We start from the raw sequence: 143,462 nt of genomic DNA on the forward strand, positions 1-143,462 counted from the left end.
CAGTGAGGCAGCTGAGAAGAACAAACAGAACAGCCATAATAAGGATGAAGTAATAATATTAGACTAAAAATAGGTAGTCTTCAGAAAAAATGGGGATTATGAGGAACAGAGAAAAATGAAAAATCAGTCTGATTTGCATGAGCTTTAAGAGACTGCAGAGGATAGGTAGGGAAATGAAGAAACAGACATAGATAGTATGATTGATGTTGAGGCACAAAACAAGGGACACACGCAGGGGCTTATCCACTGAACCAAAATTAAGAATCACAATGAACTATACTTAAAAATATGCATGCCTGTTTTAATAGCAAGGGAGAGAAGGGTCCAGAGCAGAGCACCACTGGTTTTAAAAAAGGTATTTACTTGGTAATTAAAAAAAAAAAAGGAAAAAACCCCACCACAAACAATGCTAGTGAGAAAAGATGAATAGTGAGAATCAGGGGTGAAGAAAAGGATTTATGTTTTTCCTATCTTTAAAACAGCTGTATCTCTCCAAGAGGGAGGTAAGAGAGGTAGGAACAGAATTGTTGATTTGTTGATGAGCACATGAGCAGACAAGAAAGAAGTAACATACCTGGGTGCCATGAGCATATCAGTCAGGAGCAAAAGTGCTGCTGATTGATAGACTAAATATAAAGAGAACACAGAGACCAAAAACAATACCATGGGCATGTTGCCAACAGAAGCACTGCAAAACTGCGAAAAACTTGAGCAGTCGGTCAGGCTGGAAGAAAGGTGAAGTGAAACCCCAGTACCATGATAATGAAGAAGCACCAAACTGTCAAAGACTGTGCTAGCAATTTGATTCCTGAGCAAAGCAAGAATGTCTGGGAGTAGAATGACACAGAGCAAAAGCATTGAAGGGGAAAGTGCTACAAAGTGGCTCATCCCTTAATGCTTCATGATTATCATTAAGGTTATGTTTCTTTCCTGCAGAATCTCTTTCTAACTCAGTGTGTTTCTAACGTGCTGAATTCCACTAACTTGTGTCTGGGGTTTCTCTTCCCAGAAGGGGCAAAGCAGTCATACGGAAGGGTGAAGGAACAAAGTATGAGGTGCAGACAAGTAGAACACCACCTTTTTTCTCTGCTACAATACATATACCACCACTGCCCACTCAAGAAAACTGATATTTTGACCTTATAGCCTTCAGCTGTAGCACAAACAGCTCTAGGGAAGACTTTGAAAACAAGAGAATGGAAGTGCTGAGTGACTATAGCCAAAATAAGTTACAGGGCAAGGAGGAGAACAAAGCATAAAGACTCCTCTAGTCTGTTGTCCATAGAATAGAAACATGCTTTAGAAAGTGATGTTATTGCCTTTACAAAAAAATGTTCATGCCAGCTCATATGGTAGGAAATCATTTTAAGCTTACAAAGAAATATATGGAAAAAGAGGAATCAGACCTAAGGAAGAGAAGGTGCTGATAAACTGTCTGTGAGACTGAAGAAAGCAGAAGACAAAAACACTGATCAAATTAACTTGAAAGAATTAAAGAAACATTAGTTAGCCTTCTGGTCCTTGTACATGTTTTAGAGAAATAATCCCTGTAGATGAATGAAAATAGTAGCTAAAATCATCACACGTACCTTCCTAATTTCAGTAGCAACATACCTAAATATGGGTTTGCTGCAGTTTTAAATAAATAAAGCATTCTTTATTTCTCTTTTAAGCTGACCTACAGGCCCTCTAGACAATGTTCAGCAGGCCACTCAGAAGTGGTTGCTCTTTAGTGAATTCCAGAACAGCAATACTTGTGAGAGTCAAAACTACACAGAAGAGATATTTCGCTATAATCCCATATTTTCACTGACTCAGACCTCCCCAGGGGGAAAAATCGACAGAATCGTTTCATGTTCCTAAGTATAAAAGGAGCTTCCCTGCTGCCCCCACCCTCTAAAACTTGAAAATTATTCTTTGGACTACAAGGGTTTGCAAAGAGGGTGTATGGGCATGTGTATACCAAAACTACTTCAAAAGAAAACTAAGGATACACAGTCAAGCACTAAGTTAAAGTCAGCATTAAAGTTGCCAGGATAGCTTTTTCTCAGGCTCCCTCCCTTTTTTCTAATTATTATTTAGCATCATTAGCACATTCATCTTTTTTCTGCAGGACCTCTTCCTCATTGATCTCACAAGGTGGGCAGGAATCACTAAATGGACAGCTATTCAGGATTACCTTTTATCCTCACTATTCAGAAGGTGCTCTATGAGTTAACTATCATGTCACCCAAATCCTACCTTTGAGCTTTTTTCTATGATGCCCTTATTGTAATGAACTAGTTCTTCACAAACCATAGTAAATACATTTCACCAAGCTCCTGATGTGACTCACTGGTATTATACCTTACCACTTGAGGAACTTAAACAAAAAATCATTTAATACTTTATACCACTTAATATGTATGCCCACACTGTCCAAGAAAGTCACCTTAAGGCTAGATTAACTGTCCATTCAGACAGCAAGCCTAGAAGCAGAAACCTAGACACAGCCAGAAGCTACCTCTGTCACACAGGAAACCGTTTGGGGGTTAGAACCCTCCGAAGCAGACTGTTTCAAATAGAACCTTGTATTTTGGAACTGCAAGAGACTACTGGGCAATTTCACTGGAGTTTTTCACAACAGGAATACCAAAAAGAGATATAATATTCCAAGGACAAGTAGTGTGTTGGAGGGGGCATCTACCTCTGCCCTAGTTTCAGCTGGGATAGAGTTAATTTTGTTCCTAGTGGCTGGTACACTGCTGTGCTAAACCAGTCTCTCTGCCTCTAATTAGAAAGAGCTGCTCTATGAGACTTCATGTATCTCAAGCTAATACAAGGATCCTAGGACTACCCATGCAACAGAACTTGTCTTTTCATCACTTCCCTTCAGTATTCACAGAACAACATAGACATGGCAATGCTGATCTGTAAGGGACAGGAAAGGAGAAAATAGTCTCCATCCATTCTTTTTCCCCACTTCTATGCCATAGAGGAAGTACTGCCTAAATTTTACAGTGGAAATTGAGAGTCAAATGCTGTATGCATCCATGTACAAGGGCACTACAGTACCACACTAATATGAATAATGGCTTGCATACCCTCAGAATCATGGTAAGGCTGGCAAGTACGCATCACCCATTACAACAATTATGATAAGAGCATTGATTGTATTAGCATGTAAAGATGTTGCAATGTATCAATTTTGTCTACACTTTTTCTGGCAGCTATCCTGCAATTCTTTTGGAAAAAGAATAACACAAGATGAAATGTAACTTCTAGATAGTTTTCCTAAAGCTGCTTTACTCTTATAAGGAGCATTTAACTGGAAAGAAAAGGGAATATGGAAGGAGAAGGTACGCCAGATTGTCCCTTAATTCCACATGCATCTACAGCATAAAGCAAAGAGAACATTCCTCAAAACAGGGAATGGGATTCTTCAGCAAGTCTCCCATTCTGCATATGCTTCACTCTTGTAAAAATTGGTGTTGTAAGTTTAAAACTCTCCTTTTGGATTGCGTGAGCTGCATTTCTTCAGCAGATTATCCCTGATCTCACTGCCCTTGGCAGCATTAGAGGGGTCACATTTTTACACGTCTGAACTACTTGAACAATTTTTTCAAAGTAGGAAATAAAAACATTCTTTCCTTCAAAGCAGCCATGAATGCTTTCTTCTTTATTCTGTTTGCTCAGTTTTTCTTTTTAAGTCAATAAACACTTTATACCTTGTATTCATTGCAAGGAAAACAAATTCTACTCTGTTACTAGTGTCTACATTCTGCTTACAGCATCAGCTGCTGAAAATTAAATATTTCACATGTGTCTTAGATTCTTTTCTAAGATCTAAAATGCAACCCCTAAATTATTTTATCCCCAGCAAAGGTTCTAATTGTATTTGGCAGGAACGGAGTGGAGAGTGACATATCTGATTGTCTTCTGCCAAGCCTCAAAGAGCTGCTGTGTCCTCTTTTCCAGCTCCCAGGAGAGCACCAGCACAGTAAACACCATCTTTTAGGTACTACGTGTAGCAGCAGCAGACGCATTTGCAAAAGGTCACCTAGCAGAAGGCATTCCTGCCAACTTTTCTCTTTCTTTCAAATCCAGATGGTTACTATGAACTATTTAAAGCAGAGTCAGCTTAAGCATGGTACAGCGAACCCAAACTGCATGTTATAGCTCTATTTTTTTATAAATGGACAAGATTTACCCAGGTATTAATAGAGTACAGAAGATGGATAGGGGTATTGCTAATATAAGGTAACCAAACTCTCACTCAGTCCTTTTATACGGTTAAAATTTAGCACTTCAGTGTATATGAGACCATAAAAAGATGAAACATCTATTCTTGAATGCTTTTCCTCTTTGAAAAGTGCATTCTCATACATGTCTAATAAAGGAGATTACCTCCAACATTGAGTCAACTTCTATATCTTTTTTTTTTTATTTCCTAGACAGACTAACAGGATTATTGGTATTATATCCTGAAATTGATATTCAAAAGCAATAGCAGCTGAACCTTTGCCATGGAGACCAGCGTAGAAGGTGAAACAGTGGAGGGGTTTTTGTGTGGTTCTTCAGAAGGTATTAAAATGCAGTCAGTAATCTCATCCAGCAGAGAGAGACTATGAAGTAAATAGCAGTGACATGCCTGTAAGAATCCAGAAGGTCTAGCTGCTCTCAAAATAAGAACAGATTCCTTTGTGGAAAATTTTAGTTAGTTTACAAACCACTTCATCTGAGGTATATTATATTCGTGCACCCATATCCTCATTTGGTACAAAGTGTTCGAAAGCTAACATGGGCTCTTCCATTCTGTGCCAACAGCCTGTTCTGTCATTCGAACATACTTACCCTTTTTTTCTTCCAAGTCACACCATTATGAAGGTCCATTTCAATTTGAGCTGTCACAGCCCTTCTGTCCACAACCCTGTACATGCCAGGCCAACTCCTGCTCCATTTCAGTGTGGAAGCTGTCTTCTCCTCTTGCACTTTCCTGAGCAATCTATTATCACTTCTGCAGTCTCTGTCCCTGTATCCAGCACTGCAGGGCACAATAGCAGTGACTGCAAATAAAGTCTTACTGAGCCCTGCACCAGAACCAGAACAGTGCCCTCCAACCTGAAGACCGACAAAAAGACAGAATGTGTTCACTGTAAAAGGGGCCCTTCGAAGAAATTCCCTGTTAAGTCAGTTGCCACTGAGCACAGGTAAACTTATTTTTTATAAGTAATAACTATAACTATGCTCAGATTTATTTTTATGAGATATACTTCATAGATAGGCAACTTTGCGTCTTCTTTTCTAGTGCTTTTTTTCTAGATCTGCTTCTCACACAGAAATACCCCCAAATGGACTGATTTACATTTTTCTTTTTTTTAAGCTGCAGAACAACATACTTTTCTGCAGTGTGCTTCTCAGAAAAGCCAGGAACAAACCTACAGAAAACAGGGTGAGTCTTCTGGCAGACCTGCAGCCCCCCGAAAATTCAGCCTCCAAATTTAGCAAGGTTATAAGCTTCCCTAATTTGAGGTTCTGGGCATTATTAACCAGAAGGCATGCAACCAGCTCCAAGCAATACATTTCTGATGTCCCATGTAAGAAATAGTATAAGAGGAAAAGACGAAGTAAAATGACTAGATCTTGCCCTTGTAAGCAGCAAATCAATCTAGTTTACTTCAGTGGGCTCTACAATTACAAATGAGGGGAAAATCACCTGAAGTTTTTTAAGCTCTGTTTTCATGCTTCTGCCTCTTTCGGGTGACTGCCTGTGAGAGCCTGCATCTCTGAAACAGCCTCCCTAATGCATTATTTCCTGAAAACAAAGAATACCAAAAGGCAGGCATAATTATTCTCATTGTTGGATACTTGAAACAAATGGCAGAAGACATAAATTATGAGAAGACCTATAAGCCTACATCTGATGAGGAATAATGAACGACTGTAAAGACAAAAATTGAAGTGCAAAGGCATGTAACATTTTGCACATTAATAATGCAATCAAACTTTCCAAGATCACAGATCTTTCTCAATTTTTTTTAGACTGGCATCAGTGTTTTGCCTTAGGACATATTTTATCTGGACCATTTCACCTACTGTCATTACCAGGGGACTGTAGGGTAACAGTCCTTTTCCTAATTGACTTATTTAAGCTTAAAGTACGTAAACTGTTCTGTCTCACAGAAGCAGGATACTGACAGCTGAAAACGGTTCAGTAACAGTTTGGGGTCTTTTTTAAATATGTGTGAATTTTAAGTAGCATTTGGTGCTCATCATTAGCACAAACGTTCAAAAGGTTAAATATACCCTAGTACATCATGAACTAGCATTACAGTTGCCACTGGACTTCATCCTGTAAAACGTGATTCCATTTCACCTTTCTCTAGCCCCAGTAAATCATTTCAGAGGTCTCCAGAGGCCCAAAAGGATAACAACAAGATCTTATTTTACAAAGCTGATGGCTGCAAACCTATCTTAGATGCTCTGGGGTTTGCCCATGGTTTAAATGCCAAGAATACTTCTGTGCTAGTGAACTCCTTTGCTAGTAACATATTCATTTTTCATGCACATGTTTGTCTTTACATACATGAACAGAAAAACTTCAATCTAAGAATTCTGGAAAACCAGCGCTCAAGTATTGGCTTGTGGAGTTTTGGTTTCGGGGGGTTTGGTTTTGATTTGGTTTTTTGGTTTGTCCTGGGTTCAGCAGTAGCAGTCATTTTTCTCCTTCTTGGTAGCTGGTGTAGTGCAGTGTTTTGACTTTCAGCTCGGGAACAGAGCTGATAACAAGCGATGTTTTGGTTTGGCCAAGGACTCTGTGAGGCTCATGCTCTGGACACCTGACCCAAACTTTTTACCACAGCAATCATGCCCAGGATGTAACTGGGAGTTAGCCGGAAGGGCTGGGGGACGGCAGGGTTGGAGGAGGTATTGGGCAGAGCTTGGTCGGGCTGGGGGGGCGAGTTATCGGTCGGCTGGTGGTGAGATGATGTATTCTCTTCCCTTGTTATTTCCTTTATCATCATTGATGGTAGCAGTAGTGAACTGTGTTATACCTTAGTTACTAAACTGTTCTTATCTCAACCCGTGGGAGTTGCATTCTTTTCGATTCTCCTCTCTGTCCCTCCGAGAGCGAGGGGAGGGCAAGAAAAGGGGGGGGAAGTGAGAGAACGAATTACCTGGCTGGGTTTAAACCACGACATGGTTGTTGGTTTGTTTGGTTTTCTTTGCATTTTTTGTTTGTTTGTTGTTGGCTTTTTTTTGGGGGGGGTGTTTGTTTGTTTGTTTTAATTAGAAAGAAATTGGACACAGACTAGGTTATTTAGATCAAGGTCACTGGGACCAGTGTAATAATTTTGTTTCTAGTGGGATGAAGACTTGACCCACATCCCTGTTACTATTTTGGACCAAAAAAAAAAAAAAAGCAAAATGTATGAACAAAGTTCTATTTCAAGGCTAAAAAAAACAAAAATAAAATTAAAGAGTTCATTGTCAAAATGCAAATAATCTTTTATCAAATCTTTTTAAAAAATAACTAATCCTACTAATTACAAGTACATAGATTGTCATTACAAATTCTTCTTCATCGAAGTGTCACTTGGTCTGAAGTCTGTGGTTTACACTCAGCCTCCAGCATTTCGGATTTTGTTTACTACAGCAGCATATCTAAACTACAATCCACAAATCTAGGGGTCCAAGAGGAGAGGAGAGGAAAGGAAGGAAGGAAGGAAGTTCTGTGTTCTGTTGGGAGTCACTGAGTTGAGGAACGCAAGTTAACGAAACTGCAGATCTTCCTAGATCATGAAAAAACATACCTGCTGCATCCAGTGTTCAGAGGCTCTGCCACTGTCAGCATCAGAATGCTAAAGAGGTTGGGAAAAAAAAAAAACAAAAACAAACAAAAAAAAAACTAAAAAAAAAAAATAAAAATAAAAATAAGCAAGTTACCAAGACAGGCTGCAGGAACTAATTTTGCCATGCATGAGATCCTTTATTTCTTGAAATTTCCAGACTGAAGTGGTTATGCAAACTACCACAAAGTAAAATGAATACAGCCAACAACTTCCCAACTTAAGGTTGGCTGTTCAGACAACGTGGTCCATCGCAAAATTTCTTAGTCTCTCCAAGAATGGGCATAAATATAGACCCACAGCCCTATTAAATAACAAACTTATTTAGAAAACATTCCTGATTGCAGCTGGGGTGCAGCCAGAAGCATGACTGTAACCTCCTTGTTGAACATCTGGCACACAGGTGTATTGGAACAAAACCATACTCTATGTTACTTCACCAAAGCAACTAGTGCTTCTAGGACGACTCTCTGTCTCATGTCCTCCACTTCCCAGCAAACACTGTGGAGGTCAAAGCACTTCTGAAAAGTCTGGACCAAGCTCACTAGTTTCCTGAACATCTGCTAACATGCAATTCCTCTTACTTTTGCTATTAACAATAAATGGTCTACCAGTGCTGGGCAAGATGATGCAGCTCCGCATTTATGAAAGTATCTGAGTAATGTCAGCAGTATGTGCCAACTGTCAATGTGTTGTTTTTAAAGTGCTATTATAGTTCCCTGCATGTTTAATTTTTCATAGTTTATAAATTTATAACCATTGCTGTTTGCAGTGTAGGAAGGCATAGAATCAGAAGTTCAATACTGGGTCATTTTAAGGTCTAACCCACAAATTATTTCTTCCATGGTGCCAGCTAGAGAATGGAGTTGAGGAAGACTGCAGAGTTTCTGAGGAGAAATAGCACTTTTCTGAGAGTGGTCACTGCATTCATTAAGAACTCGGAAGCCTGTCTCAGATTTGGGCCAGAAGCAGAAATTACCACTCTCCCAGGTGATAGCAGTGAACTACACCAGGCCCACCGGTAGCAAAATTCAAACAGAAGGTGATAAAAAAGCAGACAAAACAACACAATGCCAAGCATATTGAGTACTGTAGCATCAGGATGCCCATGACCCTAATCTTGATCTCTGTTCTGTGCTGCCCTTTGACCCTACAGGGCCTGAGTGAGCCTTACTTTGAGCCACTTGGACCTGCAGCTGTGTTTCTCCCCTTTGTTTGCTCCTGCTCCTTTCCACAAAAGACTCATGGTGGCTTCTGTGCAGGCCCTGTGGTCTAGTATGGGGACAAGCAGAAAACAAGGTGGGTTTTGCATCTCTTCTCTTTGGTGATGCACCATTTTGTCAGAGAAAAAGGGATGAGGTGTGACAGAGGAGAGCGTGTTTTGTATGTGAACTTGGAGACCCAGAGAAAAAAAGAAAACACTTTGGGGCATGAAGATTTTTATGTGAGAAAGGCCCTCGTGCTCCAATAGGAGAGAAGCTCACATCCTGTGAAATCTTGCTGGGGTGGGGGACCTTGCTCCAGGGAAGATGTAAAATAGGGACCTCAGCACCCAACTGGGTGACAGCCTCTACCACAAAACAAGCCTTGGGATGACTTCTGAAATCACCTCAGTCAGACTCCACCAGTGATTTCAGCAGCAACTGAGGATGATATTTTGTTTGTTTTTAATGGAACTTTGACAGAAGACAGCTGGAACTTCAACATCTTGTACATTCAACTGTAGCCAAAGGGATATATCATCACACAGAAAACTAATTGCACAGACAGGGATCAGACACCCCTGCTCAGAGATTCTCTATTCACAGTAAAGAGATGAAGGGTGCTACACATTTCCACCTGCATCCCCAATCACATATTCTCCAGCCACAAGACTGATTTTGGATGAGCTCTCTACACGGTGCATATTCTCAGTCCTTAAACAAGCCCAGAACTGCCCATGCCCACACTTTGGCACAGGAGATCACAGAATCATATTACTAGAGCCCTGGCAGTATCACTGGAATAGCTCTCCTAGGTGCCACATCTTTCATCCCACGGGGACTTTGCCTTCAAAGACACACTGCCTTTGCAGACATGCAACAGAGCCAAATCATATGGCATTTTCTGCCACTTGTTTACTGTTCTGTCATTTACCAGCAACATTGCACTGGATTAGGCCCAAAATATGAAAAAGCTGGTTACAAGGTGACCACAGACAGAGAAGACCATTTGCCAGTCAGGTCCAGGAAGAGCAAAATTTCCCCTCTCCTATGGCTACTGCATTCTGCAGATTAATTGTTTGTACACTGCAGGTCCAGCTGGGTTTCTTTCAGTGTGCAATTACCAGTGTGCAATAATTAGCAGTAAAAGAGCAATCAGTCTTCTGAAAACTGAAGTATTGATTATACTGACAGTAGAAACACAGAAAGTAGACAAAGCAGTTTTGGAACAGAAGTTTTCATTTTGTGTCAATCTGCCCTTATCATTGCATAGTGACAGCACAGGTCAGCGTGATCTCTTCAGATGCATCACAGAGAACTACTTCAGCCTGAGCAGTCCCCTGACAGCTTCCTGTTTTGGAAGGAGAGGATCTCCTTTTAGCCATCCAGAGCTTCTTTGCTCAAATCAGCTCCAGCACTTCCTCTGCATCTTCAGCCGCCTTCGCCATTCCTGCTTGTTTTCTCAGCAGTCCTGATTTAACATCTCCGCATAGCAACTGTCCTTCTGAATTAGTTGACATACCTTGTCAATAACACAGAGCAGCTGCATTTTTATTCTGTAAATACTAGTGGAAGATTATGTTATAGGGACATACGTTAATTCACTGTCAAGTGGCTCAAGATTTAAAGCACCACAATACCATAAAGTTAAATTAATGCAGAGTTGGATCAAAGTCAAGATATACTTGAAAATTTATACATGGACAAATGAGTTTTTTAAAAAGGCCTATTTGATATTCAAAGATTTTTTTAAATTATTTACTCAAAGAATAAATATTTGGAATAAAAAAAAACAGAAAACAAAGATTCTCCAAATATTCTAGAAAACAAGGGATACAGACACTTAAACTTGTGTCTATTTCAAGCATTTCATTTATTTTATGTATGTGATAAAAAAAAAGAAATAAATGTTCATATTGACTTTAGTGGCATTCATTGCATACAGATGATTTCTTGTCCAAGGAACATTTTGGATACAGTTACATTCAGCTCTCTGGGAGGACTTTTTAATGTCTCTTTCAAAAGCAGTTGTTTACACTGCTCTTTCAGGGCCCATTCCTGCCATTGTTCATAAATGCATTGGGACTACTCACCTGCACATGGCACAGTCAAAGCCTTAGCAGATACCTAGGTAAATAAAGGAGCAGACAAGGCAAGGCAGAAACCTCACTACACGCCATTGCACAAACACAAGCCCTGCTGTGATGATGCGATGGGAGCACAGAAAGGTTATGCATACACCATTTCATATGCAGCAGCTCTCTGATGTGCATTTACTGTGAGACTTATCTAGGTCTGTGGAAAACAGGGTAGGAAGAACTTTTACCAAAGAGTATGAGAACAGGCAAGTTTTCTCTAGAGCACTTGAAGGCTACACTATATCTTCTATACTTTGAAACTATACACTTCTTTTGACAAGAATTGCTTCAGCCAGAAGTATGGTAAAGTATCTTAGCAACAGTAGCAACGGGGTAGATTTACTGTACTGTAAAAGAATTAAAACAAAATGTATATAGCTGCTGACTGTTATAAATACATCCCTACCACTCTGAGGGGGTGTTCAATTATATTCCTGATTACTTTTCACATTTCCTTTCTCAAAGGGGCGGGGGCATTTCTCCAGTTTTCAGCTCACCCATGAAGAGCCCTAAGCATTTTAAATCCCCTTCAGCTTCAGCTCTGGCTAGTCAGGCCTTACAGTATAAACTGTCACTATCCCAGCTACATTAGCAAAAGCCATTACTGTCGCACTCTAGAGATAACCTCTGCGTGAGCTACTCCTGCAGGTGTTCAGCTGCCATCAGCCTAGAGCAGCATTTTCCAGCTCTGTCTACAGCAGGTGAGACTAGGCATACCAGGACTGCAATACTTCACATTCCTACTTGTCAGGCAAATAGAAGGCTTCCTGCAGTGGGGAAAGTTCACATAATTTCACCTTTTACACAGATCTGTAGTTTCCTGCGAGTAAAATAACCTGATCTCAAGCTTCATCTATGCACTCTACCAAATTTCCTAGTCAAACCAAGCCCTTTGCAGGCTTCCCACCTTTGGCACCAAGAGGTTAAGAGCACTACAGCACTTTCCTCCTTCTGCAGGGAGCTCTGAAGTAGCAAGGACAGGGCCTGCATCCCCCTCCTGCTGTGGGTGCAAGGGAGTGTGCTCAAGCACTGAACTGATCTAAGGCAATAGCTACAAAGTGAGAGCGAGGGCTTTAGATTTGAAGTAACAGAGAGACAGAGTACTGAAAATATCAGTGGGAAATATGAAAACAACTTTTCTTTCAGCAGGGGCAGGTGGGCTCCTGTATTCCTTTTAAGGATTATCCTCTGCAAGCAACTCTGGCAATGGCCGTGAATAACACACTCACCTGAGTATCCTTCCAGCAAACTGTTCAGCCTTCCTGGGAATAAACACTACAACTGCGCACCTTCTGGTGAAAGTTCATTTAATACCTGTGAAACACTTGAAAATCTTGTGGAAGATTATTCCCTCTCAAGGAAGAAAGGGAGCCCTTCCCATTTACTATGGCAGGGGAGGGATCTCAGTCCACACAGTTTAGAGCAGATTTACACACAAGGACAGAGCAGGTGGCTGCCTAGGACAGCAAATTGGTTAGGAAATGCTGAAAGTACACATGACTTAGGCTAGATATTTTTCAACTTCATCTACCACAGAGTGGCACAAAAGTGACTCTGCTTAGATTTACCCAGCTTTGTTTTTCAAGGCTTTTGGACTATCTGCTCCATCCAATGATCTGACACTGTCATTACTCCAGAGGTGTGGAAACTAATTCATCCTAAGTGTTCCCGTATTTCGAAAGGCTGCACTTGACTGCTGTTATTAATTCTGTGCATGATGAAGACACTTAAAGCCTCGCAGGCTTTCTCACATGCGGACGCCTTTCATGCCTCGCTCTTACTAGTACAGCAGATGAATTTCCACACACACACGCACACGCCCGCTCCTCACACCAAACGCCACCGCTGTGAATCGCGGCTGCCATCAATCACCCGCGCTGCAGGCACACGCTGACACGGACACCCGTGGGAGAGGCGCACTCGCGTCCCCGAGCGGCCCCGCACCCCTTCTCTTCTTCCTCTTCTTTTCTTCCTCCTCCCCCTCCCCTCTTTACCCCTCCGCCCAGCCACAGACTCCGCTCCACCGGGGTCCTGAGGCGGGTGCCTGCGCGAACCCCTAAGCCGGCCCCCGCGGTGGTGAGGGTCGAGGAGCCGCAGCCACACCGAGAGGGGACCGTAATCCCGGCCGTCTCCCGCAGCGGGGATCCCCTCTCTTCCGCTCCGCCGCTCTCCCTTTAAGGCTTTCGGAAACTTTTCTCCCCATCGCGCCGCCACGCTCCTGGGCTACGGGCTAGGCTAAACCGAACCGGGAAGTTTCTCCATAGGTGCCGGTCAGGAGCGACTTTCCCGCACGGTCCCCGGGCAGTCGGTAGAACCGCGAGGAGGAGCTCGGTTCGGGAGGAGGGGGAGATGAAGCCGGGGCGTGGGTAAGCCGCTCCCTCCTTCTTTCTCCTCCGCCTCCTCCCCCCTCCGCCCCGGCTGCTCCAGTCTAGCAGCCAGGCGGCCGCTGCCTCCGGCCGAAGCCGCTGCAATTGGGAAGCGCCCCCGGCCCCCGCGCTGCTGCCGGGATGGGGACGCCGCTGGCGGCTCCCTGCCTCCTCCTTCTCCTGGCCGGCACAGCGGGGCTCTGCCGCGCTTTTTTCTCCCTCCCGCTCCGCGTGTCCCGTCCGGCCGCCCCCAGCGGGTCGCTACCCGCCCCGGTGGTGTTGCGCCCGGCAAGCAGCAGCCGGCAGCCGGAGGCCCCCGGTGGCGCGGACGGCTTGGCCTTGGCTTCGGATCCTGGGGGCACCCTTAACCTTTTAGCTATGGTGGAGAATCTTCAGGGGGACTCCGGCCGCGGCTACTACCTGGAGATGCTGATCGGGACCCCACCGCAGGCGGTAGGAGCGGGCCGGGAGCTGTGTTTTTTTTTGGGGGGGGGAGGGGGGGACACAACTAGAAGGGGAGGCAAACTTGTACTCGGTAGGCGGGAGTCCGGCGCCCCCCTCGGCCCAAACTCAACTTTCTTCCTTTGCTCAATGCTGGCGCCTCCCTTCCCCTCCCTACCCCAAAAGACGGTGCTCGTGCCCGGCTGCGGCGGCAACGAATTTCCTTTGGGCCGGGCGGGAGGCTCGTCTCCAGGTGCCCCCCGGTGCGATGGCCGGTGACTGCTGGGGAAATTCTGCGGGGCTGGTGCCCGGTTTCAGGCTGTGTGTGTCTGATAGCGGTTTGGTTCGAAGCGAGCTGTTCTGTCAGTCGAAATGGCTGTGGTTTGGAGTCAGAGGGTGCTTTTCTCATTCTTTCATTTTTTAAGCTGCGTTTCATTGTGATCGGGTGCTCTGAAAGATCCTCCCGGCAGAATCACTCGAAATCTTTCTGCTAAACCAAGTGATGGGCAGGCAAAACCAACCCCTTCTTTCGGGAATTCATGTGTTACTGATTAACTACACAAAGAATGCGTGTGTTTAGAATAATTGTTTTCAAATAGACCGTGTTTCCTTCAATCTCCCCCGTATGCTTTCGCCAGCATTGCTGAAGTTTTTTTGCAGCGTAGTTGCTCTTTCATCTGTGTCATGAGATCGCAGGGGGAGCGGTGCTGGGCTGCTGGTGGGGATGACTAGTCAGCTGAGTGGGGATTAATTTCTTGAAAGCCCTCAGGGCTTTCCTTCAGAACTTCATGTTTGCTTTGGGAGTTTAGGTCCTTACGTTCCCAGTGTGCACAAAAAAGAAAAAAACAACAAACCCTTGTTCTTCTTTGGCTCCTCTACATAATAAAAAGTCATTGAATGCCAAAAAGCCTAGCCAGCAAAGTGTTCAGCCGTTGTCACATTTCTGGACTTCCGTGAGCAATCTTTTTTACACCTTGACGTCACATCGTCACCGTAATTGAAATACATGATGGTAAGATCAATACATGTATTAAGAAAGTGTAGCATTATTTTATGATCAATAAAAGGAGTTTAAAAAGTGAAAGCTAACTGGGACTGATGTATCAAGGTGTGGCCCGATAGCCACAGAGGCCGTGAAATAATTTTTCTTCCGTGTTGTGTGCTGCATATTTGAGTAGCTCCATTAGCCTGGCATTGTGTGTGTTTCATTACTCCAGGGAGTGTGTTGGTTTCTGCCAGAATCAAGGTACCGGGTTTGATAGGACTAATAATCCAATTCAGGATGTCTTAAATGAAAAAATAATTTCAGGTAGAAAAAGTGACTGTCAAGCCTATCATCTCCTTATATGTCATGGGGGATTCTGAAATTGGAAGAAATGAAGAAGGAAAAATATGATAGGCTTTTAATAATGTGACTAGAGGTCTAAGAGGGAGAAATGTGCTGCCCTCAGTGCACCTGGAGACTTCACTTACACTTAACAGCTAGTATTACTTGTATTGCATGTGATGTAAGGTTTCAGATAAACGCCTTGGTGATTTTTTTTTCCATCTGAAAAAAAGAAAATCTGAATCTGGTTGCAAAGCTTTTACTATTTTGAACTAGTTCTGAGATCTTGCAAAGTTAATTATTTAAAAGACCGCCACTGGTGTTTAGCGCATGTGAAGTTTTATTCACGAGTAGGCCCACCAAGGTTGTAAGCAAGGTTATAAATGCACTTGTGTTTCCAAAATCAGATCTTGGCATATAGTGACTCAGTAGAGTGCAGTTAAAATTTATTCTCTACTTCTGATGGAGATGAATTTGTTATCTCACTCCCTGCCTGAAACTGGAAGACTGGAAGACAAGATCACAAACGTACTTGTTGTTTTTCTGCTTCACAATGAATAGTATAAAGCTGCAAAGCCACTACAGGCTAGTGCTACTTGCATCCTTCACAGCGCTGGTACTAAAAGCAAGTATCTTGATACTGCCAAGCATTGGAATAGTCTTAAGCTCCTTGGGCAAGTAGTTGCTGGAGTCAAAGTGAGCCATGATCAGGTAGAAAAAGAAAGATGTCTCATATTGATTTAAATCTCCTCCCAACCTGGCTTTCCCTTATGTTAGAAGCTTCAGTGTAAAGTCATGCTTGGGCACCTTCCTTTGCTCTTGCACCCCTCCAGCATGGGACTTTCCTCCAGATGAGCACCCTTCCTTACCCAGGCCTCTCTCAAGACTGCCGAAACTGTACAGGGGTTAATGCTGCCCTGACATTTTGCCAAAGAGGAAGAAGGATGAAGCAATGATGAAGAGCTGCAGAGCAGCACGGCTTCACTTCTGCGGAGCAGAAAGGTGGACAGCAGAGCTGCTGCTCCAGATGGTGTCACAGAGAGGGGATAGTTAAACGCAAACAAGGCTGTAGTGGACAAAGACCAAATAGCAGGTTATGAGAAGAGGCACAAGACTTAATGTCATAGTAGCAGTAGTGCTGGTGCCTGTGACTTTGAAAGTGTGCGTGTTAAGCGTTGAAAGCTACTGGGCTAGTAGTGTTTGTGAAAGACTTCAGCTTTACTGCTCAATTGCAATTTTAGATATTTTTTTTTTTTGTTTAATTTCTGTTCTTGGAAGGAAGCTACTACAAAAAAAAATTGTTTTTCAGGTCATTTGAGGCAGACTATTTGGCTTACGTTCCAGTTCTGATTTGTCATATAGCAGATAAATACAGCACAGAACTGAGTTTCACAATGGCAGTTCTGAAACACTTGTTCTGACAATATAAAAATAGAGCAGCTGTGTGAAGTCAAATTTATTTTATTTTCAAAAGAGGAACCCTAAATGCAGTCAATCCAGTTTTGCAAAGTGTTTGCAGCCAAAGTATTTCCGATCCTTTCCAGTCTTACAATACAGTGTCCTTCCTAATCGTATCAGATCTCCAGACTAGCTACCAGGTAGGTGTCAACTGTCATTAACCCCATTAATCCTCATTCATTCACATACAGACCTACTTAAGAAATGTGTGAAAGGTGAAAAAGAAGGTCTATTGTATTGAAGAGTGTGATAGATTGGTCTCTTATTTCATGGATGTATTATTGTGTCCTACTTCTGACAGATTATGTGCTTTACACGTAGGTGCACTTCTCCAAGTCCAGATTTAACTCAGAGATGGCAAGAGCCCAATATGAATTGTGTGCACTGTTCTTACTTCTTATTTCTTTAAATAATCTAATGGAATTCCCTTGCTCTATATTTTATTATTTTGTCTGTGCTGAGATTATAAGCACTGTGAGGAATTCAGTCAAAGATCATTTGGGGTTATTTCACTATTATCACTGCAGCTCTCTTCATATTAATTTTGTTTCTTGAATGAGCTTTTGACCAACAGAATAGTCAGACTCTCAAAGCACCCCATGTTCTTCACAGTTTTCTTGAAGTCCATCTGGAGTGCATTAAATGTTTGCAAAGGAAGTACTCTTGTCTCATCTTGCCTCTTGTGCTAGTTATCATTGCATGAGGTAGCGGTAGTCCTGCCAGTCCCACTGTATTTCCAAATTCTGTTTTTATTGAGACCAGGTACATGTTATTATTGCAACTTCATTGCGAAGAGAGTCTGGGCATGTGCCTTCTGAGAGCTCAGAGTCATGTAGCTGTGGTGTGATTGAAACCACGATAGGATCTGATTTGTGCTCTGAATGCCATGGCTCCTTTTTGAAATTTCAGTGTCAATTTTTCATTCTATGCATGAAGAGGTATTGTCTGTTGTTTTTCCTAATGGCAGTTTGTTCTGTGCAGGGGGTGAATAAAAACCTGGCCTGTAAACTTGCTCTGAGTTTTAAGGTCAACGTTTTAAGGTCTAATGGTTTTCACTGTGAAACACAGACTCCAGTTCCCATGTAATTGATTGGAGGGGATATTTGCTTCAATTTCTTCTGGCTATTAAATAAAAGAAGGATAAAGAAGGATATATATTAAACACCTCAAGTGTGTCATGTGCTCTTATAATTTACAGCTTGGTATTTTGAAGGTGATGAACACACATATTAGTGAGTTCTGAACATGCAGCCATTCTTCCTTAACTGTTGATAACTCTTATTTCCTAAGTGTTGGAAGGAATGAAGACTATGAGGAAAGATTCAACTGCTCTTGTAATTTCATCGCTTCACTACTCTTGTTATATTAAGTGATAAGGGCCCAATTTCTGGAGCAGTGCTATTCCCTAAGAAGCTAAGCTCTGCTTTCTTAATTTAGCCGAAAGGGGGGTTACTGTCTTTCTAGATACAGAAGTTTTGAAAATGTGGTCCTTCCAGGTTCAAGTACCAGAAGGCAACCTCCAGCTCAGCTCTCTCTCCCTTTCGTTCTTTTTTTCCTTTTTCTTTTTTTTTTTTTTTTAATAATTACGTGGGTCTTTTGTGTTTATTTCTGAGCTCTTTATGAAAGTTGAAAGGGAGGCCTGAGAAGCAAAGACAAATGCTTTGGCATATTGAAGTGTTTTGAGGTGGCAGTGTCAAGATCCCTCCAGGTCTCTCTCATGGAAATACTATTGAAATGCAAAATGCAAAATATTGCTGTCGTTACATGATGAGTTGGGTAGGTCTTGGGGGTTGTTGTTGTTGGATGCATGCAAAAAAAAAGGACAAGGTGAAACTGACCTTAATATTAGTGCTGAACTTATTACTAGTAAATTAGTAGTGACTAATACAGTACTGTGGTGTTGTGGAGAGTAGTGTTTTTTGAGCAAAGATAAAGCAAACAAACATACCAGGTTTGTGTTGACAGAAAGATCCTTGCCTTTACAAATCAGCATTCTGGCACCTCCTTCCATACAAAAGTAGCCCTTGCAAAAGGAACTGAATGGAGGTAATGGAGCCTGTACTACGAAAATAATCTAAAGCGTGACTATTAATTGCAATGTAGCTCCCCTGAGTATAGCACAGTTATTGCTTTGTAGCAAGGCTTTGCCTTGCTGTGTTTGTAAGTGCAATGCAGTGTCCTGCTTTATCTGCGCAGGGTGACACTGAATGGAAGAGGCTTATCATGGTTGTTCCTCAGGATGTGCTTCTGTCCCAGGGTCAGGCAGATTAGAGCCCCACTAACTGCTCCTTTAAAAGTTAGTTCTCTCCTTCAGAGAAACAGTGAAAGCTTTATAATCCAGGGTCATTGACTGTAGCAATTGTGCATTTGGATTCTGGTGGGTTGGGGCAAAAGGTCCGTGGTGGGGAATAGGAGTGGTGGCAATAGGTATCAGGTTCACGCTTTTCTCCACTCCTTGCATTTCACTCCCTATGAAGGCAAAAATATCAGTTAAATTTGGAAAGAGGGGAAGTAGAAGGTGAGCAAATAACTATTTTGCCTGTTAATAAGTAAATTAATTGGGATTTGGAATAGAAATGAGGTGGAAATGAACAAACGGACAAAAGAAAGGCCATGTGGAATTCCTGGATGCTTGGATGCTTGGGATTATGAAGGACTGTTTTTCTTTTTTTTTCTATTTTGTGATGGTGGTTTTGTTTCCCCTCCTCTAACCACAGGGCTTCGAGCTCTAGGGATAGTGTCTGGCAAAACAGATTTAAAAACTACTGTGCCTTGCAGGGGTCTTTATTGCCATAAAGAGCGCTTGAAACTTCAAGTCTGTGAGGACATGTTAGCTATTACGTTGCCTCCACATTTTATCAGCTGTGAAAATTTCTCACTTATTGTAGGTGAAGTGAATCTGACCTGAAATGTTATCTGGTCATTGTCAAGTATAGCCACATTAGGTAAAAAAGAAGCTGATAGAATGTTGTATCCTTGCCTGTGTGCATCTCCAGTATGAATCAGACATGTTTCTCCCTTTTCTTACTGGTTCTAAAATACAGATTTAATCATAATTTGTGTAAATAAATGAAGGAACTTGTTGCTCCTATTTTTGCCCAGAATAAGACAGATCTTCAAAGTAAGGGAGGCAGCACTCAGCTGCCTCAGAAAAAGGAAGTGTTTTTTCCTGCCATTGATGGGACTATCATACATCTTGCTGCTTTTCAGCCTGGTTTTGCTCTGGAGATCTGAATTCATGAAGCAAATGTAGTACATTTTCTGCAGATACCAGACTGCTGTTATAATAAAAAGTTTTATATTTCAATTTTTATCCGTTAGTTCAGTGTCCCTCAAGGCACTTGAAATAGTCCAGGACTAAAATAGATTTTATTCGCAACTTTCTGCACATCAACTCCCTTAGTTTTAAAATAACGTTAGCTCCGTCTTCTCTTCTCTGCATATGCCTACATAGCAGCTACCCATGTGACTGGATTGAAGCGTTAAAGAACTGAGCTAGTAGAAACTAGCTTAACTCTGCTTGGTAACAGTCTGCTTGTGACAATGGGAACCTCCGCATGAGCAATCTCCTGTGCTTTTATGGGTGGTTCCGCAACACGGAGCAAGCTCCATTACTGCTGGCAGCACCTAAAGCATGTCTGCATCAACTGCGCAGTTTGGTTTTGCTACAGCAGCGGCTGCGTGCTGTGCACAGCAAAGGCTGCAGCAGCCCAGAAACGGCCAAGAGCCTTGCTGAGGAGCTTGGTAAACTTTCTCCCCTTGGGATGGAAGTTTGGCTGCTGAACTTGCTACTGCCCATGTGCTCGCCTTTTTGACAGTCTTCCTCCAGGCATGTCTATCCTATGGGCTTTTAGCCACATACACCTGAGAGCAGTCGCTTAGCAAAGTCAGCTCTTGTGGCCTCAGAAAACCTTGGGCCAGAGTGAGTGTTTGCTCCCTCTTTTTCCACAGGTTGATAAAATAATACCTTTTTTTCCCCTCTTCTCCTTCCTCCCTCAAGAGTTCTTCTCTCCATCTTCCTTTTGCCTGTCCTTCCTTCTGCTCTTGCTGTCTTTTTATGTCTAAGAGTATTTTTCTGGGAGGACACCAGATGACAGAAGTTCTAGACCTTTGTTTGTTTTGCCTTTTTTTTTTTTTTGTGAGAGTCCTCAGATAGATGAAATCTGTGGGGTATGGTGGAGAGGGAATTTCAGGAAAATAGGCTAGATGGGGGAAAAACCACCAACTTCTTCAAGTGAAAAGCACAATTCATTGAATACAATTTATGTGTCATAACTAAAAGGCTCTTCTGAAGGGAATCTGTTAAGACAGTAATTGCACTCTACAATCGTTTTTTTTCCCCTCACCACTGCTTACTAATAATTAAGAATTGTGAAAAATAAATTACTTGTAGATTTTGTCCCCTTTGCTCAGCTTGTGAGCACTAAAATTAGTTGATTTTATTTAGCTTTATGGCTGGTTTATTTTTGTACCTACTTACTAGCAAAAACTGCTGTAGCTAGACTACATGTATTTATGGAAAATGCTTGTCTCAAAGTTGTTGCTACTCTGGTTTTATTTAAAAAGAGGAAAGGTATTAATGCTGCAGTAACACTTAGTAAGCTTCTCCTACATAGAGACACACATGAATCCATTCCTAGGGATCTAAAGCTGCTTGATAGCACTACTTTTTCCCACTGGCATTTTTGTTTTAAAGAACAGATGACAACTCAAGAACTGAGAGTCACCTCTCTACTTGAGCGGGAGCATAAGCCTTCTCGCATTAAAAGCTAGCTCCTGCCGTTTGACAGGGAACAAGTAATTGGATCCTTTTGGCAGCTATTTTTATTTGTGTGCCTGCCTGCAACAGTGGTCCATGCAAGAGCACCTTGGAGCCCGCCACTGTGCTGCGGCTTGTGTTTAGGCTCATGTCAAGGCCAAAGTTTCTTATTTTGCTGCCATAGGAAGCATTATACCAGAGAAGATCAGCCATTTGGGGCTTCTGCAGAAACAAAAGGCTTACCTGCTAAGCCACTATATGGAAGGTCAGCTCCTGTGTGTCCACCGTTGAAAAGGTCATGGTAGTATTAAGGAAAACAAAATACATCAGGCCAGCAGGAGGTGTATTTTGAAGATTGCCTTTGGCAGCAATAGTTTTTTCTCATAGAAAATAATATACTAGGGTGTCTATTTCAACTGCAGGCTTCAGATTTATTTTGGAAATTGCAACTTCGAAATCTTTTGGGAGGTTTTTTTTCTTTCACTTTTTTTCTACGTAATTGGAAACTTTACTTTTGAAATTCCATTGTGATACTTGTTGATACAGAAACCTTGACTGTTGGTGTTTGCAGGATAAGAAATCGATAGTTGTAGCTTTTTTTCAAGAGCATACCATACCAATTTGGAAGGTCTTCAGGGCAATATTACCATACTGCATAAGCATGGTATGAAAAGACCTATACTTTCATTTGCTATGCTGTGTGGTAGATGTCTGCTATGGGTATGAGTGAAATGTGAGGCATGTCAGAAAATGATTCATCAGTCCCACCGGTACATTTCTATGACTAGAAAGATTTTTATTTAATTCATTCATTTTTCTTCTTGGTGGCTCTCTGGTTGCAAATAACACAGAAGAGTCCAAAGGTGGTCACACTTTCCAAAAGTCAGATAAGTGTTGTAGCAAGATAGCATCTCATACAGTCACAGTGCTTCAGCTTATCTGTCACAGGATAATCTTCTCATTACACCACGTGTGCAAAGTCCTTCAGGGAATACCACAAACTTTTTGCAAGATTTAAAGCACCAGATTTTTTCATTTAAACTGCTGAGATAAATAATGTATGTGAGGGGAGAAAGAGTTCAGAAAATTTCTCAACAGCTGTAGTTATGAATATTGGCGTGTGTTACATGTTCCAGATGAAGCTAACTTTCATCTGCACTCTGGTGAGCCTTTGGGTTGACCTTTTTCTTGGCAAGTGACCAAGCACTAGTGATAACACCTGTACATTTTTGTTCAGGTTTGAAAACTGTCTCCACGGCAGGTGTGTACGACAGCATTTGCTGTTGGTAACAGACGAAATTCCACAATTCAGTGGCCTGAGCACCATGAGCTCCAGTGTGTAAGTAGCAATGTGTTGCCTTCCTTGTAGCAGACCTGGGCTGCTGTAGAACACGAGTTACCATTATCACACAACGGATTGTAACTGCTGGCCAAAGTAGAAGATAGCTTAGTCCTGTGTACTGGTTGACATGCGGAGCAGTGGGAAGTAGGAGATTGTCTTCTGTGTGTTGTTGCAGTGTGTACTAGCAGACTTAGTGTCAACCTGAGAGCAAGACAAAGACTTTTAACTTCGTGCCCTACAAACTCAACCTGGTACCTGGAAATGAAGCTGCGTTCCTGCATGCCTCTGTGTTCTCCTGTGTAATAAAGATTTTTATAGTGGAACTTGGTTAACAGCTGTAATGATATATGAACCACAGGCAAAGCTAGTTCATTTCCCAGAGCTGCTGCCTTTACAGCATTAGCCAGGGTAAAGAGTAAAGTGTGCATGTTTGAGAAGGAGAGAGAGAAATAAAGAAGTCCAATAACAGGGGGGGAGGAATGTTGCTGCTTAAATAAAAAAAGAATTTTTAAAAAAAATCATATCTTACTTTACTTCAGAATAAAATCTGCCTTTTAAATTGCCCTGCCAAGTTTTTAAGTAAAAATGTTAGAATAAATACAAATAAAAATGATTGCTCTTATTTTTAATAAATCAAACACATTATTGTGACATAGCTTAACAGCTTTTGCTTACTCTCTCCACCACACAGTCTTCCCGGTATTATGGAGTGAAAAGCTGCTTTCTCTTTGTGTCTTTGAACTCATCTGTATAATTCTAAGAAACACCCATGATGACAATCAAATTCTGCTCCTTGGTAATATCCTAAATAGGTCAGGTGGAATGGGGATCAAAAGCCTTCCGTCTGTTGTATTCCCTTTATTAATTATCTGGGAAATAAAAACACTGGAGTTGCATCAACTTGTTTATGCTGAGACCTAGGACCACCTTCCTGTGGTTACTTAAGACAGCACAGACCAGCGGGCAGCTGCCTGACCATATGCCTTTTCCGAGAGATGTGGCACAGCTATTCTAGCAGGGAATACAATCAGAATAACCAAAGGCCAGTCCTTGTGCCTGTCATAGCTGGACTTTTTTGCAGTCCAGAAAGCCAACCTTATTCTGGGCTGCATCAAAAGAAGCGTGGCCAGCAGGTCGAAGGAGGTGATCCTGCCCCTTTATTCTGCTCTCATGAGACCCCATGTGCAATGCTGTGCCCAGCTCTGGGGCACTCAACACAAGAGGGATATGGACCTGTTGGACCAAGTCCGGAGGAGGGCCATGAAGATGATCAGAGGGCTGGAGCACCTCTCCTATGAAGACAGGCTCAGAGAGCTGGGCTCATTCAGCCTGGAGAAGAGAAGGCTCAGGGCTTATCACGATCTTCCAGTAACTAAAGGGGGCCTACAAGAATTCTGGAGAGAGACTTTTTACAAGGATATGTAGTGACAGGACAAGGGGAAATGGTTTTAAACTGAGAGAGCATAAATTTAGATTAGATGTTAAGAAAAGAATTCTTTACTAAGATGTTGGTGAGGCACTGGCACAGAACAGTTGTGACTGCTTCATCCCTGGAAACGTTCAAGGCCAGGTTGGATGGGGCTTTGGACAATCTGGTCTAGTGAAAGGAGGGTTGGAATTAGATGATCCTTAAGGTCCCTTCCAACCCAAACTGTTCTGTGTCGGTTGGCTTTCATGTTTTGGGAAGGTTGGTCTTTCACTATTGCAGTGTATAGACAAAGAAAACACGAGAAAAATGATGCTTATCCACTTTGGTTTTGTTACAGTGTTTTAGGGAAATTACTAGAAAATATCATGCAAGCGTTCAGTGGTGCTCTTGAAGAAAATCACTAAAAACCATAAGCAAGCCATTCCTGAAGGCAGATAGAAAGTGCAGCTAGGAGGATAATGAGTGGCCCCCCCTGTGTGGGTATGGCAGTGCTGTTCAGAACAGCCTGTTCTGGGGAGGACAGATAGACCTGATGTGTCAGGAGTGTCCTGCCTTCACCTCTTCTTTGTGCAGCTCTCCAGGTTTTGAAAAAACCTTTGCTAACAAACACCCGTCTCCAAAACTAACATCTTGACAGAGGAGGGAAAAAAGCCTGAAAAGAATCATGTCGCTGCAAGAGCGCGTTGACAGGGGGAGGAGAGGGAAGAGATCAGACCCGGCATGCAGCCTTCTCAAAACTCTGATTTTTCTCACTGCCATCCTGCAAACTTCTTTTTTTACTACCTGTCTCTGAAATGCAGCCTTTTTCAAAGTTAATCACTGCCTTCAAACGGTGCTTAAATATTGCAGGAGCAGCTTTAGCGCTTGGTTTCACATCTCCAGTGCAATTTGAAATCAGGGTCTTAAATTTAAATTTGAGATTGAAGTTCAGATCTTTGGTGTGAGGGAGACCTTTTAATGGAGGTAGAAATATAGAGAGACTGAATCTCTCCTGAGAAGTTTCTGCCCGCTACTGAAGGGCAAAGTTACTGTGGTGTCTTTGACAAAAGGGACAAAAAAAAATGTCATGAGCCTATAGATATATTAGGAAGAGCATTAGGAATGGACTTCATAAGCTGGATTGAAGTTTGAAACATAGCTGTTGATTAATTCTGGTATTTCCTAATGGCACAGGGAACAACGGCAGTGACTTACAGTGCAGGAGCTTCTACAGCAGGAGAAAGGTTTAAAGATTAGTAAGTTCAGGTCTTCCTGAATTTCCTTAGTATAGCTTGGTTCTGTGCAAATGTGTATAAAACCCAAATAAATAACGTTTCTGTCTTACAGCTGCTACAGTTGGAGGGCTGCTGCTTTAGTTTCAAAACAAACCTTTACTTTTTTCTTATAATGTAGGGCTTCTAAAGCTAGGTAGAGAAGAACTGAAAAGGCCTTTTCTTTTTCAGACAGCAGTTTCTCTGAGTCTAATGAACAATAGAGGTAAAGAAAGGGTGACCTGACAAAATAAATTGGAAGCTAATTTTGGAGAGCAAAAGCCTCAGAAGATTGAAATTCTGAACTGTATGCAGTTTCTATCTGTAATCATTCACTGGATATAATGCATTAACATGGGCTTACTGATTTTATTTCCTTAAAAAAAAAAAAAAAAACAAAAAAAACACAACTAAACAAAACAAAGCAAAAAGCCCTCCTTGGATATCGCATTCTGAAAGGCAGTGTATTAGCAGAAGTCCCTTTCTCCTTTTCATTTCCCTAAAAGAGAAAACAACTCTAAAATAGATTGACATAAGACTATTTTTGTAGAAGTATCATGGCCTAAGTAGTGCTGGTAAACATAATAGATGTAGCAGACATTTAGCCTAAAACACTTGAGGTGGATGGTTTGTTGTTTTTCAGTGGGATGGTTGTCCTTTTTTACAGAGAAAGTTTAGCTTCAGGTCAAGTGAAATAATTTAACAGTGGTTTTCTTCAGGAATGAAGCTAGACAGGCTGTGGTTAAGTGCAAGGGTACAAGTGTATAGAGGTTTGCTTGAGGGAGCTCTCTGGGGACAGCTAAACCCTTTTGACTTGGCCAGTGATGTCTGTGCCCCTGTACTGTGAAATACACTTGAGCAGCCCTTCACCCACCTTGGCCATTTTCGTGTTTTCTATGGAGCTAGAAGCTATCCCTTCCCTTAGGTCCTGCTACAGCACCCATAGCACTGTGGACTAGTAGTCATCAGATGTGTGTGGCCATTGCTCCAAAGAGTTTAAAATCCTGCTGAGCAGTGCCCAGCAGATCTGCTCTGTGGTGACTATGCTTGGTGACTTAAGAGTGAGAGAGAGGTTTAGGTTGAGACAACGACTATGAAATCAGCGATGGCATTTATGAGTGTTTCTCCAAGAATCAGGCTGGTGGTAGAGGTGGAATTCAGGCATTTCTTCAGTTTCTTTATAGCTGTTGAGTTAGTAAATAAATAGCCAAAATACTTTTGGCTACCATGTTCTCTGGGGACAAAGGGGTGATCTCTGGATGAGATGCATACTAATTTAGATGTGGCACAATGCTTAGACATAGCCTGTCTCTAAACTAAGGCTGCGTGGGCACTGATTCCTCATGAGTCTTGCAGTTAGACATGAGAGTTAGTCCCAGTGGCATTCAGCTTAGTCTCACTGTCTCATCAGTGCTGTACTGTAATTATCAGAAAATTGATGAATTTAATTCCTATACACCTACTAACAGGTGAAAACTTGTTTTTAGATTTAACAAGAGCTCTGTGTGTACTTAAGTGCAAATAACTGATGTCTTGCATTCATTCTTGAATTTCATGGTGTGTTTGTGGGTTTTTTTTCAATCTTCCATTTATTGAGGCACACATTAATCGTTCAATTCAAGAACGTGTTCAGTATAAATACAGAAAATGTATAGATTTTCCTCACTCAAATTTGTGAACATTTGGGTGCCTTACTGCTCTGAGTAAGAACTAAGAGTGTACTTGATGTTAACATGCAGTGCTGGCTACGCTGAGAAAGGCTGGTGAAGATACCAGCTGGCTCATATACAAGCCCTTTTTTTTCTGAAATATGTGGCTCCCAGGGGGTCTCTGTGACAACCAAACATCTGTTTATCAGTTTTCCTCAGTTGTCTCAAGCCAGTTCAAGGCTTTCAATGGTTATTTACAGGTGAGATTTTTATAGACTTCTACATCATTGTTGTTACTGTGCTTGTTCTAGTCCAGATTTTCCTTAAAGCCCAATCCCTTGAGCAAGGCATGGCTTCAGCTGTGAACTAGAGGGTTGCTTCACCCACTTAGTTTTTTGTCAGCTATAGGGTCTGATATGGGATAGGGACTTGTGTCAGGGAAAAAGAAAAAAAAAGGGGGGGAAAAAAGGTTAATCTTTTCTAAAAGGCAATGAGACAAAATTGCTACAATTCACACAGTTCTGAGATAAGCAAGTAATAGCTCATGTTCAACAGCAAAACATGTTCATATAGCATGAATAGGATGGATGTGTTGTATGATAAATTTAGACACAGCAAATAAATTTCAGCCTGAAAAATAAGATACCACATGAGACGGCATGTGCAGAAAGAATGCTAATGTTTAAGGAACCAAAGGCATTGGCAGAAAGGAAAGCACAGAAATGAAGAATAGGTATTTTGGTTTGTTACCAGGATTGATTGGGTGACTATTTTTTTTGTCTTTAAGCCATTATAGCCTTCCCTTATTGTCAAAATGATAATATATATAAAGCACTTCCTGTAATATTTCTCTTCAAAATGACTATTCATCAGTCCCAGAGTCAGATGCTCATATTTCAACTCACAATTTAGTTTAGCAAGTTTATCCTTCAGAGCAATCAGTCACTTCAGCATTTGTATTTTAATACAAGTCTCAACTACAGAAGCACGCAGAGCTCTTAAGCACAGATAGATTGGCTAATCCAGATAGTGCTTTGTAATCTTCTGGCAAAGAAAGAGATTATTGCTTTTCAGAGAGAGAACAAAAAAACAGTATTCTTCCCAGTCTAATAGTGCAGATCATTAAAAGATTGAGGGCAAAAGACTCTCAGTCTTCTGCTGGGCCCACTGCAGGTGTGAGAGTGTCCAGGGGTAGCCGAGTGGTTTAGGTGGCTGGGAGAGAGAGTGAATATAAAGGTAGGATAGATATGGGGTCAAATCCCAGGTCCTGACACCAGTTGGGAATGTGCTGAGGGGAACGACAGCGAATGCCAAACGTGCTCTGGTGGGCTTGATCTGCTACTGCCCTGAAGAGCCTCCATTCGCCACTTGTTCTGTTTACTCCATAGCCAACACACCACGGTTTCTGTGACAAACTTCAGCTGTTGCGAAAGCAGGAATTATCTTTGATAGACTTGACCTTCTGGTTTGGCCAAGTTTTTGTGCTGCCATAAATCACATTCCTCTGTGTCCCCAGTCTGATGTTGCAGTGAAACGTGGGCACCACCTGCTAAACAAACAGCATTAACAAGTCATTAATCTCTTCCATTTTTCTTTCTCACACCACCTCTCTTATCTTGGTTAAACCCTTCTTATGACTACAGGAGGATGTTTTTGGAGGTAGTAGCAGATAGGTATGTTTTCTCTGGCGAGGTGACCTCCCTCGGAGCACCACAGGAAATACTTCTCCTCAGTGTAACATGTGGGCCCCTTCCTCCTCAAAGATGAAGTATGATACCATCCAAGCTGCAGAGAATCATTTGGCTCTGGGTGGGGTGTTTCTCCACCTTCATGGCCATGCAGTTTTCAGCCAAAAAGCTGAGTTGTTTTCTGGATTGCTCTACTTGGCACGGCTGAGGCCACACCTGTGTCCAGCTCTGGGCTCCCCAGTCCAAGAGAGACACGGATATGCTGGAAAGTGCAGTGAAGGGACAAGAAGACATTTAAGGGATTGGAGCATCTCTCCTATGAGGAAAGGCTGAGAGAGTTGGGACTGATCAGCCTGGAAAACAGAAGTTTTGGGGGGATATCTCATTTGTGTACATAAATACCTGAGGGGAGGGTGCTAAGAGAACAGAGCCAAGCTCTTTTCACAGGTACCCAGTGGCAGAACCAGAGGCAATGGGAATAAGCTGAAACACAGGAGGTGCCCTCTAAACATAAGGAAAACCACTTTTTTCCTGTGAGGGTGACCAAGCACTGGCACATGTTGCCCAAGGAGGTTGTGGAGTCTCTATCCTTGGAGATGCTCACGAGCTGTCTGGGCATGGTCCTGGGCACGCTGGCTCTGGGTGGCCCTGTTTGAGTAGGGGATTTGACCAGATGACCTCCAGAGGTCCCCTCCAACCTCAACCATTCTGTGAAGTACTGCAAAGCAATGAGGACTTGGCTGCTCCAGTCCAGGGACTGCTTAAGAGCAGTGAAATACAGGAGAGTCCTGTCACTGTCCCAGTGTTCAGGGGCAGTGTACCAGACTTTTTTTTTACCCTTTTTTGTCTTACCTGTTCAGCAAATTATGTTATTCTGCAAGCAGAAATGTGGTGTTGTGGGAGCTTTTTCACTTTATGTCTAAGTTTGCAGGCCTCTACATCTAGAAGCACTCCCAAAGATTCCTCTAATTCATCTTTTAATTCAGTTTTATTTCTGTATCTTAAGAGAAACAGATGAATAATCTATATTAAAGCATAGACTTCTGAATCTGTTAATTACAAATTAGCCTGTAAATGCTAATTCCAAGTAACACAGGAAAAAAGGTGTACAGTAGGTCTATGCTTAAAAAGCCACTGTATATTGTAATATCACTAATTTGTAGAAACAAATTGCTGAAACAACCTGACTGACAATCTGTGCCAATAATAACACATAATAACTGTGGGCAAACACAGTGTATACTTGCTAGTATGTTTTCTTTTTCATGTGATGGTTGTAAGCAATTCTTGCCAGATGGGCTGATAATGTAATTAGGAATTGTTGTGTTAAATGAGGCAGTATTTAAATTGGCAACTAATTTTCCTATCTATTAACCATCTTGAAAAAGAAGAGCTGTTACCTAAATGATTTCTAGCAGCTAATCCCTAACATGAAATGTAGCACTTCTTTGCACCCTTTTTAAACACTGCCTAGCAAATTATTTTCTGTAGGGCTTATTATGTGTCTGACAAAATAGGAAAGAGAGGGAGTTAAGAGATGTTACAGGTTCAGGGGTTGTTAGATGGGGTGGACTTCCACTAAGTCAGTATATCATGATACATGGTAACAGCTCATGAGCCAGTAATGGGATGCTTCCTATTTATAGTCTCCACATGTGGACAGGACAAATATTTTTACTATGTGATAGTTCACTGTGTGGCATACTCCAGCAAGCAGAGTAGGACTATAAACCCTATTTTAAGTCTGTGAATGGGAGAAATCATGAAAGCACAGCAGGACATGATTTTGAATGGCATATGAATGCTACTAGTGCACAATGGTCACTTTCTTTACTGGGGACAGGAGAGGAGGGAAAAGAGAGGGGTGCCCTTGGGTGGAGTTAAAATCCCAGAGAAGGCATGATTGCTTGTAGTTTTCATCATGAATTCTTACAGAGCTAGCTTCTTCGGTCTACTGGCTTGTGCAGTAGAAGCTATCAATTGCTTATCATTAAGATTTTGACTGAACCCCAGAGTAAACATAAGGCTGAGTGAGATTGATTATTATATTATGTCTCTATCTGTGAAAACCTTATTCCTCCCCCCATGCTTCAGCTGAAGCAGGGCTGAAGACCCAAATACTTTTTTGCAGTCTGATTTTTTTTCTGTCCAGTGGTGAAACTTTATTTCTTGACCTAAGAGGACCAGACCTGTTAACTCGAAAAAAAAACTACACTGGATTTTTTTTTTTTCCATGGGCCAGTTTTTTAAAGGGGATGAAGATTATCATTAGCTCAGTGTGGGAATCACATCAACAGCAACAGTGTGACAGGGTTGCATGGAAGCCCTAGGATTCCAGACCTGGAAAAGGCTCTGCATGCCTTCTCATGCAGACAGGTACTTCAAACAAATGCATTATGCACTTGTAGCCATGAGTTTTGTTTTGTACATTTTTCTGAAAGTTACCAAAACCTCACAATCAAGCTAAAACAAGTAACGGACAGGAAGTCTGAGTAGGGCATAGATCAGGACAGAGGCCAGGCTGTCCCTACATGGAGGATGCTAGCAACCTCTATTTGATAGAAATGGGATGATTGCTATATTTAATCACTTTTCCTTGAAAATGTGAAGGGAGTTACTTTCTGAATGCCTGGTGGGGTAACTGCAAATTGCTGTTTACCAGGCAGTTAAATGAAGCATAGATAGTGCTGAGTGTTGATGACATCATGTTGATGTCACTTACTGTAACAGGTAGAGCAGGTGCCTGAACTACAGACAGACAAAGTTGTGCTGAACGAAAGAAAGATGACAGATCAATAGGGGTTTTTTTGTTTTTTTTTTTTTTTCCTGGTAGCAAAATATAACAATATTCGGCCATGGAAAGCTTAGAAATATTAAAGATACCATGGTAAGTTAAATTATTGAGTCAGGATAGCATACATTAAGTGCTATTTGATGTTGGCACTAAATCAAGGACTGGAAAGTTTGAGTGATTCTTGAAGTATTGGCAATGTGTTTGGCTACCAGTTGAAATAAATCATTGCAACTGGGGTTTTTTTCAGTGTGTCTACCCCTTTGGAGTAGAAAAAATATAAAATGCATGGCCTAAGAAGGCTTCTGCTTTCAGTGTTGGTGACTTTCAGTAAATAGGTGTGGATTTATTTCTTTTTATAAGCACAGCCTAATGGCATATAGATAGTGTCAGATTTCCTCTTTAAGTTTGTCATGGCAGAAGCGGATGTTACAATCTTGCTTATTCTATAGCAAGGGATCTTTATTAACCTCTTATTAACAATAACAACACTGTTACCATATAGGAAATGCATCCAGCAAAATAATCTCCAGGTATGATACTAGGTGCAGATTTTATGTCCCATGGCTGTGATAAAGGTGATGTTCAGGGGGGAAAAAATGGCCTTTTGTGTTTGCTATCTGCTTTCTGCTGTATAGGTCGGAAATTGAACTTGGAAACCACAATAAAAAAAAACCCTAAAGCCTTCTTTCTATCTCTCCAAAAGCAAAAGGAAAGTAGTTTTTCACTGTTTTTAATGCTGGGCACATGATCAGTCAGCAGTCTTTGGGCAGTTTTTTCCTTCATAGCCTCATTCAGCGGTGTCTCTCAGACCTCAGCTTTCGCAAAATCTGGCTTCATCTGATGATCACTGGCAAAACAGGGTGAGCACTAAATAACCAGCTCTCAGTGACAGGAAGTGATTCATTTGTAATAAGCCCATGCCTGTAATAAACACAAAGAATGTTCTCTGCCTGCCTGCAAAGCTCTGATTTCACCATCTCTGGGCCTTCACGAGAAGGCAGCTGGAGAGGATGCTACCACCGCTGTTGGCTCTGCCTTAGCATCAGGGTCTTCTGTTCCTGTGGTAGAAAGGTAGAGACACAGAGAGGTATGACCACACTCTGCAGCTGTCATGGCGCATAGCTCAGTAAATCAAGTTGAGGTGCCACTGATTTCGGTTTTCAATAGTAAGTTGGGTGGTGAAATTCAGCATCTGGGGAGCAAGCATGCAGTGTATTTGGCTTCATCTTTTGGGAGAGGGCAGTGCTGACCTCTGGAGATGGGGCAGGATGGGAAGCCCTAGACTATAGCACCTTTGGTTGCTACCTTGTGACTCACCAGAGCTGGCCTTAAATTCTCCCAATAGCACTATTAAACCTCCAGCAGGCAGTATGGAACAAAGTAGGCTCCAACGGTGACAGCATGAAAGTGATTCTTAGTGACATGTGAAGGCACTAAAGAAAATAGCCAGGAGAGAAAGAGAACTCAGTAAGTTATACCCACCCCAAAATGAGCTGCTAATCACTGGTGCTATTGTGAGGATTACAATAAATCAGTGTCTGCCCTGGCTGCCTGCATCTCATTATGCAAACATGCAGATAGAGAATGTCAGCCTCAATAGCAATCTGTCATGTGAATGCTGCTGTGTCCGAGTGGGCTGGCACTCTCATGGTTAGCCAGCTTTGTGTTTTCTTTTCTTTTTTTTTCTTTTTTTTCTTTTTTTTCTGTGGGGGAAATCTATTTTCTTTTGGAAATGTCGATTTGCTTCATACTGTGGGTAGTAAAATTGCCCTTTTCTTCACTTATTTGTGAATTCTGTGATGATACCATTGTATTTAAGGTGTGGGGGTAAAATATCTTTAATGTATGTCATATTTAGTGACTGGGGGGTTGCTTGGGGTTTGGTTTTGGTTTTTGTTTGTGAGTTTTTTCCAAGTCCTCCCCCGTGTATGGTGTCATGCATATTACTGAAGCTAAGGCAACACCTACATGTATTTATGCAGCTGATGTATAGTGCCCATTACTCAAGCCTCAGAAAGGCTAATTAATTTAAGCCCTGCAGCACCCCTCTGAGGCAACTTTTGTTGGTCCTGATAGATGCACACATCGTAGCTGCTCTTTGTTATTTATTTTTAATACGATTTCTATCCCAGAGGGGAGGGGAAATGAATAGTTCTTATTTCATTAGGTAGTTGAAAAAATGTTAGGCTTTTGATATCATCAAAATAAAGTATGTAGCAAACTTTGGATTTTACTGTAAGCCATGCCTCGGAGGTTCTTATTTTCTTTTAAAGCCTCAGATCCTGGAGCCAGGTGAACCTGTAGTTGTCCTGTTGTCTTTAAACATCCATGTCTACCTCACATGGTTGCAAAATAAATTTTAATGTATTGTCTCAGCTTAATGTAAAATCTGGGATGCAGTGAAGCACTTGACTAAGGTTGTGAGTTTGTTTCTGTTTAGTCTTTAAATCTTTGCATGGTTAGAACTGGGAATACCTATGACAGTGTGCATGCAGTTCAGAAGAGAGTGCCACAGATTACTTACTAGTTGTTTTTCTGTTCATACTTTTAATTCAAGAGCTTCTCATACTGTATTAACTAGGTAAAACAAGAGTAACCATCTTCTTCCTCTCCCTCCATGAGCAAACCAAGTGTTTTTTAACACTGACTCATACCCTTTTTTTGTTTATGCTTGGTCTTAAACTTATTAAAAAGAATTCAGCCTATCTTCTCCAAATGCTTGATCATCCTTTGTCCTTTCTGAGCTCAGCTCAACTTCCTTTGTCAAAACTAAATTAATTTCCCTTATCATTCTCTCTTACCCTTCCCATATCCATTTTCAGTGCTAGATCCCTAGCTAACTCACATCTTAAGGATTGATGAAGACTAACGAAGTGGTTTGTTTGAGGTGGCTTTAAACCCCAGGCAACCCAGTCCTCATGCCTTACTCCTTACAAGAATATTCTTAAATCCTGGGGAACAGGTGTCCCTTACTGCCTAGGGCATAATTTCACAATCGTTTTAAGCCAGTCTGAGACCATACTGCCACCAAAGGAGGCAGTCACCCTTTCTGGTATCTCAGTATCTGTTCCTACCATCTCTTCTCAAGTAGCTGATAGAGCAGATTGCCTTTTTTTTTTTTTTTGGTAGCTGTAGATGAGGAACCAGATTTGATTGCTTCACAGCTCCATGGGCACAAATGTTCATGCCAAGAAGCCCTGGGAAGCATCCAGCCAAGAAAAGGGAAAAAGTGTAACCACTGCTTTTGGTATCAGTATAGACTCTGATTGACATAAATTATCATTTAGTGACACTACATTTAATGTAGTTCAGGGTCTCACTGAAAGAAGTGATCCTGCATCCGACCACTCGCTCCTGTGCTGTTACCTTCTGCTGTCACGCAGCTGTGGAGAACCATCCTGGTTACCTGAGCCAAATGGGGAAAGGAGGTATCTTGTTTTGTCTGTGTGGTTTTGCTAGGCCATTTTTTGGCCTAAGTTGTCATCCCACTTAACCAAACAAGTGGCCTGCTCTAAGACTGAAAACACTTTCAATCAATGCTTTTCACAGCATTTATAAATCTGCCATCCTCCTATTTACAGGCAGTGAAGGCTGTAGTGGGTTGCTGCTGCTGAGGATGAAGTGGGCATCGTTCCCATGCTTTGTGTCTCTGCTTATTTCTGCTCAGACTAGCATTCTGCCCCTACCTTGAAACCTCATAAACTCTAAGGCAAACAGTGCTTGAAACAGTACTCAATTCAGCCTGTGTCCCAGAAGAGCCAGATTGCTAAGACACATGGGTTGGGCCAAAAAGAAATTGGAGATGGCTGTGAATTTATCTGCTGTGCAAATATGGGCTTAGTGAGTTATTCCTCTTCTAGGAACAAGACTATTTTAAAGCATTTGAGCATGATCAGCTTTTTGAAGGGGCTGCAGCAGCCTATCTTTCCTAAAAACGACACTTTGTATTTATTTTCAGAGCAACTTTCGTCATAATTTTAAAGCTAAAGGTAGTTTAGATAAAAACTCTAATGATTTTGTTTGGTTGGTTTTTTGTTTGTTTAGTTGAATATGAAAACCACCTTATCTTCTGTTTTGGCAGTTAAATATTCTGGTTGACACTGGGAGCAGTAATTTTGCTGTAGCAGGCGTACCTGATCCTGATGTCACCTCCTACTTCAATACCGAGCTGTAAGTACCTGTTCTGCATGCAATGAGGGGTTAGGATGTCTCTTAGATCCTGGCTCCTCCATGTGATGCCGCAGTTTTGGGGGCTCCTGTGACATCCCGTGAGAGTGGGATGTCTGTAGCCTGAATGGGAAGATTGGCCTTGCCTGATGCAGAGTCAGGCCCCCCGTGAACAGACCCACTGATAACCACACAACTGAGCTCTGAGTGCAGAGCTGATTAGAGCTGGAGAAAAAGGAAGAAGATAACAGGGTAAAAATAGTTTGCAAAAATCATATCAATTTCAGCAAATTTCTTATCCAAATAGTCTTGGGAGGAATTGAAAGTTTAAATATACTTTCTCTTTGTTTAAAAAACCCCAAAAATTAAAACACAGTAATTGTATCTGTCAGTTGACATTTCATCCAAGACCAAGATTAGTCAAAACTGGTAACTTACAAGATACAACTTGGTGGTTTTGGTGCTTGTTATGCACTGAATTTGCTGTGTTTAGCATGAGCTGACATTAGTCACAGCCATGCACAGCTTTGTCTGAATCACTCTCCCTTCTTTCTTCCTTCCTTTCTGCCCTTCTTTAGTTTCAATTATTTCAGGTAAACTTCTGCAAAACACAGTTTCTATCTTTAGCTGAAGCATACAGATGATAAAAATACTTTTGAGAACTGAGAGGCTGGAAAGTATCACCATTCTCCTTACCTCTTTGTGTATTTTAACATAAGGTTTTGCACTTTTTTCTTTCCCAATGAGATACACTAGTAATGGAGGGAAAGTCAGTATTTCTGTGCTGCTTCCTAGAATAGCATTACTTGCTGCCACATACTCTGGTGTTAATGGAGATATTTCACATTTCACTCTGATATGACACAGCACTGGAAAGTACAGAATTTTTACTAGAAAGCAGTTTCTGCACTACTGCAGAGTTCTACATGCCAGCTATCGCCTTTCATAGGTAGTGGCTAGAGGAAACTTAATTGCAAGGCATTAAACCCACAAGCATTCATTCTCCCTTTTCTCTTAAATGCTGTTATTTTGTCTGGGAGGGCCAGGCCTCTCTCAAAAGAACTGTAAACTGTTAGAAACAGCGACAACAGCAGAGGTTATGTGTTGGGAAAGGTTGTGAAATTGCTTGAAGGTTGCAGTCTCTTATCAAGTGTTCTCAGTGTACACTGTGTTTTGAGAACTTTACTATAAAGTTAATATTGCAACCTTGAAATTTAGGCCCTGAAGAGTTAAAGGGTGCTTTGTAAAATGATTCAAACTCAAGTCATTACAGTTCAAAGCAATTGCAATAGCAATTTCTGGTTTGGTTTGGGTTGGGTTGATGAAGTACTGCAGTGTGCTCAGAATAAAGTGCAGCCATTAACATGTTTGAACCTGGCTACTCCATGCTTCTCCCATTTTAAATACTTTAAATAGATTCAAATAAATGTCATCTGGGAAGGGTCCTGCCCCCCCAGAAATCAGATGTTTCAAAAATGTTGTTTGCAGGAAACCTCTGTAGGGTAGCTAGTACAAATCCCAAATGAGGCAGATCAGGTCAGCCACAGCAGAGTACAGCCACGTCCTGTAAATATTTAAGGGTGAAGAATCTGTGATCTTTCTGGGCAGAGCACTTCAGTGTTGTGCCACGCTGTCCTTTGGAGGAAGTATTTCCTGTTACCCAATCTGAACCTCACAATGTAAGTCATGTGTTGCCCCTCGTGCTATTGTCTGGCACTGCAGAGAAAGGTTTGGCTATGTCATTTTGGTAACTGCCTTTGAAGCTGCTGTAAACTGCTAAGAGAAGAGAGTTACCAGGCAGGACATGGAGAAGGGAGTAGTGTCACTACAGCATCGTAAACTAGGAGGCCTTTTTCTTTGCCTCTGGCTAAGATACCCTCTATTCTGCTGGAGGAGTTGAATTTCTTATTTTTTTATTACAGCCAAAACGTGTCGTTTGGAATTTTTTGTCCTGAGTGTTTGTTTTAAAACACTTGTCCCGTGAATTAGAACAAGTCTTTAGGTTTGACCTCTAAAGGAGTTTCCTTTTTTTATGTCAGTGAGGTGGAAAACTATGTGCTGATTACAATCCAGACGATGGAGTAGGAAGTGGTTTTGCGGAACAGAATGTAATCTACTGACACAAGGATTATGTGATATCCCTTCTCACATTAGGAATTTTGCTCTTTGAAGGAAGTAATAAGGCCTTCTCATCAATATAGCATTTGTGTGCTTTACAAATGAGATGAGTATCCTCATACCCATTTCTAAGGTGGGAAAGCTGAGGCACAGAAGCTGAGGAAGCGACTTGTCCTGCCTTTCCACCTGAAAGTTCAGCAGCCGTGTTAGAAAAGAAACCCAGTGGTTCTGTGTCCTGGTCCACAGCTCAATCCACCATGCTGTTACAATTTACAGAAGAAGAGCTATGTGTTGCTGCTGTTGCTAGTCATGCAGTGTCTGTATTTGGAGATTCTCTTTGCTTTGTTCTCCCAGCTCTCAATTTTCTCTCTTATTTCAGGTGTTTCCTCTTCTGTTGCACAGCCAGACACTTTTCTACATGAAGAACCCTGTATTTCCCCTTCTTTTTCTGCCCCTTCCCCCCTTTTTTCATGTCACTAATTATTCAGACTTCATTTTGATTTATCAAATCTACAGCCAGTAGCACAGTGGTGTTCTGAAGGCCCTGCCTGAGCAGAGATGTACCTTCATCTAAGTGTCAGACAAATGCAGATTTACACAGACAAGTAAAACAGCATTAGATGACCACATACAGGTAGAATCATAGAATCATAAGGGTTGGAAAGGACCTTAAGATCATCTAGTTCCAACCCCCCTGCCGTGGGCAGGGACACCTCACGCTAAATCATATCACCCAAGGCCTCGTCCAACCTGGCCTTGAACACTGCCAGGGATGGAGCATTCACAACCTCCCTGGGCAACCCATTCCAGTGCCTCACCACCCTAACAGGAAAGAATTTCCTTCTTATATCCAATGTAAACTTCCCCTGTTTAAGTTTTAACCCATTACCCCTTGTCCTATCACTACAGTCTCTAATGAAGAGTCCCTCTCCAGCATCCCTATAGGCCCCCTTCAGATACTGGAAGGCTGCTAGGAGGTCTCCACCTTCTCTTCTCCAGTCTGAACAGCCCCAACTTCCTCAGCCTGGTAGTAACAGTATCTCTGGAATTTGTGCTTTCTGAAATGTGATCAGTGGGGCCTATTATTTCATGTATTTCTGGTGTCTTGGATGTTACAAACGACTGAGCCCTGAAGACCCTTGAAGGGTTAGATGTTGGGAGCATCAAAAACTGCTTAGGGTATATCCTGGCCTCTTACTACTCCCTCCCTCCCTTAGCTAATAGGAGGATCAGTTGCATGGGCCATATAGCAAATTGTGCCTCAAGATTAAGTGTCTGCTTGAATGGATGGGGGGTGTCTGCATTGCCATCAAAAGATTGTTCCCCATAACAGACAAAATCACACCACTTTCACTCTGGTGAGCTCAGATACAGGGGCCTCTGAAGACACTTAATTCGGCTGTTTCTGTCAGAGCCGCTGTTAGGTAAAGCTGGGTTGATAAAAATGCCCACACTTGATGAACCACCTGCAGTTTCTGTTGTTTTACAAACATGTAAAGGTGGTGCTATGAAATTTTTTTACACTTGCCTTTCCTTTTTTTTAAATTTACTTAAAAAAAAGTTGTCAAGTTAGAAGTCTGTCCAGATGAACCGAGAATGGTCATCCATCTCTTCAGAAAGGGAAGCTGTAGGCTGAGGAATGGGACCAAACTAAATTGTGAGGGATCTAGAACACCTGTAGCTCTTGAGCAGTGTTGTAGGTGGAAGAAGATTACTATATTTATACTACAGTATTTTTAAATGACATATCTATTGAGGTTTTTTCCTAATGTTTTTGTTAAGCCTTCCCAACAGGATTCTTTTCCTTTCTTTGCTTCCCATACTTAACTGCTCCTTTGCCCTGGTCTGGAAGGAACTCTTCCTTTCCTGCTCCAAGTCAGTAAATTATTTGTTAATAATATCCAAGTCTACATACTTCCTGATAGATAGGCCAAACTGCAGATATAGAAAACCTGTGTCTTACTGCTGATACTCACAATAATATTCCAATTTATCCAAAATTGATTTTTTAATAATATTAATGAGGTATTAGTCTACAGCTGTTCAGTTAGCTTGGCATTTCAATTTTAGATTTGAATTCAGAAACTTTTAATTTCCTAGCACCACTTAATACATTCCGTCTCCAATTAAAGAGTATTGTTCCTCTTATGATGGACCAGTCTGAGTCAGGGACATATTGCATAGGGTAGCATAATAATACCATGTTGGATTAGGTAGCATAATACCTTAGATTTAAAAAAAAAAAAAAATAAAGAAACGAGAAAGACACACATTGTGAAGATTTGAGTCATCGATAGCTTCAGAATGAGGGCTTCAAGATTTTTTCTTTCTCCTTTTTACTGCTTGTACAATGCGTACCCCTTCTTCTGTGGGTATATGTGATTGACTTTGCAGGCTTAATTTTTTTTCTCCTCTCTGGGAAAAACTGAGATTGAATATACTCTCTTGCATTGTAAATGAACAGCTTGTGCATAAGTGTGTCTTTTCCTTTTAAAGGTCAAGTACTTACAAATCTCAAGGGATTGATGTCACAGTCAAGTACAGTCAAGGAAGCTGGACTGGAGTGCTTGGTACAGATGTCATTACTATCCCAAAAGGAATCTATGGCAGCTACACCATCAACATTGCTACCATTCTTGAATCGGAGAACTTTTTCTTGCCAGGCGTTAAATGGCACGGGATTCTTGGTCTTGCCTACAATGCCTTAGCCAAGGTAAATTATCCTTTCCCCAGCTATTGTCTTTCACAATGACAATAAACAGAAATCTAGCTATTAAAATAAATTGAGCAGATGATCTGTGAACATTAGACTCCTCCCTTCCAGCCACTCTTTTGTATGGATCTTTTGTGTTTGTTCCAGAAAGAATAAATTGGGAAATGATGGTACTGCAGTCCTATGTGAGGATTATGGCTTTTGTGGTAATGAAGGCTCCGATTTCAGGTCCCGTGGAATGAACAAGTTTTTACAGAGCTTTTAGTACCAGACTATGGGAGTAATGGCTGCTGGCATGTGTTTGAAGGGTGTATATTAAGGCTCTGATGACCTCCCTCAAGACCTGTCAATGGACTGATGAACTTACTTGGCAGAGCACTTGGCAGTTCTTTCTTAGGCATTCTCCATTCACCAAGTAAAAGTTGAGATGGAAGGCATATATATGGATAATTTCAGAGCAAATATTATCTATGGTGTTTTCATGAATGTAGAACCAAGCACATCCTGTTCTCAAGGAGATTGGAAATACAGGTAGAAGTTTAAAACCTAAAATTTATAGTCTTAACATTTATTACCTTGTAATCTAAAACTGAAAATCTGATTGGAATACTATGTTGTCATAGTTTTCAACCCATGCATAGCTCTCTGAGAAATTCACTGAGATATACTAAATTAGAATAAATAATTCAATAATGTCCACCAACTATGAAATTAAAATGCTTTATTCAAGAGGTATGTAATCATGGTGTTGACTTATGCCATATTGCTGTCATACACTGTCAACATACAGACAAAGAAGAGCTGCTTCTCAAACTCAGGTTTGGATAAATAGTGCATTCAGGGCATTTATTTTTCCCTTCTTCCAAAGACTTAAGTATTGTTGGCTTCTGAGGCTGCTCTGTCCTTTTTGCAGTAAAAGCATTTGGCACCTCTCAAGCTAGCCAGGATCTCTGCCTATCATAAGATGTACCTACATGAAAGTCAAAATTATAATGAAACTGCAGTGCTCTAGTAACTGCAAAGGAAAGCATGACATGAAATGTAGGAAAGAACCTATTGGCCAGTTATCAGTTGAAGTGAGTGTGCTTGGGTATAAAGTTCTTTAAAAGAAAGAAGAGGAAGAAAGGGCCATTAAATTCAAAGTTCATTAGAATTAAACTATGCTTAAAAATTCAAAATCCACACTTTAAAATTCTGCCCTTTAACTGTGGAAATGTGTGAAGGGCAAGCTACATTTGACTGTTCTAATAACCCAAAGCCTTTTCCAAACAGAAAGCATCGGTGAGAGTTTCTGCCTGAAACTGAAACTAGTATGCGAGTTTGAAAACTGCAATTGAAAAATACTCATGTGTGTCAGAGATTTCTATGACAGTGGTCAAGAGTAAAAATGTTTTTAAAAACAACAGAAACAGAAAAATGACAGATGTTGGGGTTTTAATCACTTGTTATTTCTAGAATTTTCATCACCTGGTTGTCAGAAATTCAGTTTACTTGAGAAAAGTGGTCTTGTTTGAATGATTTGCTTATTTCTGCAAAGAAACTTTTTAATTAATAATTCTCCAATTCTTTTCCGTTTTGTTTTTCAACACCTTCAAGCCTTCAAGTTCTGTGGAGACATTCTTTGATTCTCTTGTGAGGCAGGCAAAGATCCCCAACATTTTCTCCTTGCAGATGTGTGGTGCTGGATTACCTGTTTCTGGGAGTGGTACCAACGGAGGTAGTCTTGTGGGTATCTGTCAATCTGAGAGGGAAGATGTTTCTTCGTTAATCTCTCTCCCTCTTTTCTATGACTATCCTACTTCCAAATTTAGTTTTTAAACGTGAAATACTTTAGATTTTTTTAAGGAAAAGTTAAGCATTTAAGCAAAACTCAAGTGTCAATTTTCATTCTCCATTCTTACTTACTTTTCAAGCTTGAATAAACTTCTGCATTTCAAGGTAAATCTTAACAAAGAAAAACATAAATGTTACAGTGTTTCCTCAGGGCAGATTCTGCTACCTTTCTCAAACTGAGTAGTCCCTTACTCAGCTGCTCAGTTTGTTCAGCCTTACCAAAATGCTGCAGTACTTTTTTTACATGATGTGAAAAGGGGGAGAGGAAACAAGGCTCTTTTCCATTTTTGTAGACAACATGTTAAAGCAAAAAGTCTGAAGACCAGATTTTCTACTTACTGTGATTCTGGAAAGTCTTTCCATCAGTTTTAGTAGGACTGAGAATTGGCCATTTTTTATCTGGAATAGAGATTTGAATGACTGTTCTCAAATCATGCTGAAAAAAGCATATCAGCACATGAGTTGATCACAAATAGTTATTTTGTAATGAATCCATACGCAGTAAATGTTAACAAACATGAGATAGATGAAGCCCAAGAGAGAACTGGCATACATTAGTTCAGTTCAAAGTCTGATGGTCTGGTATGCTTCCAGTCAGCTTCCGTGTACATTTTGATGGAAGCTAACAGTGACAGGAGTGATAGGATGGTCATATTCCATTTTGTCTGTGTGTAAGAAAAATGAAATGTTCTTGAACAGTATTAAGGTTTTTCTGATCTGATAAAGTGAATTTATGATGTGCAAGTTTAATATTCTGTCCCATTTTTATACATTGGCTAGATTAAACCACTGAAGATACTGTTTCAATTTCACACAATGGAACTTTCATAATAGGATCAGTGTTAGCTTGTAGATGAATGCTGGTAATTTGGCCCAATGTAGGAATTCTTTTTGAAGCACAATCTATGTAATGTCTAGATGTTTCATACTGGTTTATTATTGACAAAGAATTTGCCAGTAAAATCCTTACAAATGGTGCTAAGTTAAAATTTTGATGCCCTGTGTATCACAGTTAAATATTCTGCTTTTTTTGTGTGCTTACTCCAAATCTAAACATCCAGGATTTTAAAGCATGGGAATTCCTTCCTCCTTTCCCTCAGGTTCTGGGTGGAATTGAACCAAGTCTGTACAAGGGAGATATTTGGTACACACCGATCAAAGAGGAGTGGTATTACCAGGTTGAAATTCTCAAACTGGAGGTTGGAGGACAGAACCTTGAACTGGACTGTAGAGAGGTATTTGCAGTTACGTGTTTCTGTCTAAGAAAAACACTTAATTGATCAGTTTTGACTTTGCAAGCAGGTGTGTATTGCAGTCTCCTCTGAGAATTAAGGCTACATGGTAACTTTGAAAAGAAATGAATGAGCCATGTCAAATGAAGGGTGTACATCAAGCATGCTAAAATGGCTTCAAAGCAGACTTTAAAGCCGTTAGTGGTATTCTCAGTAAACTAAGAACTAAGTTACAGTTGTTAAGTGAACAGTCAACTGAAAATAAGGCTGCTGTGGCTTGGAAGGGCTCAGCCTCTTGGCTAGTTTCAGTTGTTAACAGAGGTGTCTTGACACTGAAGATGGTGCATTAATTCCAGGAGACAACAGACTTAAACAGCTACCGTGTATGGTTTTCTGTTACACAGCAAAATAAGCCAAAGGGTTTTAAAGCAATTCTGGTCAAATAAAGAAAAGGAAAGATTTTTGGATTGACTCCTGTAGAGGTATAAGCATGTAATTCACAGTGGCAGTGGACAGGTGTCAACCTGGGACACTTCCCAAAGGATCTCATTCTATGCCTCCTTTTTTTATTTTTGTAATCCACTTTTTATCGCTTCAGCCTTGCCAGGTATTATTCCTGAAGGACATGTTTTCTGTTTTTATTAGGAATAACGTTCTGCTATCTCTGGATCAGCCTAATGAGACTGTGTTGTTGCAATTTTTATTCCAAAGCTGTTTCTTTTTCTTTTTTTTTCTGAAGGATATGTGCGTATGTGTGTGTTTTATTTGTTTCCTACTGTTGCTCATTGCTATTCATGCTCTGATTTTAGTTCTATGATTTTCATGTCCTGTTTTCATTAAACATCTTAATTTTATCTTGTGCTTGTTCTCTTAGTTGGAAATCACTGGGACATCATAATTCTAAAGTTTTTATAATTCATATAAATTAATGATAAAAACCTTATGTGTGCATAACTATTTCCATACAAAATACAAAACTCATATTGCCATATAAAATATTTAAAATGAGTCATACTGTCTTTCAACTTAATAAGCAAAACAAGGTCTATTTAAATGCCCCTATAAAGGAAAGCAAAACCACTGGTCTCTAACATAAATGTTTATGTTTGCTTTTCTTTCTTACCTTACAAAAGAGACAATATGTTTTTGAAGAGGAGCCCTTGTACTAATGGTTTAATACATGCTGTTTCCAGAAAACAACTTGCCTAAAAATCTAGGGGTGTTACAAAAATTTCCTGTTATTGTTGCTCTTTTCTAAGCCAAGGTTTGCTTTCACATTGTTTGTATTAACACAGTATGCTAATCACCGGTACAGAAGCATCATTCCTTTCTTGATCAAAGGAGGTCTTCCTGTAAAAATTTAGAGGAAGAACAGTAAATTAGAGCTAGTATAATTAAAGTTTGGCTAGTTAGGGGCTTGCAGAGGATGCATAATTCACTGTATAGGATGATGAACTGTATGCCCTCTCTCCTGTTAGTTGTTTTCTAGGAAATGGAACATTTCTTTTAACCATCATCAGAGACTTCTTCCTTTCCTCGCCAGGGAAAAGTAGTCCCCTCGCTTCAATGCTGGGAATCTGTCCAGTATTACACTGCAGATGTGGCCTTGAGCCTTGCAGACCAGGCAGGGCTGAGAGAAGTACTGAGCTGCCAGCAGTGCAGGCTGCACAGAGTGCACTGTTAAACATTAACCAGGAAGACTAAGAAGGCAAGTTGCTGCCTGCTGCAAGTATGCTGTACACAGCACGAAAATCTAGGTGCTTAGTCCATATCCGAGCAATCGTGCTATTCCAGGCACTTTGCATGGGTTTATATTAGTGGTGACCCTCTTGGCTGGGCCTTTTACCTACTTTTTTTCCAGGGATGGGTTTCTAGGACAGTGGCAATTGCATATTTGTGGTACAAATCTGTTAAACTGGACTCCACAGTGCCTTGATACTTCTCTCCACTCTTTAGAAGCATTTCTGTTTATTCTAAATGGTTTCCTGTTTGCTTTTCTTTCAGCTCTGCTTGGCAGCCTATAGCAGCTCTTTCTAAGTTAGTTACTTTTTTGTTTGGTGGGTTTTATTTTCATCACTGTGCTAAAGCTATTCTGTATGACTTGATAACATCTAAACCAAAGTATTTTAAATTTGCTTGCTCTTTAACCTCTTCCTAAAAAGCCTATGCTGTATATTATTCTCTGTCTTATGATTATGCCATAAATACGTCACTGTTCAGTTCTATTGATCTTACTGCCTAAGCTAGCAACAAAAGTAGTTAATTCAAACAGCTGTCACTGCTACTTGCTTCCCCTCCTCCCCCAGTTAATCATAGTTTTTAAGGAGTTCATGAAAAAAAATATATACCTTTTAAAATGTTTATTCTTTGCTTGATGTATCTGAAATTGGCTGAAATATCCTCATCTGAGGGTTTGGGTTTTAGTAATGAAATGTTTGCTATGGGGTTTTAGTGCCAATTTTGAGGCAGCCAGATTGAAATTTCAAGGGGATTTTATACATGGGTTTTTTCCATGTTTTAGTGGTTTTCAGCAGTCAAGAGAGAAAGGTCTGCCACTTGTCATTTGTACTCTTGAGCCAGTACCAAGTGTGACTTGTAGTGAGGTATAATGCTCCCCAAGTATTCTTGAATTAGATGTACCAGCCATTAAAAGTAAGTCGCTGCACTGTGTTTAAAATAGAGTGAGTTGTTTCCATTATAGCAGAGACCTTGATTCAGGGCTTGGACATACTTGTAAGCTACATCAGCATACTTCGCATCTGTCTGTACTGACCATGAGAGTACTTCTGCCACAAAGCATGTGGGAAGTAAAGCAGATTAGCTCACAGCTCTGACAGGGGCTGGGGTTTACTTCTTTTTACAGTGGTTTGGCTATTTGTGTTAGCTGTGGTAACACACAGTAATTTCCCGAGTGGTGCAGATAAACTCAGTCTTGTGTCTAGGCTGACCGTATCCTGCTTTTGCTCTAAACTTCATTTGAATTCAAGCTATCAAGTAGAGAGAGCTGCCGACAGATATGACATGTGGCTTTGGGAAGACAGCTATCAAAAAGGAACAGCTTTGTCATTGTTATGAAACAGTGGAATCTGCATTACATAGCTACAGTGTGTAACTTCTTTAATTTTTTCACCCTCCCTAGTACAATGCTGATAAAGCGATAGTAGACAGTGGAACCACACTCCTCCGTCTGCCCCAGAAAGTCTTCAGTGCAGTTGTGCAAGCGATAGCTCGCACATCTCTGGTAAGCTAATGTCATTCAATCTGCTCAAAATGTTAAATTCCTGCTACATTATCACATCTTTGAAAGGAGTGTCATCTTTGCTATCTACCTGTGACAGGGTTTTAACCTGGGAGGGAGCAGAATCTTTCCTGATCTACTTCTGTTAATAAGTGAGGAGTGACTGATAGTCTTAGGAAACAGAAAAGACAAAGGAAGATGTGAAGATGGAAAGGGAGAAGGGAAAAGGGGGGTCCAAGTACAAAACAGAAATATGTGTATGGAAATGCATCAGAAATAGTGCAAAGTTGGAATATTTTGTTCTAAGCATTTCAGAAACATGAGCATAATACCTGTTGCTCTGATTCAAAGTATAAAGAGTGCAAAAATCAGTCCTTTCACTCAAAATGGAGTGTTTATAAAGTGGAAGAACCTGCTATTGCAAGCAGTTTCTTTCCAAGTAAAATGCCTATTGTTGTATAGAATGGATGCCATTCATTAGGATTATTCATATCAAGAAAACTGCTTTCGACCTTCATTATTGAATTATTTATGTTTAAAGGCGTCTTTCTTTGGAAATAGAGTGGGCTTTAGAAGTAGGGCATGGAAATGGTGGATTTCTGTGAGTGTAGAGTAACCAAAGCAGCATTTTCTTGTTAATATAAACTATTCATAACTTTTGGTTGAATACAGTGAACAGCACCAAGAAGGTTAAAGATGAAGAATAAATCCCAGATATTTCAGTGTAAACAATTTAAACATTTTTGTCACGGATTCACAATCAGACAGCTGTACTTGTTGCAAATCACAGGAAATACAGTAACTGGACTATTGGCTAGCTGTCCAAAAGACACAATATTTGCCAGTATGCTGATAATTCAAGATTTAGATCCTTTTCCTACCTGATTGAGAGCAGAGATTTGGCATGAAGTGTTCTTCACTGCCTTCAGGTGTCCAGCATCTGATATAAATGTACTAGTTACTTTATGTAGCTCAACTTCCCTAGTTGAAAGGTTTTCTGTTTGCAAAGTGCTTAGGTATTGACTGGAACAATTTCAGTCAATGAGAGGGGAATTGTAAGAAGCCTACCCAAGATCTCTTGTAACGGCATCTTGTGGTAGGGCATCCTCCTGTGAAGTGGATCACAGCGGTCCACACTCCTCTCTGGTCTTGGTCAGGACATTTGAACTAAGACTTTCCACATGACAAGTAAATAGTCAACTGATCAATAAAGTATTAGAGGGAAACCACTCACTTGTTCTGCTTGACAGTTTCTGGTCGTTCTATTAAAAATGCATAAACTAGCTCTTCTCTTTTAGGGTTTCTTTTTAATCTCAAGGACCTTGCTGCTGTACCCATTTCCCTACACACACACACAAAACCCCAGCTTTCACAGCTCTAAACAAAGGAGATGATCTATAAAATAAGAAAGCAGTTACAAGATGTAAGGATCAGATTCCAGCTGTGTACGAAGAATGTCAAGACAATGGATATTTTCAGTAACTGTACCATAGCATCACAACTGTACTTTTAGCACTTTGTGCTTCTGTCAGGCTATGTACCACTGAAACATAAAATCATCTGCTGTAGTCAGACATACTTCTCTGACCACAGGTGAACTAGGTTAACAAGTTCCTGCTCCTAGCAGCTTGTTATGAGCTTCCCTGCAAGATGTTATTGCCCCCTCAGGTGTACTGAGATAACTACATGTGAAGCGTTCCTTTATCCAACTCCATAAAAATCCAAGGCTGTGAGCTTTATGCTCTTCAGTGGTGCAGATATTTTTTTAAACCTTACTTATTTGGACTGACATATTTTAGGGAGAAGTTGTAGATGCAGAGATGCAGCTTGATATTGGCAAGTCTGAAGGGTGGTGGTTTGGTTAGGTGGGCAGAGGTGAGCCGCAGAGGGGTGGCATTTACTGCACCTCACTGAGCTGAAGTCAAAACTGCATGTCTGTTCACACAGAGTGAAACTTAGCATGTAATACAAAGTTAATAACTTGAAGAAAGGAAGTCTCAAATAAACCTAAAAACTTTATTTTAATAATCTTTTAGGTGTCATACAGCCAAATCCCTCCAATGCATTTCTTCAGCATACAGAAGTAAGGCAAAGAAATGCAATGTAATAAACAGTCTTCCTGGGAAATGAAAGTAGACACTTAACACAGAGCACTTCATGGGCTTGGACTGTCCAGTGTGGGTGCTACCGTGCAGTTTCTTCAGATCACAAGCTCTGCTTTCCAAGAGAAAATGAAAAGAGAGAAGAACTGTATTTTCAGCAGGTGTGACCTGGGATTTATCTGTGAGGGGCAGAGCATTCTGCCCTGTGCCAAGAAATGTACTTAAGCACACATTGAGAGCTAAGGGTAAACCCAGTCTGTATGTGAGGGTAAGTCTCACGGTGTGCTTCCATGAATGTACGCTTTCTGGCCCAAAACCAAGAAATAAGCACCTGGAAGTACTAAGAGCCTAATATTGTACAAATATTTCATTAGCAGGTATGTGGGGTGGGGTGAATACTTGTGACCTGTTAAAATGCCATGTAACTAATGTATGAGCTGGTGTTTACAAAATAATCAGTATGACAGTTAAATACAAATGAGGGGAGTGGAGAGGATGGATTCTATCTTTCTCCTTTCCCAAAGGGGAGGCTTTGGCTGTGCAGCATCAGAGCAAGATACTGCCTTGGATGTTCCTTCATGTGGGGATGAGAACCAGTGCAAAGTAATGCACTCAAATAAGGCAGGTTTTTCATCTGATCTGGCAGCAGATCAGCTTCAGGGAGCAGGAACATCAGGCAAGATGTTTGTCTTAGGCAAACAAGCTCTCTCAGGGTTTGCTTTTTGCTTTATTAGTGACATATTATATAATATATTAAAAACGACTGTTAATCTTATTTCAAGAGCATGTCAAGTTGTATTGGCAGTGAGTGGCAAGGCAGCAAAAGACAGAGGGATGTGTTTCTTTCTGCTGACTGTAGCAGACCTTGATTCCTCTAGATGCCAGGAGATTCTGGCTTAGCCCTTGTCTTCAAAACCCTGAAGCTGAGTAAGAAGATGTAGGTCTGTGAGGAAGTGAGATGACTCCATTACATATTCCTGGCTTTTGTATTTTGGTTTGTGTTTCTAAAAAGTGTCTGCTGCTTCAAAACATTGGCGTTTGTTCAGAGCTCTTCAGAGAAGAGGTAGATGGGTAGTAAGAGCCTCTTGATACTTTTCCTCTGTGGTACTGATTTCTCAGGGAGGTTCTACATGTCCACTGCAGAAGTGGAAGCAGTGAGACACAAATGGGGAGGGAAGGAAGAGCTAAACTTACTTTGCCTCTTCCCCCTTCTTCCAAGTCACAATGGGCTATGATACATCTTGATTTCTGTGTTGGGTTTTTGCTTTGATCCTCAAAGAAAAAGCTCCCTGTAAGACTTGTCTGCATGCTTTAATTTCTCCATGGGAATTGAAGAAGTATCAAGCAGTGGTAGATATAATTTACAAAAATCTTATCAAAATGTCTGTAATAATGTCTGTAAATATGTATGCTTTTTTTTCTTTTTTTTTTTTTAATAGATACAAGAATTCTCTTCTGGTTTCTGGACTGGTTCACAGCTTGCATGCTGGGATAAAACTGAAAGACCCTGGTCCTTATTTCCGAAACTCTCTATATATCTAAGGGATGAAAACTCCAGTAGGTCGTTTCGGATCTCTATCCAACCACAGGTCTCAACATTATTTGTTTATTCATTTATTTTTACTGTTATAAAGCACATCCTCTTAAAAAAAAAATAGGAGCTATTTTTAGCCATAATAGAGAACTGTCTTATTGCATGCAAGGGAAATCTTTTAAAATGACATTTTAAAAATCAGATTGTAAACAGGGAAGATAACATACTTGTCAAACCTAAAACAAAAAAGGAAAACAGTTTCCCGGTGAGTGTGCAGTCCATGTAGTTGGGAATGATTTTTTCAAATTGTCAGGAAAAATAGGCAAGTTCTTGTTTTGTTTCATGAGCTTTAACCATATTAAATGTGAGTACAGAATGTGTGTGTTTTGTTTTGATCTTCTCATTTTGGGAAGCAAATTGATCTGGTTTCTGTGGCATTCATGTGATGTCTTCACCATTTTCCGTAACTTGGTTTGCTTACCTTTTATTATTATTCCATCCCAGCTTTTAGAAAAAAAAAAATGCCACTTTTATTTTTCCTTCCTGGCTTCCACTCCTGGTATAGGCTGCAATACAGGCTAGTATCCTCTAACATTTCTAATACAGTCTTTTACCTCAGGGGATGGTCAGGAGCAGAGGGGAGAATGAACCTATTAATTAAGTGTATTTTTAACTTGAAATATAGTAAAACCTTATGATAAGCTTTTTCTGTATTGATCATGTAGCTTGGCAATCTTTCATCTTCCCTGAGGGCAGAAGGGGTAAAATGTGACTTGAATTTATGAATCTAGAGCCTTGAAGCTGACACTGAATGCTTTCTGAATCAATTCCATCCTGATAATCTTTTAAATAATAGAATTATTCTCTAATTTGAGTTCATGTGCCAAATTCTTTCTCAGCTATCCTTCCCTTATGGAAAATACAATAAAAAGTGGCTCTCATGAATTTGCTGTTGACCTTCACATAGTGACCGGCTGTGTTCAAATTTAAGCTTAGAATCTGAGAGCTTTACATCTTACCTGCATGTAAGCTCTGACCAGTTTTAAATCATGTACAAAAATCTGCTTGCCCCAATTCATTCTCTATTTCCAGTGGAGTTTGAGTGCTTGAATATCAAAATCAAGAAGTCTGAACTTCTAAGTACTGTGTGGTATTGCTTCTTACACTCTGTCATCTTTATTTTATTTTATTTTTTTAATAGCTTTATATTCAACCTATCCTTGGAATAGGAGAGACTTTACAGTGCTACCGATTTGGTATCTCTTCCTCCACAAATGCTCTAGTTATTGGTGCTACAGTCATGGAAGGCTTCTATGTAATATTTGATAGAGCCCAGAGGAGAGTGGGCTTTGCAGTGAGTCCATGTGCAGGTAAGAGAAATACAGTTCAGGACTTGATGGGTGAGGAAACACCTGGTCTCTCAGAGAAAACCTTGACACTTATCTGATGGGGAAAAGTGTGATTACTCGTGATGTGTGAAGGGTGTATTTTTGAGCAATGCCAAGTTATTCACATTTCAAGGGGAGAAAAAAAAAAAGAAAAAGCTGTATTGCACACAAGTCTTTTGGCATGAAGTAAATCAGCCTCAGCTCTGGGTATCTTAGCTGCATTATTCCCTCTGAGCGATCTTTCTGAGACATCTGTCTCTGTGTGCAGTTTCCCCAACAGTTACGTGAGACAAGTTCCTGTTTTTAATGCAGCTTCATTATTGTGTAGTTCCTGTTCTAATTTGCCGATAAATTAATTCTTCAACTAACTTTTGGAATGTGTAGTAAAGTACCTTACTTGCACTTTTCTTTTAGTGTAAACTGTGCCTTTTCAGCCTCTCTTTCTTTCAGTAGAAAGAGCTAAGATGAAAATGGGACTTGGATAAAGACTTGTGTTTGTGTTGGCTCTAAACAAATAGGTTTCTCAGTGTAAGTAGAAAGTCATTGATTTTTTAATTATCTGCTGAGGAAATGTGAAAAAGCTCCTTTTTTTTTTTGCTTTTTATTATTTTAAAGTGCTGTTTAGTTTGTCTTTTCATGATTTCTTTTATCTCATCAAGTGTAGTTAAAAACAGAAGTTTTGAGGTTTCCTCCCCTGTTGTTGAGGCATTGCTTTGTCACCACAGGGACATGCAAGTGGGAGAGGAGGGAAGGGACATGAACCCATACCCTAGACAGTTTCTGTCCTAGACAGAAATGGTGACGCATGGAAAACATTGTATCATCTGAGATTTTCATGAGAAAAGGACTACTGCTGACAGTGCTTCTTTAATCCCCAGTATTTATGTTAGGGCAATAAGTAGTTGAATGCTTAATGCAACCTGGTAATTGAGGGGAAAAAGAGGAGAGGGACTAGGTAGCCGAGTTGTAGCTCCAGGGCATTTTAAAAGCCTTTTTTTTTTTTTTTTTAATCTCTCCATTGTTAATGGGCTGAAAATTGTCATCTTTGAGCTTACTATGAAAGAAAGTCTGGATATTGATGTGGACCTCTATGAGGTACCATGCAGTGATGAAAGACACATTTTGAATGTGTCTGGAACTAAAGTGTAACGAGATAAATACTACAAGCCAGGTTTTCCTGCATTTCATTTTTCCTTATGCTTTCTAACTGCAATTTCAGCAAGCGTAGAGCTGCCTCTTGTCCCTGTCACACTGCAACCATTAATGGAGAGGGGAGGGGGCGTTTTGACAGAACATACTGACCAACATCTAGTCAGCAGGGGCCACAAGTCAGCTGATACTCATAAGAACACTTTGACAGCAGATCTTTGTTAAGAGAAAGAGCTGGTGAACCATAATAACACCTTAATGTTAATATTGCTACGTAAAAGTATACAGTTCGGCCATTCCAAGTAGCTCTGCCAACCTTGTGTAAAGAGGAAGAACTGAGTTTGCTGAGTAGAAATGAAATCTGAATTTGCATGAGCTTGGACGCATAATAATACCCAGCTGGTGCTAGAAGGCATTTCCTCCTTATTTCTTTGTCCACGCTTCATGCATATGTCTAACCTAGCATCATGGGAATTTAGCTTCTTGAGAAATCAGATGACACAAGCCACTGACTGAGACAAGATACACTGATCTGTCAGACTCCACTCACGGGGCAGATGACATTTTGCTGGATATGCCAGTTGATTTGAATTCATTCCAACACAGCTTGTGATTTCCGTATTTAACACTGCTTTCATCAGAAAACCACAACTGTGAGTGGCTAGCAGTCTCTGCAGTGTGAGGGATTAAGCTGCCTACCTGGCTTCCTGTGGAGTCCAGCTATGTCCTTCATAGCAACTATATTAATGTAATTTATTTGGAGCTTTTTCGTCTGTCCGTGGACATAAATTAAATTGAATGACTGGTGGCATAAATTTTCAGAAATATTGAAATACAAAAGACCATTTGGTGTGGCTTTGCAATGACCTATGCTTTCTTGTTTACAGTAGAGTGTTAACACTAAATTTAAGCCCATGTTTTTATAAGACGTTAAACAGGTATGTGATGAATATAAAAATGAGGGGAACAGGGCTAAAGGCTTTAACATCATTGAACTTTCTGTTGAGATTTGACTAGACATGAAAACTGGCTTATTCCGCAATACTTGCACTGTTTTCATTCTCCAGGATGTACCAAGAGTTAGGAGAGTTAGATAGATTCCTGCAGGAAGCTATTCTATTGTAGCAGGAAAAGAAATTTGCTTTTTCCTCAATATGGGAAGCCCTTGAAGACTTAATTCTGCTCATTACTAATTTCAGATTGTTTCAAACTGCCTGTTGATAATTTCAGGGATAACTTACTATTTACAGGATGACTAGAAAAGGCTTGGATCAGGTTCCTTCTTGAGACAATATGTTTGGATCAACTAGGTAGTATTGGTGAAGCGACATAATAGTACCTTGGCATCAAGCACAATTAGACGTCTAGTATTTTTGTAGTAAGTGAGAAGATCCTAAGAGCAGCACTTGGATGGTTTTTAGGAAAGAAGTGCACCAAGCACTCTAATCTACAGTAAACTGTGATGAGACAGAATACACCCATAACTGTGGGCACTGATCCTGGGAGAATGGATGGCATGATGAATAGCAGAGCTTCAGTCCAGAAAGGCCTTGGTAACCTGGAGGACTAGGCAGCAGAAAACTCAAGTTTCAGTGAACAGAAGTGCAAAGGTTCTGCACCTCAAGCAGAAAACCAGCATTCATGGGTACAGTCTGGGAAGGGACTGGCTGAATAGCAGCCTTGCGGAAGAACAGCTAGCTATTATAGTGGGCCCTAAACTGAATGCAAGTCAAGATTGAGTGCAAGTGAAACTACATAACAAAGGGCAACACCCACCAGTTACATTCAGGAAGGCTCAAGTTGGACATGAGGAATTTCTTCTTCACCAGGAAGGTGGCACAGCACCGAAACAGGCTGCCCAGGGGGATCAGTGCATCTCTATCCTCAGGGTATTACCAGACCTGGCTGGATAAAGCTGCAAGTGACCTGATCTATTGATGGTGACAGTCCTGCTTGCAGTAAGAGGCTGGACTAGGTGACTTTCAGGGGCCCCTTCCAAGCCACAGTTTACAATTTTATGATAAATTTGATCTTACTTCAGGTTTGCTTCCTTTCCAAACCACCCAAGATGGTGAGTGAGTGTGTTAAAATTCTACACAAATGTCATAAACCAGCATTTTCCAGAGGTGCCATTTTTGTCCTGTAATCATCGATAATGAAAATCTTATTTATTTGACATCAAGAATTTATTGTAGGTAGCTACCAGATACTCTTAAAAAATATGCCAAAATACCCTAATTCATCTAATGTGTAAATAAGCTACAGGTGTGTGACTGTTAGTGTGTTAAGGGCTTGTTTGAACAATTTAGGCAAATTTCTTCTCTTTTGATTTCCTCTCACTTTCACTGGGAGTGGAAGACAGTGAGGGAAAACTTTTGGTTTTGGAGGGAAGAAAGCAGAGGCTGTGCTGCTATCAAGTATTCTCAAAATGTAATTTAAAATGTTGGCCACTATGGCAACAGTTTTCTATTGCCTTTTTTAATAGGAGTAATTGTTGCACTCAAGCCAAATTATGAGTAATTAGGGACTGTATATTTTCAAAGCTGTCTCCAACATGGAAAATTATGCTGCTTTTTTCACTTCTTCAAAACACTAAATTCCTAGGTAGTAGTACTTATACCTTGCATTTCACATTAGTATTATATGTTGTTTAGCTTGGATTTGCTGTCTTCATAAAGACAGATTAAATGGTGCAAGGGGGTGAGATGTCCAGAAAAAACAATTACATGGTAGACAAATTGCAGTAGTGGGACTCTGAATAAAACTGATTTCTGCCACAGACCTCCTAGGTAGTCTTTTACAAGTCTGTCCACTTCTGTGCAGCTCCCTTACAGTATCTGTGTAACAGCCATGTCTTGGCAAAGATATGCTGACAATATAAGGTACATGGGCCAGTTTATTGCCATCTGATGAGCTGAGATACTATATGTTTGATATTCACCAGTGTTATTACGGTGGTTGTGCATGCAGCCTCAGCTTTCACCTTCTCCACTCCAGCAGCTTATTGCTGCTAAAGGAGTCTTCCCACGCTTGCAGCTGGAGAAGGGGTTGGTTCAGTTGTGTGATTCTACAGAAAATTCCTTGTTTGGGCATTTTGTTTGCTATGAAATGTTGGTCTTCTGTATAGTCAGTGAGTTGCCCTGACTGTCCTTGCAGCCAAACAGTTACTAGCACCAGCACAAAAGAGGCACTGAGGGCAAAAACTGAGGGCAAGCAGGACTGCCTCTTTCAGCAGCAGCATGCAATTAACTTGAATTAAGTCTCTTAATTTTAATAAGACTCAAGGCTTGAAGTAATATGAGGTGTTAGGAGGCCAGAGACTGAATGCCAGCTAAAATCTCTCCCAGTAAACTGCAGGTAGAGCAGCCCACCTATTCTGCATTTGGTTTTCCACAAAAGATCTTAAAGACCACCTTCCTGCTTTTCCAAAACACAGATTTCCCTCTTCCTTCCAATGGGTATTTTAGACTAAACTCTTTAAACATGCTTTCAGGAGTCACGTCTAAGATATGTGTAAATAAGAAACACTGTTTTCAGCAGGCAGGATCGCTTAGAATTTGGCAAGAATTTGTCTGTGTATAAAACAAACAAGAAATGAAGCAGGAAGGTTAAAACTGAGGCCTTTATAAGAAATACGCAAATGTGTCTTGAAGTACCTGACCAGAGAAGTGAATTACAAGTGTTTGGAAGGTTGGTTAAAATACACAGATAGTACTAACTGCAGACTCCTAGTTGCCCCAGGCACGCCAAAAGGTATCCATCCTTCCCTGGCCACACACTTGCAGATATGAAATGCTCTAAATTTTTGTTGCCCTAGGCAACTCAGTTGCTGTGCCTTTACAATACGGGTAGCCCTGTCCACAACTCGGGTGAACTTTGCTGCTCTTGCCACGGTTACTGTGACAACCATGAGCGGCATAACTCTTTTTAGCAGATACTGGTGTAACAAGTAGGGGATTGTGATGGCAAGGAAACAAGTCACACAGTCTCTGATGTTACTGAGATGGATGGCTGTTCAAGAATGGAGCTGCCAAGGCACCCCTTCGTGCTTTTTGCCTTACCTTTGTCATCTCCATTTTTTGAGCTGCTTTGTTAGCTTCTCCCTCTCTGGTGAACAGCGCTGCTCCTTCATGTCCCAGCTCCTCAGTCCTGACACTGACCTTTTTCTCCAGTGTTCCCCTTTTCTGGACCGCCTTCACCCAGCTCTTCTGCCTCACCTTCTCTTCCTTCTGAATTTTCACCTCCACTCACAAGAGTATCTATGCTGCTTTCCACCCTGCACCTTGTGTTTAGGATACAGCCCTTTAAGGTACCTGTGAAGCTAATGAACCTGCATACTGCTCCCTAAGACCCTGGTAGATAGCAAACCCAGAAGATGTAAGAATCATCTGAGGTACCCTTCCAGTTGTTTTGAATGCTGGAAATAAAGTTAAACTGCCCAGGACCTGACCTACTCCAGTGTAGATGTTGTAGGATTTTTAAGCTTCATTAAATTGACATTTCTGAAAGGTTAGTCCAGGGACAAAAGGTGATTCAGTGGCTTGGGCTTTAACTTCATCTGCAAGAGATCTGATTTAACTGTCCTCTCATTGACAGTCTGGGTAGATGTGGGAGTGTCATGGTCTCCTTATGCTTCAGATTCCCATTTTATAAACATGGGCTACTATCATTTTTATTGCAATGAGAAATATAAGAAAACATGAGATGTATGATAATGGAAAGAGAGAGATACGTAGGTATTTAGGCTAGATCTCTTGTTATTTGCTTTTAAATGGTGTCTGTAGACTTCATGTTTTCCTTTTTGTAATTTCTCAGAAGTTGATGGCTCGCCAGTATCTGAGATTGAAGGCCCTTTCACAACAGCAGATGTTGCAAGCAACTGTGTTTCAAGCGTTTCTTTCCATGAACCAGTGTTGTGGATTGCTTCCTATGCTCTGATGAGCCTGTGTGGAATTATCCTCCTTATATTGATCATCCTGCTGCTTATTCCACCACGGTGCCAGCATCGCTACACTGACAATGACGTGGTCAATGACGAATCCTCCTTAGTGCGTCATCGATGGAAATGAGAACTTGAGCGTCAAATCTGGGACTTAAACAGAATGAAAAACAAAGTACTTTGCCAAGGGGAAGAAGCCAATGCCTCAGTCCTTTCTACGTTCATTGCAAATTGCTGTTGAAATCCAGCCAAATATCCTGCATTATAACTTTTTAAACTTATTTTCTAACACTGATTCTGAACCAAAGCACTGTTAACCACCGCTTAAGTGCTACAGTACTGGATTTGCTACTGCAGTAAAATGAGCCTTAGTGCTCGCAATAGTACCTTCTTCTTTTTTTTTTTTTTAAAAAAAAAAAAGGAGAGAGAAAAACCCCACACCGCGCTCTTCTTCCACTGTCCATCCCTCTCACAAAAAAAAGAGCTGTCAGTATTTTCTAACTAATCAAGCCCTGACTGTAGAAAAAGAGAAAAAAATAATCTTTCTTATTAATTGCATTAAATGAATACTGCTTTATGTTTACATCAGTTCATTTTGAAACTGTGCTTATGGTGCGGGAGAGGGAGAAAGGCCAGACTTAAGCAGCAGAGGAAAGCAAATGAGGTCAGGAAGAAATGTTGGTCTGTGGGTTTTTTTCCTCAAGATCACTGCTGCCACTTGAGAGGGCAGCCCTTCCTGAGTGTCATTACAAAATAGTTTGAGGAGGTGAAAACTGGGGAACAAACCTGTTCAGCCTTAGTGTAAAACAAGACTACCTCTCTTAATCCACAAGGATGATACCACTGGTAAGCCTGTGGCTTAGAACTGGTCTTGAAGCACAAGATGCTCATACAACCAAATACAACTCCTTGGCTTTGAAGTAGTGGATTTTATAAAAATTAACACTTCATGACTTTCCACTTTGGTGCACAAAAGAAAAGCCTCTCAGTTTTCCCCCTGATGTGGGGTTTTGTGGGGTTGGTTGGGTTTTTTAGAGTTAAGGATGACTGATACTTAGAAAAGGCTGGTCTTCATATGTATTGGACAGATGATAAAGTTAAGGTCTGTGTTCTGCCATGTCTTTTGATGTATCTGAAAACAAACATCGTAAAACTGAAAACAATAGTGGGAGAGAGCAGGAAAGAATGTATTTGACCAGACCTCCACTGTACAAGCACAAGTCTTAATGCCAAGGTCAGAACATGGTATTTTCTTTGCAAATAGGACAATTTTTCCTGTATCAAGTCAGTGAGCATTGCAGGACCTCCATCTCTTTCTTATAGCACTGGAATAGTCAGGTTGAAAGATAAACAATACAAGGTTGAGGAGTCCTGTGATAACTATTAGTTATCTGGTTTGGAGGCATGGGAAGGGAATAAAAAAAAAAAAAAATGGGAAAAAAATTCCTTTGCATTTTGATAGCAGAGCAGTTTTCATATTTGTGTGGGAAACAAGGAGAAAAAAAAAAGGAAGCTTGGCTCTGAATCTGCCAATCCCTTGCCTGGAAAATTTTCTGCCTATAGTCCCTTCAGTATGGCTTTCTGATTCACACTGCCTCTGCATCTGACTGCATGGAATAAGCAAAGACTTCTTCTTTTCAGAAATGGTGCTTTTACAGAGGTGAACATTATGTGTGTGAAAATAAAGCACTCTTGGTTTTTATTAACTAACTCATGTATTTCACTTCATAACTGGAAGTGCCTGTGGTTTTCTTTCCTTTTTAATTCTTGTACTTTAAAATTGCTTGGCTGAATACAGTAAAATGATAGGTGTCGTGATCCAATGTCTGAAAATTATTTCTTTTGGAATTAGGAGGAACTTTTGAGTTTGCCTCCCTCCTTTGCCTCTTATTTTGTAAAAGGAGAAAAATGATGAATTATAGGAAATGTAAGAAACTGTAGAACTTAGGTGTTTCTCTGTATTCTATTTTCCATGTTTCTTTTTTAATGTCTTATAATTAGACTTTTTAGTGCACATTATAACAAAAAAGAAGTCCCCTTGAGTTTTTCTTAAAGCAGTATACTTTGCTCTGAAAAGATAAAGAGTGGTGTTTCCAATTCTGTGGTTTGGTTCCGTATCCTCCTCCCGTGTTTGGTTATATACATAACAAATAATTTTAACATTGTATTCCTTCTTCTACAGTATGTTAATATAAAGTAATGCTTCTGTCACCTGTTTCAAACAGAAACACAGTGTGAATGTTTCAATTGGTACAGTGGTAAAAAATGAGCCTTTTTTCAATTCAGAAAGTAGTAACGCTTGTATGCTCTTTAAACCGTTTCTTAGCTGCTTCCCTCTCCCCACTCCCTCGGATCTCCTTACCATAAAGAATACTAGGAAGGAATTTACTGGGAAAGGTTCTTGGTATACATTCTAATGGCAAGCAAGATTTCTCTGCAGTTGCTTAACAAAGTACTTTCGGTGTGCTAGATTTTATATTAAACCTTTCAGTTTTGCCCTTTCACTTTGAATGTCATTGGTCAAGACATTTTAATAAAAACACTTGAATTATAGGAGCAATAATCAAGTAGCACAAATGAAATGGTGATATATTCTTGAATTTCAAGGCATCCCTTGTCACTAAAATTTGGCTTTTAGTAAAAATGCTGTTAGTGACATCTGCTAGCAGCACAAACTTCATCTCAGCTTGTAAATTGATACTTACACTGGCAGATATTTAGGTGAGTATTGCTTTGTTGCTCTGGCAACAAGAAAAGCAATAGAAACCCTTGAGGGTTCATTTTTAGCCTACAGCACATTAAGAAAAATAATGCTCTCAGGCATTTCTCTATGAAAGATGAAATACAGTAACAGATTACAGTGTTACCTGTGTATCTTACTGGTGATCTCTTTACCCGATATATTTTTATTTAAAGGAGAGTGCTGGCAGGTATTTTGTGTTCCTCTTAACTAACTTCAGAGAGAAGATTAGACCATACCTAAAATACATATATATATATAAATCAGAGCATTAAGTAAAGATGGTGCTGGAAAATATTCTCTGTTTATTATGAAAGACAGAATGCTCCAAATTGCAGCACTCTATTCCTTATATATGTATCAATATTTCTTGCAGAACCAGCATTCTCCTAATGTGAATGTAATATCATGTACCATAAAAATGTCAGGGACTGTTTCTTAGGATGCAGCCTTTAGATAACTGATGTTATCAGTGCAATCGTTAGGGGTTTGAAGATGCGTGATTTGAGTTCAAGTAGTCAAACCTGAGTTCAGGAATGCAAATATGTTAGTTCTATCCCACTGCCTTCACGAGGTTTAGAAAGATTACAATAGGCTTTTTGGCTCAATTTAAATGCTGAAGAAAATAGAAGAAAAAAAATTAAAAGCCTTTTTGTTTTCAGTCTCTGTAAAAGAAGTTAGGTAAAGGAGATTGTTCTGTTTTTAAGGTGAAAGAGCTGGAATTGGGATTTGCATGCTGAATCAATCTAAATGGAATATATCAAGGCAGCATACCATTCCAGTTCTCTGCTTAGATGCTGTGCAAGTTAACTAGTAATAATCACAGAGTCATCAGTTTTGGTATTTCTTATTAATGTAACAGTTGCTTAACAACAGTAAACTCTTTATCAACTAAAGTCAACCTATGGGTATTCTGCCCAGTTACTTGCTGTGTGTTGGCTGCCTGTGTTTGAAGGATGAGCCGTTTGTATACTAAGCTTTTCATTTAAATATGAAAAGGTTCATGAGAATTGCTTAACACAGCAAGTTTTCAGAGAGAGTGGTCCTTAGATTTTCTGATAATCCAGTATTATTGTGCTACTGAACATTTCCTTGTTTCTATAGGGGCTTCCAACAACTAGGTTAGTTGGTCATATCCTGATCTCAGACATGAGCCTCATATTTATAAGTAATGATATGAGCTGCATAATGAAGGGGCACTGGTACAATGACATAATGGAGGTGAAAATAAAGGAAATTGTGGAAAGATAAAAAAGTAAACTATCCTTCATTAAAAATACTAAGTGCATAACAGATTGATCACTTTAAGAAAGTCTGTACAATTTACCAAGACATTAGTTCCTGTCAGACTTGACTCTCTGAGAAGTTGTTCATTTCTCGCTGCTGCTGTTCTTGCTGCTGCTCAGAGAAGTGAAAACAGATTGGTAATGGGATATGAGCAATCTTCTGAGCCAGTAAGATTTTCTGGCTTCTGTGGCCTACTTAGACATTAGGTCAGGCTTGCGAGTAGTCCAGAGTCCTGGTAATGGCTTGTCAGTAACATATCTGAAATACAGTTGGTGGCTTCAGCCAACCCCTTGAGTGACACAGATCCGTACCACAAAAGCCACTGCTGTGGCTTGCACTAACTGACAGAAGGACTGTGGTTAGCTGAAGCTGGCTGGTGTTGTGAACTGTGGAGATGCTAAATAATTGAGCCTTCTTCCAAATCAAGGCTGAAGCTCCTTAGTAGTGCAGAAGCGGAGAGCAGTTGCTGACAAGCTGCTGTAAGTGTAACCTCAGTCAGTCACCTGGCTTCTTTGTGAACCTTCTTTGGTAAGGGTTCACTTGTCTGGATATTTTGAAAGCCAGTGGACTCTAAGGTACCTATTGCTGCTACTGGGAATTATCCACTCAGAGGTGAAGGAGGGGCTTGATCATCTTTAAGTAAATCATTGACCAGTTACTGAATATCCCCCTCACCAAAGTGTGTATGCCACACCCCTAGCAATAGTCTGTCAGCAACAAAACAGGTTATATTAAAATATGTTGGCATTAGTGACTATGCAGTAAGATAAGAATGTTTTGTGTTTGCTTTTCTTTTCCTTTTCACTCTATCTAGGCTTTGGCTGGATCTTTGTGGTTGAGTAGTTTTTTAAATAGTGGGCATTTTAGATTAGACTACAAAGGCACATGCAGAATTTCTTTTAAGCTAGACAGAAAGTAGAACCCAGATGGTAATTTTTAGCATTTAAAAGGAAGTAGCCCTCAATATGTGTTATCTCCATTGTTTTGTAATTTATGATAAGCACTTAAAATTAATGTATTTTAGTATGGCTCCTGTCCTTCTAATTTACTGGCCATAAATCTTCAGATTTTTCTGTCTTATACTCCCCTCGTTCCTTCCCCCCCCCAAAAAAAAGGGTTCCTAAAAGAAGTTCCTGAAAGGTCCTGAAGACCTCTGTAGCCAAAATTTAGCCTTCTAACAAAAGAGATGTTTTCCTTTGTGACCATTCACAGACCTGTTTTAAAGTAGCTTGTAAGGCTTTAGAAAGTAACTCTAGGTTTAAAATACTTGCAGTAGTATTAGGAGGAGAATTGGAGCCAAAGCTTCATCTGTGTCAGTGATCCCTGAATTTGTCTGTGTGCAAAGGACTCCTTTGTGCATTTGACTACCTTTCCTAAACCTCTTTCACTTCCAACTTGGAAGTACTTAACCGCTTGTTGCTGGTCCTGTACATTCTTTGTCTCTATCCTTGTGAAATACGGTGGTAGAGAGGAGGACCGCAAGATACTGTGACAGTTAGTACCATTCCTTAAGCAGATGAACACCCCTTATTTGAAGGCCTTGCTATTTTTTTGTGCTACCACCAACTGTAGTGCACCCTTACTATCTGTTGGCTCTTCTTGCCATCTGAGACACTTAGCTTTTTGCAGTTGAGCAACTCAGCCTGCTCTGATTTTAGAGCATCGTACTTAGGCAGAATACTTGAATAAACTGCATTGTTTGTAACCACCTTCTCATCATGTCCCTCTTTGAAGAAAGACGTTTTCACAGAGCCATGGAAAACCTGCAAAGGATATGTTTATTCCTGTGGTTTTAGAGAGGAATTACATAGTTGAATGTTTAAATGGCCATATTTGCAACATAGCTGTCCTTTGGAAAATACTATGATGAAAAAAATGGACTCAAGAAAGGCATGTTGAAATGGTACTGAAGAGAAAACTTGACAATTTCTTGACAGCACCAAGGCATGAATTACTGAAAAGTGTCATGGAAAATATTGCTTCACTAACCAATATTCTGTGTATGCATAAACTATACAAGGTTGAGTGTTTAAACAAGATTTATCTGAAATGGGCAGTTCATGTTTTTTTTATTGAAAATTTTATATGGAGGTGCAGAAATCTTCTAAGTCTTTAACACTACATCAACTGTTATTTGATAGCATTTGGGAAGTGTGGAAAGGATTTCACCTTTAAGAAAATTATTTCATCTTGTAGAGGCATTTCTTCACCTGATTTTTTTTCTTTTTAATAGGCAATATTTTTTAACATTGACTGAAAGGAAAATGGGATCAAAACTTTGAAAGAAAGGTGTATAGTCTTTTTAATTCAGTCTTTGGGTGATGTTAAGATGTCTATCCCACTTACTGTCAAGCCCCATAACTGAATTTTCCAAGAATTGATACTTTGTACTTTCAGGTCTTTCCATTTTCAGATAAACACTATGTAAAAATTCAAATTTTATGCTGCATAAAATAAATTATTAATTCTTTGAACCTATTCTGTATGTCTTTTAAATCCTGTTAAGATGAACTTCAAAGCAGATAAATTATATCCATCCAAATTCTTCCTAGTACTTTATGATTTTCAATTCTAACTTCCGGTTTTAGCTCTGAAAAGAATTCAGAACTGCCTTAGATCTCATCTGAACCTTGAAGGGAAGGGAGAAGGCAGGCAACTTTAGCTCCAAGGTGATTTTTCCTGCTTATGCTCAAATAATTGGTATGTTCTTGCTTCAACTTTTCATCAATTCTTTTCAGTATCGGACAGCAAGCAGGTAGAGAAAACATCAACTTGAGAAGATCAAGCTTCTGATCATCTGGAATGGATTCAAGTAGTCTTTTGGACTGTTGCTCTCTACTGACCTAAGCTATAAATCAAGAAGGTATATAAATGGGATGTCCCTGTCCTTAAGACAGTCAGCCACCCTCAGTGTGTTGGGTTCTTACCTGGGAGAGCCCGGAGAAGCATGGTTACTGTGCTCGGTGTTTTGTACCCCGGGAGGTGGCGCACATGGTTTGTTTTTCACACACGGGAGTTTTGAGCCCTTTCACAGCAGTTCTGTTGTCTTGCTTGAATTCTATTAAAAGTACTTTCAATTTCTTTTTCTTTTTTGAAATATCCTACCTAAAAAGATTGTTATCCTGGGGTCTTCTAATCCTTTATTAATATCCCTCTTCCCTCCTCCTAAAAGCCTCTTTTAGAAATTCCATCCTTTTGAAATCCTGAGCTTTTGTCTTTAAAGGTGTGTAACTCATGCTAATAAACTTAGGGAATTGATTAAGCAAGACAGATTAACGCCAACTGTTTAATAACGTGTTTTTCTTTCAAAGCTGCCTGGTTTTCCTTATTACTGTCCCAATATTCAGCAAAGACCACCTATTACTATAACAGGGGTACTGTACAAGTATTCAGTATTTTCCTTATGCTCCTCTTATGCTTTTGAAATTGCCATCATCTTCAGAGCACCTCAGTCCTTCAGGCTTATTGAATCCAAAACTGTAAAACTGTCTTTTCATTCACACTTGTCTTGCTCATCTTTCCCCATTAAAACTGGTCCATCTAGATAAAATACCTTGTAAGTTTATGTATGAAGCATGAAAGAATTTATTGTAAGAATATGGCTTTTTTGATGCAACAGTGAAGTGAACACAAGTAACATGAAGGTTTACAATTCAAGTGCTCAATGTAATTTTTCAGGACAACTTGCAATTCTGATGCCCACTTAAACTGCAAACATTAACTATTCCTCCATTTCTGCACCAAAATGAACTCTTGTAAAAATAAATAGCTTGGAGTGTTTTTTTTTTCCTTCTAGAGGCTTACATCATACCTTGACTCATAATTTGTTTTTCTAGGAAACTAAATAGCATTTCCCAAGAAATACAGGTTATTGTAAAGACCACAAGAATCTATGCTGCCAGCATACAAATCTATGCTGCCAGCATATAAACAAACGTTAAACAAGGGATTTAGGTTAGATATCAGGAAGAAAATATTTTTTGTGAGAGTGGCGGGGAACTGGAACAGGCTGCCCATGGAAGCTGTGAATGCTCCATCCCTGGCAGTGTTCAAGGCCAGGTTGGCCAGGGCTTTGAGTGACCTGGTTTACTGGGAGTCATCCCTGGCCATGGCAGGGGGGTTGGAACTAGATGATCTTAAAGTCCCTTCCAACCAAACCATCGTATAATTCTATGATTAGCATATTGGATTTTTATAGTTGTTAGCTAGATAGAACTACTTTTTTTTGTGAATGAATAAGGTATTGTGATTCTTCAGCTTTTTTTCTTTCATGCACCCAGCACTGTTCTGAAGTACTATGCATAAGAATACTATTTACTTTTTCTTTGGCTTAAGGGTTTTTTTTAATTATAAGCCTAACATTAACTTCAGCTTTCCATATTCTTACTGTATATTTTTGTAGTTGTACATCTTGAACATCCTCTTGGCTGGTGTTTTATACTGATTTTTAACTGCTGATGCATTTTTACAGTCTTCTGGTTTACACATATATTCCCTTTCATTGACTACCTTATGCCCACTTCTTTCCCACAGTCCTGAAATATCAACCCACTGTGACTGCCCTTGTCTGTTGCCATCCTGGCCCACAGGTAAAGCAATACCCAATTTTTGTCTTTCCACTTCTCTAGAATACAGTCTGAAAGAAATCCAGCTCCCTCACTGTGTGTGTAGATTGGGCTTCAAAATTGGATTTGCTGTGTTTTTTTCTCTTTTAGAACTCCAGCATCATCCTTGGGTGACTTGGGCCCATCACAGTAGCATCAGCCTGGGTCCTTGTTGAGAAATCTTATTTTGGCAGAATGGTTCAAGGGAGAGCCCCGGGACATAGCACAGGATGTCATCAAGCTACAAGCACTTTGGGATTGCTGATAGCAGGGACCTTGCCAATGCAGCTCCCTCAGGTAAGTCCCTACTTAATTGAGTGGTCTTGCAGATTTGTTTATATCCAGACTTGTCTGTAGATCATGTGGTATTGCACAGGTTCTGTGCTAATAGAGACCTGAGGCCTTATGACTCTGCTGACAGCAGCACTTCAAGAAAACAGACAACAGAGATCCTGTAGGATTGTGCAAAGCCATATCAAGGTATCCAGCATTTAATATATGGATTTTTCTTTCCCTCTCCTCTTGCCCTTGCCTTCCTCTTCCAAAAAGTTTGGGACACTGTGAATTAAAGACAATTGGATTTGGGCCCATAATGTGTTAAGCTATTGCTGCTAATTCTGAGGAAATTTTGCTGGTCATCATCTTCTATCTGAGTGAAGTGCAATTGAATGTATTTTCCTTGCATATCTGAATGCATATTTGGATTAACAAAGCTAAGAAAAACAAACAAATATGCCCTACCTTTGTATTGTTTAATGGTCCAGCAATTAATGGTCCTGGGAACTAGACTCACTAGCTTTACAGGTTTTCTAGCTTACCAACTGAAAGTAGTCGTTGCTTGCTTTTTTGCCTTTTGTTATATGATCCACTGTTGCATATTTGGGGGGAAGATTTTAACATATCCACAGAAGAAGTATATACAAGCTGTCATAATCTTCTAAGTATTTTCTCCTGGGTATAATAGACACATTCAAGGTATACCAGAAAAAAAAATGGAAAAAAAGAAAAATTGTATTAAAATACACGTTTAAATCCCTATTTCTTCACATTACTGTTGATGCTATCACAATTCAAGATGCTGAGGTTCTACCCGAATTTTGGGCACAAGCACATGATGGAGCATGACTGTTATGGCAGCTTAACAAACTGCTCTTCCTTATTGCCACCCCTATTGTCAGTGTGTATGTGTATCTGTCCCAACTCTTAGGTAAAATTAGTTAACTTAAGCATCAGTTGCATATTTTATGTAGGTGATCTGTTTTTTCTGGTACCTCTTGAACTCCTTGTCACCTCTACAAGCAAAAATTTGGTACAATACTCTTTCTCTGCCTTACAAACTCTGCCTCCATTTTAAATCATTAAGTTCTTTTAATCTATCCTAGCAGCAGTAAAAATACATTGTTGGCCATTTGTGGATGGGCAGAAAACATGTAAGCTACAAGGGCTGTAATGCCACTTTTGCTAATTTGCTACCCAAGTGCAATAGATACAGAAAATAACTCTGGAGGTATAATGGCTCAAAGGGTAAACAAAAACTCGATCTCTTGTAATTTTACAGTGCTGGCAAATGCCAATAAATTTCTCATAATGACTGCAGCTTTGTGTTGATAAGACAAGAATAACACTTAAGCACTGTGTACATACCTTCACCTGTTCCATTTAGTGTCTGCAAGAGTTATTTGTATCCTGGGCAGATTTACTGTGCTGCTTATCACCAAAGGGTCTCACAGCCTCACAAGCATTGAGAGTGAAGATTCATGTTTTGAAAATTTTTCTCTAAGCTTCCAAATTACAGAATGAATGGTTACAGAGCAAGGACAGAAAAGATACTTCAAAAGTGTTCTGCATCCCACATCTCTAATTAATTACTAGAGAAAGAACAGTATTGCTTTTCTTTTGCAGACACAAAACTGAAATACCTGAAGTAAAACATTTCAAAGTTCCCTGGTCCTTTGGAATCTAAATTGCCCTCAGCTAGATGCCGCTGGATCCCTGGGCTTCGGCAGGCAAGCAAAGCAATTTCTGTGTTGCCTGGTTTTGTAGCAAATGCTTGAGTGTAGTTCAGTGCAGCTGTGGCAGTACTGAAAATGATGAAACCTACTACAATTTTCTTGTGGCTAAAAGCAGCTAAATTGGCAGTTATCCAACAGACACTGATTGCTAATGATGGGGTTTTCAACAGAAAGGTGTTGAGAAAGTGACAAAACTCCTAGAGGCTTAAAATTGTTATCCATGGAGGCTGTGACCCCCCAGTGCTCATACAATAAATTTATTTCAAAACTAAATTATCCTGATTCTAAATAATTTTCCTTGCTTTAATAAAAGTAACAAAATTTTTCGTCTGGCTACCACAAACTGTAGCATTTTGGGTTTAAGACACATTATTTTTACCTTAAAGGTTAGAAATGCACTCTTCAATGGTTTCAATCATTTATTAGCAGATGCACCATTTTCTGATGTGCTGTCTTGCAGGATAGCAGTTCCTGCAGAAATAATTGCATATTTGGAAAAGTAACCCAGACCAGTGTTGTCCTTAACTTTCTCTTGCCCACTCATAACTCTTTTTCCTTTTTGTCCTGTGCTTTTCATTTCTTCTGTTTATTTGTCCCATGCTTTAGCTTTAATTATTTGCACACCTAGGTTTCATTGCACGTTGCTTTTCATTTGCAAGCTCCAGTACACTGGAAAATAACCAGCAGCAATTACACCCTCAGGCTTCACCTGTAATTTATAGGATACTATAATACCCCACTTCCAGAGAAGGACAAGAAATGCCTCTCTACCAGGGACTGGAACATTTATAGCTTTCATGAGTGCCCTAGGAGGAAGGCAAAAGCCCCAGTCTGGCTGCAACCCTGTATATGCCCTCCTGCAGGATTTTATTCATCTGTTTGCTGAGCTAAACATAATTTCTGTGCCTCACTAAAGGCAGAGGGAGCAAAGAAGCTTAAGGGATACTGTAGTATCCCTTCTCATTCTAAATTCTAATTCACAGTGTAGTTTGAGCAATTTTCAAAATGAAATCACTAGCTTCCTTGTTTGTGTTTTGCCCAGCTTGAAGGTCTTCAGCTCAGTTTCCTGAACATGTTTGAGTGGCTACTTCAGTCCTTAGAAGCTGTTCTTGATGTAAGTTGTAATTTCCTTGGTTCATAGTCAGAGCTGGTACTGGTGGGGCTCAGCACCCACACAGACCTCCAAACATCTATTAATCAGAGCATGTTGGAAACTGGAAGTTTTAAAAACAGAAAAGCAAGTCCACGATGTGGGGATCTTGATGGGCAGCGCCTTTGTTTCACATTAACTGACACAGACTAGAAAATGTGCGCTGCCAGCACTGTGCTGTGCTCACACTCCTTACATCTGGCTTTGGGAGGCTGGGGAGTTGGAGTAAATCATAGAATCAGAGAATGGCTTGGACTGGAAAGGATCTTAAAGACCATCTGTTTCCCACTCCTTGCCATGGGCAAGGACAGCTTCACTAGACCAGGTAGCTCAAAGGCCCATCCAGCTTGGACTTTAACACTTCCAGGGATGGGGCAGCCACAGCTTCTCTGGGCAACTTGTTGCAGTGCCTCAGTGGGGATATTGCCCACATCTTGAGTATAAGTGGTGCCAGGTTTTTTGGTGGGTTGTGAGAAACCTGCTCAGCAATCAAAATTTCACAGATGGGAATTGTGAAGCAAAGAGCCCTTTAACAGCAGCATCCTGGGTGGATCATCCTGGGGCAGATGAGCACACCCACTCTAGCAGATATTTACAGTTTATATACCTTTCTAGGTTTTGTTTCTCAATTATGCCCGCTCTCTTCTGAGACATGATTTACACATTCCAGGAACCCAAACCCCTCCCCTCTGACAGCTCTCAGAGGGTCGCTGGTGGTCATAGGGAAGAAGGCTCCGAGTCTTCCTCATGAGTGAACTTCTGAACTTTGCTTCTGGTGCATGTGTTCAAGCCTTGCAGTTACATAAACTCCTTATCTGTATAACATATTGTATGCAAATGTGCCTATCACCGACTTGGTAATAATTATCCCAACTCCCTTGGCTGGGGCCCACATCCTGGAACCCCATGCCCTACAGATCTTCCATTCTGCCTATAGCTCGCTCATAATAAAATCTCCTACATTTTTCTTACAATACTCACACGGGTGATGGCAACTGAGAACTGACCAAGCTACCACAGGGAGAAGGAAACATCCAGACAAGGCTCCATGACACTTTGTCTGCAACACCAGCAGGGCCCACGACAAGAAAAGATGATTCAAGGGTACAGCCGGGTGAGCTGGTGCCCGTGATAGGACTTGAGTCATCCCGGCGGTGACTGGAGGAAGGAAGGGGCTACAGTGGGACTCTGCTCTGGCACAGCGATAGGTGAAACACTAGGCAAACCCCAAGCGGCCGACAAGGTGGCCTCCCCGTCAGAGGAAATGGCCCAGGACGGCGGGGCTCGGGCGGCGGTGCCGTGCTGTGCTGTGCCGCCGGCGGCGCCGGGGCGGTGCGGCGCTGACAGGTGGACGCTCCCCTTCCCGCACCGTCACCGTCCCAGTGGCTGCAGGACGAGGCGGGGGAGAGGGACGAAGACGAGGAGGAAGGGCGGGTGAATGATGTGGCTGAACCGGCAATGTGAGTAGCAGCCCCGCGGGTGCTGGGGTCTCGCCGCCGAGTGAGGAGGGCGCCGGCGTAGCCGCCCGGTACCCCCCGCCGAGGCTGCCGGTGCCTCGCTGTCTCCTTGCGCCCGCCTCAGGTGGGTGATCTGGGGCCGCTTGCCGGCTGACCGGGCCAGCCCGTGGCAGCGGGGACGGGGCAGGAAGGTTGTTCCCCACGGTGTTCCCTGAGGCCAGGGTGAGCCGAGCTCCCGGGCCGGGGAGGAGGGGCTGGTGCCGGGGCTAGGTCTCGCAGCTGAGCCTCGGGCAGCGTCTGAAAGAGGATCAGCACCCAGGGTGGCCTCCTTCCTGCTCCTCTTGCCTATCTGGCACCGTGAGTATCGCTGAGTATCTCTGCCTGAGTACTTCTCTGTGGCAGAAACAGAGAGAGGAAGGGTTGTGCCACCTCTCAGAGCGCAGGAAGCACCTCTGTGGCACGCTGTCCCCATCCTGCTCCTCCGTGTTGTGCCAAGTAGTGGGTCGAGGAGCCACAGCCTTAAAAATCAACAAAAACACTGTCTTGTTTTCGTGAATGTAGATTGGACTTTGCTTTTTATAACTCCCAACTGCTGTGGATAGCAAATCTTAAGCTCCCTTAACTATCCTATGTTTACCTGAGTTTATGGCCTAACTGCTGTTGTGTAAGGTTTTCTGCATGTCCGTGCAGGTACTCAAAAAAGTACACATTTTCAGGATATGTAACCTCAATAAAGCTGAGATCTGGCTGGACCCAGCAGATAGAGTCAGTGCAGCCCCCCAGTGCATTATGAACCTAAGAAAGGAAAAACAGAAGTTGAACTGTGTAGAAGATTCAGTAAATGTATTTCTTAAACTTTAGAAGTGATATTTGAGAAAAGTTTAAGCAGCTTGCTGTTGAAATAAAACATGGAATATAGCAACAGAAGTTAGATAGTCTGTTGCTCCGACAGGGGGATTGGACTAGATGATCTCTCAAGGTCCCTTCCAATCTCTAGCATACTGTGTATTTTCCCTTCTGCTTAGGTAAAATGCTGAATTGTTGAGCCTATTTTGCCACAGAGTTGCTCCACAATTATGATGAAAAACAGTACTAAATCACTGTAAAGATAAACCTGCTAAACAAACAACAGAAAAAACAAAATAAAACCTGGCTTGTTGGTCTCATAGATCTTTACAAAGCACCCCACCCCATGAAAATAAATAATTACTGAAATCTTTAAATAGACTTGTAGTTTCCACATAATTCTTCCTGAGTTTTGTCTTTGAAAACGGTGATATGGTCTCCTTTGCAAGTTATGTTTTGTGTATAAATCTGTTTTTACAAATACATATATGTAGTAGATATTATATATATTTTTATATGTATAAAAATATATTTTTAATATATAGAGAGAGTGTATTTATACATATATATATATATATATATATATACACTCAAAATAGAAAAGCCAAGTAAGTTTTATTCTGCTTGGTTCCAGCAGCTTCCTTCTTTGTGCACGTGAACTTTGTCAGTGTTCTTGTCCACTTTCACTGTATGAATGAAATGTTGAAGTAATTTTCAGTATTATCTTAGTGCAGGTTTGTATCACTACCAGTGGAAGAGAGAGACAGATTTCTCTAGACCGAGGAAATAATTAGAAAATGTGTTATCTCTCTGAAGATTCATTATATTACTTTCTCAATCTTAATCCTTTGATGAAAATATAGTAAGTTTCTCAGAGTATCTTTCTTAGAGTCACACAAATGCACATACTTGTGACTCCTAAATACAATGAATACAATGTCACCGAACATTTTAAGAGCTCAGATCAGTATCTTAAAAGGGTTTACTGTCCTCTTTTTAAATTTTTTTCCTGATGCAAGAAATGAGAAACTGGAATTATTTACAGAAGAACCTTCAATGTTCATAACTTCAATGTACAAACTTATTTGTGGCATGAATAACCAGAAGTAGAGCCTCCAGAATCAGGTGTGTGTTGGACTAGTGTACCCGTTCTGCAGTAAAAGAAGCAGACTAATTTGGCAGAATTCACGGAAGAGTGGTAGGACCTGCAAAACAGGACTTGAGGAGAGCAAGTGAACAATTTGGCCTTATTCTAGAGAAGGGGTAGGGCAGAAATCTTAGTAGCAGTTCCAAGAATGAAAGGAATGTAAACTGATTCAAGGAAGATTTAGGCTATATAATACGCAATATGTTCTAGCAGATGGGCAAAGTGAACATGCTGGATATTTTTGGACATTGATTCTGTTGAACTTGATTTTCAGGCCTATGAAACTAAAAATTTTCCTTTTTCCTTTTAACAGATCATTATGTTCAAGGGCATATTTCTTTACAGATCAGGAAATATGACATACAAACATCAGTTTCACAACTGCAGTGTGATATTTCCCTGTTTATAAATTAGGTAGTGCATTTCTTCTAGATCAAGAATGTATGTTAGCATTTCTGATGATGAGGAAGAGGAGATGATAGCTACTATGGAATTTATTCATGTTTTTCATAGGAAAATTGTGAATCCCATTGTTTTCCTAGTGTATAGATGCACTGCTAATACAGCCCAGGGAAGCTGTGATGTAACTGAAACAAGGTGAAACAGTCACTCTAGTCACGTTTAAATGTAGTCAGAGCTCATTGTGTGAATTATTTGGGCCTTCTTCAGTTATTTTTACCCAGCATGTCAAAAGGGTGGATGGAGGGAGTTCCTTTTATGGTTGGTGTTTTAAACCGTTCCTGTAGTGTCTGCCTGTCACAGAAAATCAATAGTAACTGCATACTACCCATAAAGTCATGTAACTGCATACTACCCATAAAGTCATGTATAGTATCTGTTACTTAAATTCCAGAGTCAAAATCCCAGGAGGATTAAATTGAACTTCATGTTTCTTTGGGGTATATAGGGTGTGGATTGAGAGGAGCCTTGTGGGGAGGACTCTGCTTGAATATCAAGTTTTATGAACAGCAGGGATTGTCAGAGATGGGAATGCAACAAATAAATTGCCTCTGAAGGTTGTGGCTAACATAGCATGTCAGAAGTAAAGTAACCAGTTTCTGAAGCAATGCCAGAGAAATACAAGAGTTTGTGTGTTGCTATGAAAACATCTTTATGTCTCTGTGGTTTTCTTACCCCCATTCCCTGGCAGGTGTTGTGAAATTAGGAAGGATTCTGGTGACTTTGTTGGCTGCTTGGTGCTTAGGATACTTATTCGCTGATCTTTTACCCCAAAAGACAATAACACCTATGGCTAATCTTCAAGACATTGGAAGAAAACCAGTGTTGAGGGGTGTGTAGTTGTATTTCTTTTTTTTTTTTTCCTTATATTATATCTGATGTTGTCTATTTACATGCTAAATGACAAATGGCTTGTTAGCTAACAAATACGTTCTATTGTAAGAATGAAGTTGGCTGTGTAAAGTACAAGTCTGAACTATTTCTAAGACACTATCTTTCAAGAAACACAATATCAGCCTATATTTGCCAGTATGCAAATACAATTAATTGAATAGTAATGTAAGAACACCTTATTTATTTGCTGGCATATAAGCACACAGCTATAGCTGCAGCTTTGGTTCTATCACATGCATTTTATAGTTATGGTAAAGTGTTGAATCACTAACCACGCTTTGTAATTAAATTCTTACTACTTTTTCTCTCAGATCTGACTGGGTGGCTTAATATGTACATTTTCCTCATTTTATGACTATGTTGCCATGTGAAAAAGCCTTAAAGTGAAATCATTATTAACTTCAAGGTAGTAAACCTTCAACCCTCTAGTCCTTCTTTCCTGTTATATGAAATATCACAAAATAATCACTCTGGATTCAGATCAAATCAAATTATATGGAACATTTTTCCCTAAATAATCTTGCTTTTGGTCCAGCAGCTGTTTGAAAGTCAATGATAACTTAAAGTCCCTGTAAATGTGAGATAATGTTGCCTTATGTTGTGATTTAACCTCAGCAAGCAACTAAGCCCCAAACAGCCACTCGCCCACTTTCCCCTGGTGGGATGGGGAAGAAAATCCAAAGGGTAGAAGTGAGAGCACTCATGGGTTGAGATAAAGACAGTTTTTAATAGGTAAAGCAAAAGCTGCACATGCAGGCAAAGCAAAACAAGGAATTCATTCACCACATCCCATGGGCAGGCAGGTGTTCAGCCATCTCCAGGGGAGCAGGGCTCCATCATACATGGGAGGTACTTGGGAAGAAAATTGCCATCACTCTGGGTGGACGCCCCTTCCTTCTTCTTCCCCCAGCTTTACATGCTGAGCATGACCCCATATGATATGGGATATCCCTTGGGTCAGCTGGGGTCAGCTGTCCCGGCTGTGTCCCCTCCCAACTCCTTGTGCATCCCCAAGCATCGCTGATGGTGTGGTGTGAGGAGCAGAAAATGCCTTGGCTCTGTGTAAGCAACTGCTCAGCAGAGACTAAAACATCCCTGTGTATTCAACACTTTCCAGCACACATTCCAAACACAGCCTGTACTAGCTACTATGAAGAATAACTCCACCCCAGAGAAAACCAGCACCCCATGATACTGGAAAACTGGCAGGACTGGGTTCTGTATATGTATGTTTGAGCTTAGCATGTTGATAATGAAGTGATTCTTTCCATAAATTAATTGTTTTTGCAGCATCCAATAAATGATTTTCTCATCTTTCTTGTTGTAGCTCCAGTCCCGAAAAGACAGAAATGTGATCACTGGTCTCCCTGCTCACCAGGGAGCTACGCCTATCGGATTCTTAGTGGTGGTGGCAAAGGAAAGCTGGCTAAAATTTGTTTTGAGGATGAGCTGTGAGTAACTGTCCAACTTTAAATCTAAGCAAGTGCTTTGTAGTGTGAAGAAGGGCATTTCATTTTGGTTCAGTAGCAGAAAGTGTTGGTTTGTTTGTTTTGGGTTTTTTGTTAAATACCTAGTATCAGGGTTTTTTTTTTGTTCCTCTACATAAGATACATTCAACTGTTAGCTTTAAGTATGATTTTTAGTTTTCATGGTGCAGGATAGCCAGTTTACAGTACATTGAATTGTCAACACCTTCTCAAAGTCAGGTTCTTTCATGGCTTTTCAAACTAGACAGGTAGAATGACTTCAAAACCTTGCAATGATCTTTTGTGATACAGTCCACATAGAATACTGCCACAAAACCACATATTATCTTGGGTTAGGGCTTTTTCTCCTTTATTTTTCTGGCTGCATTTGTATGAAGTACTTTGTTGATCTGGCCCATTTTAAAAGATTAGTTGTGCATGGCTGAAGGAAACAGAAGGAAACAGGTAAAATGTGGAAGATATTTATGCCATAGCTCTTGTTTGCTACAAAGTCTTGAATTAAATAACTGAAGAAAATATGAGCATCAGTAAATGACTTAGCACTGGTAAATATAACTTTGGGTCAGAGCTTCTGGATGGATGCATTATACTGATACTGTGTTTACTCCTATTCCAGGCTTATAAGTGAAGAGAAGGGTAATGTTGGAAGAGGTATAAACATTGCCATTGTGAATTGTAAGTAAGAGAAAAAAGTGCTAGACACAGACATACTTTTTTTATATAAACATTTTCTGTGATCTCTGCTCAGAATAAGCCCAGTTCTAGAATGCTTTTACTGCTGACAGATTTTTGCCACCTTTTCCCTTCATCCACACAATAAACCTTCCATTTAGAGTCCTATGTTCAAAAGTATCTGCTTTTATGATTTGACACTATATGGTTAAAAGATAAGCCAGAAAGGAATCAGGAACTACTGGATCTTGTTACTAGAAATGAGCTGATGCATTCTAAATGGAAAAGACCCTCTCAGTAGCAGGAATCCAACCAGGGTCTTGGATAACAAAAATCAGTTTAACACAGTTGACATGGATTTAGAAATTTGAAAAGTGTTTCCACTTGTACATGTGTTAGTTAAATAAAGATAGCCATCTAAGCAGCAGCATAATTAATGATGAATATTGACCAAAATGTTTTATTACTAATTGTTTCCATGCCCAATTTCTCATGCAGTAATGATGAATGTTCAGTTCCTGTCCACCGACATTCAAATCGTATGAAGGCCTTCACATCTGAAACACTGCACAGAATAGTGTTAAGCTCAGTCAAACAGTCTTAGGTGTAACCGTTTTTCCTATTTAGGGTTGTGATCTAGTTTAGTATATGTAGATACAAAAACATGGAAGGACACAGTAAAATGAATTTCTTCTTTAAAATAAAAAGTAATAAAAATGTCTTTGTAATTTGATGATTAAAAGACTACATGAAACAAAATATTCTCTCCAAATCTTAAATTGATATTATTCCATATTCCTTCCAATTTAAAAACCTAAGCAAAAGAAAACTCAGAGGCCCAGTAATACACAAAAGTAGAGGTGCCTAGCTTTAGCTGAAAACACTGTATATGCTGATTGATTTTAATAATTTTTGCTCCCATTTACACAACTTCTTGTTTTAATTACAGATAAAACAGGAAAAGTTACATCAACAAAATTTTTTGACATGTGGAAAGGAGGTAAGGAAAAGAGTCTAACAGAACTTTTGTTAGTGTTTCAGTGTTAAGAAATGAGTTACATGATTATCCTGCACTTTCAAATTACTATGATTTCAGTATTAATGGGGATCAGCTAGAAACAAACAGCTGTTTTCTTCATAAAATACTCTCCGGCCAGATCTGATGACAAATTTAGCCTGATAAGCTGAATTTCTCCTGTTGGTTGAGATAGGTAATTGTGGTTTGTTTTTTTTCAATTGTCGAGTTTCCGTTTTTTAAGTGTCTCCCCCTCCATGATTTCAGTCTGGTAGGAATAGCCCTTAATCTGGTACCACATCCAGATGCTTCCCTCAAAAAAATTCCTTTTCTTAATATATTTTCTTCTATTTTAGTTGTAAAATCATCCTAAGAAATATGCTAGTCTGTCTCTTACCATCCTTCCATATAGCTAGAAAGATGATCTACTTTAAGACTAGCTCCTAACACACTTTCCAAACTTTGAACAATAGCAATTTCATTACCATTAGTAAGGAAAAACAGAATGCTGTGGTGCACTGGAAGATGATTCTTTGACCACTTAAGAATGCTTTTGACCTTACATCAAAATAGAATGCACTGGGGCTAATCATGGGGCTACAATTTATATACGGTATGTAGACAGTAATGTCTCCAGGGTGCCTGTTACAGGTTTTTTTTTATATGGAAGACAAGTGTCTCATGTATGTTTAGCAATTGCAAAACAAGTAAATACCTTAGTGCTGCAAATAGGCTGCCACTTAATCAAAGTGGGTGGACACTGAAGTGTGTAATTCAGCTCCGTAGTTAGCATGCTAGTAGGAAGCTCACAGAGTAGCAGTGACTTCTCCTGGCCTATTCCATGCTTAGCTTGCATGTATAATATTGTGTGAGGTAAGCATAAGAAGCCACCCTGGACATAAATGATTTTCATAGAAATTCAGAAGTATCTGTGTTTACTGTTGGGAAATGCAGACCAGTCCATGCTCTCCTAGCCTTCAGTGAGAGCTGGCAGTTTTCTGTTCTTTTCAGGATTAGGGCTTCTGCCTGTAAACATCAAAAAAAAAAAAAAAAAAAAAAAAAAGCCCAATTAGGTCTCATTTTGAATAGATGAGGCCAAAAAGTGAAAGCAGGTTCAAAGTAAGTGGAATGTGATATGTTTGTAATGTATAATCAATTTGTAATTGATTCAACAGACCACTCAGGAGAGATGATGGCTTTCATTAAAAATGCTCCAGAAGAGTCTCTCCTTCTGATGGTGACTCATGATGATGGAAGCACCCGGTAAGCAAGTTATCCATGACAGGCTAAGGAACAGAGCAATGAATAGCTTGAAAATTATGATTGCATAATGGTATAAAGGAATGGTAAATTTCATTCTATAGTCAGGGTTGTTCTCTCATTTCCTGGCTAAAAGGTTTTTTAATCCATGTCCATTCAGTGCTTACCCGTATCATGTATGCTGATGATTCCAAAAACGGATAGATAGCATTATATTTGTTCAAAAGCACTAGTTATTCTCCTAGAGGGCACTGTTCTTACCTCTGGGTCACAGAGGTAACCTGTTAAGGTGTCCGCACCTCCAATTACAATGTATCTAGTTTGCATTCCTTCTGACATCTTAACCTGAATCTTCAAGTGCTTTTGAACCTTGAGGGTTTTTTTAGTTAAATTCATTATATGGTAACTATATAGCAGAAGACTTAATCATTCATTTGATAAACAATTGATGTCCTTGTCCTTATTTAAGAAGGCTTGAAACATCAAATAGTATTTGAGAAACATTTTTGTTTCTGCTCTGCTGTTACAAACTGGCTGTATTAACACCAGGAATGTGGAGAGGAGAAAGAGCCCTTTGCTCTGGAAGTGTAACAGCATGCTACTAAGACAGCTTTCAGGGTTTTTTAAGCTTCTCATTTTTGCTTCTGCTGAGTTACTAATGCAAAGCATGATTCAGCTGGTTTCTTGTTCAGCATTTTTCACATACTGAATTTTTAATGCTTTTCTCCACTACATTTTCCTAGGTTGAAAAATGATGCCAAAAAGTCAGTAGAAGAGCTGGGAAGTAAAGAAATATGGAATATGAAGTTCAGGTCAAGCTGGGTTTTTATAGCTTCCAAAGGCTTCAAGCTGCCAGATGACATCCAAAAAGAAAAGGTCAGGTTGTTTTTATTTTCACTTTATATTTGTCTGTATATAAGGTAAAATCTTCAGGTGCAGATTTCATGTATTAGCTATAACTGTAGTCTGTTCAGTAAGCCTCAGTCGCACAAAGCAAGTTCTCTAATGTGTCATCATTCTTTGCTTTGGATCTGGGCCATGTACAGTACTGACTTCTACCACACCGGCACTAAACCATCTGTACACAAATTTCAGAAGTGACCAGCAATTCTAGAGTTTCAGTTTTAGAATGTCCAACCTGCCATGCTGTACAGAGACTTACATTTTCTTCTGGAAGAACAAATTGCAAGGATTACTAAAATGAAGCCTATCTTTATATGAAAATTGGGCTGGCACAGACTGGCCATGCAAATACAGCAACGTTTGCATTATAAAACTTTTCTGAATAACATGCCCTCAGGCTTCAGGAGGACTAAAGATACCATTTTTACATCAGATTTCTGTTTGCATCTGTGACCTTGTTGTATTTGCTTTCTATAAGCCCAGTAGTGCTCATCTGTATGACAGAGGCTGACAGAAATGAGAAAACCCAATACAGAGGTCAATTCGCTTGATGATAGTGACTCCCTCTAAAGGCTCATGAAACTTTCATAGCTGTTTGGTTGGGTTTTTTTCCTAAAATACTGTTGCAATCTTCTCCACATACAGAGCTTCTGCAGGAAGAAGGCATTCAATTTAGTGTATATTAAGACAGCCACCTGGGAAATAAATAAAGCACTCTGTGTAAGAGAGAAACTGCGGGAATTTTCACCCACTATGTTGAGCAAGATGTGCAATGTATTACTCAGCTTCCCAGTCCTATCCGATTACCCCCTTCTGTTGTATGAGTTTGAACAAACTGGTTCATAAATGGAGTACCAAATATTGAGGTTTTTTTTTTGTTTGTTTGTTTTTGTTTTTTTTTTTTATTTTTAAATTTTTAAACAGATAAACCACTCTGACCAGAAGAAGAACAGATACAATGGGTGGCCAGCTGAAGTCCAAATAGAAGGCTGTATCCCAAGAAACCTGATCTGAACAAATGCATACCTCATTAATAAAGATGATTCTCTATTTTTGTATCTATGACTTTAGGAAATTGCCTCCAGAACCCAATAAGCATCTGAACACTAATTGTAAAATAATCATGTACAGTTTTATGCGTTTCTTTCCTCTGTGAGATTTTACTCTAATCTGAAAACAAATAGCTATTTTGATAATATGTAGAAATAAAGTACTTTGGTTTGGAGTGTTCAGAAAATCAGTCATAAAATATCAGGATTTTTAAAAGTGAGTATACATTGTCATTAGCAATTTTAGGGTTTTAATTTTGGTTGGTTGGTTTTAGTATGTGTTTTCCTTAGCTTCCCTTTAAAGACTACTATGCAAATAAAACAATCTAAATTGTAATATAAAATCACTAGCAATGAAGTTTTTATGTTTGTTAGCAGCATCACTTCTCTTCAGAAAAAATGTTCAGAAACAGCAGTTACGTTTGTTGAGCTGCTTTCAGTGATGTTGGCAACATGGAATAGCAATGTTAACGTGAAGATCAAGTTACTTATATTATTTTACCAAATTTAAGCAGCAAATCTACGTGATTTGTTTTAGTTATTTTTTTTCTTCCTGTAAGTTTAACTTACTTAAAAAAAATGTAGTGACTTCATGCAAGCTTAAGTGTTATTCATGCTAACTGTAGAATCAAACACATGACTCTAAAGAAACTGTAGAAACCATTTACTCAATTTCCCTTTTTCTGAAGCACATCAAGTATGTCTGGACCCTTCTTAACTGGTGTTTGTCCCCCTGTTATTCATAAGCCTCCCATATCGTAGATTCCAAAGCTTAAGTTGCTTCCTGTAGCATTTCACTGCTATACTAGTTATTCCCCAAGCATGCTTAATTAACCTAAAAGGACCAAGCCAATTGCATGGAGAGTAAGTCATCATCATTCTTTTTATGCCAGTTTATAATGTATCTGACTTTCCTCATCATCTCTCCTGCCTAGACTGAACCTACCTGGTATATTTAAATTTTTCTTTACATTTTTCTCAACATTAAAAGGTTTGTTTAGCAGCAACTTTCTTAATGTGCTGTGCTCCAAATGGGTCACAGCACTCTCTGCAGCTACTTATGACTGTCCTGCACTCTAAACTTCAGGCAGGAGAAAATAAGGAGCAGCGACGTGAGAGGGTGGCTGCCAACAGCCAGGTTCAGTCTGCTCTTGCTCTCTCCACTGTCTGATTGAAGCCCTCTCATTGCACTTCAAGCCTCTACCCCTGTCACTGCTGCCACCACCTACTTGCACCACCACTGCTGTGTTCCCAGCAGCTTTCTGGTATTACATTTCTCCACCAGCCCCTAAAGCTATGTTTCCCTGGTACCAGTTTGCAAACTGCTCCGTAACCCAGGGACACTGCCAAAGAAAGCAGTTAAATTAGTTTGACTCAGTTTGATGTTGGCAGACTCACAATGGTTGCTCCTTATCACCTTGCTACTGATGAGGTGGTTACAAATTGAGTGCTTAAATAGCTGTTTCAATATTTTTCCACATCTAAGTAATTCTTTTATAATAATAGTATTCAGGCAGTGTTCATGTTACTGGCAGAACATTTATTCCTTTACATTGTAATCACCCTTTGTTACATGCCTGAATTATAAAAATAACATAATTACAGTACTAATGGATGACAATCCTCAAAGCGCCAAGCTCTCAGACAGTCCTCAAACTCTGTGCAGTCTGACAGTTATTGCCTTCTACTCCAGGCCACAATTAATCTTTCAGTTGCAGTTAAATTTTACACCAGTTTCTGTTCAGCAGTTACCATGAAGCGTGCAAATACTACAAGTTCTCCATTCCCTGCAAATACTCCATTATTTACATTCACTGGCTCTGTTCTTCACACTCTGTGCAAGTATTATGTTCTTTACAGATGGACCACAGTAAAAGGTACATACCCATAATCTGAATCAAAGATCAAACCACCCAAGAATCTTTCACAGCACAAGTCCCTACAAAATGTCACTTATCATGTTTTCACTTTTTCAGAGATCATTCAAATCATCTAGGCAAGAGTGTTAACAATCTTCAGTGCTGAATGGCTGTTTTGCTCTGTTCATACCACAATGTTTAAATATGGTAGGCAGAGGAGCTTCCAGTACTTCAATAACTCTGATCTCAAGAAATCATGGAAAAGCAATCACTTGAGCAACAAAGGTGCCCCTTTTTCAGACACTTCAGATTAGAAACAATCTTACAGAGAGAGTTGGTTTGAAAGTGGGTGTTCAACTTTGCACACACAACTTAAACCCTTCTGAATGAACCTCCATCTGCAGAGGAGTGAAAAGCTTTTTCACAGAACTGTAATTCTGAAAATCTAATCATATAATCAGGGAATGGTTTGGGGTGGAAGGGACCCTGAAGATCACCTAATTCCAACCCACCTGCCATGACAGGAACATCTTCCACTAGACCAGGTTGCTCAAAGCTCCATCCAACCTGGCCAAGCACTGACAAGGATGGGGCATGCACAACTTCCTTGGACAGCCTGTTCCAGTGCCTCACCACTCTCACAGTAATGTGGGGAAAAGTTAAATAGCTTTGAATTTTAAAATAATCAATAGAACATGAAGTTAAACATTTAATTTTATTTGGAGGCAAGGCCATAGGGTGTAGGATCCCTAATACAGATGTCCTACTTCCTTACCTTCTCTGTCATGTGCTCTAGACCGCACATAAATCCCAGTGGTGGAGGTCAATGCTGTCGAAGCCAGGTGACACTGCCAACCACAAGCAATGGGCAGAAAACGATTGTTGTGTCCTCATGCACCAGAAAGGTGCTGTGGTCTCTACCATGCCTTGTGAACTACTTCTGTGTGGTTAGTGCAGAACGCAGGACCACTACTAGGAAATCAGGGTAAAACCTGCAAAGCAATTAATCTTTTTCTAACCCTAGTAGGCAAAACATGGGAAATGGGAAAACATGAGCTGTAGTATCAGTATTACTCAGGGCTTGGGTTTGCGCATTCAAAAGCAAAGTAGCACAGCAGGTGGCAGCAGTGTCTTTCCAGAGGCCCTGCATCTGTTTGGGGAAGTACCCGACCTCTGCGGTTACCTGTCCTGGAGAGACACTGGAAGCCACAGATACGAGTGTGGGTCACCCTGCCTTTTGCTTGCGGCTGGGAGGCAAGCCAGAACCTTTCCTTCTAACATGCCGGACCTTCCTGTCCTGCGCTTTGCCAGTGGCAGGCTCCTGTTTCAAATATCCCCAACCAGCACCAGCCTGCTGGTCGTTATTCCTCACATTTAGGTAGACATTTTAGATAGAAGAAAATCGAAAAAGTATCATTCATTCCAATTATTCCCTCCAGTGTGAATATGACAACCAGTCCCATAGATAACGAAGTACATGGACAGATGCCATTTTTGATCTCTCCATTCAAGAGAATGAGCAGCATCTCAGGGTCTTGACAGGTCTCTTCAAAATCCCTGGATCCTTAGCAGTTCAGTTTGATGGCAGCAGTAGGAAATACTAATCAAATAGCTGGTAATATTTTCGGTTTCTCAGTGATAACTGTTTCTTTTAGGTTCTTTTGTAATGCTGTCTACCTCAAAGTGGGAAGTTTCCACTATATTCAAAAGAAAAAATACAAGAAGGGAGAAGCTCTTCAGTGAAAAATGCCCGTTTGCATGCAGGCTGTGCTTAAAGCAAAACTCCCACCAACTGCAATCCACTCAGAAGAGCAAAGAGGAGCTGATGCTTATGCATAATGCCTGGTGGGAAATAACATATGAGTGTCATATTTCTGATCTCAGCTGCAAGTGAAATGCTGAACAATGACTAGAATTCAGGAGATTAAGATGGGTGCTTTTCATAATGTTTGAGTGACAGCAATTCCTCATTTTCTGGGTCTCTGAAGTTTTGATTTCTCCAATGTGGTTGGTTTGTTTGTTTGGTTTTGGGGTTTTTTTTGTTGGTTTGGGGGGAGGGGTGGTGTTTATTTGGGTTTGGGTTTTTTAGGGGGTGCAAGGGTTGTGGGGGGATTTTTTCTTTCTTTCCAGGGGAGATTTTCAGCAGCATAGAAAACATAAATTCTCCCCCTTCAAATACAAACTTTACACTAGCAGCTTTAACATTACTTTTTCCTTCCTCCAAAGATGAGAGCATAGAGACAGATGCTTGAACATGTCCCAGTCTCCACTGCAGGTCTAATTTAAAAAAAAAATTAAAAAAATTAAGTAGCTATGTTTCAGCCAAAAACAAGTGCATTCCAGCCTTGTACTTCCCATATAAATCTTCGGTGGTTATAGTTTGTATAGCTGCTTTCTATCTCCTAGGCATTCCCTACGAGAGTTCTTCGGAATGAGACTGAACTTCTGCCTTCTCCGCCATGGCCAGGATATCTGTGACAACCAGGACTTGCAAAAGACAATTGAGATCTTGAAGGAAGACTTTTCAAAGGGTTATTGATTCTATGAGGTCACATCTAAGGAGAAATTACGGTTTTGTCCCACTGTTCTACCTGAACGTATTTTGTGGCCTGCAAGGACTGGAAGTAGAAGAATTAGACTTCTTTGATTATCTCTGCATTTTGCAGCCAGAACAGAAAACACCAGTTTCTGATTTTTCTTCAGATAACTTACAGAATAGAACCGGAGTCCAGCAGCAGAGCTCTGCTTTGTGTGAGATTTGTATCCATCACAGTGATCCATCTCTCTGGAGGTAGTTAATTGCTGAAATCTCTACTTGCCACACTTCGGCTCACCAGCTAAGCAAACATTCCTTGTAGCAGATAAACAGGACCTCAACAGTCCCAAATCAGCAGTCAAAAGACTGCTGATTATTGAAAATCCCCATTGTAAAAAGAATGGAAGAGAAAGACCACTCCTCCTCCATCCTCACCCTCAGCATTCATGGGGGAGATTTCTGTGCAATGTAAGGTATTCCTGCCTGCTGGAGGTACGAGGTGGCTTGACTGGATTTGGTCCTTCTGCAAGAAACCTTCAGCCCTAAGGGTAGGTCCTTTCTGCAGTAAATTCTTGCCCACTCTGCTGGAGCCTCAGTAATTCCCTTGAGAAGGAAATCAAGAAACACAATAATTTTTAAGTAGAAGGAAAGGGATATATAAGAAAAGGGAATCTACAATTCACAAATTAATTTCCACTTAGAAACTTTTCAAGCCATTGTGTGGAGATATAGAAGCAGAGTTAACAAAGATAAACTACTGCTACACATTTACTTTCAGCTTTATATTAGGAAGTTTGGGTAGGTGACAGAAACTAGCCATACCAATATGGAGCTCTGCAGTCTAACGCAGGCAGTACTGAACCTCATGGTGCGCCAGCTCAGCTGCTGGCAAAATTGATTTCAAGTCAATCCCTGAACTTTCTCATCTGCTAGTTCTTTCTGGAGCTGCAGCACAGCAATAGCACTTACCACAGCACTATGCAATTAAGTGTGCAATTTACTGAAGAACTCGAGCCTTAATCAGTCCTGGAGAAGCATGGCTCTTGAGAACAAAAAAAGAAGAGGCTTTTCCTTCATTTATTTCACTAGTTTTTCCTAGGCATTGTCCTAGCAGCAAATAATCTCTTCTAACTTGAACTGTTCATGGATCATAATTTTAGTCCTTTCCTCTTGTTTTCTTTTTGTGCCTATAATTATGTTGTCATTTTAAAAAAAGGAAAAATTGGAAAAATATTAGCCCTAATATTACTCCATCTGAAAAAGCATTTAAGTGTAGAGAAGCACTCTTGTGTGCAGCTGGGACAAGTATTAGCCGTGATTATCATCTGCTCCAGGAAATGGTATATTGATATAAAAGGTAATATTTATCTAGATCCTCTAAGATCTGAACTGTGCTGTTTACTAAAGGTTATGGCATTTTATTTTATGCCTTCAGCTTTCCTGATTTTTTCCTACAGCTCTTCACATCTTTCACTGTGCTTTGATTAACACCGTAATTAAGTTTTTCCAGGTTACCTGCAATCAGTTGAGGTTATAAAAAAAGTGCCAACAACCCCACCATTCGTAGCCACTACCACTGTACCCCCTGCTAAGCGTGCCTAGCCCTGTAGCAGAGGTGGCAAACACAAACATGTTCCCCAGCCAAACCATTAAAATACATAAATAATCCCAACCTGCAGACCTGGAGCTGGACAGAATGGGGTTTTGGGGGAGCAAAGAGAGCAAGGAAACTGTATCTAATGTGTAAATGTCACTTTATATAGTAAATTCAGATGTAGCCTGGAGCTGCAGACCAGTGAAGAAAAAGAAAGGTGTAAATATGTGTTAGCAAACATGCATATATGGCCCTAAGTAGGGGAAGGGGGAAAGAAAAGAGGAAAACGAAAAGAAAAGAGGAAAGAAAGGAAAGGAAAGGAAAGGAAAGGAAAGGAAAGGAAAGGAAAGGAAAGGAAAGGAAAGGAAAGGAAAGGAAAGGAAAGGAAAGGAAAGGAAAGGAAAGGAAAGGAAAGGAAAGGAAAGGAAAGGAAAGGAAAGGAAAGGAAAGGAAAGGAAAGGAAAGGAAAGGAGAAAAGAGAAAGGAAAGGAAAGGAAAGGAAAGGAAAGGAAAGGAAAGGAAAGGAAAGGAAAGGAAAGGAAAGGAAAGGAAAGGAAAGGAAAGGAAAGGAAAGGAAAGGAAAGGGAAAAGAGAAAAGAAAAGAAAAGAAAAAGAAAAGAGAAAAGAAAAGAAAAAGAAAAGAAAAGAGAAAAGAAAAGAAAAGAAAAGAAAAGAAAAGAAAAGAAAAGAAAAGAAAAGAAAAGAAAAGAAAAGAAAAGAAAAGAAAAGAAAAGAAAAGAAAAGAAAAGAAAAGAAAAGAGAAAAGAGGAAAGAAAAGAAAAGAATTAAAGGAGGAAAAAAAAAAAAGAAGAAGAAAAAACCCAACAACCCATCAACACACACATCACCTTCCTCCCTGTGAAGGATTCCAGGTTCTGACAATTTGCTGTAATATCCCACTACCAAAAGCACCAGCATGCAACCACTGACCTTAGGACCCAGAGAAACAGTAGAGGAATGAGCTGTGTTACAGTTTTAATTCTATTATTGTTATTATTGTGACTTTTTCTATATATAAGCATCCTACCTGCATTATTGTTCAATTTCTCAGTAATAATTGGCTCATATAATAATGATTCTTGAGTTAGTCTGTTAAGATATCCATTATACCAACACTGATGGCTTTATATATATACACACACATATGGTGTGCTTCTTTTTTGCCCATAAACAAGACCTTGAATGTAAGAGTTTTCCAGCTCCTGCTTTGTAGTGCACTTTCTCCCTGGTGACCAAGCAAGAGTAGAAATTCATGCCTCTTCTACTACCAGCTAAAAGCTGCAAGAGACAAGTTCTCAGACCCTTTTATTGTGTCTCCCTTTCCACTTCCCAACTGAGGTATTCCCCTCGCTGCTTTTTGAGTGAGCCAAACCCCTAACCTATGACAAAGTCTGGTTTACTCTTCAGGTAAGCTATCAGAGCAGAACATGAGGATGTACAAACAGGTATTTGCCTTCCTTCAAAGCTGGAGCCATATAAGGTGATTTTTTACAGACTCAGAAGCACTGTATTTTATAAACAGTGTCTCTGTCTGTATAATATTACTACTCTCAGGATTACAGTTGTATATGCATGCCCCAAAAATGCATCTTCTCCATGTTCAAATGGGGATGTTACTCACTGACTTATTTAGAGATATGACTTGGCAAGTGCCATTGAGAGGCTGTTTGAGAATCCCTTCACTCCTCACCTTCCTCACAACTCTTTGTTTTCCTGGAGAAAATAATGACAATATGGCCTTGAGAGTAATTGTGGCAGCCCATATGCCAGCCTTTTCAGTTTCCTGTCTGTAACAGCATAGACTCTTCCTCATTCCTCCCACAAATACGTAATATGGTAGGATGTAACTCTCTTTATCCAAGTTCTTTTGTTCTGCAAGGACAGTCAGCAATGCCATAGGTTTTCCAGCATTTTCCAATATGTGAATCATTTAGGAATAACAAATGGGCTTAACAGGGTCTTGCATACAACTAAACTTCACTGATCTACCCCGTATGTACACTGCCTTTGGGTTTTTCCAAGCAGGAACGTGGAAGCAATGCTGAGGAAAATGAACTCCATTGAGCAGGAGACAGAGGAGTAGTGGGAGGGAAGAGAGAGCAGACTGTTCCTGAAATGGGTAGGCCTGGCGCCTTGGCCCATGTTTGCTCAGAGCTCGGCTTTGGTGTAAATTGTCACTCTGTGTCAGGGGAGTCAGGCTCCTCACTTGCTCTGTCATGTACCTGCGCAAGAGCTCAGGACTCTGTCAGTGGTCAGAGGCCTCCACCTGATGATGGCAGCTTCCCTGGGATACTACAAGCAAAAATGCAGTCTCTGCTGTTCCTTTTTTCAACAACATGGGAGGAGGAATAGGGAATAAAAAAAAATTAAGAGGTTAAATAGAGCTAAGAAAGAAAAAGCACAGAGCAAGCCCAAAAGAGCCTCTTGTGCCTACAAAACTCAGACCTGTGTTTAGAATAAAGTTCTTTCACACAATCCTAATCAAAGTCTCCTTCTTCTGAGAATAACAACCCTGTCGACAGAATTAAGTTGTTCCCCTCCACTCAGAGATGACAGCACGCAGCAGTCTTTCTCCATGCTAACTTCACAACCCTCATTTGCTCGCTCTTTGTAGTTCTCCAGGGAACAAATTGCAGTTCTACAGGAAACACCTCCCATGCACAGAAAATCTCTTCAAAAACCAGGACACTAACTTTTACTGTTATAAATAAACCAGCTTCCCAGCCCTTTACAGCTCTCTCTGGATTCAGCAACTTGTGGCTGATCTCCCACAGCTGATCTCACAGTCCTGAGCATCTGAGAGCTGAGGGAACCTCCTTTCAATGGCTGTTCATGCTTGGCTAAATACCCTTTCCACTAACAGCCATTAAATCTAGGTCTAGAGACAGGAGACCCGATGCTCAGTGTATTCACAGGTGTGTTTATTCAGAAGAGCTAGAAAAAAAAGTCAGAACAGAAAATAACCTCTTGCTCACCTTGCCACTGTAGTTGATGTATTCAAAGCAAAACAAGAACAACTCCCTCACACAGAAAAAAATGAAAAGCAAATGTTTGCCTCTGGAGGCCACTGATACATGACTCCTCACGAGTCTGTCTTTTATAACCAAAGACACCACCAATAATTGCTCTGCAGTTGCCTAGTGTTGAAGATCAAGGAAGCAAACATTTGTCATGGTAAGTGCTTTCGCCTGACACAGGATTTCCTCATCAGGCCTTTAATCCCCTTCAGTTAAAACACAGTGATTTTTACTATCATACGTGCATGTGCAGGTACGTAATAGTTAGACCTGTCATTCAAGCTGATAGCTCAGTCTGACAGACAGGGTTGAGGAGCATAGCTACCCACATGCTGGCACAGCTGAGAACCCCATTCAGTTTTACCTGTTCCTGGTTCCCCTCCAGCTCACTCAGGCACTGTCTGGCTCCTTCAGCATGGATCAACAGATCTGTGGGGCAAAATACTCCCTGACAAGGCCCCAGACTTTATGAACTACAGGTCCTGGGAGGGGAGGAGTTTGCTTTGGGCAACATTTTGTTTGCTGTCAGGGACTGTACTGTACACCTGAGAGTGACTGAGGTGTGTTAGGTGCACTCCTGGAGCAGACCTGCTGGCTTGCTCTCATCTAGAAACAATATGGTATGGAGGCCCTGAGTCTCCTCTCTGACACGAGGCTGTAGCTGGGGATGGTCACAAGATTTTCTTTAAAAGCAAGTGAAAAGTTAGGGAGCTGAAGCAAATAGCACCCTTGTGCAAAACAGTGCTGCCTCTGCATGCCTTGGTACTGCAGGAGACTAAGGTTGGAAAGCTGATATGGTGAACCCTTACTGCAGTCTCTGCAGATAGGACTTTTAGGATTGACCTTTACCCAACAGCCATGCAACTGCTGGCAAAGCCAAGCCCTCTTCTGCTCTGAGGGGTCTCAAACTGTCAATGATTTCAGAACAGGGCCAAGTCTTTTCCCCTCATTCAGCACTGTTGTGGTTTAAGCCCAGCCGATAACTCAGAACCATGCAGCTGCTCTCTCACTCCCTACTTTCTTCCTCCCCACCCCCCACAACTCCCTCTCCCAAAACGATGGGGAGGAGAATTGAAAGAATGTAACTCCCACAGGTTGAGATAAGAACAGTTCAGTAACTAAGGTATAACACAAAACCACTGCTGCTACCACCAATAATAATGATGATAAGGGAAATAACAAGGGAAGAGAATATAAAACTAAAAGGGGAAAAGGAAAAGAAAACAATAAGCACAAGTGATGCACAGTACAGTTGCTCACCACCCGCCGACCGATACCCAGCCCTACCTGAGCAGCAATCTGGGCCTTCCCCTCTGTTTATATACTGGGCATGACATGCTGTAGTATGGAATACCCCTTTGGCTTGTTTGAGTCTCTGCTTCCTCTCAGCTTCCCATGCCCTTCCTCACTGACAGAGCATGAGGCTGAAAAAGTCGTTGATCAGGGTAAACATAGCAACAATTAAAATCATCGGTTTTATCAGCGTTTTTCTCAGACTGAAGTCAAAAACACAGCACTGCACCAGCTACTAAGAAGGAGAAAAATGACTGCTACTGCTGAACCCACGGCAAACACCCAAAATAACTTCTGCTTTCTGATATTAAAAAAATGTATATATAATCCCGTATTGATAAAAACAGAAGCTTAACTGCTGTGTTCAGTGGCTTGTCTCCCTATGTGCAGGGACTGCTACCACAGTGTAGGCTGAAGAGTAGTCATTTGGCAAAACAGCTATTATATCTCAATACCACATTTGTAATTCTGTACTAGTAGGGCATCATTAGCATCGGCACTTCCTCTCAGACACACTTCAGTATATCATAAAGGAGAAGATCAGCATATTTGATGCACAGTGCGAAGAGGTGATGGGTCAGACCTGTAGAATCAGGAGATGCTTCCAGCTGGGGCTGAAAAGGGTTCGACTGCAGGGCTTTTTCTGAAGGCCACTTCTCTGAGCACATTTGATCTAAAATTAGGGCTGATCTGTTCGTCTCTCCAGCATGTTGAAAGGCTCCGTGTTGCAGAAGAAAAAAAGGACCACTTGCAGGAGTCATACCTATGCTGAATGAGGAGTTCCTCCTGAGTGTTTGTTGTTGTTGTTTACTCTTTGAGCTGGCTTTTTATATCAAGTACACAATCTATACTCTTCTCTAGTCATCACAAGAGGGTTGCAAAAACTCAGTCAGGCTTGTGTGGTGATTTCATCAGCTGAAAAGTCCTGTAGGCTCAGAGTTTCTTCTGCACAAATAAACAAGTGATTTTTAAAGTGTCTGGACCTCAAATTTGCCAGGACTTCATGCTTCAACAGCCACAAAGCTAGCCTAAGGGTACCTCTGCACTACCGAGCAACCACTTCTGAGTGATCTCTTCTTCTTTACTGACAGTCCCATCTCTGACTGCTTATATGAACAAACTGTGAGGGTTTTTTTATCCTTCTTCTCTAGGATAGGATCCTGGGGTCCTGTTTCATGTCATCTCAGAGAAATTGTACAGGAGCACAGAAAATTCAGCTCCAGGTGTACTTCCCTGTCACAAAACCCGTGTCCACACACACAGTGTATGTTACTCCTCCCCTCCCTTGGCTAGCAACCCCATGGACATAAAAGGGAAGTTTTATTTTGCTGGTGTTCTCCTAACACTTTTATAACACTGTACTAAAAATGAGAACTCAAGGGTTTTCTGTGATATAATTTCCCACATTTTTTCTTGCAGGGCACCTTGGTAGGGATGCAACACATCCCTTAGCTGCCGGAATTGGCTCTAGTTCCATTAAGGATGTAGTAAAGCTAAGGAAAAAGTGGCTTCCTCACACTGCCCAGCACAGCATAAGAGACTCGTTGTTTATGTGTAGTCATTTATATAGTTTTATATGTAGACATTTTCTGACACTACCGAAACTAATGTGTAATATCCCAGGGATTTTTCACAGAGGAATCTGCATTTAGAGTTTATAAATTAAGGTATTGTTTCACATTTATACAATTTAGCCACAAAACTTCAGTGAACTATATATGCATCAATCAGGGATCACATTGTTTTTTACAAAAAAAAGCTGTTTCTGTAGTATTTAACATTTGCAAACCATACCTGATGCAATTCAGACATGAAACTGGCCCTGCAGACTTCCTTAAGCAGTAGAACCCATGTTTATTCCCAAGATGTGGTGAAAGCATTCTCCTTTCCCAAACCACTGCTTGGGGTCTGCATCTTCATTTGTTTTGCTGGAGTGAAACTCAAACAGCTTGAGCTACAGAAAGATTTCATAACGAAGAGAGCGCATTAATTTCGTTCATAACCTGGTTTGCTCGTATGCCACAGAAGGGGAAATTCAAACTGTAACTGTTCAGCAATGCTCATTCATGACCGAGGTGTGACATGGCATGGAGGGCAAGAAAGGGTTACCCTGGTAGGAGTGCCAGAGACAGGACTGCTCCCTACAAGGGAGTGAAGTTTCACTGGGTGATAAGAAATGCCACAGCACTGTGTTGTAGAAGGGGTGCAATGGGAGTGCTCAGGGGACTTTGGACAGCAGAGATGGTGCTGGAGGGGTGGACCATGGGGTACTTGCATAGTGGGTATAGGTGCAAGTGTAAGGAATCTGCCTATGACACATATTTGTGTAGTCCTTGCACAACTGCTCCTTCCACTTCTAGTGGGAGAGCTCTGCTCGATGTGTTGTTCATTAATATTTTTGCACAAATATGTAATATATAATAAATATTTAAGCACAAATGTATGTTTAATTAGCCACAAGAAGTACAATAAAAATTCCCCAACGCTATTCTGCCAGATCCTCTGCTACCATTTATTTTCCCACTGAAAGTGTTAATTTGCATGAAATTAGGATCTCATTTTACTGATTTTTAATGTAACAAGATTAAAGGAACAGAAGCAGAGTAAGCATGTGAAAAGCTAGTTGCACCTGAACAGTCCATGGGCAATCATATAGACTACATGCAGTATTTTATGCTTCAGATTTCCCCCGCCCCAAATTATAACACTAAAGTACTAAACAGCTGTGAGGAACTGACTTTATTTGCCCTATCTGTAACAGATACTGCTCTTCTATTCCTTTCTCATTGGCAGAAGCTAGGAAAGCAGCAAAAAAAAAGCTTAGGAAAAATATCACCACTTGTAAACATCCAGATGTCAGGATCTGTTATCTCTTGGCCATCATCAGAATGACCATTAACAGATTCCAATATCCCTTGAACAAGTAGGTTCAATACTTCTTGTGGTTTAAGCCCAGCTAGTAACTCAGCACCGCACAGCCTCTTGCTCACTCCGCCCCTTCTTCCGCTCTCTGCTTCGGGCAGGATGTGGAGGAGAATCGAAAGAATGTTATCTAGACAACACCCTCGACAGCACAGTTTCAGTTCTCAGGCACACTGCCTTGTGGCTGACATCTTTGGAGGAATTTACATGACCTAAAATATGTTACCACAAGCTTGATATTAATCCCAAAGATTTTGGATGTACATCATCTGTTCATTGTTCAAGCCACTCTGTGGGGACTGACGAAGTTTTCTGCTATAGGCTGACACTGCTCAGAATAGGGGTGCAGTAAGCACCAAACCCCCACACCCTTCTCCCTTGACAGCACAAATCTGTGCCATGCAAATGTTGCTCTTGCCCTGGATGTGCAGCCAACACAGCTGCAAATACCAAAACTATGCTTTTGCAGGAGCAGAACTACAGTTGTGCAGTTTTACAGGAGCTACTGAGCAGGTTTGTGGGATGAAAGTGCTGAGTTTCGTACTAGATGTGCTTACACTGGAACAACGCCCCAGCCAACTTCTCTTTTTCATATAAAAATGCCATTACTGCCTGCTTCACCCTCCTTCTGTGTGGCTGGAGCTCAAGAGATGGTGCAAGAGCCTTGAACACCCTTCCCTTGCCAATTTATAGTTAACTTCCCAAGTTGAGCAATCCTTTGGCAGTTTAGGGGCTTGGTTTCCCTTTTTGTTTTACACCATTTTCAATTTTTTTTTTTCTTCTTTCTCCTTATTTTTTGGTAGCTTCTATTTGTTGGTTATTTATTTTGGCAGGATGTTTGTTGTATGGTCTGGTCTTTTTTTGGGGTGGTGCTCTTTTTCAAAATAGTTGTTTATAGGATTTGTTTCTTTACTGCTGGCTTTTGGGTTTGTTCTGGTGTGTCTGTAGGACTTTTATTTATTAATTTAGGTGAGGGTTGTTTTTGAAGGGGTAGTTCTGTGATTAAAGAAAACCATGTAACCAAAACAATCACATAACAAAGGAACTGCTGAAAGCTAATAAGCTGATCAGTAGTGTGACTTAGAAGCCCATTAACCCTCAGATAAGTCTCCTTTATGCTTGAGTTCAAGAAGACAGATGATGGAGAAGGCCAGAAGAGGGTTGGTAGACGAAGCCAGCAGAGCCTGAAGGTGCAGCCCCCTGCAGTGGCCTGCGCTGGGCCATGCTGGTGCCCATGCAGCGCTGAATCTTTGTCACTCCCTGCCATGCACCCACAACCAGAGCTCAGAGACACGCTCTCTGAGTCACTGCTAGACAAGGAAGAAGGAAGAAGGGCTGGCTTAAGTGATCACTGTGGCTGCTGTGACTGCTGTGATCACAACCAGAACTGCCAGAAACTGAGAGCAGGTGATAGAGGTGGCAATCAACACCAGAGGGAGTGAGAAATAAGGGTTGATCCTGCATCAGAGTTGCAAAGCCCCTGCCGGGACAAAGCAAGCTGATTTTGCGTAACAGCTTTGAGTCCATTAAAAACATAAAAAAATGAGGGCAGAAGAGCAAAGAGAGCAGAAGAGGGAGCATTCTGACCCAGTAATGTCAAAAAACGCAGTGCAAGGACCTAAGAAAGCTCAAGAACTTGACTGCCTCGAGGTACACATAATGCTGATAAATCACACTGTGTGTCACTTTGCCCATGTTTAACAACCTCAGTTGTACCCTGCAGCCTCTGACAGCAAAGGTGCAGTCCAGGTGAGCAGTGGCACAGCTCGCCACTCTGGCAAGGCTAAAAAGTCTTGTCGTGGGGTGGAAAAAATTCTCCTTCTCCTGTGGAGGGGACCCTCACCCACTTGCTGTTTACATGAATGGAAGAGGAGACCAAAGAGGTCCTTCAGATGGTGCAGTGTCAGCATCCCCAGCCAGCAGCACTCATGGGAGCAGGGCTCAGCAGCTTGCCTGGTCTCTGCTCAACCTGTTTGGTTTCACCCCACATATATGAGAGCTGACTCGGTGAGATTACTTTTTGGGGGAGGAAAGAGGAGTTGATGCTCATGGGCAATATTTCCAAATACCTCCACCATTTGCCTCTATCACCCTGCCATGCAGTACAGACAAGCAAGGAGGCAGCCAGCTGTGTCGTGAGGAGTGTCATTTCTGTCATCCACTAAACAACAGGAGGAAAGTTGGCTGGTGTATAAGGAAATAAAAAATCAACACATGATACTATTATTTCCAGAGCTACCATGAAGTGAACCCTTTTTCATGTTGCAATTGGTTTCATTTCTCCTGATTCTCATCACAGAGTGTAGGTGGAGCCTGTAAATAAAAAAGCACCAGAAGAAGTTGAAAAGAAGTTACCACTTCTCCTTGCTACAGGACACTACACAGGTAGAAGTTTCTCTTTTCCCTCTTCTAAAAATAGTCATGCAGGTTTTGACTGTTATCTTCATTCCTTTCAATAGTTGCATGTGAGAACGCCGCACAGGATTCTAAAGTTAGTGTGGTTAAATAAGATTGCCAGAAGTAGGATTTGTTGTTTCTTGGGGTGGGGAAAAAGACGTTAGTATTATTTCCTCTTTAAAGGGTGAACATTGAGAGACGGCATTCAAACCAGAACACATTTTTTAAAGTATCTACTGTGTGGGGGCAGTGTTCAGCAACACGGTCTAGCTGGCAGTATTCGTACGTAGCATCATAAGCTTTGAATTGCTTCATTCTTTTTCTGAGAAGACAGCTAGAATTAATAAATATACAACTCAGAGACCATATAGTTTACCCAAATATCCTGAAGTCGCAGGATATGTCAGGCAGAAGTCCTTGTGCTCCTCTAGCTGGACAAAGATGAATAAGTGCAAGACCTGTGTGGGTTCAGTGCCACAGCTTTGCACTTTGGGTTTGATAGCTAGTTTTCTTATTACCTCTCAAGATGCAAAGCTGGGGTTGTTAGAGAAGAATGAGGCAACTAGTCTTCAGGACGATCAGCAAGTTCATGCTTCATGATGATGTGGTTGCATAGCTCAGTGTTTTGTGTTGTGCCAGGGGAGATTTCTGACACACAGGCAGACAAACCTCTAAAGGGTAAGGTTCAAGGAAACCACCATTGTTCCGATAATGGAGGCAGAAGCAGCTCTGGGAAAGAGGAGTGTTATCAGACTTACAGTATCAGCACGTCACCGAGGTGTCATGTTTCGTGTACAGACTCTGGCCAGTTTCAGAAAGGCACTTTAAAATTGAAGCTCTTTTTTCCTCTCCTTCTGTCTCTTTTTCATCCAATGCTGTCAAGGCACAGCACACAAAGAAATCAGTATGTCTGTATGGCACAGTGAGGGATTGCACCAACCTACCTAGCATTTTTCAGGTCCAGATGAAGAACAGATGTGTAGCCCCATGCTTGCTGATTACTGTAGATAATGCATTGCTTACTGTAGGTATCTTTGTTAGCCTGTGTACCTGTGTGTGCATGCTGTGGTCTGTACTGTAGACTTAGCTAAAAACCCAGGTATATGGTTAAGATACAGCTCTTGCACTAAAACATTTCAAAGTTGGCACTTCCTTTGTCAGACTCCTTAAATCTCAGTTTCCCAGATGTTACAAGTTTATCTTGGAAGATCTTTTTATTTTTCCTGGTGGCCTTACTACACCATTTTTGCATTCCATCCTATTCATTATAAGGATATCTAAAGCTTGCTATATAATCTCTTTCTGAAGTAAACACATCCATGTTTAGGAGGCCATATGCTAAAATCAGTACACTAATAGTCCAATGAATATAAATAATAATGTAAAAATGATAGAAAATTGTTCTCAGATAATATTTACATTAAATTAAAAATTCATAGGAAGTGTTTGGTCCACTAAATTGAAACACAGGTAAGGAATGGAGAATGGGAAAGGCAATAAAAGGGAATACCGCTAGAAAAATTATTACCAGGAAATTATTTCCTCTAGCAATAGCAAATCACTGAAGAGTTTGGTGGCCAGTGAATGTGGAATGTATGTTTGCTGCAGATAAAGCACTGAGACTTCATTTGCAGAAGAAGAATCTTTGAATTCATTAATAGAAAAAGGTTCATACTGGAATGCTAAAGAAAGGGGAAGTGTGGACAAAGATGAAGGAACTGTAAAATAAGTAACTACAAAGAAATGAAAGTAGTTCAGTTATTTGTTATTGCTGGCCAAAAATGGTAAGTTTTCCCATAGGCTGTTTTTTGTTTTTTTTTGTTTTGTTTTGTTTTTTAAAGGGAACAGGAATATCTACTAAAAAATACTGCTTTATTTAAAAGAAAGACCAAATAGTAAATGTGGAATTAATCTTTTCTTTTTTCTAAACTTGTTTTACACTGAAAGTTTAACTTGGGTCTGATCATCCTGTTTTGACACCTGCTCAAATTAGAAAACCTGTAAACCTAATTCAACCAAAAAATTTAAAACCCAGAAAGTTTTTTCAAGCAAAAATGTGTTTCTCCAAATTCATTTTCTCAAGTATTTGAATTAAACAGATCTTAGTTTTGGCAGTGAAAGGTTAAAAAAAAATCTGTCTTTGAAAAAATAATTCTGTGTTTTTCTCTTTAAATTATTCTCACTGGAAACCACTTCCCCTACAAATGTCACATCAAAGGCCTCTGGTTTCTTCAGTCATCCATAGAAAATATATCAACAAACTTTAATAAAATGGAAAGCGGAAAAATAAGAAAAAAAAGTCTCCTAGTTGTCCCTTCTCTAACATTTTGTCAAGGAAAGTCTGCTTTTTGGAGAGGGTTTTAATTTATAGAGGAAGGGGACTAAGACACTGAACTTCTAAAATAGGTATAAGACTTGACTCTGCCAAGTGTTTCTACTGCAGGAGAGGTGAGTTGGCCTCATAGCAGACTATGGCTTGATGTTTCCTACTCTCACTGCTGTTGGCCCACCCATGTAAGACCCTCTTTGTGCAACGACACAGCCCTATACTCCTGACCCCAGGTGGCTGAAGCATTTGCACACTCTCTCCAGCCATGCCCAGCAGCTGCTATACTGACTGAGGTCCTCAAAACACCTTTCAGCATAATTTTTCATTGAGAAAAACTGCCTTTTTGCAAAAAAGAGCGTAATTTTGTTGTTGTTTGAGTTTTTTTAATATTCTGATTTACTTTTTGACAAATTCTTTCTTCAAACCACAAAGCAAGCATGAAAGAGGTAAGGAGAAGTGTTTCAAGTCTATCCTCTGGAGAGCAATTTTAGTGATTTGAAAAGAGCTGTGGCACTTGATATCTACTGAGGGTTTGAATCAGTAAATAAAAGTGGTGTTTGATTTTCTCTGCTATGATAACTATTACAAGTTTAGTCACTCAGTGTCCTATGTTTGATTTCAGGAGCTATATAAAGGAGTGATTGGACCAAACAGCAATGACTAGTAAAGCACTGATGGACAGTCTACCAGGTAAGCCAAAAAATCAGCAGGCCATGGATAATAAGAGTGTAGTATTCAACCAACCTTTTAATGGAACAAAATTTGCCCTAGTGAAAAATGGTTTTGCATTGCATTCCTTATAACCATCTTTCAAAGCTTTTGCAGTACCGCTTCCACCAGAGTTAGAAGATGAAGTTATGACAATAGATAATGTGATGGAGAGAAAGCCTAACTGTGACCAGAAGGAGTTGAAGAAACAGTATTATGGAGAAGAGGACAAAGTAAGGCAGATACCAGAAGGTGGCATAGATGCTCCCCATTGTTATTCCTTTCTTTCACTTTGTACTCCAAAATGAATTTTGTTGTCTCTTTGGGCAATCTGATCTTGTTAAGCCTAAGCAGAGGAGTACTTTTGGGATCAGGGCCAAGCAGTCCTTTGTGTAACTAGAAAGATAAGTACCTGCAATTTATCTGCAAGCATAAAAAATACAGGTGTAAAAAATAGGATGGCAGCAGCCTAGCAGCCAATTTAATGTGCAACATATATCTGCTTCATTGGTAACAATTAGCAAACGTTGAATAGAAATCCTTCAGAAGATTTTTTTTACTTAAGGCTCTTCTACCTTCAATAGAGATCAATCAATGAAGATTGATCATTATCTGTGTTAAATATTTAACACTGATTAGTTTTCAATCTGTGTCATATTTAATGAAGTTCCTTGAAAATATTTAGGATTTACCAGCTAGTAAATATCATAATGAAGAACCTTACCAATAAGGTTTTAAAATGCCTGCTGCCAGTAATGTGTGATATCTTTCTTATCTCGAAAGAAAAAAGCTGCTGTGTTTGATTATATATGACTGATAGATGTATTTTCAGAGGTGGCTTTCTTAGACATAGGCAAAGGTGGGAAACTCCTGGTTTTCTTCGGGAGAAATTAGGTATGAATGTGCCTGACCTGCTAGAGTTTGTAAGATACTGGTGTTATCAGAATTACATTTTTAAATGCAGCAGCCAGACCAGAATGGAGACAGGAAGAGGGAGAAGAAACCAAGCTCAACTAACTTTAGCTGACCATATTTAACAGCAGGTGGACCAGTTTTTTAAAGGGCTGGAAATTATTTGGTTTGTTTTTATGAAAATGAAGAGCCTTTGTTAATAGCTGGCATGTGTATCAAAACAAACAAACAAAAAAATAATAATCCTTCATTTAAAACAAATCATTCATCCTTTACCCTAGCCTAAAATGAGGCACAGAAAGAAGAGCCATCATGGATTAAAAGATTTTAGTCACCTGTTAAGGATGCTAGATCAGAACACTTTTGGTGTCTGTGCAAAAATTAAACCTTCAAACTTCAAAACAAAGATTTAATAAGCTATTGTGTACTAAATTCTCTTACTACTGGGATTAGATTTCAGTTGCATACACATAATCCGGTACAACTGTAGATTAATGGTAGAAAATGGTAGTTATTTTTTATTAAAAAAAAACACAACAGTATATTAACAAAGCACATTTAGTAATGAGTCTCCCTTTACTCTTTACCTTCTCACAATAGCTTACTAAGCTTGGTATTTTAACTAAGGATAATCATTGAGGCAACGTCAGCTGATTTTCTCCTGTTTACAGACACCTGTGTATAACATTTGAGGTGCAAGGATGCATAGTGATATGAAGTACAACTTGATGCCAGTACATAAGGTTTACTTGGGAATGATGAGCCGGAAAAGATGCCTAAAAGTGGGGTGGTTTTGTGAGGAAACAACTTCTTTTAAAATAATTAAAAATTAATTGTAAGTTTAACTCTAACAGGCAGCAGAACGTACCTTGTGTAACCAATATGAAGAAAAAATCCGACCCTGCATTAATCTCATCGATAGCCTAAGAGATCTCGGAATAGAAAAAGACATGGCTTTGCCTGCGATTGCAGTGATTGGAGACCAGAGCTCTGGGAAAAGCTCCGTCCTAGAAGCCCTGTCTGGTATTGCTCTTCCTAGAGGCAGTGGTAAGGATTCACTTTCTCAGAACTCACCTGAATTTCACTTTGTAGAAGGGATTTTTATTATTTTATTTTCTAGAGTTGGATAACTCCATGACTGAGACTGTATCTAAATTGTGAGATACCAAGGGCCTTCTCAACTCTGGTCTCCAGTAGAAGAAACGGATGTGCAGGTCAAGCATCACAGGGTAACTTCAACAAGGCACACTTCCTGGGTGGTCAAGAGACCAGGAGTAAGAAAAGTATAGTGTAATGTACTTGTCCCAAAATGTGGCCAGATTGAAAGGTCGCATCAGCTGATTCTGCACGTTTCCCAGCAGAGTAGTGCAGCAGAGTGTCGGTTTCACATAGAAGACTAGTTTTGAAATTTGCTTTTGAAGTTGGTTTGTGTTTTTTTTTAAACAAGATTTTCTTACAGATACCTATTCTTTTTCTTTTTCTTTTTTTTTTTTTTTTTTTGTATGGAAAAAAATTGTACAAAGATCTCTATTAACAAATATGTGCCTTCGATGTTATATAAGTCAGAGAAGATTGTTGGAAGACTTTGCTGCTCAAGATTCACCTTTCAGTTCTCTGTGTGTGTATATACACAAACATAAGGTCTGCAAGTTCTGTGTGCATTGACAGTGCCATCTAGTCTTTCAAGCTGGACTTGAAGAGAAGGTTCTCATAGGATGTATGTGCAGCACCGAAACAGGTCACCCAGAGGAGTGCAAATCTCCATCCTTGGAGGTTTGCAAGACAAACAATGGCAGGACAGAGGCATGACTGACCTCATTAGTGCCAATGACAGTCCTACTCTGAATGACAAGTCAGACGACAGCCCTTTGTCAAAGTTTCCTGAAACATTTCTGTGTCTCTGTGCAAAGTATTAGGCAGCCCTATATACACCATGCAGTCCATATGCTGTGTATCATGCGTAAAAGCTGCTGAGAGAGTTACCTCTGTCTTTGGAACTGCTGCAGGTATTGTTACTCGATGTCCCTTGGAACTTAAACTGAAAAGAACACCTTCCACCCAGGAATGGAAAGGGAAAATTCGTTACCGCAGCTTTAACATTGAGCTCCACAATGCCTCTGAGGTGGATAATGCAATAAGACAAGGTGAGCTGTAATGTATTCCCCTCTGATTCGGCTTTCTCAATCTCTGAATCCTTTCTCATCTTTTCTTAAGCTAAGCAGCAGTCTCTAGACTGTAGTGATTGCACATCAACACAGTGATTGTAGCCAGCAGTAACACCAAGAGCTGGATTTAGAGCAGAAGACGGTGGGAGAGCATAACTTAACTCTCTTATGAAAGTTGTACCACTTATTAGATCAATAGTGAGGATGACCCATGATGTCCAATAAAAGGCCACGATGTGTCCTCAGCTGGATGCTGTCTGCCTGGTTTGGGAAGGTTGTCAGTCAAATATGAAGCCCTAACTGGTTCCTGTCATCAGTTCACTCAGAGAATGTTTGAGGTGTCTGTGGCTGTAAATCTTATGATTTTGGAGAAAATTGCAAGAAGGCAGACTAGAAAGCATAAAGAGCTTCAGCCAGCTAGTGTGTCTACAGCCTCAATCACTGCACTTTTTATGTCACAGCTTTGATTTTATGGTATTTTATGCTGTGCAAGGAAACATTTTTCTTGCCCAAAGGATGGTAAGGTCTTTGTGAAAATTGGATTGTTCTTATTTCTTTGACTAACATTGCTCTGCAATATTGTTAATGGTCCTAATGTTTTTCCATTAGCTTTTCAATATATTATTTTGGTATTTTCAATATATCCTTCCAAAACTGGCCAAGTAAGTGGTATGAATTGATTAAGCTAATTACAGAACTGAAAATTCCTCATGAGAATGACTGCTTTGTTTCCTTGCTTGTCTATACTGTTCACAGTTCAAGCATTATTGCCTTACGAGATTTGGGACAAATCACTTGATCTCTCAACCTATCAAAATGTGAAGAATATAGAATGTCATTATCTTCCGAGGCAGCCAAGGATTAATTAATGCCTACAAAGTGTCTTAACATTGAGAAATCTAATTTCTAAAACTGATCAGTATTCTGTCCAATCACTTTTGTTGTGGTTTACCTATGTGTACTTTGCATATATGAGAGTTCATAAGTATATGCTCTGTAAAGTATTAAAGTTCACATTGCAAAAGGACTCCATGTATCCACAAATTGCATAATAATTTCTTTATAGTTTTACATTAATGGATTTATGTGCATGGCTGGATGCCATGCCTAAAAAAGCCAAGCCTAAAAGTACTTTAGTTGGTAGCAGATATTTTTCAAAGTCATTGTGCTCAACTTCACTTTCATGCATTATTTAAAGTTTATATTCATTGCCTCATTCTTTTCTTCTTCAGCCCAGAATGTTGTGGCTGGTACTAAAGGTGCCATTAGTGGAGAACTGGTTTCCCTAGAAATTTGGTCGCCAGATGTACCAGATCTGACGTTAATTGATCTTCCTGGAATTGCCAGAGTGGCTGTGGGGGACCAGCCAAAAGACATTGGGGAACAGGTAAAATTCGGTCTCCTCATACGCCGGTCTATTCACAGAGTCACTTCTGTAACGTACCTCATATACAAGCCTCTGCTGTAGGATGCTGAAGTTATTATGCTGGGCTTCTGAGCCAGCAATAAAGCTACCCTGACAAACAGCCCTATTTTTCAGGCAAGGAATTGCTCACAGGAACAGTGGGGCCCAGGATCTTCTGTCTGCCTTGTCGTGCCAGAGGGAGTTGCCCACACTAGCTGGGAAGGAGCCGCATCAGGGGCCCTGCCACAGTCTACCCATGGGAACATGGAATAAGCCACCCATATGGACCCTGAACACAGTGTTGCCTGTCTGTCCCTTGGCTAGACTGCAGTCTAGTAGATAGATACATCCCAAAATGAGTTGTCTCTTACCAGCTTTTTGGATGCATTTGGCAAAGGTGAATAGATCTGAGCTCTTGTAAGCTCTCCTGAAACAAGGCAGCAAATTGGCCCTCTTACAGGTTTTTTGCTCTGTTATCCATTACTTATGGAGCTCATCAGAATCAGACCCATTCTGGTTTTCTCACCCCTTAAGGGGTCCCAGCAGACCCTTTTTCAAATGAACAGAATATGCACTAAATTGGAGGGGATCTCTGCTCTTCCTCTGGTTACTTTTAGAAGAAATGCTGGGGAATGCAGATAAAACTCTAGTTGGACAAGGCCATCCTTTGTCTCTAAATTGGAAAGACATCAATTTGATAGGTGGACCACTTGGTGGATAAAGAACTGGCTGGATGGCTGCTTGCAAAGAGCTGTGGTCAATGGCTCAATGTCCAGCTGGAGATCAGTAACGAGTGGTGTTCCTCAGGGATCTGTGCTGGGACCAGTCTTGTTCAACATCTTTGTCGGTGACATGGACAGTGGGATTGAGTGAGCCCTCAGCAAGTTTGCCGATGACACCAAGCTGTGTGGTTCGGTTGATACCCTGGAGGGAAGGAATGCCATCCAGAGGGACCTTGACACGCTTGTGAGGTGGGCTGATGCCAACCTCATGAAGTTTAACCATGCCAAGTGCAAGGTCCTACACCTGGGTCGGAGCAATCCCAGGCACAGCTACAGGTTGGGCAGAGAAGAGATCCAGAGCAGCCCTGCGGAGAAGGACTTGGCTGTATTGGTTGATGAGAAAATGAACATGAGCCGGCTTCAGTGTGCGCTTGCAGCCCATAAAGCCAACTGTATCCTGGCCTGCACCAAAAGGAGTGTGACCAGCAGGTTCAGGGAGGTGATCCTGCCCCTCTATTCTGCTCTTGTGAGACCTCACCTGGAGTATTGTGTGCAGTTCTGGTGTCCTCAACATAAAAAGGACATGGAACTGTTGGAACAAGTCCAGGGCAGGGCCACAAGGATGATCAGGGGACTGGAGCACCTCCCATATGAAGACAGGCTGAGGAAGTTGGGGCTGTTCAGCCTGGAGAAGAGAAGGCTGCGTGGAGACCTCCTAGCAGCCTTACAGTATCCGAAGGAGGGCAGCCTTCCAGTGACAAGACAAGGGGTAATGGCTTAAAACTTAAACAGGGGAAGTTTAAATTGGATATAAGGAGGAAATTCTTTCCTGTGAGGGTGGTGAGGCACTGGAATGGGTTGCCCAGGGAAGTTGTGAATGCTCCATCCCTGATGGTGTTCAAGTCCAGTTTGGACAGAGCCTTGGGTGAGATGGTTTAGTGGGGAGTGTCCCATGGCAGGGGGTTGGAACTAGATGATCTTAATGTCCTTTCCAACCCTAACTATTCTATGATTCTATGATCTATAAGGATGATGTGCAGGAGCTGGGTGTACTGTTTCTCCTAGAATAACTTTAAATTGGAACTTGGAATAAGAATAGCCCAAACTGAACTAGACATATCAACAAAACTGAGACAAGATTGGATTATCTGAGCTTAATTCCCTGGGAGAAGACTAATTTCATTTCACACCTAGATAGCAATCTTTCCATTGTATTCAGAAGAAAGCAGCAGGTAAGACAAGATTGGATTATCTGAGCTTAATTCCCTGGGAGAAGACTAATTTCATTTCACACTTAGATAGCAATCTTTCTATTGTATTCAGAAAAAAGCAGCAGGTATGACATATTCCATACATTTTCAACCTGCATGCCTCATAGACAGAGGCTATAGCATTGTAGCATGTTAGAAATTGGGATGGATGTGAAGTATAAAAGAGAGGCACCTTTACCAAAACTCAGGAGAAAAAAAGAATAAACTTACTTTAGTATAAGCGCAATAGAGGTGTGTAAACCTTTTGTAATACAACACAAACTAAGACAAACTCTTTTAGTCTGGCATTGAAACATAGAAGCAACACCAAATAGATGACTTGTGTGACTTTTTTGTTTGGTTGCCTGGTTTTGGTTTGAGGTTTTGGGTTGTTTCTTTTTTTCCCACAAACACTCCACTGAGATATAAGACAAAGACATTTTCTCTCCTGTCAGAGATACAAATTTGAGATTTATCAACATGATCCAAGTCTTGGAAGGCAGACACAGGGACTGTGAGAATGAAGACCTTGCGCTCACTGTAGGAGAGGAACTGGTTCGAGACCATCTTAAAAATCTGAACGTGCACAAGTCCGTGGGTCCTGATGAGATCCATCCGTGGGTCCTGAAGGAGCTGGCAAATGAAGTTGCGAAGCCGCTGGCCATCATATTTGAGAAATCATGGCAGTCAGGTGAAGTTCCCGACAACTGGAAAAAGGGAAATATAACCCCCATTTTCAAGAAGGGGAAAATGGGGAATTACAGACCAGTCAGTCTCACCTCTGTGCCTGGCAAAATCTTGGAGCAGATTCTCCTGGAGGGCATGCTAAGGCACATGAAAATCAACAAGGTGCTTGGTGACAGCCAGCATGGCTTCACTAAGGGGAAATCCTGCCTGACCAATTTGTAGCCCCTTCTGTGATGGGGCTACAGAACTGATGGACAAGGGTAGAGCAGTTGATGTCATCTACCTGGACTTGTGCAAAGCGTTCGACTCTGTCTCCCACGACATCCTTGTCTCTAAATTGGAGAGACATCAATTTGATGGATGGACCACTCGGTGGATAAAGAACTGTCTGGATGGCCGCACGCAAAGAGTTGTGGTCAATGGCTCAGTGTCTGGCTGGAGACCAGTAACGAGTGGTGTCCCTCAGGGATCGGTGTTGGGACGGGTCTTGTTGAACATCTTTGTCACTGGCATGGACAGTGGGATTGAGTGCGCCCTCAGCAAGTTTGCCGATGACACCAAGCTGTGTGGTTCTGTTGATACCCTGAAGGGAAGGAATGCCATCCAGAGGGACCTTGACATGCTTGTGAGGTGGGCTGATGCCAACCTCATGAAGTTTAACCATGCCAAGTGCAAGGTCCTACACCTGGGTCGGAGCAATCCCAGGCACAGCTACAGGTTGGGCAGAGAAGAGATTCAGAGCAGCCCTGTGGAGAAGGACTTGGGGGTGTTGGTTGATGAGAAAATGAACATGAGCCGGCTTCAGTGTGCGCTTGCAGCCCAGAAAGCCAACTGTGTCCTGGGCTGCATCCAAAGGAACATGACCAGCAGGTTCAAGGAGGTGATCCTGCCCCTCTGCTTTGCTCTTGTGAGACCTCATCCGGAGTATTGTGTGCAGTTCTGGTGTCCTCAACATAAAAAGGACATGGAACTGTTGGAACAAGTCCAGGGCAGGGCCACAAGGATGATCAGGGGACTGGAGCACCTCCTGTATGAAGACAGGCTGAGGAAGTTGGGGCTGTTCAGCCTGGAGAAGAGAAGGCTGCGTGGAGACCTCATAGCAGCCTTACAGTATCTGAAGGGGGCCTATAGGGATGCTGGAGAGGGACTCTTCATTAGGGACTGTAGTGACAAGACAAGGGGTAACGGGTTAAAACTTAAACAAGGGAAGTTTAGATTGGATATAAGTAGGAAATTCTTTCCTGTGAGGGTGGTGAGGCATTGGAATGGGTTGCCCAGGGAGGTTGTGAATGCTCCATCCCTGGCAGTGTTCAAGACCAGGTTGGATGAGGCCTTGGGTGATATGATTTAGCGTAAGGTGTCCCTGCCCACGGCAGGGGGATTGGAACTAGATGATCTTAATGTCCTTTCCAACCCTAACTATTCTATGATTCTATGATATATCTTGCTTTCTTTCTGTAAGTGTGTACCTTGGTATCAGAACTCGTTTTTCTCACATGTGATTATTTGCAAAATATCTTCAATATTTCCATGACAGATTATATGCATGAGAGGTTAAACTTCACATCGCTTTCAGGACAGGCATAACATCCAAATATGCTAGATGTTTAGATTAATCTTGACATAGAAAAAGAGGCTGCATTTTACTGCTGACCCATTTCCATGCTATCCTTTAGCATGTAATAACTATCCTCAGTAAATGTGACATTTAATGCCATTAGACAGTGGCTCATATTGCTAGAAATAGTCACATCTTACATGGAAGCATCTAATTTCACTGAATTTTCTTAATGTGTATTGCATTACAGATCAAAATACTACTTAAAAAAATTATTCGCTTCAAAGAAACACTCAATTTGGTAGTGGTGCCATGTAATGTGGATATTGCAACAACAGAAGCATTGAAAATGGCTCAAGAGGTGGATCCCACTGGAGAAAGGACACTAGGTGAGACAATTTTTGATCTGCAAGTTGAAGAGAAATGTGAATCTTGTTTCCATGAAAGTCTGATGTTCTGTATTCCATGCTAGATCTGTAGAATTAGCTACTAGAAGAAGGAAAAAAGAAAACAGCCTAAATGAACTATTTACAAAGCTTGAGATGATCCAGTAGTTCAAAGAATCCCTCAATTTTGAGTCTTGCTGGCTTATATGTTACAATTGTGGAAAAGCTTTGCTGCTGCCTGTTAAAAAAGGATTTGCAAGACAAAAAGAGGGTGGGAGGCCAACTGCGGAGCAAGTTTTACAGTGCAAAGCCCAAGAGCTGAGAGCTCTCTAGAGGAGAAAAAAAAACCAACAAATGGCGAGAAGTTGCTTTATAAGACATGGTACAGAGTATTCCTTCTCTGGGTGTCCTGCTACACCTCTCCCACCTTTAACCTCTGCACTTGACTAGCTTTCTTTTTGGGTAATTTCCCAGGGATCCTCACAAAACCTGACCTGGTGGATAGAGGAACTGAAGAGTCTGTCATTAAGATAATGCAAAACAAGGTCATCCCCCTCAAAAAAGGTTACATGATTGTGAAGTGTCGCGGGCAGCAGGACATCCACGACAAACTGTCCTTGGCCACTGCAATCCAGCAGGAGAGAAAATTCTTCCAGACTCACAAACATTTCAGGTACTTCTCACAGCAAGGACCTAATCGAAAACATATTAAAGTCACTTCAAAGCTTCCCGTCAACTTGGTGAGATTTAAATTAGGGTTAGAAACAGGTATTAATGATATTCAGTACTTCTCATTGCCCATGTAGTGTCACATTCCAAGAAGCCAGAAGAATTTTACACATCAAATAAAACTTTAAAATGAGTTTTGGATGCAAGTTTGATATATATATATCTCCCCTTAACCCTGGGAGAAGTGCAATGGTCTTCAGAAGTTCAAAATAATCTCAAAAAATCTAATTTAAACATCTTAAGTGCTTGAGCACTTCAAGTCGAGCATTTCAAGTCAAGCATTAAAGTATTTCCATGCACTGGGAAACATGGTTAAACTCAGCATGAGAAAGGATACTGACTGTGCTAAGGGCACAGATTTCCCCAGAAGATGACTCAGCAGCAAATCAATCATAATATAGAGAATGGCAGGCGAAAAGGGTTTGGAATCAGTGTACTTCACACATGCAGAAATAACACAGCAGCACATTAATCTGCTGTTACAATTTGCTATTTTCAGCTTCTTCTCTGTTTCCGTTTGCTTAGCCAGTAGCAGTGGCTGCCAAACAACTCTTGCGTTAAATGCCCAGAGTCCTAGGCTGCTGCTGCATCTATGCTTGCACTCTCAGGCAGCCCTTCTTTTACTCAATTTGTGTATTTACTCAAATTGTGTACAACTAGTGAAAAAAAGAGCAAAGCATCAGTGCTACCTCCTTACCCTGCCCATGCAGTCTACCAAAAACACCTTTTCCTCTTTTTTGCAGCATTCTGCTGGAAGAAAGAAGAGCTACTATCCCTTATCTGGCAGAAAAGCTCACAAATGAACTTGTGGGACATATTATTGTAAGTAACAGAAGCGCTATACTAAGCTGTTTGTGTTAGTTACAATCTAGAAATAAGTTCAGCCCTTTAACCTTGGGTTGCAATTGATTTGCAATTGGATTGCATCTTTATATGCACAGAGAGCACTTAATTATCCTTCAGTCCGACATTCTGAGGACAAATTGCACTGAGAGTTAAAGGTGAAAAAACCTGTGTTCTGTTAATCTTAAACTGAACGTTAACAACAGGCAAATAATTTCATTTGTGACTCATAACTCCTGCTTTTTCAATGACAGCCATGTTATTTCTGTTTGTGAATGTTGATTGACTGGGTGACAAGTTACTGTTATGAGCGTACTAAAACACAATAATTTCTATTTAACTGAAAATGTCTTTAAAAAAATCAAGTAAGATGTAATTTTTTTATTATATTATTATACTAATGTAAATATATTGGAGTTTTAATTTTACAGACATGTACCTGCAAGTAATATATCTTATTCCATTAAGGGAAAATGCTAAAATACAGGGAGCCTCTAAATTCAGTACTGAAGGAGAAAAAAAAAGTGTTTACATATCCTGATGCAACTAAACAGCTGTGTTCAATCAGGCATTTATCAGGAATGGAAGGGTCAGTGCATTCCCCACATCACCACCTCCCTGGCACAACCTGTGAGGACAGTTTTTGGCTCACTATAGATGAAATGTTGCTAGGGACTATTGCTAGGTTGCCTAGGGACTGTAGCTACTCTGCCCACCTCACAGTGAGGTCCAGCTTGACTTCTCAGAGAGGTCTTAGCCCCCTGCCTTCTCTCAATGAAGGCCATATTTGCATTTCCATGGTATCTCACTGTCATGTGTGGGATGCAAGGACAGCAAGCTCTTAGACTTCAAAGAGCAGCAAAGATCTTGTGCAGGTATAGGTCATTCTTAGATTGATTTTATTTTCCTTCCAAAGCCAAACATGTTCAACCTACCTAAATATCCTTCTTCACTGTCTACCCACCAGAACACTTTGCCAGCACTGGAGAAACAAATTCATGAGGCACTACAAAAAACATTACAGGATCTACAAAAGTACAAAAGAGTCTCACCCACAACAGAGTCTGAGAAGCTGACTGTCCTCACTGATGTGAGTATCAACATTGATTTTGTCACAGAGCAGAATGAAGAGGTAAATGTGGGAGAAAAAGAAACCACTAAAAGTTAGGAAAACATTGGCATGGAGCACCAGGAAGCTTGTGGTATCTGTCATTGAAGAGTTTCAAGAGCAACACAGACAAACCTCTGGCAGGAATACATCATAGCTACAAAAACAATGGACCACAGGAGCTCATGGTCCCTTCTAGCAGTATTTTTCATGTGATTATGTGATGAGAAGTGAACAACAACTCAGTGGAAAGGTCAAACTCAAGCATCTCAGAGATGGAAAAATTACACTCCTGCCTGCCACAAACTTTTTGAAGGGTTTATATTGTTTACAGCACTCATAAAATCAAATGCATTCTTGATATCAAAATATGGTTTACTAGTCCATCTAAGTATCTTATCTTGGGGAACTAATCCCTGACAGAAAGCTTTCAGGAGGCCAGCAGGAGCACTTATGAAGGCTCATCAGCCTTCAAAGGTTTCATACAAGTCTGGTCAAATACAGTTTGCTAAATGGTTCTAAGAGTCCACAGGAAAGGAAAAACAAAAAAAGTATCAAGTTTGTTCTCCTCCAGCTGTGCTGGTTTGGGGACAGCCAAACAAAAAACCAAACAAAACAACAGGAGTTACAAGCATAAAAGATGTAAGGAAGGGATGTTTTCAATGAACCATGCTCCTGCTTTAACATCAAAAGATTGCAGATTTGCGTTACAGATGGAAGTCAGTCTGGAGAAATGAAACTTTACCACATTCTTGCTTGTTCTTTAATTCACTACAGTTGATCAAACTCTTTAATCAAGATGTCTCTCAGACAATACGCGGAGAGGAACAGTTGGCTGGAAATGAAATCAGGCTGTTTACAAAAATCCGCAAAGAGTTCCAAACATGGGAAACAGTTCTCCTAGAGTGTGCTGCAAAGGGTAAGCATAGAAAACCATTGTTTGCAGCTGACCTGAGATTCCATTCCCTTGCTTTTAAATCAAGACACAGCATCATCAATGGGTTGTTCCAAGAAAGTAAAAACAAGAAGCAGGGAGTATGCATCTGTTGTAATGTTAGGCAAGTTATGCTTTAGTCCTTGAGGAAAAGGACAGAGCTTGTGTTAAATGTTGTCATTATGGAGAGATCAGTGAATGTCTCTGTTCTCCCAGCAAAGCAGTAAAATCAAGACTATGGGCCCTGGCACAAAACTGGTTGGTGAGTCTCAGAACCGTTCTTCCAGATAACAGCATTAAACCAAACACATAATCATCATCATTATTTTAAACTATATAATGAATCTGCTATAATTCTATTCCTATTTTTATTACTATTATTAGGAACATTTTGCAATTTTGGTCTTTTTTGTTCTACTTTAGCTCTGGTTTAAGGTGTGGAGAAAGCAATTCTGAGACTAAAATCACCACACCTTGCAAAGAACACCCCTTCCTGTGCATCTCCCACTTTGCTAATTGCTTAACTGAACTCAGATCTAAACTGAGGCATAGGGTGATGCGCGCAAGCTAAACTCTGCCGCACTCTCAACATCTTTTGCAGCATCTCCTTCACATCTTTCAGAGACCCCATCACTTGCTCTTAGAGATGAATTATCATCAGCTATCAGACAAGCAGCAGTTCTCAAAGCAAATTCTATGCACATCTATGTCAGCATTACTAGTCCCTCTAAAATGATAGGTACAAATAGGCTGCAAGAATGACATCAACCAGAGACAAACATATATATATATATGTGAAGACAGACGGACATTAGTGTATGTTAACATCTCTTATGTCACATCCATGAAATATCAGGCCAATCAACATGATTTTATGGACAGGAATAGAAGAGTAAGATAATGAAGGCATGATGAAATAGACAAAAAAAAAAAAATAAAAAATAGCAGAAAGCACTAGCAGAAGGATGCAACTTCTTCAGAGGACAAGAACAACTGAGTTGCATTACAAGGCATTCCAAGGCAACTGAACCACAGTGGGGAACCATCCGGGCACTTTCAGGTTATCCCCATTGATTTTAATTAATACATCTAACTTCACAATAGCATCACATAGCAACACACAGCAGCTCTTACAACAGCATAGCTCTTGCTGACAATATGCTACCCCAAACTCATGTGTATATATGCCCAGATAAAGTATTTACCTGTGCAGCAGAGTAAGTTCACTTACATAGCTTGAAAACTAGAGGTAGCTTTAGCGAGCTCTTCCTCAACAAAAAGCTCTATTATCGGTCACCTCTAGGATTTCTGAAGGTACATCATCACATGTCAGATGACACTGTTTAACTTGAGCTTTCTTATGATGAATGAAAGTACTAAGAGTAGTAGACACTTTTAATATTTGAAGCCTTGAACTTTCTGTTGCAAAGCTGATAGATGTTCTTGTGGCCATGTTACAACTTTGTACTACCTTAACTGTACAGGTTGGTTTTCAGACTCTGAAACAGATTCTCTACATCTACTTCTGGGTTTTTTTGTGGAGTTTTTTCCACTGATTTTTTTTTCTTTTTTAATTATCCAACTATGGATTCGTGTATCTGAATGTTAGAACTGAAAGCATTCATAGCTTGACTTCTACTTCCACATCTGCATATGATTCACAAATTTGACCCCCAAACAGGGCCATATTGAAACCTTCCAAAACACTCAGAGACCTGTCTTTGCCTGAATATGTAAACCAGTTCAAAGAGATATACCCCATTTAAGATGGCAAAGTCATATAATGTTAACAAAGAAATATTGACTGTGATATTTTAAATAAAAATAGATAGTCAACAGTAGATTCCCTGGAATAAGACTGTTTAGGGAGTTTGGGGTATTGTTTTGTTCCATGAGGGTAGCAATTCCAAGAAGAACCAGTATTTTTGAGCCCCATCATGATTTCTGGGTTGCTTTCTGTCATATAGGTGGTTGCTCCATTGTGTCATTAACTGAGTAATAATGTGTTAGCACAGTTCTGTAGTAATGGTTTTGCTTGAAAGATCATCTCAGTAGTTGCTCTTCTCAAGAGCATTTCAAAGAGGAGAAATAGACCTCCTTCATAAATCTGATATTCATAAATTGAGTGATTAAAGTAATGTTATTTTTATATTGCAGTTAACGAAACTGTACCCGGTAAAGCATGGAAATATGAAGAACAGTATCGTGGAAGAGAGTTCCCAGGTTTTACCAATTACAGGACATTTGAGGATGTTATAAAAGAGCAGATCATAGAACTGGAGGAGCCAGCCATCGAGATACAGAACAGGGTGATCGGTACGTCTCACAGGCCGCATGAGGCTGTTGCATGGGAGATACTCATGCGCCTAACTTTTTTTTTTCCAGGATGAGCAAATGTTCTCACTGCTGGAGCAAGAGCTCCAGCCAGGATTCCTCAGAGTGTGGAAGTGAATTTGATTCAACCTGGAGTCTTACTTCTTCTCTAGAGCCTCCAATCTCTACATGTGGTCTCCGGCCTTTATTAATACTTTTCCCAGTGGCTGGAGGAAGAAAGTTAGAATGTAACTACCTTAAATAACAGAGTAAAGTAATAGTACAGTAGAAGTACCTGGTTACAGCCCAGCAGTTTGGTATTCCCAAACCCAGGGAGTGGCATTCACAAACCTGAACTGGGAGCCCAGCTTCTTTGCCAGTTCCTTGCATGCTGTTGTACATTGTATCATACAGTGTATTGTACGTTGTATCATACAGTGACTGCTGAGACTGGGGGGAAGAGTACATAGTTCATCCAGTAAAAAACACCCAAGGAAAAAGTATGTCATGATCCTCTCTCTCCTATGTTTGACTTAGAAGGCATCTATGGTGTCTGTGCCAGACTCAGTGATCTGTCCTATATGTGGCTAGCCCCTCTCCCTGCACGGGCAACTCAGGGGGTGAGATGCAGATGTGCTTACATGGCCAAGTGATGGCACATCTGTTCAGATACAGCTGTAAGCACAGAAATTGCTTTATAAAAGAAATCTCAGGGATATTCAATCTCTCAGGTGTTAAGTGATTACAGCAGGTCTTTAATGTCTCACACTCTTGGACCTAGAAATTCCTACTTGTTTGTATTGGTCATAAAGGCACAGTACATCAGCACAGCTGCCCAGCTATTTCTGGATGAATACAGAAAATGGGTAGTTTTCCCAAGTCTCCTATTAACAATAGCTTAAAAACCTCACTTGATTACTTGACATTATTTTGTCTGTTTTTCTTCTGTCTGTGTGTTAGGACTGGTTGAAGAGAAATTCATGGAACTCACTATAAGGCATTTTGGTAATTTCCACAATCTAAACAGAGCTGTTAAGGTGAGACATTACCTGTAACCTGAGATAAGAGCATGACAGAATGGCCTTTGTAAATACAGCCATTTGTAAATACTGCTTAGAGTACCTATCTCATTGAATTACCCTTATGCAACCACTGAATTTCTTTCAGGCCTATGTTTTTTATAAAATAAGGAAGAGCATGAAAATGATAGCACCTTTACAATGGGACTAATGAAAGTGCCTTTTGCCTTTTGGTACAAATTTGACAAGATATAAAACATACATTCCTCATTCATTCTGGTCACATTGTTGATACATACACCACAATGCAAAGAAAACACAATATGGCAGCCTTGAAGAGTTTATAATTGATTTAAATTTAAGTTCTGCAATGATCTGTAAGCATGTGGGTACCCTAAGAGCACTAAACAGTGCTTTTCCCTCTCTGAAAGGCAAGCCATGTTGTTAGCCAGTGCAGGAATCTCATCTTCAATAAAAGGGAGCAAGAGCAGACAAGCTAAAAATCATGATGACTGTTCACAGTTTGGGGTAGAGTTAAATGATACAGATGTTGTTGAGCCTTTCTCTTAGAAAGATCCTTGAAGAAGAGATGAGAAGCAATGCTGGACAGCAAGGAAGCAGTGTCCACTCACAGGGTACTGCTTAGAAAGGAAACTCAAATGCAAATGTGAGTGAAATAGATGGTTTTCTATTTTACTTGCATGACCAAACCCTACTGAGCTCCCAGGTCAATCAGATACCAAGCTAATAAGCTACTTCAGCCAAACACAGAAGTATTCAGGGAGGGTCTTTAGGCATAACACAGTGAGAGAGATGCAGAGGGAAGAAGTTCTGGTAAACACTAAAGATGAAAGAAAAGATGGGATGCTTTCTTAAGAGTGCTAAGAAAGTGTGTTAAGGGAATTTGAGGATGACCGAGGGAACTTTGCTGCTATGCACTGACACCTTTGCAAAAAAAAAAGCAAATGTCTGAGAACTTGTTGTCCTTTTCTTTTCTAGACCAGAATTGAAGACGTTAGAGAGAAACAAGCAGAGGAGGCTCAAAGACGTATCCGGACCCAGTTTAAAATGGAGAGAATTGTATACTGCCAGGATAACCTTTACATAAATGATTTAAAATCTGTTAATGGAGAATACTTTAAGAAAGTCAGCAAAGGGAAAGAATCGCAGGTTGGATCTGATTTGCAACAAGAGCCCTATTTTGTCCGGGAACTGGTTTCTCACACGAAGGCTTACTTCTACGTGAGTTTACAGATGATCATACAGCAGTTGTTCTGTACTTTGAATGCTGTCCAGGTCTCACTGTAGTTAACATATTGAGTCTTTCATACTACTACTATGCAGGGAATAGTAGCCAGAGGGTATAAGTGTCTTGTCCAAGCACATGCATAGCTTCTGTATGAACTAATCAGAGCTTCTGACCAGTGATGAAAATGCCAGGACAAAGCTGGTCAGAAAGCTGTTTCAGCACAGTCTCTAGGGAGAAGTAGTTGCACAGTGCCAGATATGGCGATTAGAGAAGCCTGCCATTTCTTAAAATGACAGTTGGTTCCTAAAGCACGTATTAACTGCCTCCCAGCCTGGCATGGTTTCCTGATGCCCCTTGCTCAGGGAATACACTATGAGCAAGTGAGCCCTGTTTTCTAGCTTTTCACAGAGAAAGGAGCAGCTCCTGCTGACTACCCAGTCCCATGCCAGTACAATGTTCTCTCGATCACTTACCAGCATGGAGGAGAGGATAGGATGAGGAAGAGCCCTTGGCCCTGTAACTACAAGTTACTGATATTCAGTTGATGGCAAGCCCCCCTCTACAGCAAAAGAAGCAACAGGCCTAGGGTAGCTTTCCCCACTGCAAGTCTATATCACATTTTTCAAATAACACTAGTTTCCATGAGCTTAACAACATTATGTACAGCACTTCAGCATTTAGCAGAGCATCTGAGAGCTTAGGTCAGCTCAGGTCAGCCTCAAGCCCTTCTGCGTATTCCTCCTGCCAGCAGAAAGCCATATCAGTGGCTTGCAGTCAGAGCCTAAACTAATGTGACGGGAGGAGTGATAATAAAATGTTAAGTTAAAACGGATTCAGCTATCTGTAGAGATCAGAGTGTGTATGCTGCATTGCAGAGAGCTCATAGAAGTCAAGTCTCTGAAGACAAATGGGATGTTTTAACAAAATATTGTGTTAAAGAAAGACAGCAAAGAGAACATGCAGTATCAATATTTGCTTTTGATCTTTGTTTTGTAAAACTCTCCCAGAAAGCAACAAGTTCAATATTAATAATGCAGTAGGTAGGTAACAGCTCACCTTGAGTTCTAATAGCAAGATTTTGACAAATTCCTGCATTAAACATTCAGGCTGATGGAGGGAGAGAAAACCATCAGCTTTCAGAGAATGAGACAAAGGCAGAACTGCGTAAACTCTTCCCTGCCACCTCACTATTCTCTCTGCTATAGCACAAATGTCCCAGAAGTTTGTTAGACATTTTTGTAAATGTCCTAAGAGCCATTTTCAACAATAACAAATACCAGAGCATCATATCTCCATGGGACTTACACAAGGTCAAAACATTTTGAATGCAATGGAAGCTTTTAAGTGTCCACGGCCTTTGAAAATGGCATGCATGATTCTGCATCACAAGATTGTCAAGATTCTAGGTAGAGTTTGGCTACAAAAAAAAGGCCTATATTTAAAGCCTATAGGCTCCCTTCCACCAGTCAGTAGTTCCTAGTGAAACATAGGCTCAGTAAGTGTTTTAGCTGACTCAGCCGAATTGCTTGCTATTGACTAGATCTCTGCAAGACAGAAAGAAAAACTAAACATCTAGTCTTAGGTATTTTTCAGCTTGAGTTCAACCCCACCTTTGTACATGGAAGATTTGCACCCACTGAGTTCCAGATGTATTTAAAGCCAGAAACACCTTACACTTCTCTGGAAACAGGCTGCCCAAACCCTATAGGACCTACAAATCAAATGTGCCTCTTCAAGGTCTTCCCACTGCCATTTTCAAGTCAGGTGCTACAAGAAGAAAGGAAGACAGCATGTTTCTCAATTGCAGCCAGTCACTCAGGAGTAAGTGCTCACCTGGCACCAGGAGGGCTGGAGGCAGCTCCCTCCCAGCATTGGAGAGGTTTTGAACCTCCCATTGTCCAAGAGCATCAGCGAAGCCCGGGAGAAGCATCCCACAAGCTCTTCTAGGTCAATGTTTCAATTTGCATATATAAATAGCAGACCAGACAGTTTGTCAGCTTAGCAGAAAATTATTTCATTGAGGTATCAATAGATGTAATGTAGGCAAAACAAAGCCTCACTACTGCTGAAGGCATTTTCCCTTAAAGCTAATGCTTACTCCAAAGTTGTCTTACACTTAAAAGGACAACCACATCAGAAATACCATCTAAATACAGAAATTCAGCAAGTTTAGTAAAAATCACTCTTTGATTTCCTGTACCATAATGGATTGGTAACATTCAGAGAATACATATTTGATGCAGAAATTGTTCACAAGTACTATTCATCAGGTATGTCCTTGGATAAGCCCTTACCAACAATAGCTGGCAGAGCTAAGTGGCGAACAGCCTGCCTTGGGTTTAGTTCACTGAGAGAAAAAAGCAACAGTTGACATTCCCCTAACTCTTAGTTTTTAGACCTTTAGGTACAAAAGACTAATGGCAAACATTTTTTTGGTTCATGGAAGCACTCCCTTCTTGACCAGTAACTCTGTGCTTAACATTTAAAAAATGTGCTGTCATTTCTTCCCATACTTCCTGTAGCCCCTTCCTGTTTTAGTTCTTTCAGGGAAATAAGTCTTCTGCCTTTTTTCCCCCTTTTTGCAGGGAGCAAGTAAACGCCTCTCTAATCAGATACCTCTGATCATCCTGTCTTCTGCCTTTCATGACTTTGGGGATGGCTTACAGACCACAATGTTGCATCTTTTGCAAGAAAAAAACAACTTAAGCCATCTGCTTCAGGAGGACAGTGAAGCTGCTAAGCATAAGAGCTACCTCAGTGAACGAGCTGATCGTCTCACCAAAGCCCGCCAGTACCTGAGAAAATTCACCTCACTGTAATTTCTTAATTTTTCAGTCTACTCGTTTTCTAGCATTATTGAAGAACTTCATAAAATCCCTGAAAATGTAACATCAGCACCCATTTCTAGTGTTGTTTGCTTTATTTTCCATAATCATGTTACATGCAAACACCTACCCTTATGTTAAGTGCTCTTTTCTGGGAGTTGTGACTGAATAAATGCTGTCTGAGTTTTAAACATTTGCTTTGTGAACTTTGTATAACCATTAAAATAATTATTAAAAAGCTAGAGCTCTTGAGGGTTGTGGTGTTTTGTTTGTTTGATGAGGATGAGGGCTTTCAGCTGTATAACTCACAAACTGTAGAAATCACATTACCTAACTTTCCTAGATGAAGCATAGTGCACAACCTTAGCAACCCCACACTTCCCTTTGTGGTTTTGCCTCACGGTGATTGATGTCTTTCCCGCCATGGCCTGAAAAACAACTCTGCAAGCTGTTGCCACTGTTCAGTCCCAGCCCAGTAGGTAGAATGTACACAGTGGACATGAAACAATGCCAGCATAGATGGAAAAAAAGTGAACTACATCTTATCAGGACATCTACAGGATGCTGTTGGCTTTGCTTCTCATTTGTCAGTTCTCTGATTTGTACAGAAAGGCTAAGAGGCTATTTCTTTTAGAAGCCTGGAGCATCACCTGAAATTTTGGGACTGATGGGCAATTCAGTAGATAGCAGGAATTTGGATGTCCAAGAGATTAAATCATGCAGGATGCTAAACATGGCTGACTTCTGTGGCACAGCTTTCACTCCAGTAGAGCGTACAACTTTCTTAACTCTGTTTAGCGCTACAGCCAGTTTTCCACATTTCAGTATAATGTTTTGCTACTACTGACTTGCAGTGCTGCAGGTCAGAAGCCATAAAGAAGCCTGATCCCACAATAACTTATTTAATCTCTATTTTGAATGTACTTTCAACTTGTTGACTACTTCATGGTATCCCCCAAGTCACACTTAATGCTCATGTGCTATTGAAAGCACCTTGTCTCACATCTTGAGAAGACAGGCAGGCACACATTGCTTCAGGCAGCATGAGATGTAATAACAAAATAGGGTGTGACTCCATGGACCCACTGCCTTTAGGCTAAACTTGCTTATTTAATTCATTTTCACAAGCTGGAGTGATTTCATTAGACCCAGCCACTAAAACACATGCAGCATTCATGGACATCAAGCTCTCTTGCCTTGGGATTATACAAGGACCTTAGGGGGAAAAAAAAAGAAGCCTCTTGGATCACCCTCTTGTGTTGTTTTAATTTGTTTTACATTTTGGGTTTTTTCTTTTCTAACTGGATTCTCAAAGCACTTCAGACACTGAATGCAGCAACCGTCTCCAAAAAAAGAATTAAAAAATCCCAAAACCAAACACAAAGCAAAAAAATACAAACCACGACTAAGGAAAAAGATTTATAAAAAAAAAAATTTATTTGGTGCAGTGTTTACATGCAAGATAATTGCACTTCAGTACTAAAGGAGAAAACAAGACTAGTGGAGTCATTTCATTCAAAAGATGTATCTGTCTTAAAATAGACTGGTTATGGCTTTTTGATCCTTTGCACTATGATTATAAGTTTCAAAATCATACTTGAGGTGGCACTCTTGACATTAATTACATTTTGCTAAAAACATACATGCAGATACATAAAAGGAGAGCTGTAAGGAATTAAAAGCCAAATTTTATAAATGAGGTAGTTCATCTGGTTACACAGAAATGCGAATTTGTGTTTCTTTGTATAAAATATCCAGCCTCTGTACGTGTGTCTGCAATTGGAGGTCTAGCGCTTGCAACACAGCCTTACTGAAAAACTTTGCCTTTTGCCTTTCTCAGCAGGGAGAGTTCAAGACTCAACCTCAATGCGCGCAGCCAGGAACCTTGCCTTTGGGACACTTAATTCACTGCTTCCTGCTACATCTCTGGAGCACAGCCTACATCAAGAGTGACAGCAGGTTTTGCCCTTTTTGGGTTCAGAGAAGCTTAAGGCAGAACAGCACAATCGGACTGGTCTCACTTCAGACAATCTGACTTGGATGACTGCTGTGCTGAGATACTGAGGGCTTTTAATCACCTGAATACACAGTTGGGTTTTTTTCTGTGTGTGCCTCTACCATAATGCATGAAAACTTCCCTTCATACATATACTCCTCCCCTTCTACTCTGCTCTCACGAAACCTGACCTGCAGTACTGCATTCAGCTCTGAGGCCCCCAACATAATAAGGACATAAAGTTGTTGGAGCGAGTCCAGAAGGAGCCACAAGGATGCTCAGAGGGCTGGAGCACCTGTGCTGTGAAGACAGGCTGAGAGAGTTGGGCTTATTCAGCCTGGAGAAGGCTCAGGGAACACCTCACAGAAGCCTTCCAACACCCAAAGGGGGCCTACAGAAAAGCTGGAGAGGGACTTTTTACAAGGGCATGTAGGGACAGAACAAGGGGGAATGGCTTCAGGCTGAAAGAGGGCAGATTTAGGTTTAGGTATTAAGAAGAAATTCTGTACTATGAGGGTGGTGAGGCACTGGAACAGGTACCCACAGAGAAATGTGGATACCCCATCCCTAGCAGTGTTCAAGCCAGGTTAGACAGGGCTTTGAGCAACCTGGTCTAGCAGGTGTCCCTGCCCATGGCAGGGGGGTTGGAACTAAATGGTCCTTAAGGTCCCTTCCAACCCAAACCATTCTGTGATTCTATACCAAAAACATTTATTTATTTTTAAATTGCCAACCAGCAGCTCAGAGAGTCAACATTCACATTACTTAACATTTAATTTAAAACGTTACTAAACCGTCTCATCATCCTGCTACAAAAATCTTAAAATTTGATTAAAATTGCCATTATAAGCCTGTACCTGATTATCATGTCAGAGTTACTCAACTAAAAGGAGACATTTCATTAAGCAGGTGACAGAACAGTTTCTGCCAGGCACAAGACCACCACAAGAAGAAAGGTGATCATTGTGATAATCCTTCATTGATTAAGATCAGTCACTGTAGCCAGCACAGAACCGAGTGTGCAATCCTTCATGTTATTTTTTAAAATAATTCAAAGAGGAAAAAAAAAAATCATTTGCAAAGTGAATAAATATCCCAGGCTCCCATGGCTTCATTTATTCCTGTTCTCAGAAACATTGATCAGCAAGGAGGACAGCCAGCATTGTCATCGGTTTGCCTGTGTAGAAAAAACAAACCAACAAAGGTTCAAGTTCTGTTGACAGCTGACTGACTACCTTATCAATTACTTAGATGCTTCGCAACAGAACAGCCCCATTAGCAGTCAAGTCACATTTATTTTTTTTTAATAAATAAAATCAAGGTTTAGAATTTTGGACATTTTCAATTATTAAAACCACCCACATATTTTACCTGCATATTTTTATAAATCCAATCTGTAAACACAGTCATATTCCCATACACTCCTGGTCTATTGGGAGTAGCACAGCCAGATCCCCAGCTAGTATCTCCAACCAGCCACCACAAGGAGCTTTTGTTAGTTACTAGAGGACCTCCACTGTCACCCTGCACAAAATGCAAATGTATTATTATTGACCTGGCCACCAGAAAAGACACAATCCATTTCACTTCAGGAATACAGGTTAAGTTTCAAAAAAAAGCTAACCACCATTGTAAGGCAGTCACTAAAACAAAATGTGATGGCAATTATAGTATTAAATAACGACTGCTTGCAATAGTGATGAAAATTGTTTGCCCAATGCACTAAATGATACAGGCATTATTGACTTTCTTGTTCACCAACATAATGGTAGGGTATCACTGTGGTTATGAAGATCATTCATTGAGCTTTAAATACCAGATAACAAAACATCCTTGAAGCATTCAAAAGGACTGCCTTACCCTCTTTGGTTATTTAGTGAGAACTCTGGCAGCCATTCAGAAGATGAAACAAAATCTCGCCCTTTTTAAGGGATGCACCATCAAAGGAATTAGAAACTCAACCAAAATGTTATCTTTCCTTCCTCACATTCCCCCCTCCCCCAACTGTTTGTAATTAATAGATTATTAGAAAAGCCTACTAGTGAGACCACAAAAATAATCAGATCATTATTACGCGGTCATGAGGAATACTAACCTGACAGGAATCAATTCCTCCTTCTAGATATCCAGCACAGATCATTGTAGGCAAAATTGCACCATTATAGACAAAGACAGAATTACACGTAGACTGTTCTATTAAGGACACCCTAACATAATTCAAGTTATTTGATGTTTTACCTAAAAATAAAACGCACACAAAACCACACATACAAAGACAAAATTAGAACAAGCATCACATTATGTCACTATTATAAATCTCTTGTGCTAGCACTGCTCAAGATTAAACATACTAGAAACATTGGGATGGACACTTAAGATATATGGTTGTCCTGGGTTCAGCAGTAGCAGTCATTTTTCTCCTTCTTGGTAGCTGGTGTAGTGCTGTGTTTTGACTTTCAGCTCGGGAACAGAGCTGATAACAAGGATGTTTTGGTTTGGCCAAGGACTTTGTGAGCCTCATGCTCTGCCAGGGAGGAGGGGGAGCCAGGAGGAAGCAGAGACAGGACACCTGACCCAAACTGACCAAAGAGGTATTCCATACCACAGCACGTCATGCCCAGGATGTAACTGGGAGTTAGCCGGAAGGGCTGGGAGACTGCAGGGTTGGAGGAGGTATCGGTCGGAGCTTGGTCGGGCTGGGGGGGGGCAAGTTATCGGTCGGCTGGTGGTGAGATGATGTATTCTCTTCCCTTGTTATTTATCATTATTATCATTGGTGGTAGCAGTAGTGATCTGTGTTATACCTTAGTTACTAAACTGTTCTTATCTCAACCCGTGGGAGTTGCATTCTTTTCGATTCTCCTCTCCGTCCCTCCGGGAGGAGGGGGAGGGCAAGAAAGGGGGGGAAGTGAGCGAACGAATTACCTGACTGGGTTTAAACCACGACAATGGTCCACCACACAGAGACAACATGACACTAAAACTCCCTCCCAGGAGTTCAGTGAGTTACCCTGCTTTGCTGTCAGTGGACTGTAAAGCAAGAGAACATGGCACCTACCTGCCTATTGCAACCCCAAATCAACTGTGTTATCTACAGGGCTATTAAAAGCACATGAAATCTGCAAGAGGCAAAGAACACCTCCCTACAGTTGCTGTGGTTTATGTAGAAGATCAAAGTATTCCAGAGCCACTCTTTACCTCCTTGGCTCTCTGCTCCCCATCCAGATATCCAGCACTCCTGATTAGGCTCAAACATCATTCCTGGATTAGGCAGACAAACTGGCCGTACAGTATCTACAAAAGAAACACAGTAACATCTGTAATCCCAGATGTCCAGACATAATTCAAAATAAATGCATAACCATAATCATGACCAACGCTTCAATACATACACACCATGCATTTTCCCTGTACTTTACCTTCTGCATTCTAACCCTGCTGAAAATAATTACAAAGCAAGCAGGATTCAATGGAAACGAAAAACCTGATAAACAGAGGTTAGCAGCAGCAGAAGAGCTCCTGCAGATTACTTCCAGTAGAACTTCAAAACGATGCACTGAAATACAAACGACCTGTACATAAAAAGCACTTCAAGTTTAAATATGGTTTCTTCTCTATTTTATACTGCTTGCTTACAACCAACCTATATCTACTTTTAAGACAGACACTTCTTGGAACACTTCTTTTGGGGTTGTTCTTTTGGCTTTCGAATTGTTACTTGATAGAACTTGGTTTGCGGTTTAGTCAGCTCCCCACCTCTATGTCCTGAGCCTGTATATATAGGAGTGGCAATATGTAAGCACTGTACAACATTGTGGGGTAAAAGAAAATTGTTGAAATAAGCCCAAGATCCTTTACCATGTACTAGATTTTAATAAATTCTACTTAGAAAATTGGAGGGTGGGCCCTCTGCTTCTACCTCTACCCTGTCTCTGTCTCTAAGGTCTCTTTACCCACATTTTGTGTTATTCCCATAAATATCTACAAGGATTTCTTGATGAACTTCAGATGTTTTAATGGACACGCTCATTGCTATCAGATTTTTTCCCTAAGAGCAGGATACATACCAGTAAAACTCAGCGATGTCTCTAACTTCATAAGGGCGACATCATTGTCTTTAGAATCTGTATCATAATCTGGGTGGGAAATTATTTGTTGCACTTTGTAACCATTTTTGATGATCATCTCATTCTGATTCAGAATCCCAGCATAAACCCTCCAGCTGTGCGGTTCAGAAAATTGTCTAGAGAAAAAGGAAGATTAGAAGGTTTGCTTCTCTGGTAATGAGTCACAGATTATGACCTTCAAAAAACAGTCTTCAAAAACAGTAGTCAAATGCATGTGTGACCAAGAACGCACGTGCATTTGACTACCATTTCCAAAGAACAAGGTAAACAAATTACAACACCTCTCACTTCGGGAAAGCTTGACTCTAATTTCATAAATATATTAAAAATAAAAATAAATTAAAAAAAAAAATCTTTGAAAAGGGGTGTCACTGTCTGTCCCCTTAGTCACTCATCATAGAAAATTATAGTCTGAGTCTGCAACACTGAAGTCTATTGATTTCCATGGCTGAGGGATCAAGAAGTTATTTCTGAGGTCTCACATGTCTGCAGTGTCATTCACGTACTATCTATCCAAAACGCACAGGGGCGGCAAAAGCCAGAAGTAGTAAAAACATGATCCAGTGAAGGAATTTCACTATCTTAAAAATGACAGGTTTGTGGGGGTTTTTGGTGTGTGGTCTTGGTAGCTTTAAATGTTGAGCATGTTTGCTAGATGCAATTTAAGTAGTCTTGTGCTCCAGCATAGTTTAAAAATGATCACTAGAAAACTTCCTACAAGTGTTAGAACTCGTTCCACAAGAAACGCCAAGGCAGTAGTGCTTGCAACAGTTGTCCCCCCTCAAAAAAACCCCAAACAAAAACAAACACCCTCCAAAAAAAAAAACACACCTAAGAACGAACTAACAAAACTCCAACCCCACCACAAGACTGAAAACCAGCTCTGTACCAGCTACAGCCTGATTGCCATTCCTAAAGCTTTTGCATCTTACAGAGCTCAAATCAGAAAACAAAGGAGGGATAAGATCATCACGTAAGAACACACACTTGCATTCCTTTCTCAAGCTTAAGGACAAAGTTATTTTTTCTTGGCTTAGCCTCAAATTGTGATCCAGTCAACCAACCATTAAAAATGTTTTTCCTTAGTGAATTTTTCCTCCAACAGAAGCAGCCACCTTTTAAATACATTCTGCCACTGTACATAGGTACCACAACACCCTCAACACTCCTTTACATGTTAAAAATGTACCAAGTACCACTTATTTTCCTTGTTTATGCCAATTTATAGTGCTTCTTGGACAGGTATAAACTAACATTTAATACTGACTTAAGCTTCACTACCATGTGGCATGAAGATAAGAGGAAATAAGCAGTACAAGCATCTTCAAATTGATCATATCTACAGCTGTGTGATATTTGAGGGTTTGGCTTTTTTTTTTGCCTTTTTTTTTTTCACCCAATTTTTTTTTCCCTTTTTTGTTTTTCCTCACAGTGCAGTTTAACGCAGTTTAACACCTTCATGAAAACACTGTACTTCCTGGCATTAAGCTTTGTGCTTTGAGTTTACATCTTCAGTTGGGTGGGTACCTGTGCTCTACACCACCATTCAACTTAATTTCCACCTTCAACAACTAAGATTTTCTTCCTGTAGAAAATAGACAGATGATCTGCAGCCAGCCTCCTCCACAACAAATTTTCCCTTAACAATTGAAAATCATACCGCTACCTAGACAAAATACCATACCTAGCACCTGCATTAAAGGCGGGGGGGAGAGAAGAAATGATATTTAATTCAGTTTTAAAGGAAAAAGTTGGGAGGCTTAAGCAAATCTGTGTATTTCAGCATGGAGCAAGGAAAATCACCACTCAAGAGACAAAGGACAGACTCACCCTTCCACGCAGTGGGCAGCTGTCACTATCCACTGAGGGGTGATGATGGAACCTCCACAGATGTGGGTGCCCTGCACGTGGAGGCTGACCTGCCATGGCCACTGCCCCAGCACCGCCCCGCTGCCACCCACGATTCTGTTCATGATGCTGACGCTTTTAGTGGAGAGGCCGCACTCTAAAGAGTCAGTTACACACACAGAAGCATTAAAGAGCAAGCTGGTCTGGAAGATGGCTTCTGCAACTCAAGGCTTCCCTAGCAGAGAGGAGCACAGACTATGTCTGACCTCTGCACTGCTGGCCTTCAATATGCCTTAGCTTGCACCCCTGCCTTGCACACCAAGATCACAAGTCTCCCATAGCCCACACTCCCTTCATATTGTAAACATCAAGATTAGTATTTGGTAGCTGCTGTCCTCAGTTCACCACAAACCAGTGGTTCTTTACACCCCTGAATGTGGTATTCAGGCATCTCTGGTGATCCACACAGACACAGTGCTGTGTTGTGCAACAAAACAGACAACAACCAGGAATTGCCTTATGACAGCCACCAGCATCAAGAACACACTGCCCTCCCAATGTCTGTGCGCTGGAGAGCAGATGTGCCATAAATGTCCCACCACAATTACTGGGTAAAGGCTACAAAGCTTCACTGCAGGCACGTAAATTTAAAGGAGCTGGTGGCAGCAAAGACAAAAGAAACTGGGAGTCCCTCTCCCTTCTTGCTCTCATCTTTTAACATCTGAAACTTGGAAACCAAGAGTTAAATCATCTGCCCATCAAAAGATAGCAATTATTTATGCCTATTTGAAAGGATTTCCCAGTCAGGGCATTTCATGAATAAGCAGAAGTTTGAGAAACAGTCACTTACGTATGCAACGCAGAGAAATCACCTTTCCTGATGTACAGGAATCACTGCAATAGAAATAAAAAAAAAACGGGTTTTTAGGTATACAGTGAAGAAAACGGTGAGCAAAGATCACCCTCCAGCTGCTGCTGCCCTTTCCAGCTATATGCCCTGCTCTCACTTTCATTTTCCTGCCCAGAGTTCCCAGTTTTCTTTTCCCTTTCCAGCTACCCTACCAGCAATGATCTGACCTCCACCATTTCTTGCACAAAAGGTCTGTAAGCCTGTTGAGAAGCAATACGAAGAACAGCGTGAGGAAAAAGTTGAGCCGAATTATGAAGTAGCTGTAGAAGAATATAAACAACGAAGCCACGGGAACTTTGCAGGCACAGCAGTCTACAGGTTTAGAAACCAGACACCTCAGAGTTGTTTAATGAGAATAAAAATAACTTTCCACAATGAAAGATCCATTTTGTGTGTTCATATGACTAAAAAAAAACAAATCCAAAGCTGTACCATCTGCTGTGAATGTGTTATAGCTGGTAGCTATTGACACGTTATAGAAACTCCTGTTGATGGCTAAAGAGCCTTGGAAAAGTACCTTTGACATGGCAGCCATCTAGGCAGCACAGAGGGAGCAGGATGGAAGATCTCTTTCGAAAATGAAGAGAGGGAGGGAAAAAGACAGCTGTGGTTTTAAATAGGAGAGCAGTTGCTCAAATAGAAGAAAAACAAAGTCTCTTTCCCTCTAAAAAACCCCACTAAAAGATGTGCTTGCATTATGCTACAGGAAGAAACTACACCTCTTACAAAGCTAGAAAGACGCTGATAAAAGGAAATAAGTTTGTATTAGACAAAGATACCTGCAATACAACTTTTTGTACAAGTCTACATTCCCAGCACTTGCATTCAGCTTCATGTAGCTTTTAAAGCCATCTTCAGTTGCTACTCCTTGACTGTAGTAGTATGTATCTCTGCAAAACAGAAAGTCCATTATGAAGCCCAGCAGTTTCAGTTTTCAAACAAAAACCAATACATTGTGCCAAGCTACAGTTTCTCACAAAAGCACAACCAAAAATAGGATTTTATTTTTTAATTAAGCACAGTACCCCAGGGGTGTTGTAAGGTGCCAGAGACTCAGATTCTTTAAAATTTTGTCAAGTTCCATTTCCCATCAAACAGTTACTAGATTAAAATATTATTTTTATCTAATATGCACACACAACAGGAATCTTCAGCCTCATGAAACAGCGCAAGATGAAGAGATGCCTTTGCCAGTACATTTACACAGCATAGCAAAGTTCAGGTCCAGTAACTCATGACAGGCACTTTCCTGTGGCACAATGAGAGCAGTAGCAAGTGGTGCTATTCTGCCAGCCTTTCCAGGTGAGGACAAGTTCCATGTAGTCGCTGCTGGGCTGTCTTACTAGAGTTGGAACTGCTGGGGTCATTGCTGGTTCAAAGACCTGAATTCAGGGTGCCATGACAGAGTGGGCACACACAAGTTCTGCCTGGGCAATAAATTCACCCCACTACTCCATGCACAACAGTAGACAGCATTTGCCAACTGCATCAGAAAGATGCAACATCAAGTGTTTCACCATAGAAGAATTTAGCCTACGGCATTCTGCAAGGAGAACACAGGCAGCACTCAGGGACACAAATGTTTACATCGATTTTCCACATGAGCTTGTGTTACTTATGTCCTCAGAAGGTCAAGGCTTTCTATGCAACACTGGTGATGATAGTCACACTGGATGTTACTGAGCAATTATAATGATCTGAAGCTAGCTCTGGAAGACGTTTGTAAGTGAATGTATTAGGTACAAGTGACTCCACTGAGTTACTACGGCATGCAGGTCAGACCCCATAACTCATTGGAGCCATATTTCATTTTGATTCTGTAACAGCTACCACTGTTAAAATAACACCCACCTTCATTCACAAAAACTAGACTGTCAGCTGCTTTTTGTTTCACATACACAGTCTTTAAAACAGCAAGAGGGAAATTTTAACCTTTCTATGTATGTGCAAAGGCTAATGAAGGTTAGACTTACACACTGTAGCCCATGTCTTTACATGCAGTCTTCCCATAATCATCATACCAGTCATCTTGACAAACAGGATACCAGGATTTGCTGACAGGTGAATAAACTTGCAGGATAAAGTTTGGTCCAAAAAGTCTAACTGCCAGAAAAGCAAGAAGAAAAAAAAAAAACAACAAAACAAACCAAGAACATCACACGCTATATTACTGCTCGCTCTCTCTCTCTCCTTAAAAGTATTGTTAACCATAATATTTTTTTTGTATGTATAAAGTGGTGTTAATTTAATGCTGCCTTCTATCCCAATTCTGAAGAAATACCAAGTAGACAGAAATATTGAAATGACTTTATTACTTTGTGTAAAGCAATTTAAAGAACTGCCAGTTTAAAAATGCAAGTGCTCAAGACTGTTCATCTTTCATTACAGCTTTTATGCTTAAAATTCTCTTTCACATTCTACCACAGAGAAAGACTGCAATAGCCTCTCATCATCTACGCAACCATGTATTTCTTAATATATCATGCATTGTGTATAAATAAAATATAATCTATTGTAATATGTTTTTATTGGATATTAATAGACAAATTTATCCATAGAAGTGCTTATAGTGCAAGAATGTAACAAGGAGCAATTAGCTCTGACACTGCATGTCCCATTGTGTTTTGTATCCCTTACGTATTGTATCCCATATGTAACACGCAGAATTATTTGCACATTAATTTAATATAAAACAGTTCAAGCAAAAGGATGGAATGAACAAGCTTCTCCAAAAACCCATTACTTAACCAAATGGAGAGGAACAGCCTTAGAGGATATGCCAGGAAACACTACCCTTACACAAGACGTGCAGAATAAAAGTTCCCAGAGAGATTAAAAGAGTACAGCCAGATTTTTCTAGAGTAGCACTGGCACAACACAGGTGTTAGAACTGAGATGCCGTGCCTCTGGAACAGACAAATTGATGATATTTCCACCTTCAGCTCTGCACTAAAGCCTCCCTTGGCATCTTTTCAGTTGAACAAACTGATCAGATCAGGCTTTCTTACACAAAGGAGTTATGAAGTAGTTGAAGCATTACTGGGAGAATGAAGAATGCAAAATATGTGGAAAAAGACAAGCCTGACTGAAGACCACCAGCTTTATATGAAAGTCTACTTCAAAGTCAACTATGACTGCTCATTCCAGAGACAATGTAACATTCAGTTTTGCACAAATCCCATTCAAATGAAAAGGTGATACTCTAAAAACTGATTCAAAGTTAAGCCATCTCAAACCCCTGAAATCAGTCATTTTGTTTCAGCTTTTCAATCGGTCTGGAAACAAAGTGAGTATCTAGATACAGCCTTCAAAGCATTCAAACATCCTAAAACCATTTTAGAGGTATAACTTAGGCTAAAACAGCCCTATTGTAGCTTAGGCTGGCTTTAGACTAGGCAATCTGCTCAAAAACCTCTCGCAGTTGGCTGAAGGTCCCCCTGCTTGACTGCCAGCACTCACCACACCGGTTTTCGTCCTCCCCACTGGGGCAGTCGCTCACTCCATCACACCACTGCGAGGGTGGTATACACACTCCTGAAGATCCACACTCAATTAAGGAGCCAAGACAACGATTCTCTACTGCAGGTAGAGAGCAACACAGACATTAGACTGAACATCAATTACCTTAGCCTTAGGTGACTACTGTTTACTCTCAAGGAGTGTTCCACTTCGATAAAGCAAAACATCAGAAAGAGCTCTAACCCTAACTCAGAGGTGGGAGGAGACCTAGTCTGACACAACAGAAGATGCTCTGTTCTTTACATTACTTGTCAGATTAAGTCACTGATGCAGCTGATTGGATTTTGTCCACTGCCTCCCGTGAATAAGCAAGCAACATTAAATTGTCTAAAAGGAGTCAGCTTTACACTGACAAAACATAACACTGAGAAACGGAAAAGGAGGAAGAAAGCAATTACTCCAATTACATCCTTTTGCTTTCGCTGCCATTTAAAACAAGATTACATTCATCCTGTATAAATAAAGTGAGTCTCATCCTAATAGTTTTAAATTAACACCCTTCTCTCTTCCTTTTGTTTCCTCCACAGAACAGAGAGGCTCCTAAAAGCATAACAATTTGTTTTTTAGTTTCATTCAAAAAGTGGCTTTCATGAAAGGGAAATTAAGATAGCACAAGACAAACTTATCCTAAGATGAACGGAAGTGCTCTAGCCCAGCCTCAGAGTTCAGCCACCCTGGCTGGGGATGACTTCCAAGGTGAAGACACCATTTGTGGTAAGGGTCACAGCGGCGAGACAGGCTGGGCTCACACATTAACGCACTTTCAAAGCAAAAGCCTCACAGAAACAAATAAATGGACGTGAATTACTTCTGCTCCAAGAGAGATCCCGTTTTATCAAAATAAAAGGCATCCTGATGGTCTACACTCCTGCAGTTAAGGTATACAAATCTGCTTCAATCTTCCTCCTTCACCTGAATTTATGTGAAGTTCAAATTCAGAACAGTTACATTTCAGAAAAGATGCGCAGCAGTGACTTCCTGATGAAATGCACTGCAGAACATGTTGGCGACACACAGCCACGTGCCAGCTATCCCCCAGTGCAAAAACCCTTGCAAGAGCTCAAGCTACTCTCTACTAACAGGTATGGTGCCGCACAGTTACACTGCACCAGCTTTGTAGATAGATTGGAGGGGAGGAAAAAACCCCAAGCAGAACAAAAATACAAACTCCATTAGGAAGCAATATAAGTTCATAGAATCATAGAATCGTTAGGGTTGGAAAGGACCTTAAGATCATCAAGTTCCAACCCCCCTTCCATGGGCAGGGACACCTCCCACTAAACCATGTCACCCAAGGCTCTGTCCAACCTGGCCTTGAACACCATCAGGGATGGAGCATTCACAACCTCCCTGGGCAACCCATTCCAGTGCCTCACCACCCTCACAGTAAAGAACTTCTTCCTTATATCCAATCTAAATTTCCCCTGTTTAAGTTTTAAGCCATTACCCCTTGTCCTATTACTACAGTCATCTCTTAAGAGATAGGTAATGAAGGCTTTCTTGTCACAAATTTGGCATAAAATGGAAGAATTTATATTTCTAACTTTAAAAGTTTAATACATCTTTCCTTTCAGAACAAAAAAAAATTCTTACCAAAATACCAAATGAAGAAAGCAGCAACTGCACAACAAATGACTATTAAAATAGTTACTACAATGATTATGGCTTTCTTTACACCTGAAATGAAAGCAAGAAGAAAAAGAGAAATTATGTTCAAAAATAAGGTAATTTCAAACCACCATCTTTTTTCTTGAAATAAAAACCCCACACTTTTTTGCCAAACAGACTTTCGTCCATTCCACTATCCTTCCTCCAAATCACCCAAGTTGCTGTCTAGTTACGCTGGTATCCCAGCCAGCTATTACTTCTTCATCCACAGGGAGGTGGCTCCTTCAATACCACAGTTGGAAAGGAAGATCCCTTTTATTATCTTACTTAGGAAGACCTTAAGTTTAAATTTGGAAGAAATCACACCAAAACTTACCTGATGAACATGTTCTCCTGGATGAATGTGCTATTGGCCTACTCGACTGATAGGTATCAACCTTTGGGACATAGCTTGGCACTGACGGAGCATTTGTCGTGAAGTACTGGGGATACAGGTTAGCACCTACTGGCTGCCTGGCAGAACAGACATTTTCTGGCTGAAAGCCACGATTTTCATAGTATGGCGGTGGACCCTAAATGGTAATGTTGAGGTGAAGGAAACAGGAGAAAATTAAAAACGAGAGGCAAGAGAGCAATCGGGACAAAGTAAGTTTCAGGTGCCATTTACATTCAGAACCCTGCTAAATAATTCTGCCAATGCAGAAATACACCATGCATGCATACACATCCTAGTCACTCAAATTCACACAAAGAGATTTACAGTACATGCCTAATACCTTGCATTTTGAATAATAAAAATAACAGAGTGAGGCTGGAAGGCATATGAAGGGATCAGTCTCCTGATCCAAAGCAACTCAAGAAGGATTCTTGAGCCCAGTCTTCCAGCTGGCTGCACAAACCATTGCATCTGACAAGGTAGAAATAAGCAGCAAGGCCAGTTTTAGGTAGCACCATCACTGAAAGAAACACTGACAAGTAACAGCCTCTCTGGGTGCAGTTGTCCAGGTCTAGGTTGAATGCTTACTGCCCCATAATGTCCTAAAACACCACCAGGTATACCTAAGGTATTTCCGGCCTACAAACAGATGTGGAATATTTATCCTGAAAGAGCATGAAGAGTTAGTTAGAACGCATTTCAATCTATACCTCCAAAACAAGCTTTAAAAGCACAAATCTCTCCCAGGAGCACCTGGGCATTTGAAGTGCTAGTTAATTCAAGCCTCTTGCATCTGCCTCAGAGTAACTTTCCTTTTTTGCAGAAAACACAACTACTCCACATTTTAAAAGACTTGTTAACCACAACACCACTCAATAGGCTGTTACCTGTAAACAAATAAAACCTCATTAGAGAAAAAAAATCAGAGAGGAATATTTTGAATATTTTACTTACTACAGTAGAGGTCATCTTTATCAGCAATATCAAAACAATTCAAGTGTTTGGAAGTAAAGCCTGAACCTATATGAAAAATAAAAAAAAAAAGAGAACAATCACAAACAGAAGCTTTGCCACATCTCTTGTCAGTTTTCCCTTTGGAAAAACACCAAATCTCCAGGGAAAAAATACACAAGTATTTCAAGAGAAGGTCCAAATTAAGGTGCAGCATGAAATCAGATCTCAATAGCCTCTCAATACAACCTTGAGGATTATACAGTGGCAACTATTCATTAACACGAGCTCCACACAAACCAAGAAGATTAACTTAGTGCTCACTCTCGCTGACAGAATGAGAGTTAAAGAATATCCTGGCAACAACCCACATGGTGTCAGTACCAAGTTCAGGTCCTCCTGCCTCTCTCAACACTTACTCATGTATCGCTCTGAGGCTTATGACACAGAAACAAGAACATGAACAAAGCATCAGGAAATACAAATTCAACTAACTCATTTAACAATGCCACGGCTAGCAGCCCACAGGCCACATCTTTTTCACTCTTCCACACCGCAAACAGTTGTCATCTCGGTTGTGTGTTGTAGCCACCACGGCAAAAACAGGGAAAAAAGTACAGCAGGGAAACAATATGCCACATCAATACGGAAGTTTTTCACACAGAGTAAAAGAGAGGAGCAACATCCAATGTTTCAAGCATATAGCAGTTTATTTTAAAGTTAAACATTAACATTAAGTAAAACCACAGATTAGCAAAGACACAAGAAACACAAAATGTTTCTGCTACAGTTCGAAAATAGGCAGTTACACACCTCTACAAGCAATCATTTTAATAAATAATTTAATCTATTGAGTCCTTTCATAATGTTACTCTACATGAAAAAGCAGCCTAGGAAGTGCCTCAGTCACGCACTGAGAAATACCTTTCTCCAGCTTGCAAAGCAGTACCCTGCACACAGGCACACTGCCATGACCCCTGTTGAAAACCGTGACTATAAGGAACAGTTGTATTAAGACACAACATAATTCAGCCCAAAGTATAAGCTTATGTTTCAGAACCTGTACTAAGGCATCATCTCACCCAAAACTGAACTGTAAATATCTCAACAGTGGCTTGGCTTGAGCACGCGAATACTTCATAACAATTTAGGAAGGCTCATTCTGGTATTTGCTTATTAGTGCTAACAAAGAAAAGTAAATAATAATGCACTGTTGAACTCTCATTCTCATGGCAGACATGTAAAAAAACAAGCCTTATTCCTACTTACAGTAAGTCCATCAGATTGGTGACTAAGGCTGCAGGACTTATGCTTTATGTTGCATCCATTCTTACCCAGCTCTTCACAGCAGAGTCAGGAAGTGTAGCTCTGCACAGATTTAGAGGATAAGTAACAAGTCACAGGAAGGAATTTTTGTTCCTTGTTCTCTGAAAAGGAGGGGGGGAAATTATTAGGAAGTTCAGTGATAGCAGACAGAAGTAGTGATTCTGAGGTAAGGTACTGCGACCAAACAGATACTATGACCAAAGAAAAAAACAAGTATTTTTTACATTAGCTTTTCAAAGGCTTTGGAAATCTATTTCCCATCCAGCTTCTGATTAACAGCAGTTTTCCATTATCACTCCAAAAACCACAGGGAAGTCACAGGTTGTCCTGGGTTCAGCAGTAGCAGTCATTTTTCTCCTTCTTAGTAAATGGTGCAGTGATGCATTTTTTACTTTCAGCTTTGGAACAACACTGATAACACCGACGATTTTAATTGTTGCTAAGTAATGTTTACTCTGACCAAGGACTTTCTGAGTCTCATGCTCTGCCAGGGAGGAGGGAAGCAGGGAGGAAGCAGACAGGACACCTGAGCCAAACTAACCAAAGAGCTATTCCATACCACAGCACGTCATGCCCAATATATAAACTGGGGGGAGTTACCCAGAAGGGCTAGATCGCTGCTTGGATTGGGATAGGTATCTGTTGGCAGGTGGCGAGCAGTTGTATTCTCTTCCTTTGTTATTTCCCTTATCATTATCATTATCGGTGGTAGCAGCAGTGGTTGGTGTTATACCTTAGTTACCGGACTGCTCTTATCTCAACCTGTGGGAGTTACATTCTTTCCGTTCTCCTCTCCATCCTTTCAGGAGCGGGAGGAAGAAGCAGGGGAGTGAACGAGCAGCTGCATCTTTCTGAGTTAGAGGCTGGGCTTAAACCACGACATAGGTACATACAGATTTCCATGCTATTACACATATACATGTGCCAGTGCACTAAAGACAGATTAAAGCAAAACCACTAGGCTCCCATTAGTTTGCAAAAATAGTTTAAGGCAAAAATCCATGTATAGCATCCAATAGTGATATAATCTAGTTTTCCTAAACACGCATCACTAACACGCCTCAAAAGGTTTTACAAATACACCAAGAATACTGCAACAACTTCACAGATAAGGAAGCTGGGTCATGGAGAAACAAACAGACCTGTCAAATACTCCCCATCCCAGCAGTTATATAGCTGGAAGAGACTGGTCCATCTTATCTCAATAGTCCAATACTTTGGCCTCCAACTCACCTCACACATCAGACAGATTTAAATAGATCCCACATAAAAGTATCATAAACCCACCGTCGTACAGAAGAGTTTAGTGGGAACATACACCTATCCTTCCCTCCCACTGCCAGTCATTCCTCCTGATGTCTGACAAGATATAATGGCACTTTACTGGGTATATCTGAAGAAACAAACCTCAAGAGTCCTTTAAAGTGAGCTAGTGGAATTAATGTGTACAGCAATTTTCAGGCAAGGAAACAGGGATGAAACTCCCTCCCCCGCAGCAGACTTGAAGGTATGGAAGACAGGGCCCAGGAGGCCAGGGCCTTGTAGATCAGCTTGCTAACAACTTCTGTAGCTTTTTTAATTTTTTCTATGGATTTCTGCAAATTAGTTCTTCATATTTAAGCAAAAGTTGCAGTAGAGTTGGCCTGTACTTCATTTGATAACATACAACATAATTGAATATAAACTTCCTAGACTATTAGTCATCCAAAGGCTTGTCCTCCTCCCTACCACAGTGACAGTCACTGTCCCCTGGACAGGAAAAGCACCAAGCACAGGGTCATGCTGCTCAGCTGTAAGTGGTCCTCAATGTGACATCCACCTCACTACTGTTGGGTAAATATGAGCCTCCACTTTTACCTCCTCCTCACAGCAGCAGGTCATGACTCCTCTACATTGTGTGTCCTTCACTAGCCAGGAGCCAACATCCCCAAAAGACAAAAGAAAGAACAAAAGGCAAAGAAATGCTAAAGATTTAACCGTGATTTTGTTAATGAAACCAGAATTGCTGGCTTCTACCCTAGTTCTCCATGCAAGAAATAATAATCGTACTTCCTTAGTACACTATTCTGTACTAATTCTATGCTAATTCCTGACGTAATTGTCAGTTAGAAGCAGTAACATGCTTTGGAAGCATGGAGTTCCACAAGCACTGCTAGCTATATTAGTTTCCACAAGCCTTTATACAGATATCACTCCATGTTGTTTCCATGCCTAGGTCAATTAGAATCAAGCCATTAACTTCAAATATCCTAACGCAACACTGAATTCAACTTGGCCAGCGAAGCCAAAGTTATATGGGCAACAGCATACTTCCTGCATTTATGTATTACTTCAATACGTATTTTGTGGTATTTCCTGAAATAGAAACAACATTAGCTGTTTGCTAAGCTCTATGATAGGTATCTACAACTGAAAAACAACAATAAAAAAAAAAAACAACAAAAAACTAGTTCTTCACAGTTAGACCTATGTGAAAGCAACCACGGAAGCAAACAAGGAAGGAAGGAGAGGACAGAACAATTAAAAGCCAAATGCATGAAGTAAAATCCAGCTTCTAAAAGGCAAAACACAACAGCACCCAAGCACTCTACATGAATACTAACTCAGTGTCACATCCAAGAAATCAGCTGCTCCCTTTACCCAGATAAAGAAATACAGTACTTGCAAATGAATAAACTGGAAAAGCTTACTAAGATAGCAAAGGAGTAACTCCAGTGCAAAGCTCAACCTTAAAAAGGGCAAGCCAAGAAATTACAGTTTTTTTGATGATGCCAGAAAGGAAGTATGCCTTCATCCTTTTTATTCCAAACAGTTTTATAGCCACCTATAAGTTTCAGTAGCAGAACCTTAAACACAATATAACCATGGTATAAAGGTGGGCAGGAAAGGGAGGAGGGGCAATAAAAAAATAAAGAGAGAAAATAAGCAAAGAGGTTATTCCAGATTCATTTATATGATCTTTTCACACAGTAGGCAATTCCTGCCTCTGCTATCTGAACAAGAGAAAAGAAACAAGGTCAAGATTCCTGTTTAACAAGCAACACTAAAAATTAGCATGATTTGCAACTGAAGTGTAGAAAGGTAAAAAAAAAAATCGGTTATATATGAAAAAGAACTAAATAAGGAACTAATTAAGATTTTTCATGTCATTTGATTAACAAGAGCTCCTTGATACTTCTTCAGGATGTAGTACTGAGTATTTTTATGGAGATGATTCACAAAATGAGTAACATTTACTGCACAGGGTAAATTTTATTTTCTGGAAGGGATCAAAGACAAAGCAACTGAATGTCTCCAAGTATTCAAAATCAGGTTCTTCCAATGTCCTGGCCTTTTAGCTAACCTTCTCAATAGCTCTACCCAGTGTGCCCATGCAGTAATAGTACACATCTTGCAGAGAAATACATGAGGCTGTGTAAATAATTATATGAAAGGTTGCCACAAATAGAGCCTTGGCATTCTTAGATCTCCTAAGAAATAGCTTTGAACCTACTCTAGATTAACTCTTAAAATACCATTAAACTGTGCTACTACTTATCAACAGTTGTCAAAAAAAAAACAACAGAGCTTCTTGACAAGCACTACCAGCAGCTCAAATAAAGTCCACGACTATTCCCAATACCAGCACAATAAGGTTAATACTATTTCCACATGAAAATCTACGAGTGTAGCAGTCTTGTTTTAAACAGTTATAGGATGCTATAGTCATACTACGGATAGTCATCTATTTGTCTTCTCTGAACAGATGTTACCATGAAACTCAGCCCATCATGAGTATATCACATGCCTTTCTTAGGAAGGGTGGGGTGAGAAAAGAGGCCAAAGTGGTGTTGCCTAGCTGAGTGCATAAGTGGCAAAATACCCCACGAAAGAAAAGCCATTTCTGAAATAGAAAGGACGAAAAGCCCAGAAGAACAAGATTTGCTGGCATGGTAGGAGATGGATCTATTGGTCAGGCAACAACTGCAGACGCAGCCATTGCCCACACAACACACCACCTCATGCACAGATCACAGTGTTGCTAGAGGATACAGCAACAGGCAGCCTGGCACTTGGATGCTTTCTTTTCCTATGCTACATCCCCAGTTCTTCCTCTGTCCTTCCCCATCCATGGCAGAAGCAAATAACCTCACCTGGCAATAAAATTCAAGTGTCTGTCTACACCACTGAGACTCCAGAGAGGGAAAAAAAAAAAAAAAAAGCTCTCAAGAATATTTGTCTACCATATTAGAGTTGAAAATAAATATTGTATGAATATGGTACCAATAGGTGCCCATTCTGCAGGAAAATAAGAACTAGCCATATTAACAAATCAGACTTATTTAGGTATTCCCCCAGGTCAGATGTTTTCAACTTGTGAATTAGCCATCCTGAGGAGCTGTAAACCACTTCCAAGGGGTGTATGACACTGAAGAAAGAAAAGCAAGACTGCTGGAAGGAGGTCTGAATTCACTCCCCAGGGAGGCTCCTGTTGCCAGAGACAAGTTTAGGGATCCAGGCACCGAAGACATGGGAGAAGTACAGATACAGTAGCTCAGGCAAAACTGAGCTACCATCGCAGTACTGGAACTATTCAGTGTGGACCAAACCTTGCCTGACACAGGAAGAGCCCATATGTTCAGGAGCAGTAACTCCAAGAGAAATATTTTGACCAGCATTCCAGAATACTGTTTTGCTTTGGTCTTTCATCAACATCCAGGAACATATTTTCAACTTATTTCCATTTTCAGGCTAGACTACTGTGACAGATTTGCTCCAGGCAAACTTTTCTATGTACTAGTATAATTTTTAACAGTTTAAGAATTAAAGGAAAAATGAAAAAAGTTCTGTTAAGTCCTACTTTGACATTATATTTAATTTTAGTCCACCTGTCTTTTGGCTTTATATTGATTCCTGTAAGTAATAGCCACAGGTGCAATCATTTCCCAGTTTCATTGACCTATACCACATACAACATCCGTCTCGTTCCTGGCCTAACACTGTCTTAGTTGATACAAGTCACCCTTCAGAGGTGAAGCTGCTTCCTTTAGGCGCTAAAGGCATTAGTGTCACTTTACTCAGGGCAAACACTAATAGTTAAGACAAAGGCACAGCGTGAGAATGGTCTCTTATATTCACTGTCACGCACCCACCCAGAAACCTGAGGTGGAACTCAAAAGTCCGGGTAAGCTGTGATAGTAAAACCACCTGAGGGAAAGTGGGGAGTAGAGGTTATTTCAGCATTCAAAACTTTGGCCCAGTAGTTTCAATGCTAGGGCTCCTGTGGGAAGGCAGTCTATCAACAAAGTTACTCCTCCAAAATTACTTGACAAGTTGGGACAACGATATCAGAAACCGGTGCTTTTGCAAGGAACGCAATGAAGAGACCCCAGAACCAGACGCTGCCCATCCTCTGTGTGGCCAACTACTCATGCCGTGACCTTGACAAAGCTGCCTAATCTCGCAGCGCCCCGTCTGCTTCTACGACGACGCAAGAAATGGACAATTTCCATCTCGAGAAGGGAGAGGTGGGCCAGCTCTGGCGTGCGTACAGCACCGCGCACCTTTTCTCCCGTACCTCCTGGAACAGCATTGTTCACTGCACAATAACCCGTTCACCTCTCCCGCGGTAGTGCGCAGCTCCCACCTTGCTTTGCCCACCGCTCCGCGGGGAACCGCAACTTTTTCGCGTTCATCTACCAGTAGAGAAACCAGCTACGGAAAGGGAGCAACTGGGTAAAGCACAGGGAAACGCCACAGAAAGATGTGAATTTACTAGCCCCCGGGATTTTATCCACCCGCACCTCCTTTTCTTGCTCTCGGGAGGCGACGACATACGTGCCCCGTCCTCCCCACTTCCCCTGGCCCCTGTGTGGGATGGCGATTTTCAGGTGCTCCCGGCGTCCCTCCGCTCTCCCCCAAAGTTAACTTCCATAATCAAAAGCCAAAACCACAGGCGCCACTCGGAGCGGCCTGGCCGGATCCCGCCTCCCCCCCACTTCCACGGGGAGACGGTGCTCCCCGGCATGTGGGGACAGGCTGGTCTCGGAGGAAGAGTCCATGTGAAGCGAAGGGGCCACGGAGGAGAGCACCGCGCTTACCTGGGACTGCCCTTGCCCGTGCGAAGCCCAGGAGGGACGGAACGCGGTGCACCGAGCCGGGAGCAGCCGGGGAGGAGTTACCCGGCGGGGGGAGCGGCGGGGAAAGCGCAGGTGCCGCCAGGTGGATGCGTCGCCCGGCCCCTTCCTCCCACTGCCGGGGAGGAGGAGGCCAGTGCCTGCAGGAGGACGGCGCCCACCAGCCCCTTGGGGAGCCGAGCCGTGCGCCAACCCTTTGTGCCCGGTGGGGGCCGGCAGCCGTCCCCAGTCAGACGGCAGATGGACGGAGGATCCCCTTTCCCCCTTCCTTTCTCTTCCCCCGCCATGGTCTGCAAAACGAGCAAGCCGGACGGAAGCAAAGGGACCCCCGGAAAGGGCGTGCAAACCCCCTGGCCGCAGCAGCCCGGGGTCGCGGCGGTGATGGTGCCTCCCCTTGCGAGCCGCGCTCCGGGGTTGACGTGCCCCGGGTCTTGGGGTTTCTGCTCTAGCCTGAGGGGGCTGTGGTGGTGGGCCCGTGCCTTTTATTTTTTTGGATCTTCCACGTCAGCCTGTCTTCCCTGTGTTTCAGGGTGCTGTATGCAAATAAGAAGCCACAAGGCTTCCCTGAACAGAGCAGGTCAGGAGCTGGTAAAGATTGCTTATAAACCATCCAGCCCAAGCAAACTGCTTCTTTTTAATTCTGCCTTTTAGGCCATTTAATAAAGAGGCACTCTGGAAAATCACTGCAATCTCAATGGTCACGTTACTTATAACGCTCTATAACTTGCGGTAACTCCCCTGTAAAGCAGATCTACACAGGAGTGAGGTTTTTATCTGCCAAAAGTTGAGCTCCAGTGG

The 143,462-nt window shown here is 40.8% G+C and overlaps 4 protein-coding genes and 2 long non-coding RNA genes across 9 annotated transcripts; 3 read left to right on the top strand and 3 right to left on the bottom strand.

Annotated features, from left to right (window-relative positions):
* The first annotated feature begins 13,580 nt into the window (after positions 1-13,580).
* BACE2 (beta-secretase 2) lies at positions 13,581-58,481 on the top strand. 2 transcript variants are annotated; one of them, XM_062602540.1, is made up of 9 exons: positions 13,583-13,988; positions 35,754-35,842; positions 40,454-40,670; positions 42,267-42,395; positions 43,604-43,738; positions 46,875-46,976; positions 50,515-50,664; positions 51,811-51,979; positions 57,962-58,481. In XM_062602540.1, exons 1-9 carry the CDS (start codon positions 13,677-13,679, stop codon positions 58,213-58,215), a joined length of 1,557 nt encoding a protein of 518 aa, XP_062458524.1. In that variant the 5' UTR covers positions 13,583-13,676; the 3' UTR covers positions 58,216-58,481. The 2 variants fall into 2 exon arrangements, with proteins under 2 accessions (XP_062458526.1, XP_062458524.1); XM_062602542.1 differs by lacking the exon at positions 50,515-50,664 and having other exon boundaries at positions 13,581-13,988.
* A 1,621-nt stretch (positions 58,482-60,102) lies between these two features.
* Positions 60,103-71,100, bottom strand: LOC134155393 (uncharacterized). The gene is made up of 3 exons (XR_009961537.1): positions 70,860-71,100; positions 60,981-61,064; positions 60,103-60,297 (listed from the first exon to the last, which is right to left on the bottom strand). It is a non-coding gene; the product is annotated as an uncharacterized LOC134155393 (long non-coding RNA).
* FAM3B (FAM3 metabolism regulating signaling molecule B) lies at positions 66,540-81,441 on the top strand. 3 transcript variants are annotated; one of them, XM_062602543.1, is made up of 9 exons: positions 66,540-66,701; positions 66,828-67,013; positions 74,479-74,619; positions 76,009-76,132; positions 76,779-76,843; positions 77,790-77,840; positions 79,031-79,118; positions 79,859-79,991; positions 80,943-81,441. In XM_062602543.1, exons 2-9 carry the CDS (start codon positions 66,947-66,949, stop codon positions 81,030-81,032), a joined length of 759 nt encoding a protein of 252 aa, XP_062458527.1. In that variant the 5' UTR covers positions 66,540-66,701; positions 66,828-66,946; the 3' UTR covers positions 81,033-81,441. The 3 variants fall into 3 exon arrangements, with proteins under 3 accessions (XP_062458527.1, XP_062458528.1, XP_062458529.1); XM_062602544.1 differs by having other exon boundaries at positions 66,557-66,701; positions 76,785-76,843; XM_062602545.1 differs by lacking the exons at positions 66,540-66,701; positions 66,828-67,013 and adding an exon at positions 71,183-71,338.
* Positions 78,747-85,205, bottom strand: LOC134155395 (uncharacterized). Its single transcript, XR_009961539.1, has 3 exons — positions 85,135-85,205; positions 83,702-83,918; positions 78,747-78,881 (listed from the first exon to the last, which is right to left on the bottom strand). It is a non-coding gene; the product is annotated as an uncharacterized LOC134155395 (long non-coding RNA).
* An 11,453-nt stretch (positions 85,206-96,658) lies between these two features.
* On the top strand, positions 96,659-120,081 carry LOC134155420 (interferon-induced GTP-binding protein Mx-like). Its single transcript, XM_062602601.1, has 15 exons — positions 96,659-96,673; positions 98,294-99,704; positions 99,831-99,955; positions 101,489-101,681; positions 102,641-102,778; positions 104,032-104,186; positions 108,672-108,810; positions 109,282-109,480; positions 110,280-110,358; positions 111,347-111,469; positions 112,265-112,406; positions 114,579-114,737; positions 115,695-115,771; positions 116,753-116,995; positions 119,588-120,081. The coding sequence occupies exons 2-15, from the start codon at positions 99,671-99,673 to the stop codon at positions 119,819-119,821; spliced, it is 2,040 nt and encodes a 679-aa protein (XP_062458585.1). The 5' UTR covers positions 96,659-96,673; positions 98,294-99,670; the 3' UTR covers positions 119,822-120,081.
* Positions 120,082-121,245: 1,164 nt separating this feature from the next.
* TMPRSS2 (transmembrane serine protease 2) lies at positions 121,246-142,751 on the bottom strand. Its single transcript, XM_062602604.1, has 15 exons — positions 142,629-142,751; positions 136,492-136,649; positions 135,226-135,291; positions 134,212-134,407; positions 133,821-133,904; positions 132,168-132,287; positions 130,682-130,811; positions 129,488-129,598; positions 128,649-128,692; positions 127,781-127,955; positions 125,891-126,066; positions 125,022-125,117; positions 123,919-124,061; positions 123,195-123,347; positions 121,246-123,000 (listed from the first exon to the last, which is right to left on the bottom strand). The coding sequence occupies exons 3-15, from the start codon at positions 135,238-135,240 to the stop codon at positions 122,989-122,991; spliced, it is 1,455 nt and encodes a 484-aa protein (XP_062458588.1). The 5' UTR covers positions 135,241-135,291; positions 136,492-136,649; positions 142,629-142,751; the 3' UTR covers positions 121,246-122,988.
* Positions 142,752-143,462: the final 711 nt, after the last annotated feature.

Source organism: Pezoporus occidentalis, unplaced genomic scaffold (assembly GCF_034315485.1).
Source record: "Pezoporus occidentalis ecotype Australia unplaced genomic scaffold, CSIRO_AGI_Poc_V1 ctg77, whole genome shotgun sequence".
Lineage (NCBI taxonomy): Eukaryota > Metazoa > Chordata > Aves > Psittaciformes > Psittacidae > Pezoporus > Pezoporus occidentalis.

Bases quoted from the DNA above. Each gene is read 5' to 3' on its own strand.
- BACE2 (XM_062602540.1), top strand. From the start codon at position 13,677: ATGGGGACGCCGCTGGCGGCTCCCTGCCTCCTCCTTCTCCTGGCCGGC. The intron at 13,989-35,753 runs GTAGGAGCGGGC...CTGTTTTGGCAG, and splicing joins TCGGGACCCCACCGCAGGCG to TTAAATATTCTGGTTGACAC. The intron at 35,843-40,453 runs GTAAGTACCTGT...TTCCTTTTAAAG, and splicing joins TCCTACTTCAATACCGAGCT to GTCAAGTACTTACAAATCTC.
- FAM3B (XM_062602543.1), top strand. From the start codon at position 66,947: ATGTCATCAAGCTACAAGCACTTTGGGATTGCTGATAGCAGGGACCTT. The intron at 67,014-74,478 runs GTAAGTCCCTAC...ATTCCCTGGCAG, and splicing joins TGCCAATGCAGCTCCCTCAG to GTGTTGTGAAATTAGGAAGG. The intron at 74,620-76,008 runs GTGTGTAGTTGT...TTCTTGTTGTAG, and splicing joins AAGAAAACCAGTGTTGAGGG to CTCCAGTCCCGAAAAGACAG.
- LOC134155420 (XM_062602601.1), top strand. From the start codon at position 99,671: ATGACTAGTAAAGCACTGATGGACAGTCTACCAG. The intron at 104,187-108,671 runs GTAAAATTCGGT...ATTGCATTACAG, and splicing joins CAAAAGACATTGGGGAACAG to ATCAAAATACTACTTAAAAA. The intron at 116,996-119,587 runs GTGAGTTTACAG...CCCTTTTTGCAG, and splicing joins ACACGAAGGCTTACTTCTAC to GGAGCAAGTAAACGCCTCTC.
- TMPRSS2 (XM_062602604.1), bottom strand. The intron at 129,599-130,681 runs GTAAGTCTAACC...TCTGTTTTGCAG, and splicing joins AAAGACATGGGCTACAGTGT to AGATACATACTACTACAGTC. The intron at 127,956-128,648 runs GTAAGTGACTGT...CTGACTCTTTAG, and splicing joins GATTTCTCTGCGTTGCATAC to AGTGCGGCCTCTCCACTAAA.